Raw genomic sequence first — 144179 nt, 5'->3', positions numbered from 1 at the left:
ATCGAATTTTCATTGTTGACAAATCCTGATAATCCGTCAATGTATATATGTTTTAAGAAGGAACAGGAGAATAGATAATTAGATAATAATAAGATTTTTTTTCTTCAAAATTAATATAAAAAATGAGTGTAATTTATATAAATAAACGTATACCTATCCTAAGACCATCATAAGACACCTCTCGCGTTGTCCTAACTTTATGACCAACTTTAAGAGATGTCCTAATTTAGGACCGCTTTGTGAAACCCACTTAGGACTAAGATATGTCGTAAGACCATCCTAAGACATGTCTTAGTTCTAAGACAGCTTTGTGAAACTGGGCCCTGGGGCCGGTTTCACGAAGCTATCCTAAGACATGTCATAAGACATATCTTAGGACATGTCTTATGATCCTCTTATGACTATCCTAGGACATATCTCAGACCTCGCCTCGAAGCTGTCTTAGGGTCATCTTAGCTAAGGCATCCTAAACCTGTCGCAAGTTCTTTAAATTTTCAAATATAAATATTATCTACGGGAAAAAATCATGTAAATGTAGTATGTCTTACCATAAATTATTCTAAACGTATTGATTAATATAATGACATAATTTGCAAAATAAATATAAAAAAATAAAAGTAATTTATATATAAATTATCTTTAAACCATACATCAATATAAATATGAAATTTTCAATGCAAAATTAAGAAAAAAGAATATAAAATTATGACTGTGTTGAATTTCATTTGCAAATTAGAAATTTTGTTTTACACTTCAGTTTTTTTTTTTATAGTAATGGACCTTTTGTACTTTGAATTATAAAAGTATTTGAAATTAGCTCTAGCCTTTTTTCTCTCAGGCATCGTAAAATTAACACCAAATTGGAAATCAATCTATCAATCAAAATATATGACTATATGGCTTCAGCTAACTAATATTCCTTGCTGTGGACGTTTATTCTCTGCTTTGGGAAGACTTAAAACTTGGGAAAGATCTACGATGGCCAGTGAACGGTCAAGAGAGGATTGACAATATTACATACAGGTCCACCGAAGTCCAGATATTAGTACTGCAACCAGAGTTCATTTCTTAAAACTTTAATGTTCCGGAAGAACACTCACCTTAATTATATATTGATGGAAAGACGAAAGTGTGTACAACAAGAAAACATTGGTCGTAAACATCCAGAGTGATCTCATTTTTGTAAAATTTGGGTCAAATGTTAGGCCTAAAAATGTCAATATTTCAACTACATGGACAAAAAGGAGAAAATTTCTGATATTTATTTGTTAGAATGCTACAAAAACTGTTCAATTATAAGCACATGCTGTGTAGCATGTTAAAACGCCGAACTTGACTATTTATTTTAAGAGCTGCCATTACAAAATGACATTGATCTGGAGCCTTCTGATTTTTTTTTTCATTATGACATAGCAAAAGACGAAGTGACCATAACCTTTTCACATACATTAAATTTCATATTGCTTATAATTTGTCACTACAGTATATTACAGAATTATTTTCTAAACTATAAAACAACCGTTTATCGAGTTATTTCAATATTTTTCCAGGAACTAGAAATTAAAGAAACAACAGACACGGCTTCCTCCGCCTCATTTTTAGACTTATATCTCGAATTTGACTTACACAGTTATCTCATTACCAGAATCTTTGAGAAACGAGATGATTTTAATTTTGAAAATATAATTTCCCCCACCTTAGTAGCAATATACCAACTTCGCCTGCATATTGGATATACATTTCCCAACTTATTTGTTATTATCCAGTATTGATTTGTTTTTAAACAAAATAGATTAGAATAATGATTCTGAATAATAGTCGTCTGTTTAATCCCCCCCCCCCCCCAAGTCATTGACCACTATCTGCTTTTGTCTACAAAACATAATTCCATTTGGAAATCAGTTTTATTAATACTACATTACATCTCTGAAAATTAATGACCCATAACTTTTTTTTTAATCTTTGAAAGTTTTTGTTAAAAAGCTGAAACTGTCTACCGTCTCCAGGCTAGAAAGAAGTGTATTTTCCAAATAAAACATTTCAGGCTAAATCATAAAAATTATATCATAGTACAAAGGATCAAACTGCAACTGTTTTAAAGACAGTTTTTTTTTATTTTACCATCGGTCCTACTTATTGCTGACACACAACCAAATTTTTGTTCATCAGGCACTACTTGTTAAAAATTTTTACTCACTTTAATTATCTAAAAAGCTTATCGTTTGCAGTACTTTTGAATAGAGGAGAAAAAAAAGTAACTGCTGGTTTGTCGACAGTCCCTTCCGATGTCATATTGCAGTTTCATCAGGTTAAATCAGAGAATATATTGTACTTGTAGTGGAATAAGATTATAAATGACTAGTTCTGCTCTGTGCAAGGTCACTTCCGGATAACATCGAGGTCATATGTCAAAAACACTAAATGGTTTTATGATTTTATAATGTACAAGTATGAAATTACGATCGAGTAATCGTTTATCTATACTTTTTGGGGCAAGAATTCCTGTTATATGAAGAAATGTTTTTTTAACATCAAATGAACAAAAACTGCATTAAAACGCATCAATAATTTAGATCACAATTGTTTTTTTTGTATATGTTCATTTTCAATCAAAAAGGATAAGGTAACATGAATAAGGCGAAAACAATATTTTTTTTCTACATTTCATTTTGAGGAACACAAGTCACGGAAACGTCTCCAAATGATGCCATGATTTTTTTTTCCATTTACCATCTTCACATCACAATAGATAAAAATGAAATTGGTAATTAAATTCTTGCAATTATAATTCCTTAATTATGCACCCATCCTTTATTTTATAGATGAAATTCCCAACCACAATTGGAAGAGTTTATTTATATGGTATGTGATATCTCTAGTTTTTGTACTTAAATGAAATTCATTAATTACTTTGAATTAAAGTGTATATGTGCGTAGCGGAATTGTTTGATACGCTTTAGGCCAACGATTTTTTCAATCTGTTTGGTCTTTTTGTCTTAAGAAAAATCAGTTATCAACTTCATTCGTAACACATATGTTGTTGCCATCGCAGACAAAACCCAAAACAATATAGTTTTTGTTTGCATATCAACTTATCTAAACTGCTTCATAAGTGGGTAAGTTTTTGACAACAATTTTTTCAATGCCATTTTATAGTCGTCTTTTCGGAATTTCAACAGGATGCAGAATTTGTACTGTAATGTAATGTACTTCATACTTACATAACATACTATATTTCTTTGCAAAACAAATTTAATCTGATAAAGTTGACATTAGATGATTTTTTTAGGTTCCTTTTCGTTATAAAACTCCTCAAGTATTAAGGTAATAATACAAAAAACAAAGGCAACAGTAGTATACCGGTGTTCAATAGTCATAAATCGATTGAGAGAAAACAAATCCGAGGGAAACACATCAACTATAGGAGAAAAGCAAAGGAACGACAGGAACACTGAAGTGCAACAAAAACAAACTCCAACATACATAGAAACGAACTATTTGATAACAACTGCCATATTCCTGACTTGGTACAGGACATTTCAAATACTGTCTTCCAAAGTTTTGGGGTTGAGTGTACCTGGTCAAGCTAAATCAAGAAAAGTGTTTCGAATGCACCAGATTTATAAAAACTTATTACCATTTACTCGGTCTGCTTATGGCTCTACGAAGCAACTCTCCAAATTAGTGACATGCTCTTCAACTTCGTACTTTATTTGGCCTTTTTAACTTTATTCGAGCGTCACTGATGAGTTTTTTGTAAGCCTCAACGCACGTCTGGCGCGAATACAAAATTTCAATCCAGTTATCTATGATGAGTTTATTGTACTATCAGGAAATATAATCTAGCTTCAAAATTACAGTGACATATTTATGTTATTATCTTCTTTTACTTGGTTTGCTGCACACTGTCATCTGTCTGCAGGAATATCAACATACATGGACATTTTTTATGGAAATATTCCAATAAGATGATTTTTACTAAAGTGGAAAAACCAAGAAAAAAGTAAATGTACCGCCTGAAAAATTGTTCTTTGAAAATGCCTTGTTTTTCTAATATAAAAATGCTTATCTTAATATCAATCAAAAACCAATGATATTGTGTAGCTAGAAACATGCAATTAAAATAAGCAGTTTTCTCTAAAGGTTCACTTTAATCTGTTAAATGTGTGTATTCATTCTTTGTGAAAATCCGTCTAATAAGATACATATATTTATTATGATATGAATTTGCCTTTGAGTTCTGTATATTGGTTATAATTTTAGAACAAATAGCTTGTAGTTGAAACAATGAAACTGTAGCAATAAAACATTATGATAGCACAAGGAATTAAAAACTTGTCACTGAATATTGGATTAAGTGAATTTTCATCTTATGAAGATAAACGGGAAATGTATCTTCCTCATTTTTATAGATATTTCGACTTTGGAAAAGATAAATATTTACAAGACATTACCACCGTCGTAACGATTACGTGCTATATATCGATGATATTTAACTTGTTCGTGTTTTTTTATACTGTGGCGTAAATCTCTATTCTTGCCCGCTTCGATTATTATGCAATGCCTATCAGTGGCTGATTTTCTGACAGCATTTTCATCGTATGGTCTAGAACCAGTTTTTCAGGCACAAATGGATTGTACAGGACATTATTTTGAGAATATAACACAATTCGTACACATCTGTGGTTTAACATACCCGTACTGTACAGTTGCTACACACCTGTCAATATTATCCGTCACATTCCAAACCATATCGTACATGTTGACAACATGCCTTGGAATACAGAAGGTTGTTGCAATTATGTTTCCAATTTGGACAAAATTTCATCTGACAAATAGAAAATCCTTCGTTTGTTGTGTTGCGTGTTTTTTGCTTCCTATGACTATCAGTTTTCCTCGTCACTTTGCTTTGAAATTGGAGTCTGTAAAGTTTGATTGGTGCAGGATTATTGCCAATGATTTAGTTTTAGAGTACTCCACGCTATATTACCTAATGATTCAGACCGTTTTGGTCATATGTTGCTGATGTCAACAGTATTCATCACCTATAAATTATTCACTAACAATTTAAGTGCCCTGAAAACTCAACAAAGAGCACAGGAAAGACGGTCGATTATAATGGCGGTCATTGTCCTGGTTGTATTTCTAATATCAGAGGTTCCAAAAGTAACATAAAGTAGAAAACCCATAATAATGCTGATGTCGACAATATTTATCACCTACAAATTATTCACCAACAAATTTAGTGCGGGTTACTCGACAAAGTGCACAGGAAAGAGGGTCGATTATAATGGTGGTCATTGTCCTGGTTGTATTTCTAATATCAGAGGTTCCAAAAGTAACAGCATACTTATTGTTTTGTGTCAGGTACATTGTTAGTAACTTCCAATTACATTATGATTTTTCTTATTTAGTGGTATTGGTTGTTACAAAGTATGAACAAGGTTTGGCAGCATTGTTGACAATAAGTATAAGCGATAAAAACATGTCGTTCTGGGAAAGCTTTGAATATTATTCATATGTCATTGAGGGTATGAAATTGTTTACCATAGTAGGATGTTTATCTAACTTTTTAATCTATATCATCATAAGTAAAAAGATGAGAGCAGAATTGTTGCGCATTTTTGGCAAATTGAAGTCGTTAAAACGTGTTCAAAATGAATACGCATTAACCGCTAAAAGATATTGAACAAAGGAGAAACACAAAAACTGAAGAAGAAAACAAAACAGTTGGTGATGTAATTTGTTTTATTAAGTGATTTCATACAAAGGGAAATGTTAACTATACATTACACAAAAACAATAAAGTATTATAGTAATTAACGCAAAATGATAAGAAACCACCAACAATATACAAAACAGGGCATAGAAAAAAACCTACATCGAAATCTTTCAAATGCATTGGAACGAAATTGATCTTAATCCCCATCTACATGATCTACATAGATAGGTAACGAATGGACTTTCAGTCGTATAACATTTGCAATGTTCTGTACTTATATTGAAATCATTACCAACAGATTAGAAATTGATAAGTATTCTATCATATACGATAGAATGTGTATTTTATTCTGTTTAAAAAAGCAAGCGCTTTAAGACAATTTTGAATCGAAAATTTATATACAATAACCGAACAAAACTGCCAAAACATGCAAACCTTGTTTTTAAACTATAAGAAATTAAAACTTTGAGCGGGAACCATTCTCGCTAGATTGGTCATACTGTTGATACCTTTCTTGGACAAAAATGAAAAAAAACATGGATTTTATAAGATTTTCAAAAACATGAATAATACGTGAAAAAAGGAGGTTATGGGTAAAATATTAAAAACACCATATAGATAAGACTAGAAGATTCCGATTTACTGATCAAATGTCTAAAAGCAAGATCAGCGAACATGTTTAAAAAAGACTATACACATAAAATATTCTTACCAGAAAGTGCCCGTATAAAACGTGGCTCTTTACAAAATTCATATACATTTGTAAATTCTCCCGTATGGTTTATAAAACGAAATCCATCTAAAAAAGTGTACACATCGTTTGTTATTAGGAACATGTATTTCATGATAGAGCGAACTTTTTTGGCCAAAGGGTTTCTACAAAATAAATTCGAACATACATAATGAGAAAATTAAATATGCTAGATATACTTATTGGAGATGTGATGAGACAATCAACGCAATAGTTTTTCTTCTTAACTACATCTTTGTACGTTTCGTACTGTGTGGGATTGATACGTCAATGAGACAGCAATCCAACAACACAAATAACAATAGACCTCTAGTGGACAATACACTACGTAAGAGTAAAAGGAGATGTGGGATATACGTCAATGAGACAACGATCCAACAACACAAATAACCAAAATACATCTAGTGGGCAACGTACAATGTTTAGCAATCCTCTTGTTAGTGAGCAACGTATAGTGTTTAGCAATCCTCCTGTTAGTGGGCAACATACGGTGTCTAGCAATCATCCTGTTTGTGGGCAACATACAGTATCTAGCAATCATCCTGTTAGTGGGCAACATACGGTGTCTAGCAATTCTCATGTTTGTGGGCAAACATACGGTTCTAGCAATCATCCTGTAAGGGGGCAACATACAGTGTCTAGCAATGATCCTGTTAGTGGGCAACATACGTTGTCTAGTAATCCTCCTGTTAGTGGGCAACATACAGTGTCTAACAATCATCTTGTTAGTGGGCAACATACAGTGTCTAGCAATCCTCATGTTATTGGGCAACATACGGTGTCCAGCAATAACCCTCCTGTTATTGGGCAACGTACAGTGTTTAGCAATCCTCTTGTTAGTGAGCAACGTATAGTGCTTTGCAATCCTCCTGTTAGTGGGCAACATACGGTGTCTAGCAATCCTCTTGTTAGTGGGCAACATACAGTGTCTAACAATCATCTTGTTAGTGGGCAACATACAGTGTCTAGCAATCCTTATGTTATTGGGCAACATACGGTGTCCAGCAATAACCCTCCTGTTATTGGGCAAAATACATTGTTTAGCAATCCTGTTAGTGGGCAATGTACAGTGTCTAGAAATCCTCATGTTAGTAAGCAATGTACAGTGTCTAGCAATCTTCCTGCTAGTGGGCACAGTACAGTGTTTATCAATCCTCCTGTTTGTGGACAATGTACAGTGTAAAGCATGACAGATATTTTTGTTTGACAGATATCTTTGTTGGACAGATTAAATGACTTTTCATTGAACTTTGTTTGGTTGCTTCTCTTGGCGTATTCTTCTTATGTATAAACTGTATACTGAGTAGTTATCATTGCAACGAAACTCATAAAAAGGCCAAGGTATTGACATAATCTTCTAATTGCTGTGATACCACCAAATATCGTCTAAAGAGCAGTTAGTCTTTAAATAATTTAATTAAATCCGATTATATATAGGTATAGGGGGAGGGTTGAGATCTCACAAAAAGTCAGGAGCCTCTGGCCTTTGTTAGTCTTGTATGATTTTTTTTTTTAATTTTTAAGTTCAATTATATGCTTTGGAGTTTAGTATGACGTCCATTTTCACTGAACTAGTACACATTTTTATTAAGTGGTCAGCTGAGGACCACCTCGGGTGCGGGATTTTCTCGCTGCGTTGAAGACCCATCGATGGCCTTCGTCTGTTCTATGGTCGGGTTGTTGTCTCTTTGACACATTCCCCATTTCCATTCTCAATTTTAAAGTCTGTCCAACAATGACTTGTACAACAATAAATATTCATAGTCTGTCCAAAATCGAAATATAGTCTGACAAAGAAATGTCCAACAAAGACATATATCAAACAAAAACATCTGTCAACAAGAGAATCTATCCAACAAAGACATATGTCCAATAAAAACATCTGTCAACAAAAGAATCTTTCCAACAGAGACATATGTCGAACAAAGATATCTGTTACCAAAGCCTTCTGTTCAACAAAGATATCTGTTCAACAAAGCATCTGTCAACCAGAGACATCTGACGAGCAAAATAATCTTACAACAAAACGATATGTCCAACAGAGACATATGTCCAACAAAGACTTGTGTCTAAGAAAGACATCTAAACAACAAAAGAATCTTTCCAAGAAAGACATCTGTTCATCAAAGATATTTGTCCAACAAAGTCATCTGTCAACCAGAGACATCTAACCAACAAAAGAATCTTTCCAACGAAGACATCAGTCTAACAAAGATTTCTGTCCAACGAAGGCATCTGTCGAAGAAAGATTTGTCCAACAAGGACATCTGTCGAAGAAAGATATGTCCAACAAGGACATCTGTCGAAGAAAGATTTGTCCAACAAGGACATCTGTCGAAGAAAGATTTGTCCAACAAGGACATCTGTCGAAGAAAGATTTGTCCAACAAGGACATCTGTCGAAGAAAGATATGTCCAACAAGGACATCTGTCGAAGAAAGATTTGTCCAACAAGGACATCTGTCGAAGAAAGATTTGTCCAACAAGGACATCTGTCGAAGAAAGATTTGTCCAACAAGGACATCTGTCGAAGAAAGATTTGTCCAACAAGGACATCTGTCGAAGAAAGATATGTCCAACAAGGACATCTGTCGAAGAAAGATTTGTCCAACAAAGGCATCTGTCGAAGAAAGATTTGTCCAACAAAGACATCTGTCGAACAAAGATTTCTGTCCAACGAAGGCATCTGTCGAAGAAAGATTTGTCCAACGAAGGCATCTGTCTAACAAAGATTTCTGTCCAACGAAGGCATCTGTCGAAGAAAGATTTGTCCAACGAAGGCATCTGTCGAAGAAAGATTTGTCCAACAAGGACATCTGTCGAAGAAAGATTTGTCCAACAGGGACATCTGTCGAAGAAAGATTTGTCCAACAAGGACATCTGTCGAAGAAAGATTTGTCCAACAAGGACATCTGTCGAAGAAAGATTTGTCCAACAAGGACATCTGTCGAAGAAAGATTTGTCCAACAAGGACATCTGTCGAAGAAAGATTTGTCCAACAAGGACATCTGTCGAAGAAAGATTTGTCCAACAAGGACATCTGTCGAAGAAAGATTTGTCCAACGAAGGCATCTGTCTAACAAAGATTTCTGTCCAACGAAGACATCTGTCGAAGAAAGATTTGTCCAACAAGGACATCTGTCGAAGAAAGATTTGTCCAACAAGGACATCTGTCGAAGAAAGATATGTCCAACAAGGACATCTGTCGAAGAAAGATTTGTCCAACAAGGACATCTGTCGAAGAAAGATTTGTCCAACAAGGACATCTGTCGAAGAAAGATTTGTCCAACAAGGACATCTGTCGAAGAAAGATTTGTCCAACAAGGACATCTGTCGAAGAAAGATATGTCCAACAAGGACATCTGTCGAAGAAAGATTTGTCCAACAAGGACATCTGTCGAAGAAAGATTTGTCCAACAAGGACATCTGTCGAAGAAAGATTTGTCCAACAAGGACATGTGTCGAAGAAAGATTTGTCCAACAAAGACATCTGTCGAAGAAAGATTTGTCCAACAAGGACATCTGTCGAAGAAAGATATGTCCAACAAGGACATCTGTCGAAGAAAGATTTGTCCAACAAGGACATCTGTCGAAGAAAGATTTGTCCAACAAGGACATCTGTCGAAGAAAGATTTGTCCAACAAGGACATCTGTCGAAGAAAGATATGTCCAACAAGGACATCTGTCGAAGAAAGATTTGTCCAACAAGGACATCTGTCGAAGAAAGATTTGTCCAACAAAGACATCTGTCGAAGAAAGATTTGTCCAACAAGGACATCTGTCGAAGAAAGATATGTCCAACAAGGACATCTGTCGAAGAAAGATTTGTCCAACAAAGGCATCTGTCGAAGAAAGATTTGTCCAACAAAGACATCTGTCGAACAAAGATTTCTGTCCAACGAAGGCATCTGTCGAAGAAAGATTTGTCCAACGAAGGCATCTGTCTAACAAAGATTTCTGTCCAACGAAGGCATCTGTCGAAGAAAGATTTGTCCAACGAAGGCATCTGTCGAAGAAAGATTTGTCCAACAAGGACATCTGTCGAAGAAAGATATGTCCAACAAGGACATCTGTCGAAGAAAGATTTGTCCAACAAGGACATCTGTCGAAGAAAGATTTGTCCAACAAGGACATCTGTCGAAGAAAGATTTGTCCAACAAGGACATCTGTCGAAGAAAGATTTGTCCAACAAGGACATCTGTCGAAGAAAGATATGTCCAACAAGGACATCTGTCGAAGAAAGATTTGTCCAACAAGGACATCTGTCGAAGAAAGATTTGTCCAACAAGGACATCTGTCGAAGAAAGATTTGTCCAACAAGGACATCTGTCGAAGAAAGATTTGTCCAACAAGGACATCTGTCGAAGAAAGATATGTCCAACAAGGACATCTGTCGAAGAAAGATTTGTCCAACAAAGGCATCTGTCGAAGAAAGATTTGTCCAACAAAGACATCTGTCGAACAAAGATTTCTGTCCAACGAAGGCATCTGTCGAAGAAAGATTTGTCCAACGAAGGCATCTGTCTAACAAAGATTTCTGTCCAACGAAGGCATCTGTCGAAGAAAGATTTGTCCAACGAAGGCATCTGTCGAAGAAAGATTTGTCCAACAAGGACATCTGTCGAAGAAAGATTTGTCCAACAGGGACATCTGTCGAAGAAAGATTTGTCCAACAAGGACATCTGTCGAAGAAAGATTTGTCCAACAAGGACATCTGTCGAAGAAAGATTTGTCCAACAAGGACATCTGTCGAAGAAAGATTTGTCCAACAAGGACATCTGTCGAAGAAAGATTTGTCCAACAAGGACATCTGTCGAAGAAAGATTTGTCCAACAAGGACATCTGTCGAAGAAAGATTTGTCCAACGAAGGCATCTGTCTAACAAAGATTTCTGTCCAACGAAGACATCTGTCGAAGAAAGATTTGTCCAACAAGGACATCTGTCGAAGAAAGATTTGTCCAACAAGGACATCTGTCGAAGAAAGATATGTCCAACAAGGACATCTGTCGAAGAAAGATTTGTCCAACAAGGACATCTGTCGAAGAAAGATTTGTCCAACAAGGACATCTGTCGAAGAAAGATTTGTCCAACAAGGACATCTGTCGAAGAAAGATTTGTCCAACAAGGACATCTGTCGAAGAAAGATATGTCCAACAAGGACATCTGTCGAAGAAAGATTTGTCCAACAAGGACATCTGTCGAAGAAAGATTTGTCCAACAAGGACATCTGTCGAAGAAAGATTTGTCCAACAAGGACATGTGTCGAAGAAAGATTTGTCCAACAAAGACATCTGTCGAAGAAAGATTTGTCCAACAAGGACATCTGTCGAAGAAAGATATGTCCAACAAGGACATCTGTCGAAGAAAGATTTGTCCAACAAGGACATCTGTCGAAGAAAGATTTGTCCAACAAGGACATCTGTCGAAGAAAGATTTGTCCAACAAGGACATCTGTCGAAGAAAGATATGTCCAACAAGGACATCTGTCGAAGAAAGATTTGTCCAACAAGGACATCTGTCGAAGAAAGATTTGTCCAACAAAGACATCTGTCGAAGAAAGATTTGTCCAACAAGGACATCTGTCGAAGAAAGATATGTCCAACAAGGACATCTGTCGAAGAAAGATTTGTCCAACAAAGGCATCTGTCGAAGAAAGATTTGTCCAACAAAGACATCTGTCGAACAAAGATTTCTGTCCAACGAAGGCATCTGTCGAAGAAAGATTTGTCCAACGAAGGCATCTGTCTAACAAAGATTTCTGTCCAACGAAGGCATCTGTCGAAGAAAGATTTGTCCAACGAAGGCATCTGTCGAAGAAAGATTTGTCCAACAAGGACATCTGTCGAAGAAAGATTTGTCCAACAGGGACATCTGTCGAAGAAAGATTTGTCCAACAAGGACATCTGTCGAAGAAAGATTTGTCCAACAAGGACATCTGTCGAAGAAAGATTTGTCCAACAAGGACATCTGTCGAAGAAAGATTTGTCCAACAAGGACATCTGTCGAAGAAAGATTTGTCCAACAAGGACATCTGTCGAAGAAAGATTTGTCCAACGAAGGCATCTGTCTAACAAAGATTTCTGTCCAACGAAGACATCTGTCGAAGAAAGATTTGTCCAACAAGGACATCTGTCGAAGAAAGATTTGTCCAACAAGGACATCTGTCGAAGAAAGATTTGTCCAACAAAGACATCTGTCGAAGAAAGATTTGTCCAACAAGGACATCTGTCAGAAAGATTTGTCCAACAAAGACATGTGGAACAAATATATCATCAAAAGAATCTTTCAGACAAAGACATCTGACCAATAAAACAATCTTTCCAACAAAGACATCTGTCCAACAATGATGTTTGTCCATCAAAGACATATTTATATCAACCAGAGACATCTGAAGAACAAAAGAATCTTTCCAACAAAGACATCTGTCCAACAAAGATGTCTGTCCAACAAAGACATATGACCAACAACAGAACTTTTCCAACAAATACATCTGTCCAACAAAGAAAAGTTCAGTATTTCATTTACTCCACAAGGTTGTATTTCATTTGCGCCAACGACAAATACTGCTTTTGTTCCATTTATACAGGTAAAATATAATGGAACAGTTTTTACATAAGTTCTATCCTGAATACGAGGCTCGTTTTAAAAATGTTGGAGAGTATCTCCCGAAAGATAAGTAAGTGAATTCATACTCATTTCTCATACAAAACTGAAAGTCACTTGAAGGTATAAAATTATAGTACTCCCATGTTTGATGTGACAAAATGGACACAATTCATTTTGAGACTAGTAGAAGATATCACGTCTGTAATTTTTTAAGACCTTACATTTAAGATAAGAAATGTATTGAAAAACGGAGAAAAATAGTAAAGATGTACCCAAAAATGTTGCAAAGCCAGAATGACAACCGATGTGGACAGTAAAACCCATTATTAAACATCGAATAATACAGTCAACCACAGTTAAGACCAGCAAAAAGTATAATCCCAGCATTTTAAAAACTAATCAGTGTTTAATGTTGTTATTTTTTATCGATGAATGTGATATGTATTAGATAAAATACAAAGGTAACAAAAAAACAGGCCGGTAACAACCGTTGCCGGATAGTTTTTTCTGCACTTGTAGTCAGGTCGAGGTCCTCGTCTAACAACCGTTGCCGGATAGTTTTTCTGCACGAGTAGTCAGGTCAAGATCCGAGGCGAAAGCCGAGAACCTTGACCTGACTACAAGTGCAGAAAAAACTATTCGGCTAGTTGTTACCGGCCTGTTTCTTTTGTTACTTTTGTTTTTTATCTGACTTGTACGACGTTTCAAAAAGTAATAATACATTTTGCAAGACTATACATTTGAGAAACTTAAATAGCCATAAAGCAGTAAAAGTATAAGTTATAGTATAAACGCATTTTTTTTTCATTTCCCTACAACCGAGATTTTTTAAAGAATCTAATAATTTGATAAAAAAGAACCATTTCAAGTAAAAGATGAATGTTGTACACATTTAAGACTTTTTAAAATGCAACTTCGTAAAAAAGTAATTAACTACACTTATAACAAAATATATATTTACTGGATCATGGCGGGCGGCGGTGTATTATTTGAAAACTTTTAATTTGTTATGGGGTTGACACGAAACACATAAACATACATATAAATTAGGCCTGTATCGCTGAAATGATCTTTTTATTTCAAAATTCTTAACTTGACACCTTCGTTTTGTGCGGGAAACCTGAGAGATTTTCCAAAACGTTCGATTTATATAATCCGGAAATTCAGCTCCGTGAAATTTTGGTAGAGTTCTCTATTTTATATTTTCTCCCAAAATTAGGTCATATCGCCAGCTGGACATTTATCATTTCTTTTGGATATTTTGCATTAAAGAAAAGGTAAGCATTCGACTAAAGTATATATGCAAACATTTCTAGCCGTCAGTGAAATTTGTTCTCAGTGGACCATTGAAATAACCTGTCTCTTGACACTAAGATTTATCACAGGTGAAGGCAAGGACTCCCAGGTCGGAATGTTTTTTCATATGTTTTCAGTTGGATTTAATAATGAGAACTGGAACCTTACGCGAGCAGGTGCGTAGCTCCCTATACGCTAACACGCAGTTGCGTGCACATCGATTCGGCATGCAATAAAAAAAAAAGGGAAAATAAAAATTTATATATTGAATGTTAAAGGAAACACCTATGTTGTCACTTTTTTTAATTGGTGAAAATCATAAAATGTCGGCATTTGGTTTCAACATAAAAGTTTTATTGGCGATAATGACAAAATCGGACAGTAACTTGTATCTCTTACAAGATTTGAATTTGTAATACTCAGTCTAAGACATGTAGTTTTGGAGCACATTTTACAGTGTACTGTTCATCGGTTTGGAATGCGATGTACCAATCGGCCGAGCAATCGGCATTAGAATTATCAGAACCCTTCGATATTGTTGAAAAAATGCTGAGGCGATGTGGTCGACAGACTTTCGGAGCCAATCACACTGCAAACACGCCAAAACAGTATTGGAAAGTCTCATTATTTTTTGCGTTCATAGACCATATAATAAGGGAACTGGAGAGTGGAGTCGCGACTAGTATTATCATTAAATTGCTTCTTTGCGCTTTATCTGCTTCATCGTGTTGTAGGAAATATAACAAACGAACAAAAATCAACATTGTCTGAGACATACAAAACTGACATGGCATGTAATTTTGACGAATTCAATTGGGAGGTCGCACGATGCCGAACACGTACGCGGGTTTATAACATCTCGCGAGTGCTACCCTGGAGATCTATCAGTGTACTACGTATGTTGAAAACAAATGTACGATCAACAATGAACAACGAAAGTTACTAGCATTACTGCATATTTATCGGGATTTCAGTGTGAATATTGGCAAAGTAATAGAGAAGTTTGAAGCAGTTTGTTTCTGCCTAGACCCGAAGAGCAGGTTGTGGACAATGTTGAGTAAATTCTGTATCACAAATATGTGTTTTTGTATTGCTCTATTCAAAAGATTTATTAATAGTTTTACATTCGTAAATTTTTTATAAGTCCTACGCAGTAATGTTAAGGCAGTTCTCCATAAGTTTTGAACGATTCTATCGCAATCTAATTGTGACGTCATGTAGTCGTTTCTATTGGTTGTCAGCACATTTATTCTTACACTCAACGTCATTTCAAAGCTTGAAAAGGCATCAAAACAAGCAAGTGCGTGTCAGCTGTTTATGAGTTTTTCATACGATTTGATGATGTTCCTGACGGAAAACATGACTCGGGTATCCAACTGTAAGTACAATATGACTTATGTTATGTAACTTTGTTTTCATACGATGTGTTAAATTCGCGAAACGTTAGGTGTTGTTTTCTATACAAAAAAGGGGGAGGTGTTATCGAATTCCAACTTGACCATGTTTATTTTATAATCTGACCGCGTAATCACTATGAAGTGTTCGTTTTTTTAAGTCGAAAATAAATTTGGATTCGGGCATATAACACTATTTGTTATTTGTAGTGTTCTTTATTTACTTACAATAAATTGCCATTTGATTTCAGAAAAAAATCAATTAAATATTTACATAAATTTACTGATTGATTATCTAAGCAGACTGACAAGTACCATTAGACAAACCTGAATTTGTATTTATTTCATGGTACTTTATTTCATGGAAAATAGTATAGAAATAAAAATGTGGGGGTATTTTTCAAATGAAAAGTTATGAATAATCAATTTTAAATATTGATGTATAAAAAAAAACACAACTCTGAATATATTGAGAGTTCAAATATATTGTATGACAAACTGCATTGTTTATAAATCTTTGTTAAAATAACTATAACTTTCATTCAGGAGAAAGTGGAAGATACATAATTGCACTTTTCATAAATGTGTCATTTATTTCTCTATAATTATCCAGTATCAGGCTATATAGTTGTGAGTGTGTGCACATTATATAAATGTAGCTAGCTAGCAAGTACAAAGTATTCATAGTTTAAGGAAAATGCCTTTTTTATATCCTCTATCATATCATAGCATGAATAAGAAAATATATATATAAAACAAGGTGTCAAAAAAGATAGCCTTGTAATATAAAAGGTATAGATCTTTAATCATTTATTTGATTGATCAAGATTGTTTGGATAAATTATCTGATTTAATTTTGGCATATCAAGTTTTTCAATTATTCATGTGTTCTCTGTTTTCTTTAATACAGGATGTTACCAAACTGTGCTGTACTTTGAAATTATTTGTCATCAATTGGAATTGACAAAACAGGTAAATTTCAGTATAAAATAAGAAGATGAGGTGTGATTGCCAATCATGATTAAATAATGATAGTTTTTACATTTGTACTACAAAATGTATTCTGTTTTATAAATTGATCAGTAGTTAAACCTAAACTCTAGTTTTCTTGTCATTTCAAACTAAATTTGAAATTCATAATTTCATTTAATGAACTGTTTGCATTAATGATTATAATTTGAATATGGTACTAGATTTGAATTTATAGAAATTCCAATTGAACAAAATGCATCTCTTTAATTATATAACTTCAAGCTCATGCTCATTGCTGTCATTATATCTACATATCAGATTACAATAACCCTTTTTTTTTAAATATGATCAGCTAATTTTTTAAGAAATTTCAAAACAATCAAGAATTTTAATAATTTAGAGCTGCACATTATTTGATTTTACAAACAGTTTCATTACATATGTATACATGGTATATGACATGTATTTTCTTGGGTCCTGATTTCACAAGTCTTGTTGACAGGATGAATTCCTGATAGTGTGTTTTGAACAAGCGTTTATGATGAAGGTGATCACAATCTTTGGAGAAGTTATAATGATCATAGTATATTTATATATTAGTTAAAATATTCCAATGTATAACTATTTGAAACATCTACAATGTACATGACTTGTGTGAAATTTTGTGTTTAATTATGGTGGTTGACTTGTTTACAGTGAGTTAAATGCATAATGATCAATGATTTGTTAATTTTCATTATTATTATATTTCAGATCAAATGAATATATCCAAACTGTGATAAAGTGACCTATATATTTACGCTAGAAGTTAAACATAGCTTTTATGATGTTAACTGGATAAACCCTAAAAAGGAAGGACTGATTCCAAAATATTCACAAATCATGTGTTATTTTTACTTCAAAATTGCTATGAGAATATACAGTGATAAATCAATGTCATTTTGTGAATAGAAAAGGAAAATTCAATGTGATATTCATGTACTACAAGGATTCAGTGATTAAAATAAATGTGTAGGAAATCATTCATTATTAAGGAGGTAGGAAGTATACATTATTCCTTTTAGGATATTACACTGTTTTATTGGAAATGTTTATCAACAGCTTGACAGGTGACATTCTTTGTCTATGACAATTAGTAAAACTACAAAATGTATTTTATTCAAAACTTGAATGTAATTTTCTTTACTTTTAGCAATAAAAATGAAAGTGTTCTTATGTTTGACAATATTTCAAATTCTTTATACAGATAGACCAATTCTGAGTAGAACCACTATTACTCCTATAATGCTGATTTTGAACTTATACCTATATATCAAAATGGTTCTCCTTTGAGCATGATATTAAATTACATATATATGACTATGCAAAAACCTCTCCAGCTGAATATTATAACAGGGGTATAAAGCAAGGGGAAAAACTAATATTATTAATACAGGGCCCAACTTAATTAAATAATGAAAGATAAGTATAAGCATTATGGATATTTGCAATTAAAAATATTTAGTGGCCAAGTCAGAAGCCTAAACAAGCCTTGGCTACTAGTGCCCTGCTTGTTAATGTATTTGCTCATTAATATACCTAAAGCAGACCATTTAAATATATAGCTTATTGCAAATCAATGGGTCATTCTTTTATGATCTAGGGAGAACATGACATTATTGGAATACACCAGAATAAATTCAACATTTCTCTGAGCAAGAATTTATGATTCATGTATCAGAGTCTGAAAGGGATAATTATGACCAATTATATACTCACTGCACAAAAATAAAAAGGGAATATAGTGCTATAAATTAGTGTCTGTCTGTTGTGGTGATTATCAGGCAAAACATTAAATAACAGAAAAGGTTACCTATAAAACATTAAAAAATACAGTTTGTATGAAATGAAGGCCCCCTCAAGCATTCCTAGACTCTAATTTATCTTTATAGAATGCACAGCATTAATGAGTGTTGTACAATGACCTATCACTGTAATTGCTTATATCCGCAATATTTGAATATCTTATCTGGATACATGTAATTCTCAACATGAATGGTCAATGCCAATGGAAATTTGACCAAATCGTCTTATTTTTATATTTGCATATCAATGAAAGAATGACTGCAACTGCATACAGTAAATTTCATAAATTAGCAGTGCCTTTATTACAGTGAAAAATATGAAAACAAAGATTTCAAAATTCGCTGATGAAATATGTTGTTCTCCGGACCTCCCCCTTTTTTCCAACTATATTATTTATCCAACCGTACTGAAAACACAAACAAATACAAAGTAACTGTAAGGTGAGAGTGTTTATAAAAAAATGAAAACATATCATACGGACAGAAAAACAAGCTTAATTTTGATTATTAGAAGGAAAATCAGCGTTCTCTGTTAACAAAGGGGAGTAACTCGTTTGGAACATTGAAAGTCAAAGGAGCGTTTTAATATCGACGATTTAACTGAAATTCTGAAGAGTCGGTTATAAAAACGAGTAGAACAAGGGCATACTGGCCACCAAGGTCGATATTTTTTGGTTTCCCAGAAAGAGAATTTGAGATTACACTTCGCTAATATATGGCAAAGAATACAGATATAATAAGTAGTGATAAAAATGTGTCCGAAACTCCGAAAAAGCACTAAATGTGAAATGATTTGGCTTTGAAGTTGGTTTTATATGCATTATCTTTAAAACAACACTTTGCCATGATTTTTTAATGAACTTTAGATCTTAGGCTACCAAAAGGTGTCTTAAACTTTAAATTTAAACATCCGCATGCCCTTGTTCTACTACGATTTATTTGTCAGTATTTTACTTTCTATTTCGGGTGGTCACCTGACCTTTTCCTTTGGTCTAAAAATAGATTTGTATTTTTTTTTTTCAAAATCTACATCTATTGTCTTTGTCTTTGAGGGAGTAGTGTTGTGAATGTGACTTTGTCTTCATGTCCGTAATGTCGCAAAACAGTGTTAACGTTGTTTCCCGTATTATTGACGTTGTGTGATAGTGACGTGAGAGAGAGAGAGGTGTTGCCGGATAGACAAGATGGCTGAATGTTTGTACTATCGGAGTGTATGCCGTGTATTTTGTATTTTATGTAACGTCTGTATATACATATAGTGTGAGTAAATCGTGACTGTTATTTTTCTACAAAGATGGTGTAAAGTTATAAATTTATGAACGCTCGGAATTCTACGTTTACAACACACCGACTATACCATGATTGGAGACAACTATTTATTTTCTGGACACTGAATTTGAAAACACTGCAATTTTGTATCTTTTCATGTGGCGAACAACCTTAACATCACTGCGTATCTACATGTAGCTCCTCTTTTAACCTTCCTATGACCGAAAACAAACCATTTTTCTGCATAAAAGAGTCTCAAAAATTTGGCGTTCTACAAAGCAGTGAAAAGACAACATTTTGTAAAACCTCAGATGCGGGCTACGCATGTAGATAATATTACAGACGAATTATCTAAGGACGATAAGTTTACAGAAATGATGGATTCGTTTACTAAGCAATTAAAATCACTTCGAATGGAGTTAAATGAATTTAAAAACAGCGGACAAAGAAACACTGCCGATCCGGAATGGAAACGGAATCAGCAATGTTACAATTGCGGTAAATATGGACATTTTAAGCGAGAATGTAGGCTACGAAAGCAAGGTGGCAACGGGAACGGTCAATACAGGAACCATGAGAATGGCTCTGCAAGGCCAGTACATTCTCGAACAAGAAGACAGCGGAGAAAACAAGTCAAGCTCAATGTTCAAAATAACTCGACGAAAGAAGCAGGGGCATATATAGACGTAGCTATAGGAAATATAAAAGCCAGTTTTCTCGTTGACACAGGCAACTGTCACTCTTATATCAAATAAACTATTCAATAGTTTGAGAAAGGAAGAGATGCCAAACCTCAATCAAGTAGTTCAAACTATTATGTCAGCAAACGGCACTGATCTAAACGTTACGGGAAAAGGTGAATTTCACATCTGGATTGATCAAAACGTATATTTAGCAGAGGCAGTAGTAGCGGATCTTGCTTTATATGGCATAATTGGTTTAGATTTTCTCAAGAAAAATAGATGTCTGATTAATTTACAAGAAGAACATATGGTTTGCAATAACCAGGTGATACCACTGAACTTCACTGGACAGCTTGGTTGCTATAGAGTGTCTGTAGTTGAAGATACATGCATACAGCCAGGCACAGAAGCTTCGGTCCGGGGTCACGTTAACGAATATCCGTTAACAAAGAATGAAGTAGGCTTATGAATCATTGAACCCTGTGAAAAATTCATGGCAAAAGACAGCGCCTTAATGGCAAGAACTTTAGTGAAAGCCTCGGAAACCGTTCCATTGCGTTTTATGAATGTATCTAATGTAGTAAAGAAAATTAGAGCTGGGACAATTGTGGGAAATATAAGCCCTGTCAAAGACGTGATAGGCGACGACAAAAGTATTACTGATATACAAAAGGATCAGAACCTCAGAAATGAGTTACAAAAACTACTGAGTAATTGCAGCGGAAATTTTAGCGAGGAGCAAAAACGAGGAGTTAAAAATCTTCTTAATGAATACAAAGATCTCTTTGCAGCATCTGATAGGGACTTAAGTAGAACTAACTTGGTGCGCCACACCATAAACACGGGAAATAATGCACCAGTAAAACAACCACCTCGCCGCACACCTATTTATATGCGAGAAGAAGTCGATAGGCATATCGATGACATGCTGGAACGCGGAGTAATTGAGCTAGCCAACGGTCCATGGTCGTCTGGGATAGTACTGGTAAAGAAAAAGGATGGTACTACACGCTTTTGCGTTGATTATCGCAAGGTCAACGATTTAACATTAAAAGACGCATATCCATTACCCCGCATCGACGACTCATTGGAGCAATTGTCCGGAAATAAATGGTTCTCTACTTTAGACCTTTGTTCGGGATACTGGCAGGTGGAAATGGCAGAGAAAGATCGCCCGAAAACTGCATTTGCCAGCCGACGGGGACTGTTTCAATTTCGACAGATGCCATTCGGTCTTGCCTGTGCACCAGCAACGTTTAAAAGATTAATGGAGAGAGTATTGGCGGGACTGCAGTGGAGTATATGTCTAGTTTATCTGGACGATATAAGGGACGACATCAAAAGATCGATGTAGGATAAAAAATTTAAATCAAATAGTTTGGGGGTGGGGGGGGTTAAAATTCTGCAAGTTTGGTATATCTAAAATCGATTTTTACATATATCCCTATTGGTAAATCAATTTTTCCCAACTTAAGTTAAGAGGGGGGTGGGGTGGGGGGGGGGGGGGGTCAGTGAAAAAACTATGTGAATTAAGTTTTTTTATCCTACATTGAACCTTTGATGTTGTCCCTAATTGTGGTTGGAAAATCGTTTGAGGAAATGCTCGAAAATCTGCGATCGGTTTTTGATCGACTAAAGGGAGCTGGCCTAAAGCTCAAACCCAAGAAGTGCACACTATTTTCAAAGAAAGTTAACTTTCTTGGACATGTCGTCACTGAGGAAGGTGTAGCAACGGATCCAGAAAAGATAAAGAGCATAAAGAATTGGCCCATTCCAGTTGATGCGAGCGAATTACGTTCATTCTTGAGTCTTTGTGGATATTACCGAAGGTACATAGAACATTTTGCAAAAATCGCCAAATGTCTCCATCAACTAACAGAAAAAGGACGAAAGTACTTATGGACAGAAGAATGTCAGGAAGCTTTTCAAGCATTGAAAGGAAAACTAACTAAATCACCCATTCTTGCACATCCAGACTTATCTAGACCATTCATCCTAGACACTGACGCAAGTAATAACGCTATAGGAGCTGTGCTATCACAGGAAATTGATGGTAAAGAGAGAGTCATTGCTTTTGGAAGCAGAACATTATCAAAAACAGAACGAAAATATTGTGTCACTAGAAAGGAACTCTTATCAGTAGTACACTTTGTCAAAAGTTTTCGTCATTTTCTGTATGGCCGAGCATTCATCGTTCGAACGGACCACAGCTCATTGCAATGGTTGTTAAACTTCAAAAACGCAGAGGGACAATTAGCAAGATGGCTTGAGGTGTTAAGTACGTATGACATGAAAATAAAACACAGACCAGGAAGTCAACACCAGAACGCAGATGCGTTAAGTAGGATACCTTGTAGACAGTGCGGATATAGCTCTGATTAGAAGGCACAACAACTTGTACAGACAGTGTCATCAAAGCCCGATGAACGTGAAATAGACAAAGACGGCGACACAGAAATATCCCTCAAACATCTTAAAGACAATGACAAAAGTTTGCAAATTTTAAGACTATGGGTACAAGATGGGCAAAGGCCTAACTTGAAAAATCTAGGAGAGTACAATTATGTTATTAAAAGCTTATGGTCGCAGTTTGATGACCTGAAGATTCAGGATGGAGTACTTTGCAAAGTGCACAGAGACAACAACAAAAGTAGAGTGATAGTGCCCCTCACAGAAAGACGTCGAATACTTCAGCAGTGTCATGATAACAAGACATCAGGTCACCTTGGCATCAAGAAAACTCTATCAAGAATCAAGGATAGGTTCTACTGGCCTGGTGTACGACAGGACATAGTAGCATATATAGCCGGTTGTGAAGTGTGTGCCAAGAGAAAAGGTCCGAATAAACGGCAAAGGGCTCCTATGCAGTTGCAGAAATCGGGTTACCCAATGGAAAGGATTGCTATGGATATATTGGGAGAACTACCCGAAACCGAGAGAGGACAAAAGTATATCCTAGTCATTAGCGATTATTACAGCAAATGGACTGAAAGCTTTCCAATGCCTAACAATGCTTGCGTCGACTGTAGCCAATATATTAGTAGCAGAGGTTATTATGCGTTTCGGCGTGCCTACTGTAGTTCACTCTGACCAAGGCTCGCAGTTTGAGAGCGAATTATTTCAGGAAATGTGTCACTTATTACAGATAGACAAGACTAGAACCACACCCTACCATCCGCAGTGTGACGGAATGGTAGAGAGATTTAATGGAACATTGGCAAAATGTTGACGGCTTATGTTGACGAACACCATTCGAATTGGGATTGTTTATTGCCCTACGTTATGATGGCATATAGATCAGCTCAACATGAGACCACAGGATGTACGCCTAATCGCATGATGTTAGGTCGCGAAGTTGCTACACCTGTGGACCTCATGTACGATGTACCTGATTATTTAAAGAAAATTGCACAAAACAGATGGGCATGGGAACTTCAAGAAAGAATGGAAGAAGCTCACCACTTTGTTAGAAAACACGTAGGACAGGAAATGGTGCGTCAGAAAAAGTATTATGACAAACAGTTAAACTGGAGAAAATTTAGGAAAGACGACCAAGTATATGTATTCTTTCCAATTCGAAAAGCTGGTCATTCTCTCAAATTCACATCTTACTGGCGTAGTCCTTTTCGAGTACTCAAAGAATACTCGGATGTGAATTATCTCATTAATTGTGGTAGACGTGGTCGACCACAGGTTATACATGTCGACAGAATGAGGTTGTGCAAGGGCCAACATCTGAGAGGAGAAACAGAGATGAATGAACTCGAAATTAAAGATGATGCTTTTGTGCCGGAAAGTGTGTTGCCCGAAATTTTTAATGAGGAGCTCGATAGTGCTGACAACATTGTTGATCAAAGTGATTCAAGGGATGAGTCAGGCTACGCAGGGCGTCCACGCAGGGTTACCAAACAACCGGCATGGCTTCATGATTTTGTTCGATAATTTGGATCTCATTGTTGTATATATAACCTATCATGTATATAAATATAAAAAAATAGTAATGGAGAAGTGAAGTAATCATTATCTAAATGTTATTTTATTGTATATTTTAATATGTATGTCCGTCGAATGGGGACGTTAAATTCGAGGTCCCGTGTTCAAGGAGTACCATGCTTTGTGCACGTTAAATATCCCTCTCAACAAGCCCTAGGAGTGGTCCATAAGTGGCCGGTTGTTAGGCAAAATTATTTCATACCGGTTTTGGCTTTTTGATGTTTTCGGTGGTTTTCAAATGTATCATTTGGCTTGTCCGTTTTCATGGTTAAAGATTGGTCGCTCAAAAATCTGTCAGCATGCATGTTTCAATCAAGATGTAAAACGACTTAAGGGTACTTAAGATTAAGTTGATGTGTTTAAGTTGATGCTCATGTTAAATGTTTCCTCCAGTGTTAAGACAATAGTATACAGTTGAGTGGGAATCTTGTCATGTCGGGTAGATCATACATCTACGAGTTGTTCTGGTGGTTAAGTACTGACGAAGTAACAGTTGTGGTTTTTGAATGACATGGCTAGAGGCAATACCCGGATAGAGTTTGGGACTGAAAATGTCCACTTGATGTAGATGTGCTCAATTAATTTCGATAAATGCGGTGACGCATTTCCTGGAGGCGTGGGTAATGTGATGAACATGGTTCATCAGTTTTATTTTACTAAGGTTCATCTTCTTATTTCTTTTATCAAGCTGAAACATTGTTATACGAACTCGTTAAATTTGAAAATAGAACAGGTGTCTACTTTCGGTTTTGTTTTGTTTACTTTGCTATGGAAATTTATAATATTTAGAATCAGGAACGGATAGGTTGTGATTAGAAAACCCGAAAATATTCCGATCGGTAGTCGTAAACATAAGGGCCGTCATTCTAACGTTTGAGCATTAAGGGTTATGTATTCTATAAACACTCATATGAATAAGACATATGGTATCGTCCAAATTAAATGGTATGGTCCAAAACCTTAGTATATAAGCTGATGCGCTGTCAGAACAAGGGTCGCTTGATGGAAAATCCAGACGCCTTGATGGATAATCCAGACGCCTAAAAGAAGGGAAAAGGTAATTATTTACACTTTATAAAAGAATTAATAGAATCTGAATAATAGTTTCAGATTTTTGAACATAGCGCCCTTCAATACCTGGCACAAAAGAAGCGCCTGTATCTCCTCTTCAAGACCTATATAGTCATACCCCGTGACACTCCTCAATATTTTTCACTAGTAGCCCTAGAATAGGCCGACACCCTGTATTTTTGCCATTTTTTCAAATTTTGAGCTCTAGTTTTAGATTTTTTAACATAGCGCCTTTCGAAACCTTGCGTAAAAGAAGCGCCTGTTTCTCCTCTGAAACACCTATATAGTCATACCCCGTGACACCCCTCATTATTTTTCACTAGTCCCTGTTTGTTTGCCATTTTTTTCAAATTTTGAGCTCTAGTTTCAGATTTTTGAACATAGCGCCTTTCGATACTTGGCGCAAAAGAAGCGCCTGTTTCTCCTCTACAAGACCTATATAGTCATATCCCGTGACACCCCTCCTGATTTTTCTCTAGTCCCTGTTTGTTTGCCATTTTTTTCAAATTTTGAGCTCTAGTTTCAGATTTTTGAACATAGCACCTTTCGATACCTTGCGCAAAAGAAGCGTCTGTTTCTCCTCTACAAGACCTATATAGTCTAATCCCGTGACACCCCTCATTATTTTTCTCTAGAAGCCATGGAATGGGCCGACCCCCCTATTTTTTTGCCATTTTGTTGAAATTTTGAGCTCTAGTTTCAGATTTTTGAACATAGCGCCCTTCAATACCTGGCACAAAAGAAGCGCCTGTTTCTCCTCTTCAAGACCTATATAGTCATACCCCGTGACACTCCTCAATATTTTTCACCAGTAGCCCTAGAATAGGCCGACACCCTGTTTTTTTGCCATTTTTTTCAAATTTTGAGCTCTAGTTTCAGATTTTTGAACATAGCGCCTTTCGATACCTTGCGCAAAAGAAGCGTCTGTTTCTCCTCTACAAGACCTATATAGTCTAATCCCGTGACACCCCTCATTATTTTTCTCTAGAAGCCATGTAATGGGCCGACCCCCCTATTTTTTTGCCATTTTGTTCAAATTTTGAGCTCTAGTTTCAGATTTTTGAACATAGCGCCCTTCAATACCTGGCACAAAAGAAGCGCCTGTTTCTCCTCTTCAAGACCTATATAGTCATACCCCGTGACACCCCTCATTATTTTTCACTACTAGCCCTAGAATAGGCCGACCCCCCTGTTTTTTTGCCATTTTTTTCAAATTTTGAGCTCTAGTTTCAGATTTCTGAACATAGCGCCCTTCAATACCTGGCACAAAAGAAGCGCCTGTTTCTCCTCTTCAAGACCTATATAGTCATACCCGTGACACCCCTAATTATTTTTCATTAGTAGCCCTAGAATAGGCCGACCCCCTGTTTTTTTGCCATTTTTTTCAAATTTTGAGCTCTAGTTTCAGATTTTTGAACATACCACCTTTCGATACCTTGCGCAAAAGAAGCGCCTGTTTCTCCTCTACAAGACCTATATAGCCTTAACCCGTGACACCCCTCATTATTTTTCTCTAGAAGCCCTGGAATAGGCCGACCCCCTTTTTTTTTGCCATTTTGTTGAAATTATGAGCTCTAGTTTCAGATTTTTGAACATAGCGCCCTTCAATACCTGGCACAAAAGAAGCGCCTGTTTCTCCTCTTCAAGACCTATATAGTCATACCCCGTGACACCCCTCATTATTTTTCACTAGTTGCCCTAGAATAGGCCGACCCCCTGTTTTTTTGCCATTTTTTTCAAATTTTGAGCTCTAGTTTCAGATTTTTGAACATAGCGCCTTTCGGGACCTTGCGCAAACGAAGCGCCTGTTTCTCCTCTACAAGACCTATATAGTCATACCCCGTGACACCCCTCATTATTTTTCACTAGTCTCTGTTTGTTTGCCATTTTTTTTTCAAATTTTGAGCTCTAGTTTCAGATTTTTGAACATAGCGCCCTTCAATACCTGGCACAAAAGAAGCGACTGTTTCTCCTCTTCAAGACCTATATTGTCATACCCGTGACACCCCTCATTATTTTTCATTAGTAGCCCTAGAATAGGCCGACCCCCTGTTTTTTTGCCATTTTTTTCAAATTTTGAGCTCTAGTTTCAGATTTTTTAACATAGCGCCCTTCTTTACCTGGCACAAAAGAAGCGCCTGTTTCTCCTCTTCAAGACCTATATAGTCATACCCCGTGACACCCCTCATTATTTTTCACTAGTAGCCCTAGAATAGGTCGACCCCCTGTTTTTTTGCCATTTTTTTCAAATTTTGAGCTCTAGTTTCAGATTTTTGAACATAGCACCTTTCGATACGTTGCGCAAAAGAAGCGCCTGTTTCTCCTCTACAATACCTATATAGTCATACCCCGTGACACCCCGCATTATTTTGCTCAAGAAGCCCTGGAATAGGCCGATCCCGTTTCTGCATATGTGTATTTTAGTTTAATTAAACAATGACATCAATGGTGCTATATTATACAGGGTAGGACTACTTTTACATACGTTCTAAATTGAAGAGAGTGCATTGGTGGCCCTACACCTTCAAATAATCCGTTGAAAGATGCAGAGATATTGTGGTACTGAATATTAGCCTAAAAAGAGATGTGACTTGTTTTATCAATCGATGGGATAAAAACCATTTCAAAATTGATTTAAAATTGCTATATTTTAACGTATTTTCTGCCTTTTTGAATACTTTTTGATTGAACGGCCGTTGTTATCTTATTATGTTTTTTGGTTTCTCGATATATCGCCTTATTGTTCGCTGGCTTATTGTTTGCTAGCTATTGTTCGCTAGCTTCTGCCTGGTTACTTGGACGTGCATTAATTAACATGGAGATACTGCAAACGTTAATTGCCGAAATTGAAAAGATTTTAAATGATCGACCATTGACTTATGTATCTACAGACATTGATGACAGTGAACCGGCCCTTTTACTATATGGTCGTCGTATTACATCTGTACAATATCCGAGAATTGAGATAGATAATTTTGATGAACCTTACGTAATGAACACGTCTGATGCTTCAAAGCTTGCACAAAGACTTTCGTTTATAATTGAACAATTTTGGAACAGTTGGAAGTCCGAATATTTAACAGCACTCAGAGTTTCATAAGAAGAGTGGAGACAACAAAATCAACATCCGGGTAGCAGATATTGTACAAGTTCATGACGACAAACCTCGAAATCGGTGGAAAATAGCAATTGTTGAAGAATTAGTTGTTGGAAATGATGGTTTAATCAGATCTGCAACTATCAAAATTAACAGTGGCCGTACGACTCGCCCAATCGTCAAACTTTATCCGCTAGAGATCAACGAAGAGGAACTACCAAATAAAGCAGATGAGACGAATGAAGTAGATACCAGAAGAAGTCCCTATGCGAAAGGCAGCTATGCGTGCAAATGAGAACATTAGAACTGGACAAATTCTTAGACATTAATTTTGTGTCCGATTTTAAAATCGTTATATAGACTGCTAATTTTTAATTTTATCATAGTGATTTCTGGAGACAGTAATTACCCATCATATTTTAAATCATATGTTTTTGTTTCATATATGGACAGTTAAAGATATATTTTAATTTTATTTAAGGAATGACTGTAATATTTTTTTCTGTCTATGAAGAAATAACATAAAAAAAATTGGTGCACACTGAATAACGCGCGTAGCGTGTTATTTAACAGTGTGCACCACATTTTTTTTATGTTTTTTCGAATAGACAGAAAAAATATAAGTCATTTCTTATAATTTAATTCTAAATTCCATTTTAAACCGTAGGCAGTTGGAAAGCAAGTCCTTCGATAAGGCCGTTGTCGTCAAGCTCGATCAGCAACAATAGCAGGGGGACGTAATTTGAGGGCGCTGCAGTTTACTTTCAGAAAAATATTCCGGGAAAATAAAGATTTAGAAAAACTAATATTTACTAACTTTATGTTTTGTCTTGAACCTGAAAAAAATGTGTATTTCTTGTCAAATATATGATAATACTTCTTTAATAATTCAATTGTCAATTTTCTTTGAAAAAAGAATCAAAATTGACTCCCAACTAACCATGTAACAAAACAGACATATTCAACCTTCTGATCTGGAGCAATTTCTTCTAATTTGACGTTTGCGTATCCAAGCTTCACAAGTAATAACTTTAACTTGATATTAAAGTTCCGAAACTTATCTTTCAAATTTCCGAAAATTCAACCCATCATTTTACCGTTATGATTTATTATTAGTGTCGCCACCGAAGTGACGTCATCTTCCGTTTCACCTAGCGTAAGAGGCCATTATCTGTGTACAAACAAATTATATAGGATTTTTCTAGGCTAATTTGACCTAAAATCACTCAGCAATTCACATGATTAACTTCACTCAATATATAATATTGCTTTTTTTCATTTTTTGGCTTAAATCGGAAGTAAATCCAGTAATTATGCCAGGTATACCGGCAAACTGCCCGTCTGTACACCCAGAGAAAGCACCTGGCCCTTGTTGTATTTGCAAATTACCTTCCTCTACATACATTCACCTCCAACAAAAAAAGAAAACCTTACCAGAGTTCTGTTCATTTGTATGTAATCTGTACAACATTACACAGAAGGACTGCATTTGCAAAAGATGCGAATTAAAAATGAAAAGAAAATTTCAACAACAACAAATGATTCCAGAAGATGGTCCACCTGCCAAAGATAAACGCAACTATAATATAAATACAAGTTCAGTTTTATATGATTTACCATGTTTTTTGCCCTTTTGTACTTACAGGAACAGTAGCATACACAACACAACAATCAAAACCTTTGAAACTAATTTATTCAATAAAATTTTCAACATAGATTTAGATACATCTAGACAGTAATTTCAGCATTTCATTATGTCATCAACACTATTGTAAATGGATAAAAAAAGACAGCAGGTTTCAGGATATTTGCATTGCATGTGATAAAACTATTACTGGCAGAAAGGTTTATATTTCAGATACACAATTTAATATTCTCACTTCTTTGGCTGAATTTGATGAAACATCTAAAAACTCCACAAAACCAGTCATGTGTATGTATTGTTATAACAAATTTAATCAAGTATCACAAAGAGGCCATGTGACAAATTCTATAGACAATGAACTTGATAATCTAAGCCAGTTTGAACATGACATTAGTAGTGACAATGATGCTGATATGTTGTGTTATAAAAAAAATTTTGTTTCATGTTCACAATGAGTTTAAAGTAGATAAACCTGTAATGCTATCAACTTTGTATTCCACCTATTTGTTACATTTAGACCAATTAGGAATTAAAAACAAAAAGATCTTTATTCACAACACACGCTGGTTATTTAACATGTTAAAACGGAGTTTTGGCAACACAATGTCTGGATATACTTCAGAAAAAAATAGAACATCTGGAAGAATGTTGTATAAAACAGGTATGGATATAACAAAGTGTGCTTATAATGCTATTCTGACAAATGGTCAACAAATAAACCAAAACACTGAATCCAAATTGGATCACAATAAAAATTTAATATTGAAAACATAATGTCAGACTTAAAACAGAGTGTTTCTATGTATACTTCTTTAAAACAAACCAATATTCAACAAGACATAGCAAAGTTTGACTTTGTGACAGAAAAAGACATGCCTATCTATCGATTTACTTCAAATAAAAACTCATTTCATACCAAATCCAGAAGAGAACATTTTTTTTCAGGTCTAGACTTCTACAAAGGTTATTTATTTTAAGTTCTATATTTCATACTCAAAACAATGCATGCACCCAACCACTACATATGCTTATAACTGACACTGCAGACAAATTGTCAAACTCTTCTACAGACTTCCTTGCAATTTTATCTAGATTTGGTGTTTGTGTCTCAAAAGATACACATAAACGTTTTTTATCTGATGTAGTCGAGCAAAATAATACTACAGAATCAACTCCTTTCAAATCATTTGCTATTGGATCTGATGACAACATTGATAAAAACCAAGTTCATTCTTCAGTTACAGCTGGTAAATCAAATTATGGGTTTCATGGTACATCTGTTCAGATTGTAGAGCCCCTGCCTTAAACTCTACTACATTCTGTTGCAAATTCATCATCTGAAAATTCTATATTGGAAACCACTGACCCACTTACAACATTGCTTAATAGTTCTTCCACCAGTGAAATGTCCACTTCTTCCAGTGAAATTCTCACTCTATCCAGTGAAATTCTCACATTAAGTGAATTTTAATGTAATTCCCACTTCATCAAGTGTAATTTCAACTTCAAACACAGAAATTTCTACAAAATGTATCCAACAAGGTGAGAATACAAATTCCATTTCTTCAAGCTGTGACAGTTCACCAGTTAAAAATGATATATTAGACACAATTCCAAATCTTGACAATTCTCACTACAAAAAGTATTCAGAAACATCACATATCAGGTCAAGTAAGAGAAACATGTCTTCAGAACTATTAAAGAACTTATATGAGCCATTTGACCATAATCATCAATCCTTAAACAAAATATTTACTCTTTTATAATGTCAGAAGATGATTTACTCTGACTTAACTTTTGATAACTTTATAATGTCAGAAGATGAAAAAAAGTCTTGGGAATCATTCCAAAATGACATGCTGACTTTCAACTGTATGAACCAATTCAAAACAGCATTAAATATAGATGACAAGTTGTTTAAACATGGTATTAAATACTTTCTCTCTCTATCAAATGAAAGTGTTTTACCTGAAAAGTCCAAAACATATGTTGTTGCAGTGCTAGATGAGAAGTCTGATGACAAAGATACAGTGTTAAAAGTTTTAAATTTATTACATTCAAAAATGCAAGTGGGAAAACATGTTGAACATGTAGTATTAGTTGGCGATGGAAAATTTGGTTTATTGTCCCATACAATAATGTATATGGTTTAGGGGTGGGGATCAACCCATTTGACCCCCATTGATTTCCCCTATATTTCGTTTGATCTGTTTTATTGTCCGATACGATAATATATATAGTTAAGGGGTGGGGATCTTGTCTGTTTACAAGTTTTCAAACAGGAGGGGGTGGGATGACCCAGAGGGACTTCACATACATTTCATTTAATTTGGTTTATTGTCCCATACAATAATATATATGGTTTAGGGGTGGGGATCTCAACCGTTTACAAGTATTCAAACATGAGGGGGTGGGGTTGACCCCCATTGATTTCCCCTATATTTCCTTTGATTTGTTTTATTTTCCCATACAAGAATATATATGGTTAAGGGGTGGGGATCTAGTCTTCACATACATTTCATTTAATTTGGTTTATTGTCCAATACAATAATATATATGGTTTAGTGGTAGGGATCTCAACCGTTTACAAGTATTCAAACATGAGGGGGTGGGGTTGACCCCCATTGATTTCCCCTATATTTCATTTGTTGCATTTAATTGTCCCATACAAGAACATATATGGTTTAGGGGTGGGGATCTTGACCGTTAACAAGTTTTCAAATAAGAGGGGGTGTGGTGACCCCCAGGGACATCCCTATTATTTGATTTGATTTGTTTTATTGTTCCATACAAGAATATATATGGTTTAGGGGTGGGGATCTTGACTGTTTACAAGATAATAGCACATTTTCAAATTGATGGGGGTGGGTGTGACCCCAAGCCCAAGGGACTCACCGATTTTTCATTTCATTTGTCCTGTTTTCCTGTGATCATATCTGAAGACTGCATGTGTCTATCACTTGAAAATTAAAAAAAAAAAAAAATCCAATAGGGTTCTATAGTAAACACTTCCCTTCCTTATGCCCCTAAAATCCCCCTGTATAGACCCAATGCACAAACGAAAGATTTAAGAAAGAAAAAAATAAGAATAAAAAAAAAAATAAGAACTAAGCAAAAAAAACTTTGTTTGGGAGACTTAATAATCCAATCCCCTTTTCCTGTGAAGAAAATCCATATGGATGAATAACACGAAGAATTAGTACTACATGCTCCAATGCATTGAAATTTGATGTTTTTTTCATAAAGCTCACATACAACAAGGGAGTCACGTGACCTGCCAAAAAATGTGTATTTTTTCAAAAAAAATCACGACAGAATATCGCGTCATGTAGGTTTAATCTTGCATGTCAGTACCAAAAACATATTTAAATAGTTTTATGAGTATATTTAAGATTTGAAATTTTATTAAAAAGCTTATCCAAATGTACAAACGTGTTGAAATTCAAGGCGAAACTTGGGGTGTTGACTTTTTCTGCCAAACAGTTCATTTTAAAAAAAGACAACAACTTTCTGGAATCTAAAAATGATGGGTTCAATTTAAAATCTACAAAAGAGTCCAAATTCCTCTATGTTATGTTAAAATTTCTAGTATATCGGTTATTGGATACGCAAACGTCAAATTAGGTTCGCTTCGATGCGACGATCGCTGATCGCAAAAAATAGAAAGAGTTACCTCCCTTAGAGCAAAAAAAAAAAGCACTTGCCAATTTTTATCAGCTGTTGACCATGCTCCAGTAGACAAGGCCGTGACCTTAAGGTACCAGTCTTGTATTACAACTCCAGGTTCCGGTGCATGTCAAAACATGGTGGGAAACAAAATAGTCCATTTTTTCCTGATTTTTTTTCTGGACTCAATTTTTTCTGTTTGACTCGGAGCTTTACCATTCTAAGAAAAACGTTTGGATGAAAATATCTTTTTTTATTATTTAATTGGTTCATATTTACATACAGAATGATTTACCTACCAAAATTGGAAGCAGAAATGTCATAAAGTAATATTAGAGTTCATCAAAGTTTCCACCAATCAACTTGTTATTTTTCAAATGTCGGAGCCATGCTGCTTTCGAGACGCGACGGCCATACTTCCATGACGACCCTAGGATGTGTCGGCCATACCGTCATATCGTCCATGGGACATATCGGCCACACATTGTGAGACGTATCGTCCACACTTTTATTTTTTTTTATTGAGTTTATTACATAAAATATAATACAAAAAATAAGTATTTGTTCATAATAATAACATAAATATGATTGTGTAGTACTTTTTTTCTGTACAGAAGATTTTATTTATTCTTGTAAGAGTTATCTTTGCTTGATCATCATCGCTCGTGTTTACAACTTGTAGCGGCCATATTATGTAAGTATATTGATTATTTCTTCATTATCAGTTGTAAACATTTTCTGAAGAATCATTTTTATTGTAATGTGATATAAAGGCATCATATTTTATATGAATTTTAAACTGTAGGAATGTTGACTGTCGCTGTCAATGACGATATATAAATACAAGCACATGTTACAGATCTTTTTATTATATCTGTAAAAAATATATATTATTCTAAACTATAAAAATCTTCTCAATCTCAGTCTTGGTGAAATTAAAAACAGGACTCAGTGTAAAGGTTAACTCTAAGGAAGGCAATTCATCAAGTTCGAGTTTTATTTGTCATGATCATGATCATCAGACACATTGTTTAATAATTCTGATTTTTTTTCTTTCTTATAGTTTAGAGTCATTCTATTTGCTGAACATCTTTCCAAGACAGAGACTACTGCAGAATTTTCCAATAACATAACACATTACCCGTAAAATCTGACAGGAATGTGCACCCGATTGTCTGATTACATGATAAAAGATGGCCAGTTTCATTTTTATCATACAGAATGTTCTTTTTGCTTTGTTCATTGTGTTGAATACTATTTGTTGACAATTTAAATGTTCTCATTTTTGTGCATTTGTTGATGGATAATTGTATTATGGGCAATCATACCAATATACTCTAGTATAAGAAACAAAAAGATGATATATTTTTTAATATATTTTATTTATTCATTCAGTCATACAGATAAACAAATATACACCAAACATATAAACCTTCTTCATACATACAACATACACAAACCATTCATCTTATATACATTTTTTAAATTAACAATCTCATACGTTTTCTCTCATATGCTCTTGTCACTCATTCATTTATTCCACTGCATACACATGTCTCCCAATATTCAAACATTTATATTCACACTCACACATATAACCTATATCATAAAGCACTAAAATACATAAACATGCAGTTATAAAAGTCACAACATAAACATGCAGTTATAAAAGTCACAACTGAAACAAAAGCACTAAAACATACCAAAATGCACTATATTACGATCATGAACTCATTAAAGTTACTATTTTAACAAAGCACTAGTATACACATAATAAGCACAATCAATATGTTCATCAAGTCATTACAATTAACACTTAATCAGACTCGTAGTCGGAATCTTCAGAAAAAAGACTGCTCAAACAGCTTGACAGTCTCCCGAATTACAAAAATGTTAGAAAACCACACTGTTCCGTTCTTTTCTTTCACGTTTTCTTCTAACTGCTGCTGCATGAGTATTTCGCAATTTAATATATTTAGTAGCTTGTCACTTGCCTATTTTGTCAAAAAAACACAAATATTGAAGGATAGGGATCCATAAAAAGTTCATTGTAATATTTGTAGAATGCCTCTGCTCCATTAGTTGTACGTCTTGTGGTAAATGGGATTTCAGCACTTATGGATGGTATCAAATATTTGTTAATCGTATGTATGATACAACTGTGTCACAAGTAAACTGGCGCCAAAAAGTTGATATATTTGAAAGAAAAAGTGGCGCAAATGATACCCATGAAAAACATTAACTAGCACAAAAGGACTCCTGCCAACTATAGTCAGTCTTTTTTAAACTAAAAAAATCATTTCATAGTTCAAAGTCAAACTAGCGGTGATCCGTGTAAAAACAGTTTTCAAAATGTCATTTAGCATGTTTATTGCCAGAGTTATTGTGAGGTGACAATTACAAGGCCAGGTATTCTGTCGATTTCCCGTCGGACTTTAAAAAACACTTTATATTACATAATTAGGTTCATGCATCGCGTCACTGCTGCCCATATAAACTACTGTCATGGTATATATCAGTATAATTACATTAGATGTATGTTTCATTATAATACTTTATTCTGATTGGCTAACTGCACATCATGTGTTATTCCTTCAGCAATTGTATCACTCAATAAAACTTATCATTCATGATAACACGAGGTTCCACAATAAAGTGCACAGGTGAATTAAATAAAACATGATAACACGAGGTTCCACAATAAAGTGCACAGGTGAATTAAATAAAACAATCATAAAATTCATGTTTTTATGATCATAGCTAAAAAAAATGTAATTATAAGTATTGAATGCTTCTTTTTGTAACTTCATAGGGTTGTAAAAGCGTTGACCGTGCGCACATTTTTAGAATGAAGCGCGGAAGCGCTTCATACAAAATGTCCTTCGGTCAACTCTTTTACACCCCAATGAAGTTACAAAAAGAAGCATTCAATTCTTAAAATATAGGGCCGGTTATACAGGTCTGTATCATTTTCATAATTATTATACATATAATGCATTGTGTATATTTCTGTCAAAATTAACTTCCTTCTGAATAGTTTTAATAAAAAAAGGAAAAAATAATTCTAAGGAAGTCCACTTTCTCCCTATAACTTATAAAAAAATATTTCTAGGTTTTTTAAAGTCATTTGTAAACATTCATACTGTATATATATATATATTTTTAAGTAATTGCACAACTGTACATTGTAAATTGAAGATACAGAATCATTGCAAGGCTAACATGCTTGTCTTCTCCTCTAGACTATACAAGAGTAAGAGCAAAATTTGATTATCTCATCATTATTACATGTATTATAATAAAATTGAGAATGGAAATGGGGAATGTGCCAAAGAGACAACAACCCGACCTTAGAAAAAAACAACAGCAGAAGGTCACCAACAGGTCTTCAATGTAGCGAAAAATTCCCGCACCCGGAGGCGTCCTTCAGCTGGCCCCTTAACAAATATATACTAGTTCAGTGATAATGAACGCCATACTAATTTCCAAATTGTACACAAGAAACTAAAATTAAAATAATACAAGACTAACAAAGGCCAGAGGCTCCTGACTTGGGACAGGCGCAAAAATGCGGCGGGGTTAAACATGTTTGTGAGATCTCAACCCTCCCACCATACCTCTAGCCAATGTAGAAAAGTAAACGCATAACAATACGCACATTAAAATTCAGTTCAAGAGAAGTCCGAGTCTGATGTCAGAAGAAGTAACCAAAGAAAATAAACAAAATGACAATAATACAAAAATAACAACAGACTACTAGCAGTTAACTGACATGCCAGCTCCAGACTTCAATTAAACTGACTGAAAGATTATGATTTCATCATATGAACATCAGGCACAATCCTTCCCGTTAGGGGTTTAGTATCATACCATCATAACATATATATGAAAAGAACATAACCCGTGTCATGCCAACAACTGGTTTTTGAATAAATGTGTTTAGTTCCGATGCAAAGACCCTATAAGTGAATCAATATTAACGCCAAAATATGCAATCTTTAATGTCCTGACAACAGTATCGTAACTATATCCCTTCTTAATAAGTCTAGTCAAAGGTTTTGTTAGTTTTTGAGGTGAATACTGACACCTTTGTGCTTTATAAAGAATATTTCCATAAAAAAATGGATGTGAAATACCTGAACGTATAAGAAGTCTGCATGTTGAGCTATATTTACGAATGATGTCCTTATACTGATGATAAAATTTAGTAAATGTTTTGACTAGTTTGTGATATCGAAAACCCTGGTGTAATAATTTTTCAGTAATACATAAATTTCTCTCGTTAAAATCTAAAACATTGTTACATACACGAGCGAATCGTACAAGTTGAGATATATAAACACCGTAAGATGGTGACAAGGGAACGTCACCATCTAAAAATGGATAATTAAAGATAGGAAATAAAAAATCATCTCTTTTATCATAAATTTTAGTATTCAGCTTTCCGTTAGTGATATAGATATCAAGATCGAGGAAAGGGCAGTGGTCATTGTTAGTATTAGCTTTATTTAAAGTAAGTTCAACAGGATAAATTTCTTTAATATACATACTGAAGTCGTCATTATTGAGAGCCAAAATATCATCCAAATATCTAAAAGTATTATTAAATTTGTTTATCAGATGTTGTTTCGATGGGTCTTTGCTTATTTTTGTCATAAATTGTAACTCATAGCAATACAAAAACAGCTCCGCAATAAGTGGTGCACAGTTAGTCCCCATTGGAATTCCGATAATCTGACGATATACGGAATCCCCAAAGCGAACAAAAATGTTATCTAGTAAAAATTCAAGGGCATATATAGTATCAAAGCATGTCCAATTGACATAGTTTTTTTGTTTATTGCTACTAAAAAATGACCTAAAAGAGTTTGAACATATATATTTACATTCTGATTTTTTAAATGCCCATTTAATTAGGTGTGTGAATTTTTTCTTAATGATAATGTGAGGCAATGTGGTATACAGGGTAGAAAAATCAAAACTTTGAACAGATTCAAAATAATGTATTCTGTTACAGTTCTCCAAAAATTATCTTCCTTCTCCTGAATAAAAAAAGAAAAGATAATTCTAAGAAAATTCATAATTTTTACTCAGTCCGGGTCCGGCGTCCGGTCCGGGTCCGTAGTCCGGTCCGGGTTTCAGTACGTACATGTGTACACTACTTATATCACAAGCCTATTAAATGAAATAAAACATATAAAAATAGTTAAATGAACAAATTAAACCTAAACAAGATGTAGTCTTGATCGGATTGTTTGTTTTCGACTGAGGTTTTCGACGTATTGTATCATATTGTCTAGAATGCACAACCGCTGGAAAAAGTTAACACTATTATTATAAAAATGTAAACAAACTCTTTGACCATTGTAGTGTCGAGTCGATTTATAAACCAATGAAAACACCCGACATATCAATTACGTCTTATGTGCATACAAACGCACCCGTTATCACAATGTTAACGGAAACGTTTGTGAATACCATGTTAAATTTTATTATGTCCAATATATTGATTGATTGTTGGTGGTTAATGTCCAGTGGCAAATATTTCATGCATGCTCAGGACGTATACATGTCCTACATATGATATAGTTTTTGTCTAAAATAAAATAAATTGAGATGAAAAATGTTTATGGAACGATCATTCCACTTTAAAAGGCTGGAGGGAGTATAATAATTTTATAGTCCAAAACGTCTTGAAAGGCTATCATATTTCTTTTCTTTCACACGTCGCAGGAAGGGGGCCACCAAAGCAAAAAATTAATATACCCTTCCTCACTGTCATAATTATTTGGACTTCTAGTAGTTTACATGTGTCTTAAAAACAAATTCTGCTTCCCAAATTGATGAAAACAAAATAATTCTGTTCAAGCAGAGGACATTGTCATTCGTCATCCATGATTTTGTCTGATTTTCTGTAATCTTTTTACAGCACAGAAATCCAACAATGATATTTTAAAACTAATTACGAAAATTTAGGTACACAGAGAAGGAAAATTCCTAACTGAACAATTTATTTATGTTAGATAAATAATGGTATTCCGCTAAAATCAAATATAAAACACAAAAAAACAAAATTCCTATTACCTCCAGGTAGCAAAAAAATACTGAACTCCGCGGAAAATTCAAAAGACAATAGCCAACAATGTTTTTATGAGCCCGTAAAAATTTTGACTGTACGTATTATGGTATACAAATGTCTGGCGTCCCACTGTCCGTCGTAAACGTGGTACAATATATTATCCTGAAGTCATTAAACTTACCATGGTTGTTTTTTCATGATGTTTTTTTGTTTTCCAACAACATAAAAAAGAAGATGTGGTATAATTGCCAATGAGACGACTCTCCACAAGAGACACACATGACACAGAATTTAACAACTATAGGTCACTGTACGGTCTTAAACAATGAGCAAAGGCCTTACCGCATTGTCAACTATAAAAACTGTGAACATTGAAACTGTTTAGGAGCCTTCCAATTCTTTTCAATTGTAATCATTCACCCGAAAAAAAGTTTATTTAAATAAATAAATGTGAAATTCTAAAAAGTGTTTTAACGTGAATAAAGGGAATTAAAGGAGTTTTATAATGGAAAGCAGCCCATCAAACAAAACAAATCAAAACAAAAAACAACATCTAGAGGTAAACATATGGTATAAATTAATACACAAGTGTGTACAGTACATGTAACTGTATGTCAAGTTCTGATTTGCCGAGTCTTTAATTTTAAAAGCCGTGAAAATTATCAACAGTCTGTAATCACTATTTTTTTTTTAGATGTTTCAAACATAGACCACAAACAAAGAGATGTATTTATGATTCACATGATGTTATTTCCGAAAACAATATTACCAATTTTTAGTTAGCTCTTTACAAACAATATTTATACATCTCAAAAATGTCGCCGGTATTTTGCAGCGATTACGTTGAAAAGTCTGCCAGGGACGTCGTGCACTTTAGCGTTAACGTTGATGTTACAAAAGGGGGAACGCAATTTTTAGGATAATTCGATTTTATTATAAAATCCAGCACGGTGACATATATATATTTTTTTTTGATATTTGGAGAAAGCATGACAAAAAAATGCAGTTTATGCAGAAAAATGATAAAAATTACATTATCAGAAACACTTTATTTCCATATTTTTTGGATTACAAAAATACCAATTTGAGCATCTGGTCTGCAATTTCAAGCAAAGCTTGAAAAAATGTATAGTAATTCGTGTAGGGATTTATTTTTTTCCTTATTGTCACTTTTCACAGCTTCAAATTGAACCCGATTTTAATAATTTAGGACGAAGAATATTTGCTCCAAAATTTTTATAATATTGCCTAACTCTTTTGCAAAATTGCACAAATCCCCAATTTTCAGCCTCAATTTTCTCGAAAACGAGCACATTGACCTATGTTTTATTTTGTGTTAATTTCATAACTCGACAAGGCCTACAACATATTTCAAAACTAAACCAGATGCTCCAGGGATCTCCATGGATGAAAATTGAACCATGGAGGAACTTTCACCATTACAAACCGTGTATACGCTGTACAGTGTAGCACGATCGGAAGTATTTTATCCCTCCATACAAGGAATGGTGAACATGCTAATTCATTGCTTATTGAAATTATATTTATTTGAATTTTCATTATAGAATTAGAAGTGTCAATATGTTCATTTATTGCCGTTTTTAACCATTCAAATACCAAGTCTTCATGGTCCCCCCTTAGTCGAGAATGACTAAAAGCTGTCATGAAGGTCCCCATGTAGATCTCTTGTATTTTTGGTAATTGTTATGGGGGTTAAAAATCATATGATGTGGAGCTTATTTTTCATGGACACTGTCAAATTCAGAACCCATTACCGGTATGGCTGATTTGCAGCAACAACAAAACGATTGGTACGGGTTATGTAAAAGGTTAAAGAGATTTGTAAAGCAAATGAAAAGGTTTTTAATGACTTTATCTGACAAATTGATGCTGTGCAACATGCATCTTTCGAGTCTGAATAGAAACCGGAAACGCGGATGTATCAATTTGATTGTAATATACGAAATGAATTCGGAATTACGATACGATATTTCTTGACAGGAAATATTTATAAGTTTTTACTTTTAAATTTAAAGTCATTTTAAATTATCGTTACAGCAGTACTCGAGTTATTTGTGATGAAATAATATTTACTGTTTTGCGTCTTATTTTGTACTTCTTAAAAAAGGGGGATGCTGATTGCGTAAGTCAAAATAAAGCACGTGTTCGACTTGTTAAACTGTTTTCTTTGTAACTGGATTATTAATTTATTTATTTAATCTAAATTATCATAATCATTTGCTGAAACTTAGTTGATTAATTCGACAAATGGATCGTCTATCCTCAGATAGTATTCTCCTGTCTGGTTTGTTGATCTACCTGTACAAGCTCAGGTACAAGTGATTAGCGATCTTAATCCGGATATCCCTCAGGCGTTAGAACTGTGTTGGATTATAACATAAAAAGCCTGAGGGTTATGCAATTACATGCATTTGATTATAATTGATAAAAAAATGGCGTCAGGCTACAAAAAATGATGAAGTTTTGAACATGTTGAACGATGGCGGAAGACAATTTAACGATGGCGCAAGATAATTTAACGATGGAGCGAGTCATTTGACGATGGCGCAAGACCTTTGAACGATGGCGCCCGCCATCGTTAAACAGGCCATGGAGATCCCTGTGCTCTGCAGGGCGCAGCTTTATACGACCGCAGAGGTCAAACCCTGAACGGTTGGGGCTAGTATGGACACAAACATTCAAACTGGATACAGCTCTGAATTTGGATTGTGATTAAATAGTTGACACAGCATAGGTTTCTGACACAGAATGAATGTGGTCTTATGAACTTAAACTGCTTTTTTTTGCTTTTGAGCAATTCAGTATGCTGTTGAATATTAATCCTTTGATATTTGAAGAAATTTTCTTTTTCATTTCTGAAATCTGAAATAAGAACAAGAGGCTCTCAAGAGCCTGAATCGCTCACCTGAATTTTTTTGGTTTAATCTCTCATCAATGATTATTTTGGCTTTTCAATTTATTTAAATGTTCTTTGAATCGTCCTATTTTCTTCAAAAGCAAAAAAAAAATCATTTTCTCCTATGTTCTATTTTAGCCAAGGAGCTATGTTTCTTGACATACAAGGAAATGAAATATAAAATTTATACTAGATACTCTGAAACTCTAAAACTCATTTAGCCTAAGTTTGGCTGAAATTGATACAGCAGTTTCAAATGAGAAGATTTTTAAAGTAAGTCAACATGATGAACAAATTGTGAAAAAAGTCTTTAAAGGGCAATAACTCCTTAAGAGGTCAATTGACAATTTTGGTCAAATTGACTTATTTGTAGATCTTACTTTGCTTAACATTTTTGCTATTAACAGTTTATCTGTATCTATAATAATATTCAAGATAATGACCAAAAACTGCAAAATTTCCTTAAAATTACAAATTAAGTGGCAGCAACCCAACAATGGTTTGTTTGATTCATCTGAAAATTTCAGGGCTGATAGATCTTGACCTAATGAACATTTTTACCCCATGTCAGATTTGCTCTAAATGCTTTCGTTTTTGAGATATAAGCCAAAAACTGCATTTGACCCCTATGTTCTATTTTAAGTAACGGCGGCCATGTTTTTTGACGGATCAAAAATCGAAGCACACACTTTGTGCAGGATAATCTAAGGAACAATCATGCTAAGTTTCATCCAAATCCATTCAGCAGTTTCAGAGGAGAAGATTTTTTAAAGTTAGCAAATATGATGAACAAATTGTGAAAAATTGTCATTAAGGGACAATAACCCCTTAAGGAGTCAATTGACAATTTTGGTCATATTGACTTATTTGTAGATCTTACTTTGCTGATCATTTTTGCTGTATACAGTTTATCTTTATCTATAATAATATTCAAGATAATGACCAAAAACTGCAAAATTTCCTTAAAATTACCAATTAAGTGGCAGCAACCCAACAATGGTTTGTTTGATTCATCTGAAAATTTCAGGGCTGATAGATCTTGACCTAATGAACATTTTTACCCCATGTCAGATTTGCTCTAAATGCTTTCGTTTTTGAGATATAAGCCAAAAACTGCATTAGACCCCTATGTTCTATTTTAAGTAACGGCGGCCATGTTTTTTGACGGATCAAAAATCGAAGCGCACATTTTGTGCAGGATATACTAAGGAACAATCATGCTAAGTTTCATTCAAATCCATTCAGTAGTTTCAGAGGAGAAGATGTTTGAAAAATTGTTAACGACGACAGACGACGACGACGACGGACGCCAAGTGATGAGAAAAGCTCACATGGCCTTTTAGGCCAGGTGAGCTAAAAATTGAACCCCACCAATTGTTTTAACCCCCCCCCAGTCATGATTTAAGTTGATTTTTTAAAACTACTATTCTGGACAAAGAAAGATAACTCCAATGCAACATTTTATATTGGCAAATTTCCAATGAAGTTCATTAAACTTAAGTTTTTGGCAAATTTCCAATGGAATTTATTAATTATAAAGTTTTTGGCAAATTTCCAATATACATAATTTGAGAGCAGTTTAGGTGAGATATTAAAATGAGTTTCAATTACCAACCTTACACTGCTTTTAAATTATGTTTTGTACTTAAGTAATTGTCCAATAACCTGGAAACCCTTTCCCCCTTTTTTGCATCTTATTCCTTAACGGTTTGAGCCATAACTCCCAAAGATAATTCTAACCATCCCTTTGTGGTATTCCAATATCCAAAATCTGAATACATGGTAAGATTCATCATATCAAAGAACCCCAAGAATTCAATTTTTGATGAAATCAAATAAAGTTCAATTTTGGACCCTTTAGACCTCAATGTGAACCAATTTGATAACCGGTCCTAAATATTAAAAATCTAAATGCATGGTTAGATTCAGCATATTGAAGAACCCCATATATTGAATTTTCGTTGAAATCAAACAAAGTTTAATTTTGGACACCGATTTGGACCAACTTGAAAACTGGGCCCATAATAAAAAAAAACTAAGTACATGTTTAGATTCAGCATATCAAAGAACCCCAAGAATTCAATTTTTGTTAAAATCAAACTTTATTTTTGGACCCTTTGGACCTTAATGTAGACCAATTTGAAAACCAGACCAAAAATTAAGAATCGAAATACACGGTTAGATTCAGTATATCAGAGAACCCCAATAGTTCAATTTTTGATGAAATCAAACAAAGTTTAATTTTGGCCCCTTTTGGCTCCTAAACTGTTGGGACCTCAACTCCGAAAATCAATCCCAACCTTCCTTTTGTGGTCATAGACCTTATGTTAAAATTTTATTGATTTCTATCTACTTATACTAAAGTTATTGTGCGAAAACCAAGAATAATGCAAGATTGGGGCCTTTTTTGGCCCCTTATTCCTAAACTGTTAGGACCAAAACTCCCAAAATCAATCCCAACCTTGCTTTTGTGGTCATAAACCTTGTGTCAAAATTTCATAGATTTCTATTAAATTAAACTAAAGTTATAGTGCGAAAAAACCAAGAAAATGCTTATACTAAAGTTATCATGTTATTGTGCGAAAACCAAAAATAATGCAAGATTGGGCCCTTTTTTGGCCCCTAATTCCTAAACGGTTGGGACCAAAACTCCCAAAATCAATCCCAAATCTTCCTTTTCTGGTCATAAACCTTGTGTTTAAATTTCATAGATTTCTATTGACCTATACTAAAGTTATAGTGAAAAAAACAAGTCTACATTCCATAACTCTATGAATAGACAGTTTTGTTCTCTATTCCATCTTGGCAATCACATTCCATAACTCTATGAATAGACAGTTTTGTTCTCTATTCCATCTTGGCAATCACATTCCATAACTCTATGAAAAGACAGTTTTCTTCTCTATTCCATCTTGGCAATCACATTCCATAACTCTATGAATAGACAGTTTTGTTCTCTATTCCATCTTGGCAATCACATTCCATAACTCTATGAATAGACAGTTTTGTTCTCTATTCCATCTTGGCAATCACATTCCATAACTCTATGAATAGACAGTTTTCTTCTCTATTCCATCTTGGCAATTACATTCCATAACTCTATGAATAGACAGTTTTCTTCTCTATTCCATCTTGGCAATTACATTCCATAACTCTATGAATAGACAGTTTTCTTCTCTATTCCATCTTGGCAATCACATTCCATAACTCTATGAATAGACAGTTTTGTTCTCTATTCCTTCTTGGCAATCACATTCCATAACTCTATGAATAGACAGTTTTGTTCTCTATTCCATCTTGGCAATCACATTCCATAACTCTATGAATAGACAGTTTTCTTCTCTATTCCTTCTTGGCAATCACATTCCATAACTCTATGAATAGACAGTTTTGTTCTCTATTCCATCTTGGCAATCACATTCCATAACTCTATGAATAGACAGTTTTCTTCTCTATTCCATCTTGGCAATCACATTCCATAACTCTATGAATAGACAGTTTTGTTCTCTATTCCATCTTGGCAATCACATTCCATAACTCTATGAATAGACAGTTTTGTTCTCTATTCCATCTTGGCAATCACATTCCATAACTCTATGAATAGACAGTTTTGTTCTCTATTCCATCTTGGCAATCACATTCCATAACTCTATGAATAGACAGTTTTGTTCTCTATTCCATCTTGGCAATTACATTCCATAACTCTATGAATAGACAGTTTTGTTCTCTATTCCATCTTGGCAATCACATTCCATAACTCTATGAATAGACAGTTTTGTTCTCTATTCCATCTTGGCAATCACATTCCATAACTCTATGAATAGACAGTTTTCTTCTCTATTCTATCTTGGCAATTACATTCCATAACTCTATGAATAGACAGTTTTCTTCTCTATTCCATCTTGGCAATTACATTCCATAACTCTATGAAAAGACAGTTTTCTTCTCTATTCCATCTTGGCAATCACATTCCATAACTCTATGAATAGACAGTTTTCTTCTCTATTCCATCTTGGCAATTACATTCCATAACTCTATGAATAGACAGTTTTCTTCTCTATTCCATCTTGGCAATTACATTCCATAACTCTATGAATAATCAGTTTGGTTGACTTTTTTATCTGGTTCATTCATTTGTATAACTCTATGTAGAGACGGTTTAAGACAGACTGTAATTGGTAACATTTTTTTCTCAATACACGGATCTAGTCAAAAATGATCAGTCTAATGCCAATAAGTTGGTATGGTAGGTAGTATGTCAATTTCTTTAAAAGTTTTGAAATTACTATTTGTAATAAAAAATACGCATGAGCTTATTTCTCTATTGTGTTGGAAAAATTTCAACTTCAATATCCATTTCTGAAATGAAAACAAAATAAATCACAACTGCTCAGATAACTTTAGTTTCTGTTTTAAGTTCTACTTTAACAGTTTTCAAAGAAACCCAATTTTTAAACCAGTAGAAAAGGAAGCTTTTCTTTAATATTGATTATCATGCAATGGAAAATGTTCTCTAAATACTTATGTTTTATGTTCGCATACCTTCATACTGTTCTAAAAAAATAAATGGATACAATCATAACGAACTTTGTGCACAAATTCTGTTTTTAAAAAGGCTAAGATTTCTAACTTACCTAATATTTCATTTTCAATTGATTGAACGTCCTCAGCAGAAATAGTTTTAGCCAAAATTTCATGTAGGTGATCAGTATAAAGCCTTGTTGGTTTGTTAAGTTGATCAAAACGTTGTAAGAGATCAGTTAATATGTTACACAACTCATTAAAACGTGTATCCCCAAGTTCAGCTGCCCGTGAGTGTTGTAGTTCATTCCTTGTAAGTCTTATACGTTCAATATCATCTCCAACAGCTATGTTTGTAACCTGAATTTTTTGCCAGTCCCCTCCCCATCCTTTAGATGGAACATGCTTTTTTAATTTATAATGCTCCTGGTACAAGTATGTGATATCACAATCGCTCCTTGGACGTAGATTTGGTATATCTTGTTTTAACAGGTCATACGAAGCATCAGCAAGAATATTAAGCACAATTATTCCCATCTTTATAAAATTGATCTGCTCTGCGGTGAACTGAAAACAAATAATAAAAGTAAATAATTGTTATATAAAGTATGTAAAAGGTCAGCGTAATCGTGAATAAGGCTACTCCAATATCCGTCCTAAGTTTCTTTTTATTTTGGGGATGTAAAAGCACCCTGCCACGTCCACTCTGTGATTTAGCTAGATGTTTTTTTTCTGCTTTGCATCCATCTGATGAGTTAAGCCCATTTCAACTGATTTTTATATTTTGTTCTTATGTTGTAATGTTAAACCTTTGTCCATAAAAGGTTAGGGAAGGATTGGTGCCTTGAACTAGTTTATCCCCGCCACATTCTGTGTTTGCCTCTCCCAAGTCAGGAGCCTGTAATCCAGTTGCTGTCGTTTGTTGTTGTATATTATATTATTTTGTTTTTCGTGTTAATATCATTTTGAACATAAATCAGGCTGTAAGTTTTCTTGTTTGAATTGTTTTACATTTGGCGTTTCTGGGCCTTTTATAGTTGACTATGTGGTATGGGTTTTCCTCACTACTGAATGCCGTACAGGAAACTATAGTTGTTAATTTCTGTGTCGTTGGTGTGTTTTCGAGAGTTGCCTTAATGGCAATCATACCAATCTTCTAAATGTTATATCGGTCAGAATGTTTATTATACATAGTTTCGGATACATTATTGTGATATCATATACCTCTCTCAAATTGCATTTACTTGGTGGCTCTTCAGAAATATTTGAATAATCTCTCTTACCACGTTTGACACTTACACGCACCTGCAATTAATAAATCATGTTCAATTATACAAAACATAATATAATAATTAGTAAACCTTGAGAAATTATTCAATTTTGACAGAAAACTAAGCATTGTGGATGATACTTATCCTTTCTGCTCACTCTATTTGTTTGGACTTAGGAGTTATAATTCACATACAGGTTTCATTATACTAATCATGTATAGGGCTGGTATGTAAAACAAACAAAGTTTGGAAAACTCATAGTAACTCTGAAATAAGTAAAATAATTTGTATTGGGCGATAAACAAATGAACAAGAGGTGAGCTAACTAGACATACAATCATGAGATATGAAAGCCAATGTAACTATCCACCTGACACCAAATGGAGTAGATGTAAGCAACAATTGGTTGCCGTACGACATTCAAAATTGAACAAAGCTAATACTGCATATTAAGCTATAATATAATTTCAATGAGATTTGAAAACAACACCATATATATATTATGCGTTTTTCTGGATTTACCTTCAAAGGATGAATAAGAATCTAAACAGTTGAAGAGCTATATGGCCAAAATGGATCTAAAAATAGCCAAATCTATCTGAAGTCAACTTTGAGGAAGTTGAAACATAACATTTTTTTTAAATTTTAGAAATTTCTGTCAATAAATAATAAACTAATAATTTGATTACGGACTTTCCGTTTTGAACTTTTCCTCGGAGTTCGGGCCATTTTGAATTTCTAATATACATGATATACATCTCAATCTACTAGCATACAATGAAGAAAAAAAGAAAAACAAAAACAAAACAAATAAAACTTAATAATGGTAAAATTCATCATTCAAGGGCATATACAGATATACGAAGTTTGCCAAGTAGTTTATTAAAAGCTAAAAGTGTTTGCCAAAAATGCACAAAAATACCTGAACTCATCAAAACCTCATTAAACATCTTCAAGGACAATAGCTTCTACAAGGGGTCAACTAATTATGTATGCTAGATTGACAAATTTGTAGATCTTGTCCTGATGATCATTTTAGCTGTAAACAGTTTCTTCTTATCTCTTATAGTTTTCATGATGATGAGCGAACATACAAAAAATGGGTAAACATCCATATTTAGCATGTTTATAGCCAATAACTGCTATAAGCGTACGAAGTCGACAGTTTATTTCGGACATTAAAATTATTTGTAGATCTTGACTTGTCGATCATTATTGGTGTTCTTTCTTTCTTTTTTCTTCTATAATGTTTTCAAACCCACAAAAATGTTACGGATCTGATTACCCGTTATAACTGATAGTAACAATAATTGACCAGTGATAAATGCTATCCATGTAATTATGATTAATCTAAAACATCCTACACATTTAGTTATACAAAACTAAATATATTTACATAATACTAGTTTATATACATGTTGTATGTTTTCAACAGTAGAGTGTTACCTTTGTGGGTGTACTTTGCATTGGACTGGTGTTTTCAACCGAAAGATGAGATCCTGGAACATGTTGAGTTTTTTCAGAAATCTTGGTCAGCTAAAAAAAATTAAAAAATAGTTACCACTATTGAATGTTCATTACTTTACTTAAATTTATAAATAACTAATGAAACATACATAACAATGTACAATGTTATCTAGTTGCAGCAATAATCTCCCTGCGTAAAAACTGCCTTAAGGAATTTAATATCCCTTTGTACTTTTCTTTTTTGACTTCATAGACTATATGTATGTCGATCCTGTGTGAACTGTTATCACACAAATGGCTTCAATAAGTAAACAAACAAAATTTAAAAGTCATTCAAGCATGACTAAAGGTACATCCCATTATTGCGGTTAAATTGGAAATGAAGAAATTTTTATAACATCCTTAAACTAAATATCAATTATCTAGTGTATGTTAGTCTTCAAAATTATACCAAATCAATAAGAGTAACCTAAAATCAACTGAAGCCTGACTGAGGGGACATATCCATATATACTCTTAAAAACATAGTAGACATTCAGATATTTGTGCCAATTTAATACAAAAAGACAGATAATACAAAAAAAACCCAAATAAAATGACAGCGATTTTTTTTATAATTGCTAAACGGGTGCCTGTGGATAATATTTATGAATCAAAGGAAAAGCGTGAGAACAAGTGGTCAAAACATGTTTTAAAAATGCAAGAATGACTTCTAGACTAATATATTAACAAGAGTGCACACGCTGAAATGTCTCGCCTTCTTTACTAATCATTGATATTATGTTGATAGACCTAAATATAAAGCTTTATTACAACTGTCACATAAACTCAACATTAACCAAAGAAAATGAAACATTGATCAATAAACCATGAAATGAGGTCAAGGTCAGATGACCCATGCCAGGCAGATATGTGCAGCTAACAATTCTTCAATACAACAAATATAGTTGACCTATTGCTTATAAATTAACAAAAACAGACCAAAACACAAACACTTAACACTTAGCAATGGACCGTGAAAATGAGGTCAAGGTCAAATAAAACCTGCGTAACAGACATATAAATCATAAAAATATTTCCATACACCAAATATAGTTGACCAATACATAAAGTATTAGAAAAATAGACCAAAACTCAAAAACTTAACTTTGACCACTGAGCCATGAAAATGAGGTCAAGGTCAGATGACACCTGTCAGCTAGACATGTACACCTTACAATCATTCCATACACCAAATATAGTAGACCTATTGCATATAGTATAAGAAAAACAGACCAAAACACAAAAACTTAACTATAACCACTGAACCATGAAAATGAGGTCAAGGTCAGATGACACCTGCCAGTTGGACATGTACACCTTACAGTCCTTCCATACACCCAATATAATAGACCTATTGCTTATAGTATCTGAGATATGGACTTAACCACCAAAACTTAACCTTGTTCACTGATCCATGAAATGAGGTCGAGGTCAAGTGAAAACTGTCTGACGGGCATGAGGACCTTGCAAGGTACACACATACCAAATATAGTTATCCAATTACTTATAATAAGAGAGAATTTAACATTACAAAAAATCTTAACTTTTTTTTCAAGTAGTCACTGAACCATGAAAATGAGGTCAAGGACATTGGACATGTGACTGACGGAAAGTTCGTAACATGAGGCATCTATATACAAAGTATGAAGCATCCAGGTCTTCTACCTTCTAAAATATAAAGCTTTTAAGAAGTTAGCTAACGCCGCCGCCGCCGCCGGATCACTATCCCTATGTCGAGCTTTCTGCAACAAAAGTTGCAGGCTCGACAAAAAAGATGCAATAACATGAATGAGATGAAATCTTTCCTATCAAACAATTAAAATAATATATTACCTGTATCGGTTCATGATCAGACCATTCATTGATATGTGTTTCTGTACACATCTCACAAAAATAATCTGCATCTTGCTCATAAAATCCTGTCACACAGTCTGGTTCTGCAAGGCTACATCCCAACATTTTGTCAAATTTTACAGTCGTCATTTTGAATCTTTTACATATTATAATGTTTATTTCTCTTGTAACAAAATTATCAATGTCCTTGAAAAGACATCTTTCAATGTTACAATGTTTCCCAAAATCCCAAACCTGAATCTGAATCACATTGGGATATGTCGTCACAAGTAATTTTGAAGTCTTTTGAAACTTAAAGACGACAGCTCCTCTGAAAAGAGCTATTGGCCGTTTTTTTTGTCCACGGACAGGTACTTCTGCAATTTCATACTTTCGGCTCAGTGAAGCAATCAAATGATTCATTAAATGTCCAGGTAGAAATTTAAATTTGAAACATAACCAAGTGGATTTTGTACAGTTTTTTTCTGTCACATTAAATTGTTCGTGTATAGGACAGTCAGGTACATCTTTAACCATGCACGGTATGTAATAGCAAGGATTTGTATCAGCGGCATCTCTGTCTGATACAGTTGGACGTATTATAATATCAAATTTCTCCATGACTTTCAATATATGATCTTTATGTTGAAACAAGTTTTGCTTTTCCTCAAATTTAAAGATTTTCTTATTTGTTTCTAATATATTTTCCAAAACCACACTATGTAATATTCCTCTAATATTTAAATCATTCCATTCATCCGTTAAAAGATGCCGTCTGGCACCTGATTGAAATTTCTCTGCTGTTATTATACATTTAAAAGCATCAGACAACCATTGAGTATCTAAAATGATATAATCTGAAAGATCCTCAAAATAAACCAAAGCTCTGAGTTCATGATGAAATTTTAAATATAACATAAGTTCTTCATGATTTAATGGTTTTGGTATTTCAGTAGATATTTGCTTAATTTCATTAAAGGAAATAATTGGTAACTCCTTCTTTTTCTCTCGTAGACATTTTTCCAACTGAATAAATTTAATAGGATAGTCTTTATTCCATGTTCTCATTGTTGTGGCTAAGTTTAAGAGATTTTGTCGTATTAGCTGGAATACACTTGGATTATCTTCTGTGTTTGAAATAAAGTACTCGTACTTATCACTAATGTGTCTTCGTGCAACAGCTGAAACATCCTCAGCATATTTATCAAGGCAATCTCTACATGCATCCTCAATCTAAAAAATAAAGTCGTTTTCTTCAATAAGTCTATGACGAAAAAAACATAAAAGATATGTCAATGGTTATTATAAATTAGAGTACCGTTTCACAATGAGTTTAGATATACATCACAAGACAATGATGATGCCCCCTGCAGTAAGCACGAATATATCTAGTCCACAAGCAGGGATGGTGAACTTCAACTTGGAATAGTTTTGTGCTGCAAAAAGTAAAATAAAAAAAAATACTAAACTCCGGGGAAAATTGAAAACGGAAAGTCCGTAATCAAATGGCAAAATCAAAAGCTCAAACACATCAAACGAATGAATAACAACTTTCATTTTCCTGACTTGGTACAGGCATTTTCTTATGTAGAAAATGGTGAAATAAACGTGGTTGTATATGAGTTGCTTGAGTTTTACTTAGCTATATAGTTAAACAGATCCTTTGGAAAAAAAAATTTCCCGGATAATGGCTAGTTTTTGAAAGTCCTATAAAGTCTACTCCTACGAACACGGGAATAAGAAAGATTGTTATTGTGTAGGAAAGATGTATTTTGTGTCAATGTTTGTCACCAGAAAAATAAATAAATGGAAAATGGATGCGAGCAGTCAGTACAAAAAAGTGTTATCGAAATTCACAGAGGATTGGAGTAAACCATAAAAAAAGACAGAAAAACTGCAAATATTGAGGTGCGTACATGAAAGAAATGATGCATCAATGGTAAAGATAATTGCACAGATTTAGATTCAACAGAAAAGCAGTTTACCATTTAGCATCCATGACCAAGAATTAATTAAAGTGAACACAATCAGGCAATAAATAAAGCAATACCAAATAATCAGCATGATCAGGCCATGAACTTGCTTTTACATTTTTAATAACGACTGTTAATGACGCCCTATTCTTGCATAAGAAGTTTTTTTTTTATATCGCACATACTCAACACATACTGATCACTTTTGCTCAGGAATGACTCATGTGACTCCGATACCTTTCCACCTGCAAAACTTCAGAGCAAATTAATAAGTCCGTATTGCTTCTAATCACAATTCAGACGCAGCATGGCTAAAATGTTTCAATTATAGTGTTTAGCTCTGACCTTATTAAAGGATTTGCCATCGATCTCGCTGGAAAATTGAGACTTTCAGAATTACATCAAGGTATGTCTGATAATTTGCAATGCATGAGGTTGATCGATTAGACAGTGTGAATTTCAATCATCTACAACGTATCAATTGTCGAAAATTTGGACACAAGGAACAATATAAGGATACGTCAGTTAATATCAAGTTTCATTAAAATATAACCCTATTGCCCATGAAGCTTCGTTCAGTGCTTCTTTGGAAAAGATGCCCGCGTAGCTTTTCACGTTTGTTTCTTGATTGATTGATGAAAAATCTCACAAAGGCGCGTCTGAACCGTATTTTGTGTGGAAAATAAATTTAAAAAGATATTGGTATTACCAAAGGTATCGACTCTGTAGTAATGTTTACTTTCACCCAATTCCATTTGGGACTAGAGGTGCAGTGATATCATGAATAAAGGTCACGAACATTAATAAAAGCTTTCTATTCACATGGTTTTTGTGATTTCTACGAAGAGCAAGGCCATACCAGATAATCATTGCAATGCATGAGGTTGATCGATTAGACAGTGTGAATTTCAATCATCTACAACGTATCAATTGTCGAAAATTTGGACACAAGGAACAATATAAGGATACGTCAGTTAATATCAACTTTCATTAAAATCCGTTGGGTAATATCAGGTGGTGGATAGACCAAAAAAACAAACTATCACCTTGACAGATTTAAGAAAACAGATAATTTAGGGGAAAACAAATGGACTAATTTTGAAAATAGAACCATTATTTTTGAAAATTGGAAAGAGTTCTAGTAACTTGATATTTTTTGTCAATGATATTAAAGATGACACAAGTGCTTTATTTCAGCATATTTTTTTTGAGAAATTAGCCTACAGGTTGACATTGTAAATACAGCTGTTTCTCAAACCAAGCCTCTTTTTAGGAGTTTAAAATATTCAGGATACAAAAATACCTCAATTAAACTAACAATAGTGTACTCTATCCTTAGATTCTAATAAATATTCCATAATCACAGAAACGGCAGAATTATTAAACAAATATGAGGCCTTAGGAGAAAAGTTCTAACCCCTGGGTCATAAAACAGGTAATTTAAGCATTACGGGCCCTACAAAGTAAAATCACAAAAATACTGAATTCCGAGGAAAATTCAAACCGGAAAGTCCCTAATGAGATGGCAAAATCAAATGATAAAACACATCATACAAATGGACAAAAACTGTCATATTCCTAAACAGACCATTTGAGGCAGATATTATGAACTTTTATAGATACAGTTAGATGTGAACTGGAGACTTAAGGTAGATTGGATACTTTATGTAACCTTGAATGTTGTAATGATTAACTACTAAGCTTTCCATTTATTGAATTCTGAAATGCTTTCAATTTGTTATCAGAATAGTTTCATACAGGTTCTATACATTTTATGTCAGAAAACATGCACATACATGTACGGTAAGCTGCCATTAATTAAAGTATTAAATTGTTTTTGAATTGTTTAAAAATTGAATCAGGGGTGGGGGTATAAAATATACTGTAATAGCATATCCAGTGTTTTATTTTAGGCTATGATCATAATAAAAAACTATTGTTGTGAGAAAAAGTGTTTTCAAGATTTTTTGAATAAATGCTTTTGTAATTACAGTTGTTTCACAAACCACGCTCTTTTGGGGAGTTTATAATATTCATAGATATTTTGTTTTGTTTACCTACTGGTTCACGGCTATGATCTATATATGTTTCATTTCGTAGAAACAGAACTTGGGAATTTTACCAGTATGAATACACATGGAAGACCCAAAGTGAAGGGACAGGTAGTACAGAATTTTAGTATAAGTTTAAACTCTTAGAAGTTTGGGTCATATACATGTTGAAAAAATGCCACACAGTCCTATATTTTGAGCTTTGAAAAAGATAGTAGTGCATATGAGCTTTCCATTCTAGGATATCAGTTTTTACTTATTTTCGACATACAAGTTTGAATGCTCCTCTGGTATCTTTCACCCCTCCTTTACCAAACCTCATAGTAAAAGTGGTACAGTTTTAGCAGTAAAATGAGTTCCTCTTGGAAATCACATTGTCGATATTTACAGAAGAATAATTGGTAACCAGACATTAATATTTTGACATAAAATAAAAGCCATGATCTTAAAATGTCCAAAATTTCATTTAGGAGTATTGTTAATATTCTATGATATTAATTAATTTGGAAAGGTTATTACATTGAAGCTTTAAATAGTCCAACTAACATATTATACAAATCCATTTGTAAAGCTTAAACCGAACACTCAATTGGTGAAAGCAAAATTAATGTATATGTATCTTAAAAATTACTGAAATTGTATTTCCTTATTTTTCATTTTTCAGAAGAGAATAAGCTAAAACCATATACTTGGAAACTTTTAAATTTTATATTTCAAACGAAAGACTTATTATATAAATGGAAACAAACAAACGACAGTCTATATGTGATGTATGTAATGAAAAAAGATGATTATAACCACTTGTTTTATTACTTGTGAATGTTTAGAAAATTTCTGGAAGAGTATTTATGAGTTAATGAGAAAACAAATGTAGATTTTAGGATATCGTTAAAAAAATTAGTGTTGGAATGTAAAATTTTTGAAAAAAATATTTTGGTCGGAATTATTTCGAAACAATTTTAGGTTTTTCTATATACAAATCGTATGATATATCTAATCAGAAATTGAAAAATGTTAATGTCTTCCAAATTTTGGTTCAAGAATGTATCAAAAGATGTAACGAAAACAAAATAATAAAATAAAATCCGTTACTGCAGTCAGTGACAAGAAGTATCTAAAATTGAATAGATAAATACATAATGCAAAATTTTTTGTTTTGTATTTTAAGAAATGTATATATATATGAACAACTATTTATGAACCTTGGTTATCAGTGAAACCGTACATGATACATCAAGAGGATCTTGGACTCTTGATGTAACTACGTAAAAAGTATATTTTGTGAATAAACTAAACAAGTCTGAAAGAAAGTTTCATATTACATAAAACCTGACACAATCAAATGTTATCAACCAATGGAAGAAGTGAAAAAAACCCTGTCATTGTTGTAAGTTTAAAGCGGACGCAATAAACCATGTAGGAGGAGTTGCAACGACAAGTTCGGTTTTGTCAAAAAAATTTAAGTTGAAAGGTGTATAGTTAAAAAAAAACACCTGAATGGTTCAGAAAACCATACCTGCGTGCACATCTATATATAAGGATCTAACAAATTAATACACAAATTTTCATGTAGATCAAGAAAAATCAAGTAGGAGGAGTTGCAACGACAAGGATGGTTTTAAAAAAAGTTAACATTTGTAAGGTGACATGGTCATGATTCTGATAATCTAAACAAAACGAAATTTCTTCAATGGCAATGTTTGAATATCATGATTTGTCATTCTATAAAGTTTGAAGTGAATCAAACAAGGAATTGAATTAAAGAACCTTTGTGAGCACACTCACATACCCCACGCCCCCACATTGTCACTGGACCAACAAAATCTCACCAGATTCCTAAGTTCAAAGACTCATAACTCTACAAAAGTCAACTGATAAAAAATTTCTTGTGGATATGCACATTTACACATTATGTCCTCATTAACTACAAAGATTCATGAAATTCTGTTGTGTGGTTTCAGAGGAGTTGCGATGACAAACTGTTGCAGTAGTATCAAAGTTCAAAGAGCATAACTCCTAGAAATTTTTTTTTCCTGTCGACATACACATCTACATAGTATGTCCTTATTATCTACAAAGATTCATAAAATGCTGTTGTGTGGTTTCAGAGGAGTTTGCGATGACAAGAACAGGACTGACGAACGGACAGACAGACAGACAGACAGACAGACGAACGGACAGACAGACGGACGGGTCAAAAACAGTATACCCTTCGCAACTTTGTTGCTTAGGGTATAAAAATTCAAAGGAGTTGCGATGACAAGAACAGGACTGACAGACCAACTGTTTAGTACTTTATGGCAAAAAGTTTAAGTTCAAAGCGAAGGAGCATAACTCCTAGAAAAAAAAGTTTAATCATAATTCCTGTTGATATGCACATCTACATAGTATGTCCTTATTATCTACAAAGTTTTATGAAATTCTGATGTGTGGTTTCAGAGAAGTTGCGATGACAAACTGTCCATAATATGTATACTAATATATACCTTTACTTCCTCAGAAGCCTCAACTTTGTCTTTATGTGTACCAACAAGAACCACTGGTGGATAAAGACACTTATTCTTCTCTTCAATACTTCCAAGCACTTCAGTGGTACTACAGTAGCAATGTATTGAGTTCATCCACAACTGAAACATCTCTACAAAGCAAAGACTTTTCATCAGCACTTCTATCTTACACTTCAAGTCATATTTACCAATTTTTACATCACGATGACGGTAAGGGCATTCTGATGTATTGTTGCCACAGAGATTTGACTTTCGTTTTTGACTGGTAACCCATAGTATAAATAGGCGGACATTATCAAGTGCAAAATAACATTCCTTATCGCTTGTTATAAATTCATTTCTTCAATGAACACTCATAAAAATATTTTTTAGAACACAAATTAATAATATGAAAATGTTTTGTCGTTTTAAATATATATATAGGTAAAAAATCATTAATATATATGCACTGACATACATAAAAATTGTGTTAACGCATGCGGAAGAATATCTCGAGAAAAGAACGTTTTTGCAGGAAAATATGAATGCCTACTCAAATCCAATCTATAAGATCGAATTATTACAGAAGAGTGTCCATCATGCACTTGCACTGCACTAGTAGAACAAAAAGATATACAAATGGATGAAAATTATATATATATGGAACATTTTATGGACTCCATCACAAGTTGGTCGACTATTATGGAATGTCTGTTTCCCCAATGATGATAAATATGTTCCAATAGTCGTAACTACAATCCTGTCCTCTTTTCCCTGATTATGACATCACTTAATAAGATTTTACACACAATGTATACTCCCGTGAACAACACGACGGGTGCAACATGTGAAGCAGGAACTACCTACCCTTCAAAGGCACCTGATATCACTTTGAATTTTTCGAAAAACTAAGGATTTTCTTACCCCAGGAGTAGATTACCTTAGCCGTATTTGGCACAACTTTTTGGAATTTTGGGTCCTCAATGCTCTTCCAACTTTGTATTTGTTTGGCTTTTTAACTGTTTTGATCTGAGCGTCACTGATGAGTCTTATGTAGACGAAACGCGCGTCTGGCGTATAAAATTAATTGTTTTTAGAATGGATTTAATACTTTTATCGACCATGAAGCCCATAATTTCTGTTGCCTTAATCATACCAATGGAAAGATCAGAAAACATTGCCCTTAAAAACAAATAGGTTTGAAAATAAAATTGTTAAAGTTTGACTGATGTCTGTCTTTTTTTCTTTATTTTTCTAGGGAAGATGTGATTATTAAAAATCTACCATATTTTCCCTACTTTATAAATTCCTATTTTGTTTTATGAAGTGGACTGGCCATGGTTATTGGATTCTTTGCACTAATTTATTGAATTAAGTTATTATTGTTTAATCTTAAACCATGCTGAAATTCTACATGCAGGTTAATGTGAAAACCTTGTTGAATTCAGCATGAAGGTTTATGTTTAGAACTACCCGCTGAAATTTTTCATTCAAATTTATGTTAAAACCAGTCAAAATTTCGCGCTTCCAGTCTATCACATATTTCAATTTTGCAAAATTGGCGTCCTTTTTCAATTAGATGTATTCAGTATATAAAAAAGATATTGTATTACACCTTAAATATATCAAAATACATGTGAACTCCAAACTTTACGACACTGCAATTTTATTTTGCAGCAATTCAATATGCATAGGACATATTGATCTTGTGCTCCTGGTTCAGCTGTTTGTTAAAATGTATAATTGTTATGAACAGTATCGAATTGAATTCACTGCATTTTATATGTAAACATTACAATAAACCTTATTTCATTCGCATGTACGTTTGATTTTCTGATTTATTAAAATATACTTGTTGTCTCTTTTAAAGTTAACATATATTGTTTTTGCATTTTTCCAGGAATTATCTCACTTTAATGCAAGGACTTTAGGCCAACTAAAATTAATTAGTAGATTTTCATCCAAATTTTTTTTTTAAATGGGGCGGGTGGGGGGATTTTATTTTTTAAATTTTATTTCATATGAAACCCTCGCCATGAGTTTTTCATACCGCGGGGTATATGCTAGTGGGAAACAAGCTTGTATAACGTATATACATGCTGTATAAGGAATCCTACACTATTTTTCAAACTCTTAAATAAAAATCCCTGATTGGCAACCACTGTTATACATGCAATTGCCGCTTTAGAAACCTATTTATAGTAGACATCAAAAAGAAGAGAAATGCTCTCTTCAGTCTTCAGTTAGACTACTAGTATACCTACACCACATTTATTTTGCTTTCTAAGTATTGGTTTGTAGTCGTCATAAAATCAATTAAATGTTTTGGTACAATTGTATGCAACACAAGTATTACGAGTACAGAATAAAATGTAAACTCAGTGTTGAAAGAAATTATGATGTAAAACATGAACTAAACCAAAAAATTAGTTGTGGCTTAATGACTAAATTGATGGTAGGCACAGTAACAGAGGGTGTTTGCTGTTTGTCAACAAAAACAAAAGCCATGGGTGAATAGAAGGGCTTGTTATAATTAAAATGCGTGTTTGTCGACATTTTTTTCTCAATATACGGTCATAATTCAAACAAGTTCCTGCTTGTGTCAATTTCTTTAATCCAGTCATGTTTTTGTACCAATTTGTTCTACGATTCTTGCGCTTTGGATATCATTCACAGTCCAAATTTCCTGACACAAAGTCATTGTATAAATAAAGAAAAAACATGATTTTTCGATTCACTTGTGACTACCGGTGACTACCGCAATTTGCGTTCAAGGACAAGGCGTTTTACTCGTAACTCAAACATTTCGTGCCCTTCTCGTTATCAATCTCTATTCTCGGTAGATGATGTTGTCATCATAGAGCAGCAGCATATTTCGACTCAATCATTTTTCGATGGGATTACTCCGGCGAAGAAATACAAAAAAGAAATTTGAAACAGGAAGTTTCGAATGAAACGAAATTATCGATGGTTCCTGGTAACAGACATGACCAAAATCCAGATAGTTTAAGAAAGTTATTAAAATTTTAACACGCTGACATGTCTCGCCTTCTTTACTAATCATTGATATTATGTTGATAGTCCTAAATATAAAGCTTTATTACAACTGTCACATAAACCTAACATTAACCAAGAAAACTAAACATTGACCAATGAACCATGAAAATGAGGTCAAGGTCAGATGAACCATGCCAGGCAGGCACGTACAGCTAACAATTCTTCCATACAACAAATATAGTTATATATAACCTATTGCTTATACATGTTATAGTTTAACAACCAGGTGCTCCGCAGGGCGCAGCTTTATACGACCGCAGAGGTCGAACCCTGAACAGTTGGGGCAAGTATGGACAAAACATTCAAGCATGATACAGCTCTGAATTTGGATTGTGATCAAATTTTTGACATTACATGGTTTTTTTTTACACAAAACAAATGCCAAGATTTTACAAATCAATTAAAGATTTCTTCTTCAAACTTTTTAAATCTAAAATTAAATAGTTGACACAGCATAGGTTTCTGACACAGAATGAATGTGGTCTAATGAACTTAAAAGGTTTTTTTTGCCTTTGAGCAAATCACTATGCTGTTGAATATTAATCCTCTCAAAAAAATGTTTGAAGAAATTTTCTTTTTATTTATGAAATCTGAAATGAGAAAAATTTAACCCCCCCCCTTTTTTTTCACATCCCCGTTTCCCTTTTTCAAAACTGATATCAATTCAAATTTCTAATGGAGTTTGCAACAATAACTACTCATTTAAATACATCATAAAATATTAAGATGTAAAAAAACTGCTTGTTATCACTGAATGGTAAAGATTATTTAAATTTATCAGTTGGTAGTAAAAAGTGTATATACATTGTATATTGTATATAACAAAGATTTAAGTTGATTCTGGACAAAGAAAGATAACTCCAATTAAAAAAAATTCTTGCTATTGCACAAATAGGATATTTCTTGCTTACTATTCTGGACAAAGAAAGATAACTCTAATTAAAAAAAAATTTGCTATTTCACAATATTGTGCAATTAGATATTTCTTGCCATTGCACAATACTGTGCAATTGAAAAGACTTGCTATTGCACAATACTTAATATAATAATTTTAGATCCTGATTTGGACCAACTTGAAAACTGGGCCCATAATCAAAAATCTAAGTACATGTTTAGATTCAGCATATCAAAGAGGCCCAAGAATTCAATTTTTGTTAAAATCAAACTTAGTTTAATTTTGGACCCTTTGGACTTTAATGTAGAATTTGAAATTTGAAAACAGGACCAAAAATGAAGAATCTACATACACAGTTAGATTTGGCATATCAAAGAACCCCAAGGATTCAATTTTTGATGAAATCAAACAAAGTTTAATTTTGAACCCTTTGGACCTTAATGTAGACCAATTTGAAAACTGGACCAAAAAAACTTCAATAATCAAGAATCTAAGTACATTTTTAGATTCAACATATCAAAGAACCCAACCGATTCATTTTTTGTCAAAATCAAACTAAGTTTAATTTTGGACCCTTTGGACCTTAATGTAGACCAATTTGAAAACGGGACCAAAAGTTGAGAATCTACATATACAGTTAGATTCGGCATATCAAAGAACCCCAATTATTCAATTTTGATGAAATCAAACAAAGTTTAATTTTGGACCCTTTGGGCCCCTTTTTCCTAAACTGTTGGGACCAAAACTCCCAAAATCAATACCAACCTTCCTTTTATGGTCATAAGCCTTGTGTTTAAATTTCATAGATTTGTATTTACTTATACTAACATTATAGTGCGAAAACCAAGAAAAATGCTTATTTGGGTCCCTTTTTGGCCCCTAATTCCTAATCTGTTGGGTCCTAAACTCCCAAAATAAATACCAACCTTCCTTTTGTGGTCATAAACATTGTGTTTAAATTTCATAGATTTCCATTTACTTAACCTAAGGTTATTGTGCAAAAACCAAGAAAAATGATTATTTGGGCCCTTTATTGGCCCCTTATTCCTAAACTATTGAAACCAAAACTCCCAAAATCAATCCCAATCTTTCTTTTGTGGTCATAAACCTTGTGTCAAAATTTCATAGATTTCTATTAACTTAAACTAAAGTTATGGTGCGAAAACCAAGAAAATGCTTATTTGGGCCCTTTTTGGCCCCTTATTCCTAAAATGTTGGGACCAAAACTCCCAAAATCAATACCAACCTTCCTTTTATGGTCATAAACCTTGTGTTAAAATTTCATAGATTTCTATTCACTTTTACTAAAGTTAGAGTGCGAAAACTAAAAGTATTCGGACGCCGGACGACGACGACGACGACGACGACGACGACGACGACGACGACGACGACGACGACGCAGACGCCAACGTGATAGCAATATACGACGAAAATTTTTTCAAAATTTGCGGTCGTATAAAAACAGACTAAAACACAAACACTTAACACTGAGCAATGAACCGAGAAAATTAGGTTAAGGTCAAAACAAACCTGTACGACTGACATATAGATCATAAATATTTTCATACACCAAATTTAGTTGACCTATTGCATATACATGTAGTATTATAAAAAAAGACCAAAACTCAAAAACTTAACTTTGACCACTAAACCATGAAAATGAGGTCAAAGTTAGATGACACCTGCCAGCTAGATATGTACACCCTACAATAATGCGACATAAGTCATAGGCTAACTCGACAAAAACGTTAACCACAGAGTGAATGTAATGTTAACTGGCAGAAAAACCAAGTCCTCTTATCAATAAAATACTGAAAAACAGGAATTTTGTCTTTTACAAAATTTATTTCTGGATACTATCTTATGATCATTAACAAGCTTCTGTCCAAGTTTGGTGGAAATCAAGGATAGTTTAAAAAAGTTATTAAAATTTTAAAAACTTTAACCACAGAGTGAATATATAATTTTACATGCACATACGTGTATCATTGAAAAGCTAGAATTGCTATGGGATAATCAAGAACACAATAATGTACGTGCATACGATGATGGAGGTTATAACAACCTTGACCGGCTACGTGAATACTGATCAGTCCATTCAACTTATAGTACGCGTGTTCTATTTTCGCAGGTGTGAGGGCCAAGGTTTGAATTGGCCAATGAAAACGATCATTCCTTTACGAGTTAATCTAATAAAGTTTGTTTGACTGATTACCTCGTACGCACTACCTTTCGCTAAGCTTGACCGCATATAAGTGTATATGATATATTACCTTTTGCTTTTTTGTCGTCAGCCTCATTGAGTTTTGTTACAACAAGATAAATCGCATCTTGTGATAAAAAAGTTTGATGTGTGTGGTAAAATTCTTCATCTCCTGCAAAATCCCATAACAATAATGTGGCATACTCCTCTTTGTCATGTAAATCAACATTAGATTTAAGCATGGCTTCAATTTCCATTTTTGCTTGTTCTAATGCTTGGTTTCGTTGCTGCAAGATTACTGGAGGTTCAACTTGAGATTCAGTGGTTACTGGAGGTTCAACTTGAGATTCAGTGGTTACTGGAGGTTCAACTCGAGATTCAGTGGTAACTGAAGGTAACATTTTTTTAGGCTGCTGGGTTACTGTCTCTGATTCATCAAAACTTGTTGATGGTGTGTTTTCCTTAACAGCTTTATGGGCTCCTTCTACTGATGCTTCAATTGTCCCTTTGAATGGTTTCAAGAGTCTTGCATGAATTTCAGTTTCTCCATTGGTTCCTATCAATAGAAAATTACAATAATATTAAAAAAATGTGAGATCCCAGTATAAAATAAACTTGAACCACCATGCGACAGTGTGGTTTTTGTATCATTTTGAAGGCAAACAGTGAGTTGTAATTGTTTATTTAAACCCTCGTCTTTTTGTCTTTGGTGGATAGCTGTCTCGTGTGAAATCACAAAACATTGTATATCAATATCTTCACATGATATAGCAGCATTAGCTAGCAGAATTGACTCGGAACTCTAAGTTTGATTTATACTAAAACATAATTATCAGAAATTTTACAAAGATTCACAGAAAATTTCGAAAAAGACACAATTTTGATGAAGCATTGATCTACATTTTGCTGTTGGAAAGCCTCTAATTCCCATACGAGATAACATCCAAAGAAAGGCATGTGACAAAATGTCAATTTAAAAAGATTATTATAAATAACAAACGAAATAGTGTAATGATAATATTCCTTAATTCTGTGAGATATCATATCAAAGATAAATTAAAGAACCTTAGTGAGCACGCTCACATACACCACGTCCCCACATTGTCATTGGAGAAATTAAATAAGTATAAGAAAAAATACTGAATAATAATTTCCTGTCAATATACACATCTACAAAGTATGTCCTTATTATCTACAAAATTTCATGAAATTCTGATGTGTGTTTTTAGAGGAGTTGAGATGACAAACTGTTGCAGAAGTACATTGAAGCAAATAAGTTCAAAGGGGCATAACTCCTAGAAAAATAATTCAATCGTAATTTCCTGTTGATATGCACATCTACGTAGTATGTCCTTATTATCTACAAAGTTTCATGAAATTCTGTTCTGTGGTTTCAGAAGAGTTGAGATGACAAACTGTTGAAGTAGTACCTTAAAGCAAATAAGTTCAAAGAGGCGTAACTCCTAGAAAAAAAATTGAATTGTGATTTCCTGTCAATATGCACATCTACATAGTATGTCCTTATTATCTGAAAAGGTTTCATGAAATTCTGTTATGTAGTTTCAGAGGAGTTGCGATGACAAAGTGTTGCAGTAGTACATTGAAGCAAATAAGTTCAAAGGGGCGTAACTCCTAGAAATAAAATTGAATCGTAATTTCCTGTCGATATGCACAACTACATAATATGTCCTTTTCATATAAAAAGATTTCGTGAAATTCTGTTGTGTGGTTTGAGAGGAGTTGAGATGACAAACTGTTGAAGTAGTACCTTAAAGCAAATAAGTTCAAAGAGGAGTAACTCCTAGAAAAAAAATTGAATCGTGATTTCCTGTCGATATGCACATCTACATAGTATCTCCTTATTATCTGAAAAGGTTTCATGAAATTCTGTTATGTAGTTTCAGAGGAGTTGCGATGACAAACTGTTGCAGTAGTACTGTACATTGAAGCAAATAAGTTCAAAGGGGTGTAACTCCTAGAAGTAAAATTGAATCGTAATTTCCTGTCGATATGCACAACTACATAATATGTCCTTTTCATATAAAAAGATTTCGTGAAATTCTGTTGTGTGGTTTGAGAGGAGTTGAGATGACAAACTGTTGAAGTAGTACCTTAAAGCAAATAAGTTCAAAGAGGCGTAACTCCTATAAAATAATTGAATTGTGATTTCCTGTCGATATGCACATCTACATAGTATGTCCTTATTATCTGAAAAGGTTTCATGAAATTCTGTTATGTAGTTTCAGAGGAGTTGCGATGACAAACTGTTGCAGTAGTACATTGAAGCAAATAAGTTCAAAGGGGCGTAACTCCTAGAAATAAAATTGAATCGTAATTTCCTGTCGATATGCACAACTACATAATATGTCCTTTTCATATAAAAAGATTTCGTGAAATTCTGTTGTGTGGTTTGAGAGGAGTTGAGATGACAAACTGTTGAAGTAGTACCTTAAAGCAAATAAGTTCAAAGAGGAGTAACTCCTAGAAAAAAAAATGAATCGTGATTTCCTGTCGATATGCACATCTACATAGTATGTCCTTATTATCTGAAAAGGTTTCATGAAATTCTGTTATGTAGTTTCAGAGGAGTTGCGATGACAAACTGTTGCAGTAGTACATTGAAGCAAATAAGTTCAAAGGGGCGTAACTCCTAGAAGTAAAATTGAATCGTAATTTCCTGTCGATATGCACAACTACATAATATGTCCTTTTCATATAAAAAGATTTCGTGAAATTCTGTTGTGTAGTTTGAGAGGAGTTGCGATGACAAACTGTTGCAGTAGTACATTAAAGTAAATAAGTTCAAAGGGCCGTAACTCCTAGAAAAAAAATTGAATCGTAATTTCCTGTCGATATGCACATCTACATAGTATGTCCTTATTATCTGAAAAGGTTTCATGAAATTCTGTTGTGTGGTTTGAGAGGAGTTGCGATGACAAACTGTTGCAGTAGTACATTGAAGCAAATTAGTTCAAAGGGGCGTAACTCCTAGAAAAAAAATTGAATCGCAATTTCCCGTCGATATGCACAACTACATAGTATGTCCTTATTATCTGAAAAGGTTTCGTGAAATTCTGTTGTGTGGTTTGAGAGGAGTTGCGATGACAAGAAACAGGACTGACGGACGGACGGACTGAAGGACGGACGGACGGGTCAAAAACATTATACCCTCCGCAACTTCGTTACCCCCCCCCCCCCCACACACACAAAAAAATTTTTCACCTCCCCCTTTCCCTTTTTTCAAAAATAAAAATTCTTTCGGTCAAGATAATATGGTCATAATATCAAATTCTAATTTCTAATTACAGGAGGGATTGTGCCTGATATTCATATGATGAAAACATAAATCTTTCAATCAGTTTAAATTGAGAGCTGGAGCTGGCATGTCAGTAACTGCTAGTAGTCTGTTCTTATTTATGTATTATTGTCATTTTGTTTATTTTCTTTTTGTTTCATATTCTGAAATCAGACTTGGATGTCTCTTAAACTAGGTGTTACTTTGCGTATTGTTGTACGTTTGTTTTTCTACATTGGCTAGAGGTATAGGGGGAGGGTTGAGATCTCAAAAAATTATGTTTAACCCCATCCCAAGTCAGGAGCCTCTGGCCTTTGTTAGTCTTGTATGATTTTTAATTTTAGTTTCTTGTGTGTATATTTCGAAGTTTAGTATGACGTCCATTATCACTGAGCCAGTATACAAATTTGTTTAGGAGCCAGCTGAAGGACGCCTCAGGGTGCGGGAGTTTCTCACTACATTGATGATCCATTGGTGGACTTCGGCTGTTATCTGCTCTATGGTCGGGTTGTTGTTGCTTTGACACATACCCCATATCCATTCTCAATTTTATTTAGACAAAGAAAGAAAGTACAACTTTTATTCATAAATAATTTACAAACAGTGTAAGGGAGGTAATCAAACATACTCAACATTGTTCTTTAAATGTAATTGGATTACCTCCCTTACACTGCTTTTAAACTGTCTCAATTGTCCATTTACCAGGAAACCCTTGTTTTCCCCTGTTTTGCCCCGAATTCCATAACCCCCCAAAGAGTCAGTCCTAACCATCCCATTGTGGTATGGAATCTTGTGGTATAATTTCAGAGAGATTCATACATTTAAACACAAGTTAGTGTCTGAAAACAACAAAAATCCTTATATGAACCCCTTTTTTGGCCCTTAATTCATAAACTGTTAAGACCATAACCCCCAAAATCAATCCCAACCTTCCTTTTGTGGTTATAAACCTTGTGTCTAAATTGCATAGATTTCTATTTACACTAAAGTTATTGTCCAGAAACACATTGTCTTCGGAAGACGACGTGATACCAATTTTTTGCGGTCGTATAAAAAGTAAAATAACAAAAATACCAAACTTTGAGGAAAATTCCAAATGGAAAGTCTCCAAGTAAATGGCAAAATCAAAAGCTCAAACATTTCAAACAAATGATATCAACTGTCATATTCCTGACTTGGTACAGGCATTTCTTATGTAGAAAATGGTGGATTAAACCTGGTTTTATAGCTAGCTCAACCTCTCACTTGTATGACATTCGCATAAAATTCGATTTTATTGACAAGGATGTGTAAACAAAACAAACAAACATAATACGTAAAAATGTAAAGAAAATAGGGGTACAGCAGTCAACATGGTGTTTTAATCTTACTCAATACAACAACAAGCAAATATGTCAATAAAAACAAAGACAAAGACGTCTTTCTCTGCCTCTGTTTTCCAATTTATCTCAACTCTTCGTTATTATTTTCATTCTTTTTGTCTTGATTATCCAATCTTGGTGTTTTTACCAGGTATTTATACATCTTGATAGAATTCATTCCAAAAAAATTAAAATGACACTTCAATTAGATAGCAAATAAAACCTAATTGATGATCCCGGGTAAATGGACAAATTTACCATAATGTTCATGAGACCCAGGTTTGCAAACTTGTTTTTCTTATTCTGGTTAGTAATCTATTTCCAGTTTAAATTAATACTTCTCGTCATGAACATTGATGTTTTGACTTAAAAAAAATATGTTTTTCATGTGTTGAACATTGGTTTCTTTTACAAAAAATAATACATCTTAATAAGTTGTGAAATATTTGAATTTTTTCTTCAGTGTATGTCTTTACTTGTCCACGGGCAATCCAGACCAAAAAATTACTTGTCCTGGTATTCAAATATGTACGAGCCAAGAAAGTTCAGCATAGCATTTCCACATCTCTATCATTACACTGTTTCATGATTATAGCTCACCCAAAAAAGATAAAAAAAAAAGTAAAAATTGTCACAACAACTACAAAGTGTCAACAGATGATTATCTAATGAGTCAAATGTTGATTGCAGTCATGTTGTCTTATTTGTAGATCATATCGTCATTGTAGCTGATCAGCATGGTTAGTGTTTTTTCTATTCATTACAGTTTTCAAGGTTTTCAAGCCAAAAACTAACAACATGGATAGCTGACTATACAATATTGGTTTTGCTCATTGTTGGAGGCTGTACGGTGACCTATAGTAACTTAAATCTACGCCATTGGTCTCTGGTGGATTCATCTTTTTTTTTCGTATAAAAATCTTTATAAAGGGCATGCCCAATAACTCATATAAGGAGTGATCGATGATTTTTTTTAACTTATTTATAAATCTTTTTGCTGATAATTTTTGATAAACATTTTCTTTCTACCTATTATGAATATTGTCATAAAACATAAATAAGTAAATATTGCACTGAAAAGCAATAACTCCTTTAAGCAGTAGGATGAACAAGCAAGTGGATAATTTTAATAGTGTAAAAATATGCAAGTGTTCGGTAAACAGGAAGTTGTTGAGTGATGAATCTGAAAATGCATCACACGGTATAGCTGACTTGTATAAATCCTGAAACCAAATTTCAGAAATCCTTGTATTGTAGTTTCTGAGAAAAATGTGACGAAAATTTTCAATTTGGTTATCATGTGTAAAATAATACAAGTGTTCGGTCAACAGGAAGTTGTCGAGTGATGAATCTGAAAATGCATCAAACGGTGTAGCAGACTTATATAAACCCTGAAACCAAATTTCAGAAATCCTTATATTGTAGTTCCTGAGAAAAATGGGACGGAGGGACTGACGGACTGATGGACTGATGGACTGACGGAAGGACAGACAGAGGTAAAACAGTATACCCCCCTTTTTTTCAAAGCGGGGGGTATAAAAATTTCAGACATGTCAACTTGTTTGAAGATTTTTAGCTGATAATTTTGCTATTTCCAGGTACTCTATAACTACTATTGTTTCATGATTATAGCCAGAAGCGTAAAACAATAGTTACAATTATCATTAAAGGGCAACAACTCCTATAAGGGGGGACTTAACATTTTAGCTATGTTGAAAGGCTGATCCCGTTCCTCTGTAAAAATTATAGTTGTTAACTAAAGATAATATAGAAACAATTTAAGAATCATCATTTTAAAGTGCAATATTTTCTTATCTACCACAGAATCCTTTACAGTTCACTACTACACACTGCTGATTAGATAGCTACTGCAGCTGAATTGTAGGTAACTACCAGAGAAAATTTGCAGTGAGAGAATTTTTCACAAATTGTTAAGGCTGTGTTATGAGTACTCTAATGAAATGTTTAATTAATCAGTATTTATTGTATATTTATTGAAAAATGAAACAAATACCAAATCAATTTCTTTCTTTTCCTTATCAAACATGAAAGCGGTTGTTAAAGGACGAAAAAGTTTTCAAATTATTTGTCCATGTTTGGCTTCTTCAGCCTCGGAAGACTCCCAATCTTGTTCCGACAAACTAAACTATCCCTTACGATACTTCTAATTTTGCTTTCTAATTGCATAAATCCTTCAAATTCTTCACTTTCGCTATCCAATTTGATAGCCCATTTGTTGGCCATTGTTTTAATCGCATTCCGAACACGTGTAAAATTCATCATAATTTGTTAAAAAGGAATGTACGAGTTGAAAGATTATTCATTTGTTAAACCGAATTTCATTGGTTCATTTCGGGATTCCCCAACAGTTTTGTCCAATCTAAAGGGTTTTAATAGTGGTATATTTTCCCGAAATATTCGTCACCGGGACTGCGCTAGTGTATGTTACAACGGATCTATCAGTCACTGCGAAAACACGCTAGATTATGCAAGCAGATTTATCAGTCACTGCGGACAGAACGATAATGAAAACCATGTATATATCCGTCAGTGGTAGATAAAGAGTTATAGGAAGTCTTTTGACAATCTGCATCCCTACATTTTTTGTATGTATAACAGTTTTCCTATCTTATTCAAATAACATCTAATTATGCTTAAAAGGGGGGAAAATTATCTATTTGATGTTGTTCACCTTTGCTTATACTGCGTAAAAGCTAACATAATTAATGTTGCCAACTTAATGCACTAGATTTGCATTTGGCCAATTAATGCCTCTCATCTATTTTCCAACACGTCGAACTAATTGTGAATATTCAAGACCTGAAATCATCGAAATGGAACTTTGAATCAGATCGTGTTAGACCTATGCCTCCAGAACTGAACATCCCCAAACCAACCCAAATTATTGCTCAAAAATATGTTATGTAAACTAGAAACTAAAACTGTTATAAATTACTTTCTTAAGAAAAGAGAAACATATTTAGGCGTATACATCATACCATCTAATTTATTCCATATGCCATCATCAGACATTGCTTTGCATTTTATTTTGTGAATTTCGATTCCATTTGTACTGGTAACATCTGTAATGTCTTCACCAAACAATCGTCTAATCAATGATGTCTTCCCAGCACCTTTCTTCCCAACAACTACTAAACGTATGTCTCTCTTTTTCTCAGAGCCTGACTCAAGTAATTTGAGGTACAAATCAATAGATCTTTTGTCAGCCATTAATTTTATTTCAGTTGGAACCATTTCATCTATAAAGATATTTTATCGTAAAGAGTTTTTTTCATATAGGAGAACATTATAACTTCACTCTATTTTTAAAATTAAGTTTACACATTTCTCTAATTCTTACACAATTTATCCTTTTCCTCACCTGTTGATTATTTTTTTCTAGACCACCTAAAAGGGACAACTGTTTTGACAATCTATAAATTTGGGTACAGACGTGCGGCTGGGGTTTGATTAACACACCCAATTCATTTATAGATTTATGCTAAAATCCCTAACCATTCATGCATCATCAGAAAATCACACCCCATTTATATACATTTTTAAATAACACACCATTGATATATTTGACATTCCAAAAAAGTGACCCATACCAGCATTATGTCTGTGTATACCTTTATATAGAAAGTGACCCCCGTGTCCTTGTAATCTTTCTGCATGAGCCTGTCACCAAGTCAGGAGCATATAGTTCAGTGGTTTTCCTTTGTTGCTGTATATCAGTGGTTTTCCTTTATTGCTGTATAACATATTTGGTTTTTTTTGGTTGATTTTTCTGTACATAAATCAGGCCATTAGTTTTCTCCTTTGAATTATTTAACATTTGTCATTTCAGGACCTTTAATAGCAAAATTTGTGGTATGGTTTTGCTTATTTTTGAAGGCTGTAAGGTGACCTAGCTATAGTTCTTTTACTTTTACGTCATTTGTTTTCTGGTAATCATACCACATCTATATATCAACTATTATGCAACAGCAACAGTATGAATGGACTGCTGGAAATATAAGGTAATACCACATCTTCGTATTGTTATAATAATCACGTTTTTTTTTTAAATTGTTGACACCACCAATAGCAGGCCCAAGTCTCAACGCCTTGACTTTGCCAAGGCTAAAACAAAAAGTAAATATGATCTTTTCTCACTTCAGAATAGATTGTTTTCATATTTAAAGATATAATAATAAATGTTGATCTGATAACAATTTACATTTCTACAAAACCAAATACTTGAGTCCTTAAAAGAGAGAATGTGGGTTTAAAAAAACAACAACAAAGCACACAATGTTGTGCTAAGCACAGTCGGAAAGCTGACCCCGGTTGGTTTCATTAAAAAAAGTCATATCAAATGAAACCGAAGCATGATGAAGTTGAAATTTCTTTCTTAACTTCTGAGCTATGCTGAATTTAAATTATGTGGTGAGACTTTTTCTGAACTGGCCAGTGTCAAAGTGCCACTTAATACGCTGTAATAGGCAAATGTGCCACTTCAATCAGTCAAACTTTTCTGTAATAGTAATTTACGAGTTACATCCCTTTATTGACACTTCAAACAAATAAGAATATTTTTTATCTAAGCACCATATGCCGTTATTTACAAGTATTATTCGGAGTTTAGTATGACGATCATTGTCACTGAACCAGTATAGATATTTGTTTAGGGGCCAGCTGAAGGACGCTTTCGGGTGCGGGAGTTTCTTGCTGCATTTTAGATCTATATGCTGTTATTTACAAGTGAACATAATTTAAATAATTGATTGAAACACACTAAATGTTGTGTACATTCGGTTCACATGCATGTTGATATCCATGTTTCAGACAAAAAACTACAATGACTGAATGTCAAAAAATGTCTTTCTTTTGGAATTTAGTTCAAATGGGGTTTCATAAGGGGTGACAGATCTTTAGACTTTAAATAGTGTTTTTTTTTACTTTCAGATACAAAATGTCTGTATTATTTTTTATATTTCTGTAAAATTTATTTAATGCAAGTTTATTGGTGAAAATAGTAGAAAAACTAACAGACAATTTGCATAATTTTAATTATTTTTTTGTATTATAACAAGACACATGCTCAAGACATCAATTTCTGACTCCAATGGGAAGTAAGAAACAGAAACAGAAAATTACTAAATTGCCGCCAATTTCATTTTCCCGCAGTATAAGGCAACTTCAGAATGGTGGGTGTCTTCCTCCATCTTGGATTTTGAAGTAGCAAATAATGAATGGTCTAGATCTTTAATGAAATGTACAAATTTTGAGAGTTAAGTATTTAATTCATGTGTTAGACTTTTCATGTTTGATTCATTTTTATTCAACTTTGCCACATAAGAGACTTAACTCAGATAGTAGGGGAAATACCTCGTTTAAGTAATTTTTATAATAGAAAGTGTTGTGAATTTACATATTTTAATATAAAGCAAGAAAACAAGTCTGGCGACTTCATTTTTCTTCTGATCTAAAAGCATGTTATAAGATCTATCTTCTCACATTTTATCTTAAAATTATATGGTGTTGTTTTCTTTTTATCGCACAAAATTGGATTTTCCATGCATAATCTATAGAAAATCTGTCAATTTTACACAACCTGTACATGCTGTAGCGTGAAAAAAAGTCCGATGACCCATACTGTTTATGATATTTTGGAAAAAAGCATGATTAAAAACTACATTTTGACAAATTATTAAAAAATTCTATGAATTTTAATGAAGACCCCTTAATATCAGTCCCATTGTTGTCTTTAAAAAGTAGCAACAACAGTCGTTTGTAAGGGCTTGCTTTCTGACTGAGCATACCTCCACTCTTAACTCAAAGTATTGGAAAACAAGAAGTAGGTGTCTGACGATCAGAAAAGTGCAAACACATTAATACTCAGAAATAACAAGCAGCTGACCAAATAAAGAGTCATTCTGTTTTGCAGTATTTGAGAGAAATGTGTGACAAAAATATTTGAGTTCATTAGGTTCATTCAAAATATTGAAAAATCAAGTATCTGCAAGCAGGTAGTAAATATCAGCCATGTAAGCCTTACAATCATTCCATAAAATATATAGTTAACCTTTTACTAAAAGTATCTGTGAAATAGACCTAACCAAGAAAACTAAACTTGAACCAATGAACAATGAAAATTGAGGTCAATATAAAATAAAGGAGATGTGGTAGGATTGTCTATGAGACAACTATCCGCCAGAGTTCAAATAAGTGGAGAAAAGAAACGATTGGTCACTGCAAGGCATTCAACGATGAGAAAAGCACACACCATATATAATTGGGCACAAAACACCCTGACATGAAAAGTTAACATGAACTCTGCCAGACAGACATGCTCAACATACCTTATTTTAAATACATTGTATCAAATATAGATGACTTAATGCTTATAGTATCCGGAAACATACCTTAGAATGAAAAAAACATCGATAAAAGAACCATATATATGAGGTCAAGGTCAGATAAATCCTGCCAGACAGACTTGTACCTCTAACAATCATCCAATATAAAAAATATAGTTGACTTTTTGTTTATAAGATCAAATAAACAGACAAAACACAACTTAACATTGACCAATGAACCATGAAAATGAGGTCAAGGTCAGTTGAAAACTGCCTGACAAACATGTTCACCTTACAACTATTCTATAAATCATATATAGGTGACCTATTTGGTACATGATTCGAGGAACAGACTTAACACAACAACTCAACATTGACCAATAAACAATGATAATGAGGTCAAGGTCAGTGGAAAACTGCCAGACAGACATGTTCACCTTACAATCATTGTATACATCAAAATAGTTGACCTACTGTTTATAGCATCTAAGATACTGACTTGACATCGACCACTTGACCTTGATCACTGAGTCATGCCATGATTGGAGTGTGATCCTTATATCTCACATTCTTAGACTTTAGTCGCACGCGAGACAAAATTATTGATTTCTAACAGCTATTATGTCAGCATGTCATCTACACAATGGCTACCTTATTCTTGGTGAAATAATTCTAGCAAAGTAGAATATTGCTTGTACTATCTGACTATAGCATTCTAAAGAAGATCATATATTTGGTGGTACTTACTATGTCGTGTATATCATATATTTGGTGGTACTTACTATGTCGTGTATATCATATATTTGGTGGTACTTACTATGTCGTGTATATCATATATTTGGTGGTACTTACTATGTCGTGTATACCATATATTTGGTGGTACTTACTATGTCATGTATATCATATATTTGGTGGTACTTACTATGTCATGTATATCATATATTTGGTGGTACTTACTATGTCGTGTATATCATATATTTGGTGGTACTTACTATGTCATGTATATCATATATTTGGTGGTACTTACTATGTCATGTATATCATATATTTGGTGGTACTTACTATGTCGTGTATACCATATATTTGGTGGTACTTACTATGTCATGTATATCATATATTTGGTGGTACTTACTATGTCATGTATATCATATATTTGGTGGTACTTACTATGTCATGTATATCATATATTTGGTGGTACTTACTATGTCGTGTATATCATATATTTGGTGGTACTAATTACTATGTCGTGTATATCATATATTTGGTGGTACTTACTATGTCGTGTATATCATATGTTTGAAAGGTGCTAAATGTATAGCTCCATAGTTTATTATCTTTTATAGTTATTAATCTTATTTCCAATGTGTTTATTGGTTAAACTGTATGATATTTTGGAACATCAGAGATTTCCTACCATCAAGCCGGATTGTGTGAAAATGTAGGTTTTAGCAACAACAACAAAGGCAATATACAACATTTTGGAAGCCCAGCGACTATGTATATAATAATGATATAAAGTTAAAAAAAATACCTTCTATCCTTAGTTTAGCACTAACATCTGAAGATTTCTCTGACATGACAGTCTGAAAAATGAGGAATATGCACTGTGAATATATCTCGACTCATGTCACTTGTAGAACTATTAAATTTCAAAAAATTTTGCAATGCAACAAGAATATTTGTGTTTAATGGAAACTGTGTGCCAAAACCTGTCTTGCTGATCATTTTGGATCAACCAAGTTTTATAGTTTTAAAGATGAAAAGCAGAAATGAAAATTAAACAATAGACTCAAACAAGAACGTATCACTCATGAACTGCTGCAATTTTGCCAAAACTAAATTGGATGTATTGCTTCTTGGTGTTTAACCCTGAGACTGCTGCATTGATTTTATTGTGTCATTGTGCAATGCTGAACAAAATATGAATTATTTGTGCAATTGACTCAGAAATTTCATTTTTTGTGTTTGTTTGTGTCTGCAGTTATTTTTTACCTGTACAGATGCAAATAAAGATATACAAAGGTAAAATTTTATGATTTAATATATTTCAACAATTCAATAAACATAAAACTTTGTAAAACAAGAACATTTGTAACAAGTGAAACTGCGAGCTACTGCTCACTGATGATACCCCCGCCGCAAGTGGATGATATTAATAGTGTAAAAATATTCAAGTGTTCAGTAAACAGGAAGTTGTCGAGTGATGAATCTGAAAACGCATCACACGGTATAGCTGACTTATAAAAATCCTGACACCAAATTTCAGAAATCCTTGTATTGTAGTTCCTGAGAAAAATGTGACGAAAATTTTTAACTTGGTTATCATGTGTAAAATCATACAAGTGTTCGGTAAACAGGAAGTTGTGGAATGATGAATCTGAAAATGCATCACACGGTATAGCTGACTTATATAAATCCTGAAACCAAATTTCAGAAATCCTTGTATTGTAGTTCCTGAGAAAAATGTGACGAAAATTTTCAACTTGGCTATCATGTGTAAAATCATACAAGTGTTCGGTAAACAGGAAGTTGTCGAGTGATGAATCTGAAAACGCATCACACGGTATAGCTGACTTAAATAAATCCTGAAACCAAATTTCAGAAATCCTTGTATTGTAGTTCCTGAGAAAAATGTGACGAAAATTTTCAACTTGGCTATCATGTGTAAAATCAGACAAGTGTTCGGTAAACAGGAAGTTGTCAAGTGATGAATCTGAAAACGCATCACACGGTATGGCTGACATATATAAATGTTGATACCAAATTACAGAAAGGGTGGATGTGTAGTTCCTGAGAAAAATGTGACGAAAGTTTCATGGGACGGACTGACTGACGGACGGACGGACTGATGGACGGACGGACTGACGGACGGACTGACAGACAGAGGTAAAACAGTATACCCCCCCCTTTTTTAAAGCGGGGGTATAATTATTAGATATTTGTAACAATATTTGGCAAAAAACTTGTAAAAGTCACAGGTACATGTTATACTGCAGGTATTACACAGGTGAGTCAAAAAAACTCATTAAGGACAAAAAACACGTTAAATTGTAATAAACAGTATGAACATAACACAATGAATGTTACTTAATTAAATGTTCAAAATTGCTGATCAAGCAACTATAACAACTGTTTATCCAGAACGTGCAGAATTTTTACCAGCAGGCAAGAGGATTACTCAATAGTTCTGGCGTGTATGGTACACCTGAAAACATGTTGGTACACACAATGCAACTTTGCGGTCTGGGAGTACTTATTTATAGACACAGCCTTCTGAATGAGAGCATTTACTACAGATGTCCTGAAATGTAATGTTCTTTTCTGGTTTTATTTACTGGTGGAAACTTTTTGATCAAAATAAAAGCATTGATAACACATAAGTTCAGCTTCAGATTGGTTATTTTCAGGGCATCGGGTACCCCCAAACAATTTTTTCTCATGTGCCACAGGAATAAGTATTTAATACTCCAAGTTCTGTAAATAGTTCTGGCGACACGTAGTAATTGTCCATGTATACATGATGACCATTTTCCAAAAGTCCATACTGGCTCAACAAACCAATAACCACTTTTGTACAGGTTGTATTGCATTTATTTTCACTAAGAATAAGGTCAGCTTGTTTAGAAATCTGCCGTCAAATCCAGTAATACATTTCGTCTAGAGTGACCGGTTGCCATTTTTTTAATGCGGCTTTTTACTTTCAGACCTTCATCATCATTGGTTTTTACCTTTGCAAATTTATTGGTTTGAAATACAAGTTCATTTATATATATTATCATTTATAAATAATTTTTAAAAATCCAAAGGTTCATTACTTTGCATACCATTGTTTAATTTAGATTCATCGGTAAACGGGGCAATAATTACATCACTGTCCTGACATGACCATCCATTTTGGAGATCGTCTGGGAATTCCCTGTCATTCTCTGGTGAAAAGTTAAATATTGGCAGGTTTGCAAATATGTTACGATTAATATTGTAAAAACATTCAGGACCGAATCCCTCAAAATTGTCTTAACTATCGCCATCATTGAAGAATTCATTAATTTGTTCTGTCACTACAGTCGGTATCCGCCATTACAGCTCATTTTTCAACAAAAAATATTCTTGTTAAGCATTTGCAATTCAACACCATATCTACCACTATATATACCTGTAAGTATTCCATCACTTCTTTCTGTCGTCTTGCTGCTGCTTCATCATATGGAGTATTACCCTGAAATACAGATAAATCTTTATATTGTTTTCTTTTGATAAGGCCACACCAATTTAATTTCTTGTTCTATAGATTTTTGGACTAAAAAAATTGGGGCCAGCAAGCGATTTGAAAATTTTAATAAAAAAATATTTAATTTGCAAATTTTTGAGGCGAAGCTCTGTAAAAAGTAAAGGCGAGCAATTACATTTTTTTTTTGGGTATAAAACATAAAATAGTAGGTTTTGAATATATTAAAACTTGATTTATCACTTGTATCTTGACATTTCTTTAATTTATGAAGTATTTTTTCCATGTTCAACAAGAAATAACTGAATAATTAAATCTAGTCTATGTATGTGTGACTGACAATGAGACAATTCTCCATCCAAGTCCTAATCAGGTTCAGAACAACACCTTAATGTTATGAATATCCCTTTTATGAGGGGTCAATATAAGTTATAATATATTTTTTTTTTGGAAAAACACTTTTAGTACAAAAGAGCTAATATTTTCCCAAAGAACTATAATATCTATATGGTATTAAATGGTCAAAACATGTCCAAGAATTTTGTAATATTCCTGGACTTTAACCATGTTAACACATTTGTCATGGTGTGTTATTTGAACCATCGTGTCAAGATTGTAAACGTGGAAATTGTACTCCATTTAGGGAAGAAAACATTGACCGTCTAATGGCTTCAAATCGAGGTAATGGTACACTATATTACAAAATAAAATTCAAAACAGGACAAACTGAGTGGCATTTTCCATGCAAAATTCCGACAAATATAGTGCGTCAATTCCATGCAGATAGAACTATGAGCGGGAAAAAGAGAAAAAGACCTCTGAATCAAACCAAGCATAAATTCTTTAATAAATCTGACAAACCAGGAAATGAAAAAAATAACGAAACTAGTACCAATTCGAAAAAGGAATCTGTAAATGTGCTATCAACTAATAACAACCCTTCTTTGGATTATTCACAACCTGAAAAATTACTAACAGTGCGTTTTATAAATCAAAGGGCTTATTTTCGTATTCAAACCGGAATTATTCAGAGGTGGCATTCCATTACATCTGTTCGTAACCATGCACACAATTTTATCAAATACTTTACAACAATATTTGAGGAGAGATTGCTGCAGGAGAAATTGAGCTATCTTAAGGAAAAACACCAGGGAACATTAAAACAAGACTTTAGTACCTGTGGTCAGGGGTATGAATTACATGAAGCAAGAGTTGACAATAGTGGAAAAATGGAATTTTTGTTAAGTTGGATGAACCCAAATATGCCTCCAGAATGGCAGAGTTTTGATGAAGTGCCGAATGGATGCATTGACACTTTCTTAAAAGAGTTAACTAGAGAGTTCCAAAGTGAGATAAATCCATGGTGATTTGTTTTAAACAATTTGTGACTCGTTAGGACAGTGTTTGAGACTTGAAAATAGTATTTTAGTAGCATGTAAATCTATTTAGTTTTTCTAAAACATTTTTTTTTTTTTTTTTTTCAGGGTAGGTAGTTCTAGGACTTAGTGTGAGTGCACGCATACTATTTCTTATTACTACATCTTTTGATTTTGGTTAAAGTGTCTTGTTTTTTTTTTGAGATTTACACAAAAATATAAAGGTTGGGAGAAGCTAGCTAGCAAACAATTATTGTACATACAATTTTTTCTGGCGCCAGGTTATATATAATTTGTATAGAGTATATTGAGATATTTTTGAGATGTTAATATGTGAATGTATATATCATGTTTGGGGACAAACATATTGGAGTAGGGGGGAATATGTCATGGTGTGTTATTTGGCTTACATTTGTGTTAGTGTTATTTTGGATAAAAAATATGTTTTATTTTAAGAAAGAGAATTTTATGTTTGTATTTAGTAAAATTTTAATTAATGTGTTTATTTAATTTTACCTATGCTGTGGCATTAGTACTCAAAATGTCACAGTTTGCTCAAAGCATTTTATTTTGAAATATTAATTGTAATTAGCATATGTCACTTTGAAAGTTTAAGATTTTATCAAAACATTATAGGATTAGGCTTTGTTAATTAAGGTCTATTTTTTGCCAATGAGAGTATTATTAACGTGTCGGGACAAGTTGAGTTATTTCGGATTTTAGTATAAATATTGTTGGGAAATTTTGTAAAAGCAGTCAGTGTTTCGGAAGCGTAACCTCACACTACTCATGTCATTATACTGGACCTATAAGACTGTCTACCAGTCTACCAGTTGACTGTGTAGTGTGAGACAAAATTTATCTCATGACTCATAATTTAACTTTAATAGAAATACTTTTGAGAAACTTTTATTTTGAGACTTTTACATTCTGAAATTGAGATTAAGTACATTTTATGATTTAGTAATTTTGGCATTTATTTTATATTTTACATTTTAAAGAGAAATAGTTTTACTTTGGATTTGTTATTTTGAATTGATACTTTGTACTTTAATTAGATTATTATTATTTGGCATTGTTTATTGATTGATTTGTTATCATTCATTTAAATCGTTATCGTTAATTAAATTATGAAAACCTTCCTTGCGTTTTAGCTATGCCTATCAGAACATTAAGTCTAGCGATAGACTGACCCCCTGTCCCTTGGTTCCAGCACATACGAGTTAGCTCCCCTTATCTAACAGTGCTCTCGAGTGGACCTTGGTGACACATTTACTTTAACAGTTTAATATTATTCAAAATAAGTGGACCCCTCTTTTAGAAAAATTGTTTAAAATATAATGTATTTCTCCTCTTTTTGAGTAAAGAATTCCAAGTTTTCAAAGGTTTTGTATAGTAGCACTATACAAATCCTTAGTATTTCTGTTTTCTTTTCTACAACAGTAAACATGGTAAAATGACCCCTTAAAGGCCCTTGTCTGAGGGATAACCTGATAATTTAACAAACATAGGTCAAAGTACGGCCTTTTACACAGAGCTTTGATCCAGACCAAACAGCAAGCTATAAGGGACCACAACTTAGTATTGTACATAATTCGAACAGGAAACCCAACGGTCTAATTTATATTTCCAAACGGGAAAATACCAATGAACCACAACAACAAACGATAACTGCTGAACGATAGGTCCCTGAATCATTATCAGGACAGGTGCACAAACCTGCAGCGGGTATGACCGTCAGCATACATTATAATTGCAGTTGAAGGAAAATCCTTCAAAAGTTCTTTATACTTTATTTCAACAACGAACAATTTTTGATAGGGAATATAAGTCAGGGGGAAAGAAACCAATGTTTTGTTCTGTACAGGTATTTCCTCTGTTATATTTATATCGGAGCACTCCAACTTGGAATAAATTGATTTCATGCTGAAACAAATATTCTCACAGATATTTACAGTGTTGTGGGGTGCTTATATAGGCTTAAAATCGTTATATAAAGGTTATACTGTGATTTTAAAAACAAATGTTGAGATCTTTTTATAATATTTACAAACAAGAGGCTGTCACAATGACAGCAAACCGGATTTATTAACATTTATTTGTGTCCTGGCAATATCACAAGAACCATTACTGATAAATGGTGAAAGTGAAAATAGTCAATATCAAATTTGACCTCCATTTTGTAGTCAGTATCAACATATTAAAATTTGAAAAGCTTAGATTGAATGGTTCATGAGTAAATGCAAAACGTCAATGGAAACGGCATTTTACGATCTTTCAAGAACCATAACTCCTGAACGGTAAAAATCGTCATTATTGAACTTGACCTCTATTTTGTCATCAGTAACAACATATAAAAATTTCAAAAGCTTTGGTGGAATGGTTCATGAGAAAATGCACAGACACGACTGGAAACACCATTTTTCAATCTTTCAAGAACCATAACTCCTGAACGGTAAAAGTCAAAATCGTCATTGTTGAACTTGACCTCCATTTTGTCATCAGTAACAATATATTAAAATTTGGGGAGCTTTGGTAGAACAGTTCATGTGTAAATGCACGGACATGACTGGAAACTGAATTTTTCAATCTTTCAAGAACCATAACTCCTGACTTATAAAAGTCAAAATCGTCATTATTGAACTTGACCTCCATTTTGTCATTGGTAACAAAATATTAAAATTTGTGAAGCTTTGGTAGAACAGTTCATGCGTAAATGCACGGACACGACTGGAAACTCAATATTTCAATCTTTCAAGAACCATAACTCCTGAACGGTAAAAGTCAAAATCGTCATTATCGAACTTGACCTCCATTTTGTCATCGGTAACAACATATTAAAATTTTGGAAGCTTTGGTAGAACAGTTCATGCGGAAATACACGGACACGCCTGGAAACTCCATTTTTCAATCTTTCAAGAACCATAACTCCTGAACGGTAAAAGTCAAAAACGCCATTATTGAACTTGACCTTCATTTAGTTGTCAGTAACAACATATTAAAATTCTAAAAGCTTTGGTTCATGAGTTAATGCACGGACAACATTTGATTGACTCCCGCCCGGCCGCCCGACAGCCCCGCCGCCCGACAGCCCGGCTTACATCCCCAAATCAATAACAGACATTTTTGTCACAAAAATCCGGTTAAAAACGGTTCGGGAAATAGACATGATTACATTTCCTGATGCAGGAAGCGGGAATATAATAAAAAAAAAAAATCTGTTTTGAAAAAAATAGGTGCAGGCGGGTCCGTCGAATTAAATTGGTGTGGCCTAACTACAAAGAAGATTTTTGTAACACACATCTTACAATTAGTATAAGTAACAACTGAGTGATGTTTTTTTTTTTAAAATGATAACAAAGATATATTCCTTCATTAAATATAACTGATGAGACGACATTTAGATTATTTTTCACAATTGTTTGAAGACTTTAAATAGGCTTTTTACTTTTGTTTATAAAGCATTTGAATAAAAGCTCGATCTGCAGTTTAAAGATTGGTAAATGCATCCTTATGTCTACATAAGGGATGTGGGACTTTAGGGGGTCTTCATTTTTAACTATCTTTTCTAATTTTTTTAGACATATTATTCAAGTCCTTTATATTTGAACACAGAAATATTATTCTCTATCTAATCTTTATATTTCAACACACAAATATTATTCTCTAATCTTTATATTTTTGCACCAATTTCTCTCCATTTTCAATGTTTTTTTCTTCCATTCAAGATTTTCTAATCTGCATATCCCATCCAGACCCTCATATATCTATATACCCCTCCACAACCTCCTATATCTGTATACCAAATCCACACCCTCCTATACCTGTATACCCCCACCACACCCTCCTATATTTGAATATCCGATTTACACCCTCCTATATCTGTATACCCAATCCTGAGCCTTCTATATCTCGGTCAGGATCCCTAATGGACCTTGAGATGAGGAACTCAGATGACGTAATAAAAAAAAAAATATTAGTCCGTCATACAATTGTGGATGCTGTGATTTAAAAATGGACATAAATGAACCAGATGCTCCGCAGGGTGCAGCTTTATACAACTGCAGAGGTTGAACCCTGAACAGTTTGGGCAAGTATGGACACAACATTCAAGCTGGATTCAGCTCTAAATTTGGATTGTGATTAAATAGTTGACGCAGCATAGGTTTCTGACACAGAATGATTGTGGTCTAATGTGAACTTAATTTTTTTTTTGCCTTTGAGCAATTCACTATGCTGTTGAATATTAATCCTCTCAAAAACATGTTTGAAGAATTTTTTTTTTTATTTATGAAATCTGAAATGAGAAAAATTGAACCCCCCCCCCCCATTTTTTTTCACATCCTCCTTTCCATTATTCAACCAGATGCTCCGCAGGGCGTAGCTTTATACAACCGCAGAGGTTGAACCCTGAACGGTTGGGGCAAGTATGGACACAACATTCAAGCTGGATTCAGCTCTAAATTTGGATTGTGATTAAATAGTTGACACAGCATAGGTTTCTGACACAGAATGAATGTGTTCTAATGAACTTAAAATTTTTGTTTTCTCTTAGAGCAATTCACTATGCTGTTGAATATTAATCCTCTCAAAAAAATGTTTGAAGAAATTTTCTTTTTATTTATGAAATTTCAAATGAGAAAAATTGAACCCAATTTTTTAATCACATCCCCCTTTCCCTTATTCCAAAACTAATCTCAATTAAAAATATTCTAATGGAGTTTGCAACAATAACTACTCATTTAAATACATCATAAAATATTAAGATGTAAAAAAACTGCTTGTTATCACTGAATGGTAAAGATTATTTAAATTTATCAGTTGGTAGTAAAAAGTGAATATACATTGTATATTGTATATAACAAAGATTTAAGTTGATTCTGGACAAAGAAAGATAACTCCAATTAAAAAAAATTCTTGCTATTGCACAATTGTGCAATAAGATATTTCTTGCTTACTATTCTGGACAAAGAAAGATAACTCTAATTAAAAAAAAAATTGCTATTTCACAATATTGTGCAATTAGATATTTCTTGCCATTGCACAATACTGTGCAATTGAAAAGACTTGCTATTGCACAATACTTAATATAATAATTTTGGATCCTGATTTGGACCAACTTGAAAACTGGGCCCATAATCAAAAATCTAAGTACATGTTTAGATTCAGCATATCAAAGAGGCGCAAGAATTCAATTTTTGTTAAAATCAAACTTAGTTTAATTTTGGACCCTTTGGACTTTAATGTAGACCAATTTGAAAACAGGACCAAAAATGAAGAATCTACATACACAGTTAGATTTGGCATATCAAAGAACCCCAAGGATTCAATTTTTGATGAAATCAAACAAAGTTTAATTTTGGACCCCGATTTGGACCAACTTGAAAACTGGGCCAATAATCAAGAATCTAAGTATATTTTTAGATTCAACATATCAAAGAACCCAACCGATTCATTTTTTGTCAAAATCAAACTAAGTTTCATTTTGGACCCTTTGGACCTTAATGTAGACCAATTTGAAAACGGGACCAAAAGTTGAGAATCTACATAAACAGTTAGATTCGGCATATCAAAGAACCCCAATTATTCAATTTTGATGAAATCTAACAAAGTTTAATTTTGGACCCTTTGGACCCCTTTTTCCTAAACTGTTGGGACCAAAACTCCCAAAATCAATACCAACCTTCCTTTTATGGTCATAAACCTAGTGTTTAAATTTCATAGATTTCTATTTACTTATACTAACGTTATGGTGCGAAAACCAAGAAAAATGCTTATTTGGGCCCCTTTTTGGCCCCTAATTCCTAAACTGTTGGGTCCTAAACTCCCAAAATGAATACCAACCTTCCTTTTGTGGTCATAAACATTGTAATTAAATTTCATCGATTTCTATTTACTTAAACTAAAGTTATTGTGCGAAAACCAAGAAAAATGCTTATTTGGGCCCTTTATTGGCCCCTTATTCCTAAACTGTTGAAACCAAAACTCCCAAAATCAATCCCAACCTTTCTTTTGTGGTCATAAACCTTGTGTCAAAATTTCATAGATTTCTATTAACTTAAACTAAAGTTATGGTGCGAAAACCAAGAAAATGCTTATTTGGGCCCTTTTTGGCCCCTAATTCCTAAAATGTTGGGACCAAAACTCCCAAAATCAATACCAACCTTCCTTTTATGGTCATAAACCTTGTGTTAAAATTTCATAGATTTCTTTTCACTTTTACTAAAGTTAGAGTGCGAAAACTAAAAGTATTCGGACGACGGACGACGACGACGACGCCGACGCCAACGTGATAGCAATATACGACGAAAATTTTTTCAAAATTTGCGGTCGTATAAAAACTGATCTTAATTAAAATTTCTAATGGAGTTTGCAACAATAACTACTCAATTAAATACATCATAAAATGTAAAAAAGTGCTTGTTATAACTGAATGGTAAAGATTGTTTTAATTTATCAGTTAGTAGTAAAAATGAATATACATTTTATATTGTTTAAACAATGATTTAAGTTGATTCAACTACTACATTCTGGACAAAGAAAGATAACTCCAATTGAAAATTTCTTGCTATGCACAATATTGTGCAATTAGAAATTTCTTGCTATTGCGCAATACTGTGCAATTGAAGATTTCTTGCTATTGCTGAATACTGTGCAATTGAAAATTTCTTGCTATTGCACAATACTTAATATAATAATTTTGGACCAACTTGAAAACTGGGCCAAAAATAAAAAATGTAAGTACATTTTTAGATTCAGCATATCAAAGAACCCAAAGGATTCAATTCTTGTTAAAATCAAACTAAGTTTAATTTTTGACCCTTTGGACCTTAATGTAGACCAATTTAAAAACCGGACCAAAAATTAAGAATCTTCATACACAGTTAGATTCGGCATATCAAAGAACCCCTATTATTTAATTTTCGATGAAATCGAACAAAGTTTAATTTTCGACCCTTTGGGCCCCTTATTCCTAATCTGTTGGGACCAAAACTCCCAAAATCAATCCCAACCTTCCTTTTATGGTCATAAACCTTGTGTTTTAATTTAATAGATTTCTATTTACTTATACTGAAGTTATGGTGCAAAAAACAAGAAAAATACTTATTTGGGCCCCTTTTTGGTCCCTAATTCCTAAACTGTTGGGATCTCATCTCCAAAATTCAATCCCAACCTTCCTTTTGTGGTCATAAACTTTGTGTCAAAACATAACTGATTTCTATTTATTTAAACTAAAGTTATAGTGCGAAAACCTAGAAAATACTTATTTGGGCCCTTTTTGGCCCCTAATTCCTAAACTGTTGGGACCAAAACTTCCAAAATCAATCCCAACCTTCCTTTCATGGTCATAAACCTTGTGTTTAAATTTCATACATTTCTATTTACTTAAACTAAAGTTTTGTTTGACAATTTGTTTGTTTACACCGACTTTAATTACAGCCAGTATGCATATGATAGTCTATGTTCTTGTGTTTTATAGTAAAATTTAGACATTCAAATCTATATAACTTTTTCATATTTTAAGTCCAATTTAAATAATCATATGACTTTTAACTATAGCCTTTAAATAGAATCCAACCATATCTTATACATCATTTTAGTGATTCATTACTTAAGGCCAGACTTTTTTTATTATCTGTTTAACGAGATCCGCCGACTCCACCTTTCCCGATTTTAGAATAAAAATAAAAGTAGCGCTTCTTACTTTTATTATTGTTTTTCCCGCCGACTGTTACGAAATCCTCAGAAAAAAATAAAATGTGTTGTTCACGATACTCGCTTTCAGTCAATTTCGTTATATTTAATTTTTACCAAGTCAATGAAAAAGCAATTTTCATTTAAAAGTAAAGAAATTCAAGGCATAAACGATATATTTTCTTCTAAAAGATTTTTAAGCTGGTGGCATGCTTTTCATACTTGCCAAGTTACATGAGAGCGACGGTACTTCAAATCATTCTAACTTTCGGCAAAATCAGTTATTACTTCATCAGAACTTGATGAAATTAGCCTCAAGTAAACTTGTCATCCATGTATTGCATTAGAAACGTCATATTCCTTTCCAAATAGCGTATCAAACATCGTTTATTTTTGTAAATTTTTCTTCGTCCGACATTTAAATTTGTAGAACTACGAATCGGAATCGGGATTTCATCGGAAACCGACTCGCTATGACCGAAATCCGGATTCTTGCGATAATGACTACAGACGCATGAATGGCACTGCTGACAGACAAAAATTGATCCCAAAAGAGAAAATTATGCATTCCACACGCATTAACATACTTTTGGTTAGATCTTCTTGATTAATGTATATATTTCCATGTATAAGCATTGTTTCAATTTATAGGTTAAAGTTGCTTAACTCTGGGACTATTACACCAGAGACATATACACATGTGTATATAGACATATATACCCATGTGTATATATATGTCTCTGCATACACTAAGAGGTTCCTGACTGGGTGACTGGTATATACATATATAGTGTATATGCAGCGAGGTTGATATATTTGAGTGGTGCCATGGATCTATATTAGTGGAAATACAGAATCAAAACATAGTTTTTAAGTTTATATTAATAGAAGGGTTAACCAGAGACATATATAAACATATAGTTTATATATGTCTCTGGTTAACCCTTCTGGGTTAATATGCTGGTCTGTTCTTGTTCATTGTTCTTGTATTTTGATAAATTCTAAATAAAAAAAACCTAGAGGCTCTAAAGAGCCTGTGTCGCTCACCTTGGTCTATGTGACTATTAAACAAAGGAATCAGATGGATTCATGACAAAATTGTATTTTGGTGATGGTGATGTGTTTGTACATCTTACTTTACTGAACATTCTTGCTGCTAACAATTATCTCTATCTATGATGAACTTGGCCCAGTAGTTTCAGTGGAAAATGTTAGTAAAAATTTACAAATTTTATAAAAATTGTTGAAAAATGACTATAAAGGACAATAACTACTTAGGGGGTCAATTGACCATTTAGGTCATCTTTGACTTATTTGTAAATCTTACTTTGCTGAACATTATTGCTGTTTACAGTTTATCTCTATCTATAATAATATTCAAGACAATAACCAAAAACAGCAAAATTTCCTTAAAATTACTAATTCAGGGGCAGCAACCCAACAACGGGTTGTCCGATTCATCTGAAAATTTCGGGGCAGATAGATCTTGACCTGATAAACAATTTAACCCTCGTCAGATTTGCTCTAAACGCTTTGGTTTTTGAGTTATAAGCCAAAAACTGAATTTTACCCCTATGTTCTATTTTTAGCCATGGCGGCCATCTTGGTTGGATGGCCGGGTCATCGGACACATTTTTTAAACTAGATACCCTAATAATGATTGTGGCCAAGTTTGGTTTAATTTGGCCCAGTAGTATCAGAGGAGAAGATTTTTGTAAAAGATTACTAAGATTTACGAAAAAATGGTTAAAAATTGACTATAAGGGGCAATTACTCCTATATGGGTCAACTGACCATTTCGGTCATGTTGACTTATTTGTAAATCTTACTTTGCTGAACATTATAGCTGTGTACAGTTTATCTCTATCTAAAATAATATTCAAGACAATAACCAAAAACAGCAAAATTTCCTTAAAATTGCCAATTCAGGGGCAGCAACCCAACAAGGGGTTGTCCGATTCATCTGAAAATTTCGGGGCAGATAGATCTTGACCTAATAAACAATTTAACTCCGTCAGATTTGCTCTAAACGCTTTGGTTTTTGAGTTATAAGCCAAAAACTGAATTTTACCCCTATGTTCTATTTTTAGCCATGGCGGCCATCTTGGTTGGATGGCCGGGTCATCGGACACATTTTTTAAACTAGATACCCTAATAATGATTGTGGCCAAGTTTGCTTTAATTTGGCCCAGTAGTATCAGGAGAAGATTTTTGTAAAAGATTACTAAGATTTACGAAAAAATGGTTAAAAATTGACTATAAAGGGCAATTACTCCTATATGGGTCAACTGACCATTTCGGTCATGTTGACTTATTTGTAAATCTTACTTTGCTGAACATTATAGCTGTGTACAGTTTATCTCTATCTAAAATAATATTCAAGATAATAACCAAAAACAGCAAAATTTCCTTAAAATTACCAATTCAGAGGCAGCAACCCAACAATGGGTTGTCCGATTCATCTGCAAATTTGAGGGCAGATAGATCTTGACCTGATAAACAATTTTACCCCATGTCAAATTTGCTCTAAATGCTTTGGTTTTTGAGTCATAAGCCAAAAACTGCATTTTACCCCTGTGTTCTCTTTTTAGCCATGGCAGCCATCTTGGTTGGTTGGCTGGGTCACGCCACACATTTTTTAAACTAGATACCCCAAAGATGATTGTGGGCAAGTTTGGATTAATTTGGCCCAGTAGTTTCAGAGGAGAAGATTTTTGTAAAAGATTACTAAGATTTACGAAAAATGGTTAAAAATTGACTATAAAGGGCAATAACTCCTAAAGGGGTCAACTGACCATTTCGGTCATGTTGACTTATTTGTAAATCTTACTTCGCTGAACATTATTGCTGTTTACAGTTTATCTCTATCTATAACTAGAGGCTCTAAAGAGCCTGTGTCGCTCACCTTGGTCTATGTGAATATTAAAAAAAGGACACAGATGGATTCATGACAAAATTTTGTTTTGTTGATGGTGATGTGTATGTACATCTTACTTTACTGAACATTCTTGCGACAAACAATTATTTCTTTCTATATTGAACTTGGCCCAGAAGTTTCAGTGGAAAATGTTAGTAAAAATTTACAAGTTTTATGAAAATTGTTAAAAATTGACTATAAAGGGCAATAACTCCTAAAGGTGTCAACTGACCATTTCGGTCATGTTGACTTATTTGTAAATCTTACTATGCTGATCATTATTGCAGTTTACAGATTATCTCTATCTATAATAATATTCAAGGTAATAACCAAAAACAGCAAAATTTCCTTAAAATTACAAATTCAGGGGCAGCAACCCAACAACTGGTTGTCCGATTCATATGACAATTTCAGGGCAGATAGATCTTGACCTGATAAACAATTTTACTCATGTCAGATTTGCTCTAAATGCTTTGGTTTTTGAGTTATAAGCCAAAAACTGCATTTTACCCCTATGTTCTATTTTTAGCCATGGCGGCCATCTTGGTTGGTTGGCCGGGTCACGCCACACATTTTTTAAACTAGATACCCCAAAGATGACTGTGGCCAAGTTTGGATTAATTTGGCCCTGTAGTTTCAGAGGAGAAGATTTTTGTAAAAGATTACTAAGATTTACGAAAAATGGTTAAAAATTGACTATAAAGGGCAATAACTCCTAAAGGGGTCAACTGACCATTTCGGTCATGTTGACTTATTTGTAAATCTTACTTTGCTGAACATTATTGCAGTTTACAGTTTATCTCTATCTTTAATAATATTCAAGATAATAACCAAAAACAGCAAAATTTCCTTAAAATTACCAATTCAGGGGCAGCAACCCAACAAGGGGTTGTCCGATTCATCTGAAAATTTCAGGGCAGATAGATCTTGACCTGATAAACAATTGTACCCCATGTCAGATTTGTTCTAAATGCTTTGGTTTTTGAGTTATAAGCCAAAAACTACATTTTACCCCTATGGTCTATTTTTAGCCATGGCGGCCATCTTGGTTGGTTGGCCGGGTCAAGCCACACATTTTTTAAACTAGATACCCCAATGATGATTGTGGCCAAGTTTGGATTAATTTGGCCCAGTAGTTTCAGAGGAGAAGATTTTTGTAAAAGTTAACGACGACGGACGCAGGACGACGACGGACGACGGACGCAAAGTGATGGGAAAAGCTCACTTGGCCCTTCGGGCCAGGTGAGCTAAAAACGGCAAAATTTCCTCAAAATTACCAATTCAGGGGCAGCAACCCAACAACAGGTTGACCGATTCATCTGAAAATTTCAGGGCAGATAGATCTTGACCTGATAAACATTTTTACCCCACATCAGATTTGCTCTAAATGCTTTGGTTTTTGAGTTATAAGCCAAAAACTGCATTTTACCCCTATGTTCTATTTTTAGCCGTGGCGGCCATCTTGGTTGGTTGACCGGGTCACGCCACACATTTTTTAAACTAGATACCCCAAAGATGATTGTGGCCAAGTTTGGATTAATTTGGCCCAGTAGTTTCAGAGGAGAAGATTTTTGTAAAAGATTACTTAGATTTATGAAAAATGGTTAAAAATTGACTATAAAGGGCAATAACTCCTAAAGGGGTCAACTGACCATTTCGGTCATGTTGACTTACTTGTTAATCTAACTTTGCCAAACATTATTGCTGTTTACAGTTTATCTCTATCTATAATAATATTCAAGATAATAACCAAAAACAGCAAAATTTCCTCAAAATGACCAATTCAGGGGCAGCAACCCAACAACGGGTTGACCGATTCATCTGAAAATTTCAGGGCAGATAGATCTTGACCTGATAAACATATTTACCCCTGTCAGATTTGCTCTAAATGCTTTGGTTTTTGAGTTATAAGCCAAAAACTGCATTTTACCCCTATGTTCTATTTTTAGCCGTGGCGGCCATCTTGGTTGGTTGACCGGGTCACGCCACACATTTTTTAAACTAGATACCCCAATGATGATTTTGGTCAAGTTTGGTTAAATTTGGCCCAGTAGTTTCAGAGAAGATTTTTGTAAAAGTTAACGACGACGGACGACGGACGACGGACGACGACGGACGACGGACGCCGGACGCAAAGTGATGGGAATAGCTCACTTGGCCCTTCGGGCCAGGTGAGCTAATAATATTCAAGATAATAACCAAAAACAGCAAAATTTCCTTAAAATTACCAATTCAGAGGCAGCAACCCAACAATGGGTTGTCCGATTCATCTGCAAATTAGAGGGCAGATAGATCTTGACCTGATAAACAATTTTACCCCATGTCAGATTTGCTCTAAATGCTTTGGTTTTTGAGTCATAAGCCAAAAACTGCATTTTACCCCTGTGTTCTATTTTTAGCCATGGCAGCCATCTTGGTTGGTTGGCAGGGTCACGCCACACATTTTTTAAACTAGATACCCCAAAGATGATTGTGGGCAAGTTTGGATTAATTTGGCCCAGTAGTTTCAGAGGAGAAGATTTTTGTAAAAGATTACTAAGATTTACGAAAAATGGTTAAAAATTGACTATAAAGGGCAATAACTCCAAAAGGGGTCAACTGACCATTTTGGTCATGTTGACTTATTTGTAAATCTTACTTTGCTGAACATTATTGCTGTTTACAGTTTATCTCTATCTATAATAATATTCAAGACAATAACCAAAAACAGCAAAAATTCCCTAAAATTACCAATTCAGGGGCAGTAACCCAACAATGGGTAGTCGGATTCATCTGCAAATTTGAGGGCAGATAGATCTTCACCTGATAAACAATTTTACCACACGTCAGATTTGCTCTAAATGCTTTGGTTTTTGAGTTATAAGCCAAAAACTGCATTTTACCCCTATGTTCTATTTGTAGCCATGGCAGCCATCTTGGTTGGTTGGCCGGGTCACCGGACACATTTTTTAAACTAGATACCCCAATGATGATTATGGCCAAGTTTGGTTTAATTTGGCCCAGTAGTTTCAGAGGAGAAGATTTTTGTAAAAGTTAACAACGACGACGGACGATGACGGACGACGCACGACGGACGCAAAGTGATAGGAAAAGCTCACTTGGCCCTTCTGGCAAGGTGAGCTAAAAAAAGTCACTTATAATGGTTTTTTTTTTATTTTTAGTGTCGACTCGACCAATTTTGCACTTTTATTTTTTTTTTTTATTTTGCCCCCTCGACCCTAATTTTTTTAAATTTTCTCGTTAAACAGATAAAATAAAAAGTCTGGCCTAATAGTTGAACACTGGTCATATACTATAAAATATTACCTTATGTGTTGTAACCAAGGGACTTGCACCTCCTTGTTCTACCAGACATCTTGTGATCTGTAGATATCCCTCCCTAGCAGCATGATGTAATGCTGTTCTTCCACTGCTCTGTAATATAACCAAATAACATGTAACTATAATGTACAATACTTTGTTGTCAATATCAATAATATACAATTCAACTGACATTAAAACTTGTCTGATAAACTGGACAATGTTTTGTAATATAAATATAAACAAAATATATATATCACATGAACCAATGGTCAAAACTAAATAAAATGACCAGTCACACTTTGTATTTATATTGTATAAAAACAATAAATAAACATGTTTTGCTGTGAAATGTCAAAACTTCCATTAAACCTGATAACTTAAAAAAAAAATTTTCAAGAAATGTGTAAAATAATTATATCAATGTATTCAGTAGAACAAAACAAGCAAAATGAGACCCCACTTTATATGATTCTTACAAATATTTGATCATTAAAACTGTCTAATTAACAACAGGAATTAGTGTAGATTCAGTATAATTGATCACTTTAATAAAATAATTTTTTTAAGAAACATGAAAAGGAGTAATATTTTCTAATTCAGAACAATAATACGAGTAAAATAAGACCCCACTTGATATAGTTATTACAAGTATTTGTTCATTAAACCTGTCTAATTAACAACATGATTTAGTGTAGATTAATAGTAATGTGATCAGACTAAGTAGATAACATACATCTGTGATGTTGATCTTACATCCTCTATCAATGAGGAGTCTACAGATCTCCAGGTGTCCTCTCAAGGCAGCAAACATTAATGCTGTCTCTCCACTACCCTGGAATAATACAACTGACATCAAAACTTGTCTGATAAACTGTACAATGTGTAATAAATATAAACAAAATATATATCACATGAATCAGTGGTCAAAACTGAATAAAATGACCAGTCACACTTGTATTTATATTCTACATAAACAACAAATAAACATGTTTTGTTGTGAAATGTCAAAACTTCCATAAAACCCGATATTTAAAAAAAAAAAAATTTCAAGAAATGTGCAAAGTAATTATATCAATGGATTCAGTAGAACAAAACAAGTAAAATGAGACCCCACTTTATATGATTCTTACACATATTTGTTCATTAAATCTGTCTAATTAACAACATGATTTAGTGTAGATTACTAGTAATGTGATCAGACTAAGTAGATAACATACCATTGTGATGTCCATCTTACATCCTCTATCAATGAGGAGTCTACAGATCTCTAGGTCTCCATACCAGGCAGCAAACATTAATGCTGTCCATCCATACTCCTGGAATAATACAACTGACATCAAAACTTGTCTGATAAACTGGACAATGTTGTGTAATAAATATAAACAAAATATATATCACATGAATCAGTGGTCAAAACTGAATAAAATGACCAGTCACACTTGTATTTATATTGTATATAAACAATAAATAAACATGTTTTGTTGTGAAATGTCAAAACTTCCATTTAACCTGATATCTTAAAAAAATATTTTTTTCAAGAAATGTGTAAAATAATTATATCAATGGATTCAGTAGAACAAAACAAGTAAAATGAGACCCCACTTTATATGATTCTTACACATATTTGTTCATTAAATCTAATTAACAACATGATTTAGTGTAGATTACTAGTAATGTGATCAGACTAAGTAGATAACATACATTTGTGATGTGGATCTTACATCCTCTATCAATGAGGAGTCTACAGATCTCCAGGTGTCCTCCACTGGCAGCCTCGAAAAATGCTGTCTGTCCACCATACTCCTGGAATAATACAACTGACATCAAAACTTGTCTGATAAACTGGACAATGTTGTGTAATAAATATAAACAAAATATATATCACATGAATCAGTGGTCAAAACTGAATAAAATGACCAGTCACACTTGTATTTATATTCTACATAAACAACAAATAAACATGTTTTGTTGTGAAATGTCAAAACTTCCATAAAACCCGATATTTAAAAAAAATAAAATTTCAAGAAATGTGCAAAATAATTATAGCAATGGATTCAGTAGAACAAAACAAGTAAAATGAGACCCCACTTTATATGATTCTTACAAATATTTGTTCATTAAAACTGTATGATTAACAACAGGAATTAGTGTAGATTTAGTATAATTATTCATTTTAATAAAATATTTTTTTTAAGAAATATGAAAAAGAGTAATATTTTCTGATTCAGAACAATAATATGAGTAAAATGAGACCCCACTTGATATAATTATTACAAATATTTGTTCATTAAACTTGTCTAATTAACAACATGATTTAGTGTAGATTACTAGTAATGTGATCAGACTAAGTAGATAACATACTTGTGTGATGTCGATCTTACATCCTCTATCAATGAGGAGACTACAGATCTCCAGGTGTCCTTCCCTGGCAGCATACATTAATGCTGTCCATCCTCCACCCTGGAATAATACAACTGACATCAAAACTTGTCTAATAAACTGGACAATGGTGTGTAATAAATATAAACAAAATATATATCACATGTATCAGTGGTCAAAACTGAATAAAATGACCAGTCAAACTTGTATTTAGATTGTATATAAACAAACAATAAACATGTTTTGTTGTGAAATGTCAAAACTTCCATTAAACCTGATAACTTAAAAAAATATTTTTTTCAAGAAATGTGTAAAATAATTATATCAATGGATTCAGTAGAACAAAACAAACAAAATGAGACCCCACTTTATATGATTCTTACACATATTTGTTCATTAAATCTGTCTAATTAACAACATGATTTAGTGTAGATTAATAGTAATGTGATCAGACTAAGTAGATAACATACATCTGATGTGATGTCGATCTTACATCCTCTATCAATGAGAAGACTACAGATCTCCAGGTGTCCTATCCTGGCAGCAGACATTAATGCTGTCTCTCCATCCTCCTGGAATAATACAACTGACATCAAAACTTGTCTGATAAACTGGACAATGTTGTGTAATAAATATAAACAAAATATATATCACATGAATCAGTGGTCAAAACTGAATAAAATGACCAGTCACACTTGTATTTATATTGTATATAAACAAACAATAAACATGTTTTGTTGTGAAATGTCAAAACTTCCATTAAACCTGATAACTTCAAAAAATATTTTTTTCAAGAAATGTGTAAAATAATTATATCAATGGATTCATTAGAACAAAACAAGTAAAATGAGACCCCACTTTATATGATTCTTACAAATATTTGTTGGTTAAAACTGTCTGATTAACAACAGGAATTAGTGTAGATTCAGTATAATTGTTCATATTAATAAAATATTTTTTAAAGAAACATGAAAAGGAGTAATATTTTCTAATTCAGAACAATAATACGAGTAAAATGAGACCCCACTTTATATAATTATTACAAATATTTGTTCATTAAACCTGTCTAATTAATAACATGATTTATTGTAGATTAATCGTAATGTGATCAGACTAAGTAGATAACATACATCTGTGATGTCGATCTCACATCCTGTATCAATGAGGAGTCGACAGATCTCCAGGTGTCCTCCATCAACAGCCCACATTAATGCTGTCTCTCCTATATCCTGGAATAATACAACTGACATCAAAACTTGTCTGATAAACTGGACAATGTTGTGTAATAAATATAAAAAAAATATATATCACATGAATCAGTGGTCAAAACTGAATAAAATGACCAGTCACACTTGTATTCATATTTTATATAAACAATAAATAAACAACTGGTTTTTTGTGAGATGTCAAAACTTCCATCAGAACTGTCATGTTAATTTTTTTTTTTTTTTTTTTTTTTAAGAAATGAACAAAATATTTATATCAATGGATTCATTACAATTCTCTGAGTAAAATGACATCTCACTTTATATGATTCTTACAAGTATTTGTTGATATAATGATTAATTCTCGGAGTAAAATGACATCTCACTTTATATAATTCTAACAAGTATTTGTTAATATAATGATTAAATCTGTCTGATTAACATGATTCAGAATAATGATCAATTTTTTAAAAAGTAACTTTTTCAAAGAAATATGAAAAATAGTTACATTTCCTGATTTAGCGCTAGGAGACAAACAAAATGAGACCCCACTTTATATGATTTTTACAATTATTTGTTGTCCATTCAACCTGTCTAATTAACAAAACAATTTTGTATATATTAAGGAATGTGGTGGAAGTGAAGCAATAACATACATGTGTGATATTTGTTTTACATCCGCTGTAAAACCTTGGTGTAAAAAATGTTCTTGTAAATATTCAAAGTAAGAACTTTATCAACTATAATTCAAAACAAACATAAACAATTAATGATAGGAAAAAAATACCTTTACGTACTTTTTTTCTCTCATTTGAACTGTTAAATTAAAAACAGATTTTGATTTAATATTGAATTCAGTATAATGATATAAATATCAGTTTCCATACAGATATATTATTATATTATGTTCAGAAGTAACTTGTAGTTATGTGTTTTATACTGCTAATGTACAATCTGTTATGTTCTGAAGTAACTTGCAGCTGTATATTTTATACTGCTGATGTACAATCTGTTATGTTCTGAAGAAACTTGTAGTTATGTGTTTTATACTGCTGATGTACAATTTGTTCTGTTCTGAAGAAACTTGTAGTTGTTTGTTTTATACTGCTTATGTACAATCTGTTATGTTCTGAAGTAACTTGTGGTTTTGTGTTTTATCCTGCTGGTGTACAATCTGTTATGTTCTGAAGTAACTTGCAGTAGTATATTTTATACTGCTGATGTACAATCTGTTATGTTCTGAAGAAACTTGTAGTTATGTGTTTTATACTGCTGATGTACAATTTGTTCTGTTCTGAAGAAACTTGTAGTTGTTTGTTTTATACTGCTTATGTACAATCTGTTATGTTCTGAAGTAACTTGTGGTTTTGTGTTTTATCCTGCTGGTGTACAATATGTTATGTTCTGAAGTAACTTGCAGTTGTATATTTTATACTGCTGATGTACAATCTGTTATGTTCTGAAGAAACTTGTAGTTATGTGTTTTATACTGCTGATGTACAATTTGTTCTGTTCTGAAGAAACTTGTAGTTGTTTGTTTTATACTGCTTATGTACAATCTGTTATGTTCTGAAGTAACTTGTGGTTTTGTGTTTTATCCTGCTGGTGTACAATCTGTTATGTTCTGAAGTAACTTGCAGTTGTATATTTTATACTGCTGATGTACAATCTGTTATGTTCTGAAGAAACTTGTAGTTATGTGTTTTATACTGCTGATGTACAATCTGTTCTGTTCTGAAGAAACTTGTAGTTGTTTGTTTTATACTGCTTATGTACAATCTGTTATGTTCTGAAGTAACTTGTGGTTTTGTGTTTTATCCTGCTGGTGTACAATGTGTTATGTTCTGAAGTAACTTGCAGTTGTATATTTTATACTGCTGATGTACAATCTGTTATGTTCTGAAGAAACTTGTAGTTATGTGTTTTATACTGCTGACGTACAATTTGTTCTGTTCTGAAGAAACTTGTAGTTGTTTGTTTTATACTGCTTATGTACAATCTGTTATGTTCTGAAGAAACTTGTAGTTATGTGTTTTATACTGCTTGTGTATAATTTGTTATGTTCTGAGGTAACTTGTATTTGTATGTTTATACTGCTGGTGTACAATTTGTTATGTTCTGAAGTAACTTGTATTTGTATGTTTATACTGCTGGTGTACAATCTGTTCTGTTCTGAGGTAACTTGTATTTGTGTGTTTTATATTTCTTATGTACAATCTGTTATGTTCTGAAGAAACTTGTAGTTGTTTGTTTTACACTGCTGGTGTACAATCTGTTATGTTCTAAAGTAACTTGTATTTGTATATTTTATACTGCAGGTGTACAATCTGTTATGTTCTGAAGTAACTTGTATTTGTATGTTTATACTGCTGGTGTACAATCTGTTATGTTCTGAAGTAACTTGTAGTTTTATGTTTTATACTGCTAGTGTACAATCTGTTATGTTCTGAAGTAACTTGTGGTTGTGTGTTTTATTCTGCTAATGTACAATCTGTTATGTTCTGAAGTAACTTGTGGTTGTGTGTTTTATTCTGCTAGTGTACAATCTGTTATGTTCTGAAGTAACTTGTGGTTGTGTGTTGTATACTGCTAATGTACAATCTGTTATTTACTGAAGTAACTTGTGATTGTGTGTTTTATGCTGCTAGTGTACAATATGTTATGTTCTGAAGTAACTTGTGGTTGTGTGTTTTATACTGCTAATGTACAATCTGTTATGTTCTGAAGTAACTTGTGGTTGTGTGTTTTATACTGCTAATGCACAATCTGTTATGTTCTGAAGTAATTTGTGGTTGTGTGTCTTATACTGCTAATGTACAATCTGTTATGTTCAAAAGTAACTTGTGGTTGTGTGTTTTATACAGCTAATGTACAATCTGTTATGTTCTGAAGTAACTTGTGGTTGTGTGTTTTATACTGCTAATGCACAATCTGTTATGTTCTGAAGTAACTTGTGGCTGTGTGTTTTATTCTGCTAGTGTACAATCTGTTATGTTCTGAAGTAACTTGTATTTGTATATTTTATACTGCAGGTGTACAATCTGTTATGTTCTGAAGTAACTTGTATTTGTATGTTTATACTGCTGGTGTACAATCTGTTATGTTCTGAAGTAACTTGTAGTTTTATGTTTTATACTGCTAGTGTACAATCTGTTATGTTCTGAAGTAACTTGTGGTTGTGTGTTTTATTCTGCTAATGTACAATCTGTTATGTTCTGAAGTAACTTGTGGTTGTGTGTTTTATTCTGCTAGTGTACAATCTGTTATGTTCTGAAGTAACTTGTGGTTGTGTGTTTTATACTGCTAATGTACAATCTGTTATTTACTGAAGTAACTTGTGATTGTGTGCTTTATTCTGCTAGTGTACAATATGTTATGTTCTGAAGTAACTTGTGGTTGTGTGTTTTATACTGCTAATGCACAATCTGTTATGTTCTGAAGTAACTTGTGATTGTGTGTTTTATACTGCTAATGTACAATCTGTTATGTTCTGAAGTAACTTGTGGTTGTGGGTTTTATACTGCCAATGTACAATCTGTTATGTTCTGAAGTAACTTGTGGTTGTATGTTTTATACTGCTTATGTACAATCTGTTATGTTCTGAGGTAACTTGCAGTTGTGTGTTTTATACTGCTTGTGTACAATCTGTCATGTTCTGAGGTAACTTGTAGTTGTATATTTTATACTGCTTGTGTACAATTTGTTATGTTCTGAGGTAACTTGTAGTTATGTGTTTTATACTGCTTATGTACAATCTCTTATGTTCTGAGGTAACTTGTAGTTATGTGTTTTATACTGCTAATGTACAATCTGTTATGTTCTGAAGTAACTTGTGGTTGTGTGTTTTATACTGATAATGTACAATCTGTTATGTTCTGAAGTAACTTGGCAGTTGTATATTTTATACTGCTGGTGTACAATCTGTTATGTTCTGAAGAAACTTGTAGTTATGTGTTTTATACTGCTTGTGTACAATCTGTTATGTTCTGAAGTAACTTGTAGTTGTTTATTTTATACTGCTTGTTTACAATCTGTTATGTTCTGAGGTAACTTATATTTGTATGTTTATACTGCTTGTGTACAATCTGTTATGTTCTGAAGTAACTTGTAGTTATGTGTTTTATACTGCTTATGTACAATCTGTTATGTTCTGAGGTAACTTGTAGTTATGTGTTTTATACTGCTTATGTACAATCTGTTATGTTCTGAGGTAACTTGTAGTTGTATATTTTATACTGCTTGTGTACAATTTGTTATGCTCTGAGGTAACCTGTAGTTATGTGTTTTATACTGCTTATGTACAATCTCTTATGTTCTGAGGTAACTTGTAGTTTTGTGTTTTATCCTGCTGGTGTACAATCTGTTATGTTCTGAAGTAACTTGCAGTTGTATATTTTATACTGCTGATATACAATCTGTTATGTTCTGAAGAAACTTGTAGTTATGTGTTTTATACTGCTGATGTACAATTTGTTCTGTTCTGAAGAAACTTGTAGTTGTTTGTTTTATACTGCTTATGTACAATCTGTTATGTTCTGAAGTAACTTGTGGTTTTGTGTTTTATCCTGCTGGTGTACAATCTGTTATGTTCTGAAGTAACTTGCAGTTGTATATTTTATACTGCTGATGTACAATCTGTTATGTTCTGAAGAAACTTGTAGTTATGTGTTTTATACTGCTGATGTACAATTTGTTCTGTTCTGAAGAAACTTGTAGTTGTTTGTTTTATACTGCTTATGTACAATCTGTTATGTTCTGAAGTAACTTGTTGTTTTGTGTTTTATCCTGCCGGTGTACAATGTGTTATGTTCTGAAGTAACTTGCAGTTGTATATTTTATACTGCTGATGTACAATCTGTTATGTTCTGAAGAAACTTGTAGTTATGTGTTTTATACTGCTGACGTATAATTTGTTCTGTTCTGAAGAAACTTGTAGTTGTTTGTTTTATACTGCTTATGTACAATCTGTTATGTTCTGAAGAAACTTGTAGTTATGTGTTTTATACTGCTTGTGTATAATTTGTTATGTTCTGAGGTAACTTGTATTTGTATGTTTATACTGCTGGTGTACAATTTGTTATGTTCTGAAGTAACTTGTATTTGTATGTTTATACTGCTGGTGTACAATCTGTTCTGTTCTGAGGTAACTTGTATTTGTGTGTTTTATATTTCTTATGTACAATCTGTTATGTTCTGAAGAAACTTGTAGTTGTTTGTTTTACACTGCTGGTGTACAATCTGTTATGTTCTGAGGTAACTTGTATTTGTATGTTTATACTGCTGGTGTACAATATGTTATGTTCTGAAGTAACTTGTAGTTTTATGCTTTATACTGCTAGTGTACAATCTGTTATGTTCTGAAGTAACTTGTAGTTGTGTGTTTTATTCTGCTAATGTACAATCTGTTATGTTCGTAAGTAACTTGTGGTTGTGTGTTTTATTCTGCTAGTGTACAATCTGTTATGTTCTAAAGTAACTTGTATTTGTATATTTTATACTGCAGGTGTACAATCTGTTATGTTCTGAAGTAACTTGTATTAATTTTGTATGTTTATACTGCTGGTGTACAATCTGTTATGTTCTGAAGTAACTTGTAGTTTTATGTTTTATACTGCTAGTGTACAATCTGTTATGTTCTGAAGTAACTTGTGGTTGTGTGTTTTATTCTGCTAATGTACAATCTGTTATGTTCTGAAGTAACTTGTGGTTGTGTGTTTTATTCTGCTAGTGTACAATCTGTTATGTTCTGAAGTAACTTGTGGTTGTGTGTTTTATACTGCTAATGTACAATCTGTTATTTACTGAAGTAACTTGTGATTGTGTGCTTTATTCTGCTAGTGTACAATATGTTATGTTCTGAAGTAACTTGTGGTTGTGTGTTTTATACTGCTAATGCACAATCTGTTATGTTCTGAAGTAACTTGTGATTGTGTGTTTTATACTGCTAATGTACAATCTGTTATGTTCTGAAGTAACTTGTGGTTGTGGGTTTTATACTGCCAATGTACAATCTGTTATGTTCTGAAGTAACTTGTGGTTGTATGTTTTATACTGCTTATGTACAATCTGTTATGTTCTGAGGTAACTTGCAGTTGTGTGTTTTATACTGCTTGTGTACAATCTGTTATGTTCTGAGGTAACTTGTAGTTGTATATTTTATACTGCTTGTGTACAATTTGTTATGTTCTGAAGTAACTTGTGGTTGTGTGTTTTATACTGCTAATGTACAATCTGTTATGTTCTGAAGTAACTTGTGGTTGTGTGTTTTATACTGCTAATGCACAATCTGTTATGTTCTGAAGTAATTTGTGGTTGTGTGTCTTATACTGCTAATGTACAATCTGTTATGTTCAAAAGTAACTTGTGGTTGTGTGTTTTATACAGCTAATGTACAATCTGTTATGTTCTGAAGTAACTTGTGGTTGTGTGTTTTATACTGCTAATGCACAATCTGTTATGTTCTGAAGTAACTTGTGGCTGTGTGTTTTATTCTGCTAGTGTACAATCTGTTATGTTCTGAAGTAACTTGTATTTGTATATTTTATACTGCAGGTGTACAATCTGTTATGTTCTGAAGTAACTTGTATTTGTATGTTTATACTGCTGGTGTACAATCTGTTATGTTCTGAAGTAACTTGTAGTTTTATGTTTTATACTGCTAGTGTACAATCTGTTATGTTCTGAAGTAACTTGTGGTTGTGTGTTTTATTCTGCTAATGTACAATCTGTTATGTTCTGAAGTAACTTGTGGTTGTGTGTTTTATTCTGCTAGTGTACAATCTGTTATGTTCTGAAGTAACTTGTGGTTGTGTGTTTTATACTGCTAATGTACAATCTGTTATTTACTGAAGTAACTTGTGATTGTGTGCTTTATTCTGCTAGTGTACAATATGTTATGTTCTGAAGTAACTTGTGGTTGTGTGTTTTATACTGCTAATGCACAATCTGTTATGTTCTGAAGTAACTTGTGATTGTGTGTTTTATACTGCTAATGTACAATCTGTTATGTTCTGAAGTAACTTGTGGTTGTGGGTTTTATACTGCCAATGTACAATCTGTTATGTTCTGAAGTAACTTGTGGTTGTATGTTTTATACTGCTTATGTACAATCTGTTATGTTCTGAGGTAACTTGCAGTTGTGTGTTTTATACTGCTTGTGTACAATCTGTCATGTTCTGAGGTAACTTGTAGTTGTATATTTTATACTGCTTGTGTACAATTTGTTATGTTCTGAGGTAACTTGTAGTTATGTGTTTTATACTGCTTATGTACAATCTCTTATGTTCTGAGGTAACTTGTAGTTATGTGTTTTATACTGCTAATGTACAATCTGTTATGTTCTGAAGTAACTTGTGGTTGTGTGTTTTATACTGATAATGTACAATCTGTTATGTTCTGAAGTAACTTGGCAGTTGTATATTTTATACTGCTGGTGTACAATCTGTTATGTTCTGAAGAAACTTGTAGTTATGTGTTTTATACTGCTTGTGTACAATCTGTTATGTTCTGAAGTAACTTGTAGTTGTTTATGTTATACTGCTTGTTTACAATCTGTTATGTTCTGAGGTAACTTATATTTGTATGTTTATACTGCTTGTGTACAATCTGTTATGTTCTGAAGTAACTTGTAGTTATGTGTTTTATACTGCTTATGTACAATCTGTTATGTTCTGAGGTAACTTGTAGTTATGTGTTTTATACTGCTTATGTACAATCTGTTATGTTCTGAGGTAACTTGTAGTTGTATATTTTATACTGCTTGTGTACAATTTGTTATGCTCTGAGGTAACCTGTAGTTATGTGTTTTATACTGCTTATGTACAATCTCTTATGTTCTGAGGTAACTTGTAGTTTTGTGTTTTATCCTGCTGGTGTACAATCTGTTATGTTCTGAAGTAACTTGCAGTTGTATATTTTATACTGCTGATATACAATCTGTTATGTTCTGAAGAAACTTGTAGTTATGTGTTTTATACTGCTGATGTACAATTTGTTCTGTTCTGAAGAAACTTGTAGTTGTTTGTTTTATACTGCTTATGTACAATCTGTTATGTTCTGAAGTAACTTGTGGTTTTGTGTTTTATCCTGCTGGTGTACAATCTGTTATGTTCTGAAGTAACTTGCAGTTGTATATTTTATACTGCTGATGTACAATCTGTTATGTTCTGAAGAAACTTGTAGTTATGTGTTTTATACTGCTGATGTACAATTTGTTCTGTTCTGAAGAAACTTGTAGTTGTTTGTTTTATACTGCTTATGTACAATCTGTTATGTTCTGAAGTAACTTGTTGTTTTGTGTTTTATCCTGCCGGTGTACAATGTGTTATGTTCTGAAGTAACTTGCAGTTGTATATTTTATACTGCTGATGTACAATCTGTTATGTTCTGAAGAAACTTGTAGTTATGTGTTTTATACTGCTGACGTATAATTTGTTCTGTTCTGAAGAAACTTGTAGTTGTTTGTTTTATACTGCTTATGTACAATCTGTTATGTTCTGAAGAAACTTGTAGTTATGTGTTTTATACTGCTTGTGTATAATTTGTTATGTTCTGAGGTAACTTGTATTTGTATGTTTATACTGCTGGTGTACAATTTGTTATGTTCTGAAGTAACTTGTATTTGTATGTTTATACTGCTGGTGTACAATCTGTTCTGTTCTGAGGTAACTTGTATTTGTGTGTTTTATATTTCTTATGTACAATCTGTTATGTTCTGAAGAAACTTGTAGTTGTTTGTTTTACACTGCTGGTGTACAATCTGTTATGTTCTGAGGTAACTTGTATTTGTATGTTTATACTGCTGGTGTACAATATGTTATGTTCTGAAGTAACTTGTAGTTTTATGCTTTATACTGCTAGTGTACAATCTGTTATGTTCTGAAGTAACTTGTAGTTGTGTGTTTTATTCTGCTAATGTACAATCTGTTATGTTCGTAAGTAACTTGTGGTTGTGTGTTTTATTCTGCTAGTGTACAATCTGTTATGTTCTAAAGTAACTTGTATTTGTATATTTTATACTGCAGGTGTACAATCTGTTATGTTCTGAAGTAACTTGTATTAATTTTGTATGTTTATACTGCTGGTGTACAATCTGTTATGTTCTGAAGTAACTTGTAGTTTTATGTTTTATACTGCTAGTGTACAATCTGTTATGTTCTGAAGTAACTTGTGGTTGTGTGTTTTATTCTGCTAATGTACAATCTGTTATGTTCTGAAGTAACTTGTGGTTGTGTGTTTTATTCTGCTAGTGTACAATCTGTTATGTTCTGAAGTAACTTGTGGTTGTGTGTTTTATACTGCTAATGTACAATCTGTTATTTACTGAAGTAACTTGTGATTGTGTGCTTTATTCTGCTAGTGTACAATATGTTATGTTCTGAAGTAACTTGTGGTTGTGTGTTTTATACTGCTAATGCACAATCTGTTATGTTCTGAAGTAACTTGTGATTGTGTGTTTTATACTGCTAATGTACAATCTGTTATGTTCTGAAGTAACTTGTGGTTGTGGGTTTTATACTGCAAATGTACAATCTGTTATGTTCTGAAGTAACTTGTGGTTGTATGTTTTATACTGCTTATGTACAATCTGTTATGTTCTGAGGTAACTTGCAGTTGTGTGTTTTATACTGCTTGTGTACAATCTGTTATGTTCTGAGGTAACTTGTAGTTGTATATTTTATACTGCTTGTGTACAATTTGTTATGTTCTGAGGTAACTTGTAGTTATGTGTTTTATACTGCTAATGTACAATCTCTTATGTTCTGAGGTAACTTGTAGTTATGTGTTTTATACTGCTAATGTACAATCTGTTATGTTCTGAAGTAACTTGTGGTTGTGTGTTTTATACTGATAATGTACAATCTGTTATGTTCTGAAGTAACTTGGCAGTTGTATATTTTATACTGCTGGTGTACAATCTGTTATGTTCTGAAGAAACTTGTAATTATGTGTTTTATACTGCTTGTGTACAATCTGTTATGTTCTGAAGTAACTTGTAGTTGTTTATTCTATACTGCTTGTTTACAATCTGTTATGTTCTGAGGTAACTTATATTTGTATGTTTATACTGCTTGTGTACAATCTGTTATGTTCTGAAGTAACTTGTAGTTATGTGTTTTATACTGCTTATGTACAATCTGTTATGTTCTGAGGTAACTTGTAGTTATGTGTTTTATACTGCTGATGTACAATCTGTTATGTTCTGAGGTAACTTGTAGTTGTATATTTTATACTGCTTGTGTACAATTTGTTATGCTCTGAGGTAACCTGTAGTTATGTGTTTTATACTGCTTATGTACAATCTCTTATGTTCTGAGGTAACTTGTAGTTATGTGTTTTATACTGCTAATGTACAATCTGTTATGTTCTGAAGTAACTTGTGGTTGTGTGTTTTATACTGCTAATGTACAATCTGTTATAATCTGAAGTAACTTGCAGTTGTATATTTTATACTGCTGGTGTACAATCTGTTATGTTCTGAAGAAACTTGTAGTTATGTGTTTTATACTGCTTATGTACAATCTGTTATGTTCTGAGGTAACTTATAGTTATGTGTTTTATACTGCTTATGTACAATCTGTTATGTTCTGAGGTAACTTGTAGTTGTATATTTTATACTGCTTGTGTACAATTTGTTATGTTCTGAGGTAACTTGTAGTTATGTGTTTTATACTAATTATGTACAATCTGTTATGTTCTGAGGTAACTTGTAGTTGTATATTTTTTACTGCTTGTGTACAATCTGTTATGTTCTGAGGTAACTTGTAGTTATGTGTTTTATACTGCTTATGTATAATCTGTTATGTTCTGAGGTAACTTGTAGTTGTATATTTTATACTGCTTGTGTACAATTTGTTATGTTCTGAGGTAACTTGTAGTTATGTGTTTTATACTGCTTATGTACAATCTGTTATGCTGAGAAGTAATTTGTAGTTGTATATTTTATACTGCTAATGTACAATATGTTATGTTCTGAGGTAACTTGTATTTGTATGTTTATACTGCTTATGTACAATCTGTTATGTTCTGAGTAACTTGTGGTTGTGTGTTTTATACTGCTAATGTACACTCTGTTATGTTCTGAAGTAACTTGTAGTTGTGTGTTTTTTCACTGCTTATGTACAATTTGTTATGTTCTGAAGTAACTTGTAGTTGTGTGTTTTATGCTGTTGATGTACAATTTGTTATGATCTGAATTAATTTGTTGTTGTGTGTTTTATATTTCTTATGTACAATTTGTTCTGTTCTGAAGTAACTTGTAGTTGTGTGTTTTTTTACTGCTTATGTACAATTTGTTCTGTTCTGAAGTTACTTGTAGTTGTGTGTTTTATACTGCTGGTGTACAATCTGTTATGTTCTGAAGTAACTTGTAGTTGTGTGTTTTATACTGCTGGTGTACAATCTGTTATGTTCTGAAGTAACTTGTAGTTGTGTGTTTTATGCTGTTGGTGTACAATTTGTTATGTTCTGAATTAATTTGTAGTTGTGTGTTTTATATTTCTTATGTACAATTTGTTCTGTTCTAAAGTAACTTGTAGTTGTGTGTTTTTTTACTGCTTATGTACAATTTGTTCTGTTCTGAAGAACTTGTAGTTGTGTGTTTTATACTGCTGGTGTACAATCTGTTATGTTCTGAAGTAATTTGTAGTTGTGCGTTTTATATTTCTGATGTACAATTTGTTCTGTTCAGAAGTAACTTGTAGTTGTGTGTTTTTTTGCTGCTTATGTACAATCTGTTATGTTCTGAAGTAACTTGCAGTTGTGTGTTTTATGATGCTGGTGTACAATCTGTTATGTTCTGAAGTAATTTGTAGTTGTGTGTTTTATATTTCTTATGTACAATTTGTTCTGTACTGAAGTAACTTGTAGTTGTGTGTTTTTTTGCTGCTTATGTACAATTTGTTATGTTCTGAAGTAACTTGTAGTTGTGTGTTTTATGATGCTGGTGTACAATCTGTTATGTTCTGAAGTAATTTGTAGTTGTGTGTTTTATATTTCTTATGTACAATGTGTTCTATTCTGAAGTAACTTGTAGTTGTGTGTTTTATACTGCTGGTGTACAATCTGTTATGTTCTGAAGTAATTTGTAGTTGTGTGTTTTATATTTCTTATGTACAATTTGTTCTGTTCTGAAGTAACTTGTAGTTGTGTGTTTTATACTGCTAATGTACAATTTGTTATGTTCTGAAGTAACTTGTAGTTGTGTGTTTTATACTGCTGGTGTACAATCTGTTATGTTCTGAAGTAACTTGCAGTTGTATATTTTATACTGCTGATGTACAATCTGTTATGTTCTGAAGAAACTTGTAGTTATGTGTTTTATACTGCTGATGTACAATTTGTTCTGTTCTGAAGAAACTTGTAGTTGTTTGTTTTATACTGCTTATGTACAATCTGTTATGTTCTGAAGTAACTTGTGGTTTTGTGTTTTATCCTGCTGGTGTACAATCTGTTATGTTCTGAAGTAACTTGCAGTTGTATATTTTATATTGCTGATGTACAATTTGTTCTGTTCTAAAGTAACTTGTAGTTGTGTGTTTTATACTGCTGGTGTACAATCTGTACTGTTCTGAAGAAACTTGTAGTTGTGTGTTTTATATTTCTTATGTACAATCTGTTATGTTCTGAAGTAACTTGTAGTTGTGTGTTTTATACTGCTGGTGTACAATCTTTTGTGTTCTGAAGTAATTTGTGTGTTTTATACTGCTGGTGTACAATTTGTTTTGTTCTGAAGTAACTTGTAGTTGTGTGTTTTATACTGCTGGTGTACAATCTGTTATGTTCTGAAGTAATTTGTAGTTGTGTGTTTTATATTTCTTATGTACAATTTGTTCTGTTCTGAAGTAACTTGTAGTTGTGTGTTTTTTTACTGCTTATGTACAATTTGTTATGTTCTGAAGTAACTTGTAGTTGTGTGTTTTATACTGCTGGTGTACAATCTGTACTGTTCTGAAGAAACTTGTAGTTGTGTGTTTTATATTTCTTATGTACAATCTGTTATGTTCTGAAGTAACTTGTAGTTGTGTGTTTTATACTGCTGGTGTACAATCTTTTGTGTTCTGAAGTAATTTGTGTGTTTTATACTGCTGGTGTACAATTTGTTTTGTTCTGAAGTAACTTGTAGTTGTGTGTTTTATACTGCTGGTGTACAATCTGTTATGTTCTGAAGTAATTTGTAGTTGTGTGTTTTATATTTCTTATGTACAATTTGTTCTGTTCTGAAGTAACTTGTAGTTGTGTGTTTTTTTACTGCTTATGTACAATTTGTTATGTTCTGAAGTAACTTGTAGTTGTGTGTTTTATACTGCTGGTGTACAATTTGTTTTGTTCTGAAGTAATTTGTAGAACTTTGATTGTTTTATACTGCTTATGTACAATCTGTTATGTTCTGAGGCAACTTGTTTTTTATTTTTTATACTTCTGTTATTATAGTTTTAAAGTAAATTGTTTTCGTGTGTTTATGTTCAATATTCAACATTTTGAAGTTGCTTGTAGTTTTCACTTTTTCACTGTGCTTTAATTTTAAGTAATATGTAGTTTTGTGTCTTTTTTTGTTCATGTACCTTAAAGGCTGTATCTTCAAATGATTTTTCTATGAATTATTAAAATAAGGTAGTTTTGAATGTGACTATTTTACTTACATCTTGATAATCAATGTCTGCACCATTCTGTAGGCTTAATTCTAAGGCTTCTATATCTCCTTTCTTAGCAGCTGTAGTAAGTTTCTGTAAGTATAACATAGAAATTACATTTAATCTTGATAATTAATGTCTGCACCATTCTGTAGACATAATTTTAAGGCTTCTACATCTCCCTTCCAAGCAGCTGTAGTACGTTTCTGTAAGTATAACATAGAAATTACATTTAATCTTGATAATCAATGTCTGCACCATTCTGTAGACATAATTTTAAGGCTTCTATATCTCTATTTCCAGCAGCTGTAGTAAGTTTCTGTAAGTAAACCGTAATAAAAATAGATTGAAATGAATGTCCTTACTGTTAAATTAGGTAATAATTATATATTCTTCTGTTTAGCAATGACTACGTATACATAAATCAGTAGTATCCTTCCTTCAAATAACAGACAGAGAGGAATTCTTTTAATAGCATAAAATTGTTGGGATTTATGCATTTTATATTATCAAGAAAAACACCAAGAGTGCACACACTGAAATGTCTCGCCTTCTTTACTAATCATTGATATTATGTTGATAGTCCTAAATAAAAAGCTTTATCACAACTGTCACATAAACTTAACATTAACCAAGAAAACTAAACATTGACCAATGAACCATGAAAATAAGGTCAAGGCATGTACAGCTAACAATTCTTCCAAACAACAGATATAGTTGACCTATTGGTTATAGTTTAAGAAAACCAGACCAAAACACAAAAACTTAACACTGAGCAATGAACTGTGAAAATGAGGTCAAGGTCAAATAAAACCTGTGCGATTGACATATACATCATAAAATATTTCCATACAACAAATATAGTTGACATACATGACATATTGCATAAAGTATTAAATAAAAAGACCGAAACTCAAAAACTGAACTTTGACCACTGAACCATGAAAATGAGGTCATGGTCAGATGACACCTGCCAGCTAGACATGTACACCTTACAATCATTCCATACACCAAATATGGTAGACCTATTGCATACAGTATAAGAAAAACAGACCAAAACACAAAAACCTTACTGTAACCACTGAACCATGAAAATGAGTTCAAGGTGAGATGACACCTGCCAGTTGGACATATACACTTGACGGTCCTTCGATACACTGAATATACTAGATCTATTGCTTATAGTATCTGAGATATGGACCTGACCACCAAAACTTAACCTTGTTCACTGATTCATGAAATGAGGTCGAGGTCAAGTGAAAACTGTCTAATGGCCATGAAGACCTTGCAAGGTACACACATACCAAATGAACCATATGGAAATGAGGTCAAGGACATTGTCCTTTTAAAGATATGTTATACACTTAGTCCTTTAGTTGCCCCTACTTTTGTCCTTTTTAAGACATGTAGTTGTGTTTTTCATTCACTAAGTCCTTTAATTGCCTTTTGAAGACATGTAGTTGTGTTTCATTCACTTAGTCCTTTAATTGCCCCTATGTACTTTCTCATCCTTTTTCATATCAGCTAGTAGAAATCTCTCTATTGACTAACTTAAAGAGATACATATATAAATGTATGTAGACTGAATAAATGTAGATGTGGGATATAATAAAGCAATGAGAATGTAACCTAACAAGAGAAAAAGTGTGTTGTATCAGTCGGCTCTTTATACCATAAAATAGATTGGTCTTATTCAACTCACATGAACTTAACAATGGCAATTAAGGGGAGATAACTTCTGTATTTTTTTTTTATGTAGAAAAATTGTCCCAATATTTTTTTCAAATAACTGTACAGACCTACTTAGAGTTACAAATAAACAAGGATTCTGAAGGTACTACATAAATAATACACTATCTCCCACCACCTACTTTTAGAATCTTTTATTCACCTTGCACCTTGCTTTGTCCCAGTTTTGATTTTTTTTGTTTTTGGAATAAGTAGTCTGGTAGTTCACTTAGAATTCTACTAGTTTTTATCTCAAGTTATCACATACTTGTATCTAATTGTACACTAATGGGGAACAAAACTACAAATGACAAGGAGACTATTAAGTAAATCTTACCTCATTCCAACTTTCCATTATAGCCTTAAAATAGAAAAGAAAAGTTATATTTAATATATACTGTTGAGTTTTAATTGAGGTCTTTGTGTTATTGCCAATTGAAAAAACATGATCACTATGGGTGGTAAAATACTGACCTAATATTTTCATCTTCTTATTTCATTCAAATAATATATAATAGCATTGAAACAGTCATGTATCTCAACTTTTCTGCACTATTTAAAGTTTAATAATGAACTGAACTCAAAACCTTGAAGATCTAATCACATACCTGAATGAGGTACAAATGTATTCTACAAGCAGGGTGTGACTGAATGAGGTACAAATGTATTCTACAAGCAGGGTGTGAATGAATGAGGTACAAATGTATTCTACAAGCAGGGTGTGACTGAATGAGGTACAAATGTATTCTACAAGCAGGGTGTGACTGAATGAGGTACAAATGTATTCTACAAGCAGGTTGTGACTGAATGAGGTACAAATGTATTCTACAAGCAGGGTGTGACTTTTTCCATCAAACACCAGAACATCTATTGCACTTTCCCAGGTCTAAGAATGTCAAAAGTTTTATTTACCAGCATTAAGACACACATAAAGAACAATATTAAATATCATATTGCAGCTTCTCGAAACACTGTCTATAATCAACTAGATCAGTCACATTAAATTCAATCATTTTTTATTCTGTATGTGCCTGTTGAAAGACAGGCACTATAACGTAGTGGCTGTATTTAGAAGCTGTGTATTCTACATACAGGGTGTGACTCTTTCCACAGACAGGACCTATAACGTAGTGGCTGTAGTTAGAAGCTGTGTATTCTACATACAGGGTGTGACTCTTTCCAGACAGGATCTATATAACGTAGTGGCTGTAGTTAGAAGCTGTGTACCATATTTGTGTTTCCTTCATTGTTGTAGTAGGCTGTTCGTTTTTCTTTTGAAATGTTTCACATTTTATCATAGCAAGGCTTTTTATAGATGATTATATGGTATGGGTTTTGCTCATTGTGGAAGGCTGTTGAACGACCTGTAATTGTTTATTTCTTTGTCCAATGGTCTAGGATTAATTGCTTCATTGTTAATCATACCACATCTCCTAATTATTATATGGTATGGGTTTTGCTCATTGTTGAAGGCTATTAGACGACCTGTTATTATTTATATCTTTGTCCTATGGTCTAGGAATAATTGTATCATTGTTAATCATACCACATCTCCTAATTATCATATGGTATGAGTTTTGCTCATTGTTGAAGTCAGGGGTTAAAAAATGTTGTTACAGCTAACTAGCCCAGGACTTATTGGCAACAGGATTTTACTAGCCCTGTTTGAAGAACTGCTAGCCCATCAAAACCGACCTGCTAGCCCATGTGTGCCTTACAAATCAGAGTTTGCTGCATAATACAGGATGGGTGTCATGTTTTGAAGGGGACATTATACACTGTATTAAACTAGTTCATTTTTATCTCTTGTAGTACTATGGGTCATTAAATATTTTCTGGCAGAGAAAACATGTTCATTGGTTTTATCGTGTGAAACAAGTGGTTTTATTATTATATTTGTTGTCCACACATACAAGGGAGACCTTTTATTGACGTGCTCGGGGAAACACTGGCAATATTCGCAGAACATGGTCTCGGATTTTCATCCCAGCGCCACAGCCGACCTTACCTAGAGGAATCTTTCTGTCCATGTCACTAGATATGTTCTTTTCCGCTTTTCCCTATCGTTTTTACATTTTTTTTGGATGAATTTTCAGCCTCATTAAGTATCCCCTTCATCTACCGATTTTTGCTTTGAAACTGACGAAGTAAATCAGGTGCCCGTTCTAAAATGTTTTGAAATATATATTTTGTTGTATTGTTTCGTGTTCAACAGTTGTCCGACAAGACCAATACATAATAACCAGTACCTTTAATTGAAATCTCGACAAAGGCAATTATGTACAATACCCCCTGTACTGAGAAAACGATATTGGAAGTATGAGATATTGCGATCAATAGATGATACCTGGCCACCCTGAGTTATTTGTTCTATTTTTAAAACATGAAACTGTACAACAGGGTTGCATTCAATATCGTAGCGGCTACGTAGTGCTACATAGATTTTTGTCTACTGAACGAGTAGCTAGCCTAGCTGCTATCAATATCTATGTTGCAGATAGGCTAGCTACAAGTTCAATAGTCATAAATCTGCATATCCCTAAGTAGCCACTACGATATTGAACGCAACCCTGGACCTGTACAAACCCAAATCCGGGATGACGTAATTGAATCTGATTTGCTAAGATAGAATAGGGATGAAGGGATTTTCCACTATCTATTTTGGAAACGCCAAGAATTTTTTGTTACTAGTCCGTCGGGCATATTGGGTTAAAAGTTTAGATTGCCTGAGGCGTAAATGCTCTAGTCCCAGGTGTCGGGCTAGTGGATTTTTTAACCCCTGTGAAGGCTATTAGACGACCTGTAATTGTTAATTATATCTTTGTCCTATGGTCTAGGAATAATTGTATCATTGTTAATCATACCACATCTCCTAATTATTATATGGTACAGGGGTTAAAAAATCCACTAGCTCGACGCCGGGACTAGAGCAATTAAAATTTTTGCGGTCGTATAAAAAGTTTATAATCACTAGATTCATAGAGGTGCTTATAACCTGTAACACATTTTAGTTGCTGTTGTGAAATTAAGCATTGTCTTATGAGTAAATAATATTTGAGAATTTTTGTTTTAAGCCATTCATTTGATATATTAAGGTAATCATTGCCTCTGTGTTTGGATGACAATGCAATTGAAATCTATGTATATAGGGCATGGTATGCCTTCAAACTTTTCAAGATGCACAGGTTTGTCTGTCATCTATCTAAATTTTGAGGTGAAATTGATGCAGCCATTTTAGCCAAAGGGTACACACCATGAACCTTAATCATTTCTACAGAACTTGTCTTGATACCCTGAGCTATAATATTTGAAGAAGTAGATGCTGACTCGGTTGCTTTTAATACGGATGCTATATGATACAAATTTACAATAATACACCAGAAGTGGTATAATGTAAATTATTGGAAGAAGACTGAAGAAGAACTGACGTTGGGTCAAAGTTTTTCTGCTGTAAGTTTGATCAACTTGAGCATGCTGAACGAGTAAAGTTCCTTATATCCACATTGGAATGTGAAACAATTAGTAATTAAATAACGGAATTAAGTTTTCAAATGATTTTGGCATCAAAATTTTTCGATCGATGTTTAGACAAAAACAATGCATTTTTAATTTTTTTTTCAATCAAAGCGAGTATTTACCTTTACTCGTCCTTGGCGTGAGATGTTAGACATATGATATAATTATCAAGTATTTTATATTCTTTCACCTGTGTTTTGTTTAAACCAGAGACATATATACATATATATGTCTATGTTTAAACAAACCGTTATCACTTTTCAATTATCCGACAGCTTGGTCAAAATGTCAACTTGTTCTCGCATTTTAATCAGTCATTCCTGATTCTTTTGATACACTCGGGATTTTACCACGTTTACGTACGTACATATAGTAAAAGTAGGTAAAAGTAGAGCGGGAAAATGTTCATTCATGAAATATTCATGAATGAATGAAAACGTAATCTCGCGAAGATTTCTTGTGATTTTTTCTTCAGCGCATGGCAGATCTGCGAAGTAGTGTTTGTGATACTCATTTTTAAAAATGAAGTTAAATTCATCTGAATCATCGGTGAACATTCATTTCTTTTTTATTCAAGCTGTTATCTTTTCATTCAAAACAGTAGTTACTCAAAATTTTAAAAGAATCTTCCAAGAATCAGAACTCAAACACTAGTACTACACCATCTCGGAGCAGAATATATTGCGATAATCTGTCAACAGGAAGTTTGAGGCCGACGCCTAAGGAAAGTAGCAATAGCAAGCTATAGCAAACTTTCCAAAAATAAACAATGAAATACAACAACATCAATAGATGACGTCACTATTAACAATAGACAGAGGTCAAGAACCCATATGAAATTCACTAACCAAATCCATAGGGGGTCACCATGTGACGGCGTTAAACCAAACCAAACCAAAAAAGAAAAGGTATAATGTGCAATTAAATCCTAAATTTAATGGCCCGCTTCCAGGCATGGGGTAATCGTAATCAGTAATCGTAATCAGCTGTAATCGATTACATTTTGCAGTGTAATCATATGTAATCAGTAATCATACCATTTCTGATTACAAGTAATCATAATGTAATTGATTACATTGCAAAAAACAGGTGTAATCATGATTACTTTTAGATTACTTTAAGATTACATTCATATGACAGAGCTCCAGGTAAGCTGCGTATTTGCGTGATCACGCAATACAAATAATAAAAAACCCAATGCAAATGCCCATTGCATGGTTCAATAACCCAATTAATTCAAAGGAAAACCCAATTATATGCCAAAACCATGAGTTCTCAACCCTTTTTTGGCTACTGTTTGCGTTATTTACCCTTATCTATTTACAGTCGTCGCGTAAATCTATTTTTATAATATTTATAATTGGAAATTTTCTTTCGTTCTAAAAATAGATCCCTGCATCCAGTAGCTGAAATGGGTCCCTGTTGGAGTTTTCCGTTGCTCAATAGGTACACGTGTTTTTGAAAACATTTCGATCTTCTCGGCGTTTATCCAATTAGCGTGCGTCATGTAGTCATATTTTTTTCGTATTGCTCAAGATTTATTATAACATACATTGAATTAAAACGAAAGTGAATGTCCAGTAAAAATATTGAATAGAAGCATGTATTCTGCTTCTATTGAAAAGCTGAGGGATAGTTATGATGATAACAAGACTCAGCCAGTGTTTTTAGGAAGTGTCCACCTTAACGAGAACATTAGTAATTAACACGGGGTTTCGTCAAAAACGAAATCAGTTGGAAAAAGTGAAAGGCCAAATCAATTATGACAAGATAAAGTATCAGAAACCAAAAGCTCTAATAAAAGACAACTAAACACGGATTTATGTAAATTGAATAAAACAAAATCATTCAAGTATAATTAGAGTTTATGTACTATTTTTTTTTCCATATCATCGGAATACACACACAGGGGTCTCAGAATTTATTATATAAAGGTATAAGACGAGTGCCTGTGAATACACATATTTTTTTTTGTGAGAAAATACAAAACTTGCAGAAGGTTTGAAACGGGACACAAATTACACCTACAATTGCTCCTCAGTGAATAAACCAAATAAAACCGTGAGCTAGCATATAACCCTAGCTAGCCCTATTCCTAAACCAATTAAAACAGCTAAACAAAAAAGAAACATATTTAACATGTTTAAGATGGAAACAAATCTGGGGTTGATATTGCCTAAATATTCAATATTGTGTTGATGAAAAACCCCAATACATTCAGGAGCTTGGTGGTGAAAAACCCAATTTGATATTAACATGAGGGGTGAATTGGAATTGATAATGCAATTAAAAAACTTTATCACCCAATTATATAAGAAAATGATAGGTAAAAACCCCAATTTGTGAATTCTTATCTGGAGCTCTGTATATGATGACTTGCTGATTACAAATCTTGTATATACATGTATTATATATGAAAATAGTTTTTGATAGACAAGATGAAAATAAGAAAATGTAAAGCTTGAACGAAAAATCATGAAACTAGTATTCACAATGATGGGACCTTGTTTCATGTGATAAATTGTATCATCTATACAAAAAATTTATATAACCGTGTTTTTATTTGGTAACAGTTTACTAAAGGAAATTGCCTCTCCAATATTTCATTGGGAGATTGAGCTCTTATTATACAAGAATATGCCTTGAAAACATTTGTTTCCTTGATTGAAAATTCTGATATTAACTCCAATTTCATATATGTTTACCCAATACTTCAACATAACTACATGTACATTGAAATTAAAATGAAGAAAACATTTAGTTCCAATTTAACTTTGATTGTCGACTTTAAATATATGAGCCCAATTCAAAATGGAAGTTAAAACCAGATTTCATTTATTGACAATCATCAGTATAAACAAGTACATGTACAGTGTAAACATAAGGCATAATATTACAAACAATATGCACAGTAAACAATAGGTGACGCAAGAAGTTTCATCAATACAAAATATCTTTTATTACAATAAACTGTTCAGAAATGTATATACTTTCCTAAGTTACAAAGCTGTTTTGTGTTTTCACCTGACAATAATTCTATTAATTATTAATTAGATCAAGTATTAAAAATTTTCAAACAAATAATGACAATCAACCATTTCTAACTTTATTGATATTGTTATTAAGACAATAAAATTTTAATACCCAAGCTCACCTATTGTTTGTTAAAAAAAAATATGGAAGTAGCGATTAACATCTGTAAAAACATTAATGGATGTGTCCCAACAGACAATACAACTATACTTAATTAATTTTTCCTTATTTGTGCACCTTTTTTGTTAATTAGGCAGTTGGTTAAAAATTTTTAGAAAAAAATAAAGTTATATCTTTTCCATAGAGACATGTACACTTGTCTATAGCTATTTTTATGAAATTACACATGTTACACTGTACTTGTCTATTAATTCTTTTTTAAAAATAATTTTTGAATAAATTAAGGCTTTTAAAGAAATCACCAAAGTTAGCTTTCTTGTGAGGATAAAAAGTTATAAAAAAAACTTTGATATTGCAATATACAATGTAATCATAAGTAATCTAAAGTAATCGTGATTACTTTAAAGAAAAGTAATCTAATGTAATCGATTACATATGAAAAAGGGTGTAATTGTAATGTAATCGATTACATTTTATTAGCAAAGTAATTGTAATTTAATCGATTACCCATCCCTGCCCGCTTCATAAAAATGAAGACCTTATCATATGAGGTTATTTTTGAATCGTTGACTTTATATTAACCTGTACACAGCTCCATTCTTGCTTTGTTGGGTTGCTCATTGACATATATCTCACTTTATTTTTCTATAGCACAAGTTCAATGCTTATATTTGAAGACAAATAACATTGTAATGATGTTATCACATTCTTTGTGTCTTGTTTACTATAAAAACATTGGTGGTATTTTGAATGTCAAAACTATATGTTGATTATCTCCCCTTATAGAGTTTGAACATTTTACATTATCTCCCCATATAGAGTTTAAACATTTTACAGTTACCTGATCTCCCCTTATAGAGTTTGAACATTTAACATTATCTCCCCTTATAGAGTTTGAACATTGTACATTATCTCCCCCTATAAAGTTTGAACATTTTACATTATCTCCCCTTACCATGCTTATAGAGTTTGAACATTTTACATTATCTCCCCCTATAGAGTTTGAACATTTTACATTTGAAACAAATTTCAATAGTAATTGATCCTATATAGTTCACACATAATGTACACTTACCTATAATGGTAACTTGACTGTACAAGGATCACATTGACTATAATAACAACTTGACTGTACAAGGATCACATTGACTGGACACGGATCTAATAAATACAAATAATAGATGTTCAAAATAAAAATATGGCTAAAAAGAAAAAAAACAAACAACAGTACACAAAACACAAAATTAACTAGGGGCTCTCAAGAGCCCGTATCACTCACCTGATTCTACTTGGGTTTTTGAAATCCTATAAAAAAATATAAAATTTGGCTAAAAGTAACAACACTTGGCGGGCACCTCATAAGGAAAGGAACATTCATGCTATGTTTGATTTCATTCAATTCAGTGGTTCTTTAGAAGAAGACTTGTATGCATTTCCCATAGGGTCCTATGTTAAACTAAGTCCCCCCACTGGCAGCCATCTTGGATGTTGCAATTGCGACAAAGTAACAACACTTGGTCAGCACCTCATAAGGAACATTCATGTCATGTTTGGTTTCATTCCATTTAGTGGTTCTCTAAAAGAAGTCATTTGTATGCATTTCCCATAGGGTCCTTTGTTAAACTAAGTCCCCGGCTGGCAGCCATCTTGGATGATGGATCGGCTACAAAATAACAACATTTGGTCAGCACCTCATAAGGAACATTCATGACATGTTTGGTTTCAATCCATTTAGTGGTTCTCTGAATGAAGTCATTTGTATGCATTTCCCATAGGGTCCTATGTTAAACTAAGTCCCCCCGCAAGCGGTCATCTTAGATAATGGATCGCCTACAAAGTAACAACACTTGGTCAGCACCTCATATGGAACATTCATGTAATGTTTGGTTTCATTCCATTCAGTGGTTCTCTGAAAGAAGTCATTTGTATGCATTTCCCATAGGGTCCTATGTTAAACTAAGTCCCCCGCTGGAGGCCATCTTGGATGATGGATCGGCTAAAAAGTAACAACATTTGGTCACCACCTCATAAAGAACATTCATGACATGTTTGGTTTCATTCCATTCAGTGGTTCTCTTAATGAAGTCATTTGTATGCATTTCCCATAGGGTCCTATGTTAAACTAAGTCCCCCGCTGGCGGCCATCTTGGATGATGGATCTGCTACAAAGTAACAACACTTGGTCAGCACCTCATATGGAACATGCATGCCATGTTTGGTTTCATTCCATTCAGTGGTTCTCTAAAAGAAGTTCAAAATGTAAAAAGTTAACGTCGACGGATGACGGACGACAAGTGATGAGAAAGCTAAAAATTAAAGACTGAGTGACAGGAAACCCATAAAAAAATAGGGGTTATCTCAGGTGCTCCAGATGTGGCACTTGTGTTGCTCATTAATGTAAGTACAAACTCTGTGATAGTTCTAATTTAAAGATAGTTTTCAATGGTTAAATACAATGTTGACCTCTTTCATTGAATGGTTGCTGTCTCATTGACATTAACATCCAATCTGTCATTCCTACACCACAAGTGACTTCTTAAAAATTCTTACTCTTTAAGCAACTCACATTGTAATGAATTGATTGTAATGTTTTGTTTAGTTTTCACTAACAAATGCACTTCATTTTGTATAAATTATGTAAAGTTATTTTTTGTTTCCAATTTATTTAACAAAAGTAGATGAGTGCAAAATGTTAATCCTGTTTAAGGTGGTACCTGACACTACAGGGAGATAACTCTGTAAAATCAGCAGAATGTTTTAATGACGTTGTGTTTATAAGGGAGTATCAAGCTTCTCAATGATCAAAATAAGTGTTTGTCAAACTGCTATATACATGATATATATAACCAGTGTAATTTTTCTGATTTAACGGTTGGTTCAAATTTTTTGAAATTTTTATATTTTTGTCAAAGAGTCAAAGTAAATAATTTGTCAAAATATTAAGAAAATTAAATGAGCCAAATTAAATTTAGTTAAAGTGTTAGGTACCACCTTAAAAAGAATTTTAAAAACAGCACTGATGAAATGCTACTTAGAATGAACCAGCTAGCTCTTGATTATCTCTCCTTTAATAATTTTAACATTTACAATTGAAATATATTTCTGAATTACATTCGATAAAATAAAAAACTTAACGATCCAATACAATTTGACTATAATATTAAATTACCTTTACTAAGTAATAAATTGACTGGACTTGAATCAAATAAAACGAACAGTAGATCTTTAAACTGAAAATATAAAATAGCTCAATTTCAGTTCTTCACATTTATATCAATATCAGTTGAACTATTTCTGAATATGTATACTTGTCAGGCGTGTGGAAATATTTGTTGTGAGCACTTGTCCCTGGCAGGGGTGTGGAAATATTTGTTGTGAGCACTTGTCCCCGGGCAAAAAAGCATCCAGACAACTAAATGTATTAAAAAGACTTGGCAAATACTTAAACAAACTTGGAAAATTAACAATATATCACTCCTTTATCATGTCAAACTTTAATTTCTGTTCATTGTCCTGGCATTTCTGCAGCGAGGCCAACACTAAAAAAATTGAAAAAGTACAAGAAAGAGCACTTCGCTTCATTTATCAGGATCACAACAGCACATATGAAGACTAACTTTTAAAATCAAAAATGCCATCACTTAAAGTAAGTACTAAGAACCATGGCAATAGAGGTCTTTAGAACACTCAATCATGAAAATCCAGTATACCTCCATGACCTTATAAATATTAAAAAAACAAAATATTCTTTCAGATACCAAAATTTAGCTGAAATACCAGACGTAAGAACAACAAGGTATGGCTTGAAATCTTTCAGATATTCTGCTGCCAAACTATGGAATGAGTTGCCAAACCACTTTAGAACTGAAACATCTTTTACCCAATTCAAGAGTCTAATAAACTCATGGAATGGCAACTCATGCCATTGCAATGCATGTGCATAGTTTTATATATTTTATGTTATAGCTTGAAATATAATAGTGCTGCTTCTTGTGAATGTTTGCTAAGCTTTTTATAATTTGTGAATGCTGTGCTTTAGTTTTTATGTTTGCTTTTAGTGCTTATGCATGTGTATAATATAGTATTTAATAGTGCAGCCTAAATGTGCATGAAATGTATGTTCTATGTCTTTTATGTTTTAATATTTGTATTGTGTATTATTGTTATGTAAATGTATGCGTTTGTCGGTTATAAAAGCTCAGAGAGCTTATGTTTATTTGTTATATGACATGCCGACTATAAATAAAGCTTTGAATTGAATTGAATTGGGCAAGTGAAACCTAAAATTTTACTTGTCCGGAAAAAAATTTACTTGCCCTGATGATCCCAATAAATATTGAAGTATTTCTTGTTAGCTAATATACGATTCTTACTTAGCACTGTTGTGCATCACAAATGAAATATATTTGTTTATATGTGTAAAACATTAGGAAAGTAGGAAATGGGTTGACATCAATGGGACAGAAACCTAACATCAAACCAACCAATGAAATGACATGTAAAGGACAATTTTGCAGCAGTTTTTGAATAAAAATTATAACCAGTAGGTATACGTACATATACTAAATGTGAGAACAGTGATTGAAGAAATGTAAACTAAATAATAACTATTGCATGATTTTGTGGTGTTTCTCTCAACTGACACACTTGTTTTTTTCTTGATTATTTATCATTGTCTTGATGGGCAATTAATGCGTCCCTTTTATTTTCCACTTGACAACAAATAATGTTGACATTTCATCTATAAATAGGACAAAAACTTAATTTATTTTCCGAATTTCCATAGATAGCCAGGGGCAATCTGATATCCACGATGTCCGAAATTCTCGCTTTTTTTTTTTTAAATACACATCTTTTTGCAGATCATTTGAAAAGAAGGAATAAGTGTGCCTGCATAATGTTAGAAAATCATTAGAGAAACAGATTCCACCACCAAATCTCGTGTAAAACGATATTTATCCACTCCCGAAAGTTAAATTTTAAATATTTAAAATGCTCGGGCAAGCCTTGCGTTTTAATTTGAAAATTTAACTGTTTCGAGTGGATAAATATCGTATTACACTCGATGAAGTGGTAGGATCTATATATATTATATAAGATATAATATTAGAGACATCGTATAGAAATTATAAGATAATTCATATAATATATCTTATATAATTTTCTTAAGATGATATCCAATAAACTATATAAGATATCTTGTATATAAAATATCTATAAGATATTTCATATACTTAATGAGATATCTTATAAACTTTAGAAGATATCTTATAAAGTATATAAGATATCTTATAAGTATATAAGATATCTAAGTATAAAGTATATAAGATATCTTATAAAGTTTTTAAATTTTATAAGATATCTTATTAAATATATAAGATATCTCATATAATATAAGATATCTCATATAATATATAAGATAGCTTTAAAAAAATAAATTATATAAGATATCTCATATATTAAATGAGATATCTTATAAAAATCTAATATGTTTTATAAGATATCTTATATATTATGAGATAATTTGAGATAATTTGAAATTCGAATAAATAACTAAACTGCTTAAGTGCCATAAGTTTATGTTAGCTAGTATATATGCCTTGTTTACCAAAGTTAAGATGATAGTGCATTAACATTAAACATTAATACATACCTGTGAATTGCTAATTATATCAATCATAAATCACTATTTTAAACTGGTAATTTCCAAACCAGGAAGAGATATTAATACAATAATATAAAATCGATAACTGCAAGTGTGAACTATTTCCGGAAACTTTTTCTTTCCAAACAAGCTAGATACACATATTGATAAATTAAAATTTCATATATACTTATTTATTTACAGTTGAAAATGAAATATTTATAACATAGATTAGATAAATTGTAATGTTTTATTGTTAAACAGAGAGAAATCCTGGATTTCTTGTTAAAATAAAGATACCCTTCACTAGAATGCTGGACTAGTGAAGTAAATTGTTAACAGCAAGCAATATATTGTTGAATAAAAAAAAAAAAAAGATATATTATATGAATTATCTTATAATTTCTATACGATGTCTCTAATAATATATCTTATATAATATATAGATTCTACCACTTCATCGAGTGTACTACGATATATATCCACTCGAGACAGTTAAATTTTCAAATTTAAAACGCAAGGCTTGCCCGAGCATTTTAAATATTTAAAATTTAACTGTCGAGAGTGGATAAATATCGTATTACACGAGATTTGGTGGTGGAATCTGTTTCTCTAATGATTTTCTAACATTATGCTGGCTAAGTTATTCCTTCTTTTCAAATGATCTGCAAAAAAATGTGTTCTTTCTATGTGATGTCATCAGACATGGTCGTCTTTTTTCATGCCGTCACAATAGGAAATTCAGAGGAAAGCAAGAACATTCGACGTCATAATCGGATTTTAACCAATGAAGTACTGAGATCAAACGAACCACACATTGATTAAATTTTTTTTATACAATGGGTGCAGAAAGAGATAAATTGACGAAGAATTAGAGAAATAAGATATATCTTAAATAATCTTTTTTATAAGAAATCTTATATAAATAGATATCTTATATAATAAAGAAGATATCTAATATCGATTATAAGATATCTTATAAATATACTTGATATAAGATATCTTTTATATAGTTTATAAAATATCTTATACAATTTATAAGATATCTGATAAAGAAAATTATATGAGATATCTTATAAACTATAAAAGATATCTCATAAATTTTATAACATATGCATGTAAGATATCTTATAAACTTTATAAGATATCTTACAAACTATATAAGATATCTAATGAACTATTATATAAGATATCTTATAAAGTTTATGAGGTATCTTGAAGTTAGATTAAATAAAAAAACGGCTTGCCATATTAACCACTGAAAAAAATCATCCATTCAGTATTTTTTCAACAGATCATCTTTATAAGCTTACCTTGATTCAAATGGATTTCAAATTGATCTGGCCAATTGTCGAATTCAGAAAAGCAATTACAAAAGGTTATATACTTATATTTAAAGCAATTGCACCAGGCACCAGTGAACTTTAAAATTATTTGGATCATTTTTATATCTTTTGAAACAGTTCCATAATGATGACATCATATTTCGGGGGGGGGGGGGGCTCATTTCATGAATGGTCCATCGTCAACATTATTTTCAAAAACGCTCAAACTTTTGTCTTTTGAATTTGAGGAAATAGAGTAAAATATCAAATAATTTCTTTTACAAAACAGGATTTAAGCAAGTTACATAAACGGCTCTGCTGGGCGATCTGCTTTCATAAGATCGGCGCCCATTAAAATTGATTCATCAATGTTATATCAAAATTTGAATTTTTTCTTTGCCGAGGTCTGCTTTGACACCAATTTTGACAAAAAGCATGTTTTTGATCAACCTGCTTAGCGATCTACTTTTGCGAATTCAAATACTTCCATAAAATTTTATTCAATTGAATCCGGCTGGCGGCTGCTAAAATTGTTTACCTCACATTGACATAATTAAATCGTTGTTAATAAAATGCGTAAAAACCATTCTCTTATATGGAGCTGAGACTTGGAAAACAACAAAAAAATGGCGATGGATAGGACACACACTGAGGAAGCCAAAAACTAACGTTACAAGGCAAGCCTTACAGTGGAACCCACAAGGAAAGCGTAGCAGGGGCAGACCAAGATACACCTGGAGAAGGAATGTTGCAGCCAAGATGGAGAAAGAGTGGCACGATCTGGAGAGGCTAGCAAAGAACAGAACAAGTTGGAGAAATATCGTTAGTGGCCTATGCTCCACCAAGGGGCAACAGGATTAAGCAAAAAAATAAAAATAAAATGCGATTGTAGTCAGCATTCTTATCCGGATTTTACTACGTTTTGACGACAAACTATGAAAAATTATAGTTGCGGTAATACATGTAATAGGGGACTGAAACTTTTTTGGAAAAATCGATTTTTATTTTATTTTCCTGAATTGGGAATTTATATTCACTAACATTTTTTGGGGCCGCTGGCAGATTTAAGGGGCTCTAAGCGGCCCTAAACTATTTAGTGGAATCATCCCTGACAAGTGTATTTTATTTACTTGAAGAAGTAAAAAAAAATATACACATATAAGTCTTATACAAGTGAATTTTATTTACTTGTATAGGTAAAAAAAAAAAATGGCTTAGTTATGTCTCTTAGGCAATCAGAATTTTTTACTTGTACAATGTATAAGTAAAAAAATCATCCTTTCTTCTTTTCTTGAATTCTTAAGATTTCTTTGCTCTAATAAAATTTTAAATTGTGTATCCTTTACAGATGTCTTTAGTAATCATTTGAGTGTAATTTCATGGACAAAGATAATCCCATTTGTCTGTTATCTTCATAACACTGCTCATTTACAAGCCCCAAAGGAGCAATTTTTGATTGCCTTGCGCAAATATACAAGATCTTTGCTCAATCAGTTTCTTTGATGAATTAATGAGATGAAACATTGAACTTTAATGAAAAAATTTGAGCAAACCTGGGAAAAATCATTAAAGGCATGATTTTACATCTCAAAACTTGAGGATTTTTGTGGGATTGTAAGAAAAATTTACTTATACAAGTAAATTTTTTAGAAATTTAAGGGGAGATTATTCAAACATTATTTATTTACTTATTTGTGTGGATTTTTTTTTACTTCTTCAAGTAAATAAAATACACTGGTACAAGTAGTACCCCTGACTGACAGATGAGATTCAACTCTAATAATAATCTCATTTAGTTTAGCTTGCTATTATTTCGATTGAAGTACCCCAAACACTTTTAGGAATATAGTTTTTGTCTCCATAAAAGACGCTCAACTGTCCTTGTCATTTTTTGGTCTTTGGCTCGTTTTGACATTTTGTATGACTTCAGGGATTTGTTGTTTTGTTCTATGAATTAATGATACTCTAATATACTGTTATTCTTGTCACCGTGATGAAGTTATAATAATACAAGAAGTGCAGAGGAAATGCCTGAAATGTCCTCTGATACGGAACGTCTAGAATAAGTATGGTATCGACGAAGACCCAAATTTAATGTACAAAAAAAAACTTGAACATGAACAAGGCAACAGTACCAGTTTAAACATTGTAAATAAAAGTTAACTTAAATATTGTTCGGGTTGGAAGAAGTTATTGTATATTCATTGAAATTGAAATAACAAAATCATAGGAACAATATCCATGATTTTATTTAAAATCATAAATGAAGTACCAACATCTCTTTGCCAAAATATACTGATACTTTTTTTTTTACAGAAGTCAATTCAAATGGCCCACTCATTTGACAACATGGCCCATTAGTTTTTAAAATGGTCCATTGAATTTAATTTTGAGGGGCCGGCCAGGGTTGGCAAAGTATAACCCGCCCGGGCAATACTCCCAGAAATGGGTAATACTGGGCAATACTGGCATGGGCAATATGATTTTTTAAGCTTATTTCAACAATAAATAGTAAAGACTTGTTGTAGTTTCATAGTATTATAGCTAAATATATACATTTTATACAGATAACCATTGAGTCATTTTAAAAATTCAATTTCATTCTCTTCTCTACTTAAATTTCATGTAGGCAAAACACAAGATTTACACATTTTAGGATTCTTTGTTAATTTGATTTCCAAGCATTGTTTCAATAACATGAATAATCTAAACATTTTATTGCAGTGTTTATGTGGATTGTAAATTAAATTGCTATATACATGATATATGCAATCATGATTGCTAAATAAACACCCTACAGGGTCTTGTCATTAACTCTTATAGAAATGAAAAGGCTGATTATTGTTATATAAACATATCTATGTTATAATCTGAATAATTACTTGTCTTATTAATTAGTTATGTACATTTGTACATATAAATTATTTCAAAGTAATTTTTATTACATGTCATTTGTCAATTCTTTATATAGTTGAAAACAAAAATCTCAGAGTTGTTAGAATAATTCTTTCTCAAATGTATCACTGTGTATAGTATACACTTGTACATTTGTACATGTATGTCTTATAGGACTCTCAAACAAGTAAACGTACATGTAGTTATAAATAAAAATAGGTTTATATATATCTTAAATGTATTGCATTTGTGTTTGATAAATGAATCCTCTTTAAAATTCAGGCCAGTATTCTATATTACCCATATTGCCCAGTATTACCCAGTAAAACCCAATAAAACCCGGGTTTTCCCAGTATTTCCCACTGGGCTGGGCAATACTCATAAAACCCAGGTTTTAGCCAACCCTGAGGGGCACTTGGCCCATAGGGAAAAAACCCTTCAAGATCACTGATTATATCTGAAAAAAGTTAGGGTAGGTAGGTAGGGATTTTTTCAAGTAAATAAAATACACTGGTACAAGTAGTACCCCTGACTGAGTGACAGATGAGATTTAACTCTAATAATAATCTCATTTAGTTTAGCTTGCTATTATTTCGATTGAAGAACCCCAAACACTTTTAGGAATATAGTTTTTGTCTCCATAAAAGACGCTTAACTGTCCTTGTCATTTTTTGGTCTTTGGCTCGTTTTGACATTTTGTATGACTTCAGGGATTTGTTGTTTTGTTCTATGAATTAATGATACTCTAATATACTGTTATTCTTGTCACCGTGATGAAGTTATAATAATACAAGAAGTGCAGAGGAAATGACTGAAATGTCCTCTGAAAAGGAACGTCTAGAATAAGTATGGTATCGACGAAGACCCAAATTTAATGTACAAAAACAGAGATGCAAACAGTTTTTTTTTCCTGTCAGACATTGGGGCCTACAGGGTACGAAGTTTTGCCAGACCCATCACATTTCTGCCAGACCTATATTTTCACTCAAAATAATCTATGTAAAAACTTTGTAATATGTCTATAAATAACAATGAAATGTAACTGTTTCCTGTTAAGGGGTTTCCAGAATTTTCCCGCTAAAAAGCACATGGCTTTCAACAATTGTAAACAAAGCATTCAATTTGTGATCATGGATTACAGCTTTAATTAATTGAATTTGGATATAGATATTCAACTTAAGGTACAGTCAGGCAATGTTTTTACTTTTTTCTGGATTAAAACTAATTTGAAAGAAAAGTTTAAAAAATAAAATATATTGTGAATATTCAGTGACCCATAGATTTTTTGAACTCTGCTACGGAGGTTAAAGTTACGTCATTTTTCAAACCAATGGTGTGTATTCTCTGTTACAACTAAATAACTGCGTTTGATATAAATATTTCAATAAATTAACGATGTCAAACATACGATTTCAAAACTGAAATTTATACTGCAAAAGGTTTTATTTTTATTTTTTAAGGAAGGATATTTGGAAGGTGTCAGGCTATAATAGTTATCATTAAAACAGTTTGAACTCCCGATTTCTATTATGTAATCGAAGCCTTGAATGTTGTTCTATCAGTCAGGGGACTTACTGAAATAAGTGATTTTTAAATCACTTATTTGAGTAGCAAATTCGAGGTTTTGTCACAAATTGGGATTTTGTAGCTTTTTCAAAATTTTAAACGCATAGGTTTGAATAACATCTTTTAATTAGTAAAATTAAAAAAATATGAACTTTTTGCTTCTTTTAAGTAGCAAGTTTTATGCCTTTAATGCTATCATTTACCTGAAAATTCTATTTTAGTTGAAAAAATGCTATAATAATGGCTTTACATAATGAACTGATACTTTCTTAAAAGATTTTTCACAGCAGTGGGAGTATTTTTCCTGTGAAGTTCAAGGTTTCATCTTTCAGATTATGTAATAAAATTCTACTGTTCGCGATAAAAATTTCACTGTTTGGGGGTGTTGAAATTAGTGGGAGTTATTAAAAGAATGATACTTAAAGAAGTGATTTTTGGGATGGAAATTGAGGTCTGATACTTAAACAAGTGATTTTTATGTCATTATCCTAGATTCAGTACAAGGTCATCACCTGAAATGACCTGGTCATCCTAGACAACACAGATGTTGGTTCTGATAAGTTTAGAAACATAATTAGTCCCTGGATCATTAGTATTCTATATTTAAAGCTACACTAATATTAAATCACTTCTTCTAGTGATTAATTTGTACTACTTAAATAGGTGATTATTAAAGAAAGACAACTCTAACTTCCAACCTTTATGGAAACAATGTTACTTGAATCAGTGATTTAGAAAATCACTTGTTTAAGTAAGTCCCCTGACTGTCTATCTAATCATGCAACGTGGTTGTAAATTCACAATTTTATAAACAAAATACTCTGCCAGGACCGACGGGGAATTAAGTTTTGGCTGACCCAAGCAGACTAAAACATTGACGGCCATCAGGTCCTGCACAGCAACGAGTTTTGCCGGACCTGCATAAATTCTGCCCCTTAGGTCTGACAGGTCCGACGATTAGTTGCATCTCTGCAAAAAAAACTTGAACATGAACAAGGCTGGCAACAGTACCAGTTTAAACATTGTAAATAAAAGTTAAATTAAATATTGTTCTAGTTGGAAGAAGTTATTGTATATTCATTGAAATTGAAATTACAAAATCACAGGAACAATATCCATGATTTTATTTAAAATCATACAGGTAAGTACCAACATCTCTTTGCCAAAATATACTGATACTTTTTTTTTACAGAAGTCAATTCAAATGGCCCACTCATTTGACAACATGGCCCATTAGTTTTTAAAATGGCTCATTGAATTTAATTTTGAGGGGCCGGCCAGGGTTGGCCAAGTATAACCCAAGTGAACGGACGCAGACAAATGAACGGACGTCAAATGAAGGAACTAACGCACCCACAGACAAGAAAACATAACAGTGGCGGATCCAGTGGTGTTCCGGGGTTTTTTTGACCGATCAATGCATTTGAATGGGAGCATAAAGTTTTAAAATGGTTGGATCCGCCACTGCATAATGCCCCTCTCTGCTGTCGTAGTTGAGGTGGAGCATAAAAATAAAATATCAAAAGGACGATTAAAATAAAGCTTCCGAACTTATTCAATACAAAACCTTTGATGCGAAAATGGGGGGTGCGAATGAGAGCGAACGTGAATATTTGGGCGAACGGACCCGGATAGGAACCAAGACAACATGGGTCAACTTTATCATAATGTACGTCCGTCCTTTATCTAATTAAAATCTCTGTGTTGTCACAATACCTTGATATATCTTTGACTAGGTTTTTACCCAAATCGTATGTTTGACTTTTTCTTTCACAGGAAACATATTTTTGTCAGGAGCGCGAAATGGATGCGTATAATATACGGGAAGGTCTAAAACGCGGAAGTGGAAAACGCGGAAGTGAAAAGTGGGTGTCTTATGACTAATATCTCTGGAACCGCTAAAGCTAAATTAATAAATAAAACTGATTTTGAAAGTTAATGTAATAGACTATCATATTAAATTAAAACATTATATATTTAAATATGCTTTTTTACCGAAAAGTTGACCGGAAGTCTTTCTTAGCGTAACATTTTCACTCAAGTGCCTCAGTTGTGCACAATGTGAGTTCAGATGTTGGAAAACTGCCTTTGATAGCTTTTACTAAAGCCTTCTCCTCATCTGAACCAATCACAAGATTGCTATAACTAAGCAAGGTATCACATGAAGTTATTGTTGTGTCAAGCACTGAGCATGCTGAGGCAATATGAGTAAAAAAAACGTTGGTAGGTGTGGGAAGCACCATCCCAATGCAAATAAATTGGTCCCATTATTATTGGGTTTGTGTTTTTCCCTTTGCATTTAAGTTTGTTTTCCTGGAAAACAGTTGTTGTGACAAAGCAGGTGCCCAATGATTTACAAGCACTGGCAAAATGCTTCATTTGGAAATCTGTGTAGCAGATAACACTTGGTGGTTTGCCTGTGGTCTGAACAATTTCTTTTGTATGACAACATTGTGTACATATGAAATCACAGCTTTTATTCTGACTTAAGATCCGAAACTGATCTTTTGTTAATTTCTGGCATTTTTGGTGAAACCATGTTTCACATTTTTCACAAAACACACACATTCAAGTGCAGTTTTTTTTAACAGTTACCACATGGGTGTGCCATTTTTAGAGTGTAAGACTAATATTGCAGAGTATAACTTCCCGTACTATTTCCTTTGCCCAAGAGAAAAACCCTTATCCCAAGGGATTCAGTTTGACACGGCGATGTGACAAAATAAGTGCGTTTAAATATTTACCCTTGCCCAAGGGGATATCATGAACGGACGTGTCCACTATAGTATAGTATAATTATAATACTTCGAATATGCATTTATCGAAGTTAATTTCCTTTCATCTTCAATCAATACGCATAAACATGATAAATATCGTTTAATGAGGCAATAGGCAAATAAAAAGATGAAAACATTCACATTTCAATTTTCTTTTCCTCTTGTTTGATTTCAGTTCTTTGTATTTCACAATTTGTGTCAATATTTTCAGGACAATGATGCACAAATAATTCATTTTGCGAGCTTAATATATATTGCACGAAAAGAGTTTTAAAAAACAAATTATAAGATAAATAATATGTTCTAAAACACAAGGAAAAGTAATCTCATAATACAATAATTAAACGTAACACTGGCTGTTATACATAATAGACGGTCCAACGATTTACAGAAAAGAGCGACGATTTACAGAAAAAAACCGAAAAGAACCGAAAAGGACCAAAAAGAACCGAAAAGGACCGAAAAGAACCGAAAAGAGGATACATATATATTTATTAAATAAAGTTAAAACCATGTATATTCACGGATTTTTTTATATTGTTAACAATTCTTCGTAATAATAAAATTGAATGCATAATTCAAAATTTAGATTGTGCATTTATAGGGATATGTGAATTTACAAAAAAGAAACAATATAACTTGGTTTTTTTAGTAATATTTTTTTTAATATATGTATGTTTAATTATCATTTATTTTTCATCAAGGATTTTAATCTTATCATTTAAATATTTGTTTTATAGATATAAGAAGGTGTGCAAACTCCCAATCAAAGCCATAATTTGTACAAGTAAACTATTAAGGTCAAAATACGATCTTCAACAGGAAGCACACACCAAACAGCAAGTTATAAAGGGGCCCCCAAAAATGACTATTGAAAAAAACATTCAAACGGGAAAACCAACGGATTAATCAATATAAAAACGAGAAACAAGAAACACAAACCACATCAACAAACGACAACCATGCACTAAACATCAGGTTCCTAAATTAGGACAGGTGCAAATATGAATGCAGCAGGTTTAAACGTTTTAATTAGCATAATTTACATGTTTTTAATAATACACAGTAAAAATAAATGAAAAGCAAATATCATCGTACTACAAATGTTTTTTCCTTACATTTAAAAAAAAAAGTATTTCCTTTGTTTATATTTAAGATGTCAGCATATTGCCCGGTGGCATTAGGTATGGTAATATAAAAAATATACATGTCAGCATCACCATTTCCTCTCGGATGTTAAATGTCAAATATACATTTGTTACATTTAATCACGATAATCGTCACTTTAACAAAAATAAAAAGGCTTGTTTCCTCACTTGTTTTCAAAATTACAAAAAATGGTGAGAGCACGTATTTGTAAATCTGGATATCGAAAACAGTACCCCTGCTGTATCTGTAGTAAGGATTGTGAATGTACAGAATCCTTCCTCTGCTTTGGGTGTGGAAAATGGGTGCACAGTGGCTGTTTCGGCAATCAGAATTAACAAAACAATGGGCAACGAGAGGACTAAAATTTTGCTGTTTTGATCAGGAAAGTTTTGACTGCCAACAGTCCTTGTCAGAGGCGGATTTAGAGGGGGACCCAGGGGGCCTGGGCCCCCCCTTTTTGGGAAAAAATTTGGTTGCTTATATAGGGAATCATTGAAGCATGACTGGAGCGGGCCCCCTCTTAGGTCAGTCAGTGGGCCCCCACTTATGAAAATTTCTGGATCCGCCACTGCTTGTTAAGGTAAATATTTCGAAAATAGAATTATAAAATTATTGGCCGAAAATTTCGAGTCCTGCTACATGTAAAACTTGCCAAACTTTACGAGATTCTTGTTTAGTTTCAATTTATTAATTCGTATAAAACAAAGGGCTACATGGGAATAAAAGAAGATTTATTAATAAAAAAAAAATGACATCATTATTCGATCGGATTATGATACTAACTTAGTATAATAGTCCCAATTATTAGTATTTTATAGTCTTTTCATTTCGTCTTTCATAGGAAATATAAATAAATGAAAAGCGCACCCGCTCTCGGTATAATTGTTAATTGTTTACCTTATAATTAGCGTATAGATTAAAGGGTGCGAAAAGTTAATGACCTGTGGATTTCTATCTATTTTATCTAATAAACCACTTAAAACAGATATGTAGATTAGCGAAACGATGTCCGATAGTGATAAATATTGGCCTGCGCTACATATATCTATTTTAGATAAGTTTGTGCATGGAGATAACGGGATCTATCTTTAACGATTTCAAATCATAGACAAGTTTAACGTATCAAAGTCATAATTAATACACATTAATTTAACATGCATGTAATACACACACACAAAACACAAACAAAGGCAAACAAATAGAACAAAATACTAAGATAAGTGTGAAGAAGTCGTCATAGTGCAAAATTCCGCGAAAAAGACGTCAACGTTTTCGCAACCTATAGGTCTATAAACATTGAAAAATGGATGTATACATTGACGGTGCATGTAAAAATAACGGAAAGCCGTCAGCAAAGGCAAGCTTTGGAATATTCTGGGAGAAAAATAGTACAAGAAATAGTTCTGGTCTAGTTCCAGAAACATACAAGCAAACCAATAATACTGGAGAATTATTTGCTGCAGTTAAATGCCTGCAACAAGTTCATCAACTTAATATAGTTAATATTCAAATAAAAACTGATAGCGAATATTTGGTAAGGGGGATCACCAGCGATATTACATACTGGAAAAACAACAACTGGAAGCTCAAGTCCTCCGGAAAGGATGTAAAAAACAAAGAATTATGGTCAGAGATTGACAATTTGTCAACAAATTTAAATGTATCTTGGGTACATGTTCCGCGAGATTCTGAAAGTGAACAAATCGAGGCCGACAAACTTGCAAAAAATGCACTAAATATTAAAACATCATCCACAAACATAATGCAAAGTCAACAACAAATCACAATTCATACAATTGATGAAAGTGAATGTAGTGATAATGATGATGAAACAATTCCGATGAAACTAGTTACCCCACGCCGGAGTACTACAATTCAAAAAGCAAAGAAAATTAGCAACAAAACCAGCTCGCCATCATTTGGTGTTATTTCCGCATTAAGAAGAATTGAAGGTTTACTTCTATCTACATCTGAAGATGTCTCAAATTTAAACGACACTGTAAACTGTCACATTGACACTTCAAATAAACAATTTCAAGATATCAATGATAAATTTGTTTCCTTGGCAAACACAGTAAAAGTGCAAACTAGTTCAACATCAGCCTCTGTTGAAGAAGTGTTAGAACAAACCCAGATCATAAAAGCGGACATTAACTCTAATAACAAAACGTTCGTTGACAAATCTAAGAGTTTATGGGATAAACTTAACTCAGTATTCCAAGAAGTTAAATCATTAAAGGCATCAAACGAAAATATCGCTATGCAAGAACAAGTTGCCCAAATACATACCAGTACCCCAAACAGCAAAAGAGAAAAAAATAATTTAACCTCAACAAAAATGACACCTGGAACATACAGTAATGCAGTAAAAAGTGGATTACAGTATAGAACAAGCCAATCAACTACTCCAAACACACCAGAACCGTTTTTGAGACAAAGGGGTGAACAAATACCAAACGTTCAGTATCATGTGACAGAATTGGAACGTCCCAAATATCCATTATTTGAGAAAAACAGTAACAAGAAAAACTTATTTCTAATAGGAAGTTCTACACTAAAACGAATGTCGGCCAGAAAAATGACAACAAATAGCATCACAACAAAAGTAAAGACTATCCGTGGAGGAAGAATAAGGGATATTGAGAATTGCCTTATAGAGCATATATCTGATGGCAAACTCGACTGTGTTGATGTCATAGCTGTGCATGTTGGAACCAACAATGTGTCTGATAGAGATACTGTTCGTACTATAATAAATGATTATAAAAATCTTATTCACACGGTAAAACAGAGCTTACCGGAAACGCAAATAATTATTTCATCAATTCTACCAAGGCCTTCAGATTACAAGTCAAACCATATTATTTCTGAAGTAAACCAGCAGTTACTAACAGTTGAAGATAATCAAGTGAAAATACTAGATAACACGTTAGACTTTTTGTACGGCAATCGTCCTAATCAATTGCTTTTTCAGGACCATGTACATACCAACGTAGACGGTGCTAAAGTTCTAAGCCATAACATTATTTCTTGTGTTAACACAATGCTTAGATTGTACGATTCAAAGTCACAATTTGAACAAAATTTTTATTCGGAGAGGATAACAGGGAGGAGATATGCGCCATTAGAGACAACCAATCAAGATTATCAACATCCACATTCATTTCGTCCAAACGTCTGGAATTAGAAGAAACTTTTGAATTCTGCTCAAGTCAAGCACACGATTGTATTTTATATCATTCTATAGTTATTCTCATTGTATATGTTTGTATTGCTATTTTTCTTCTTGATGATCCTGATGAAGCGCTACTAAGTTTTATAAATATTTTTACTGAAGTGTTAAATCATCATGCTCCTCTCATTAAAAAGCGAGTTAAACATGTTTATCAAAATCAGTGGATAAATGATGAAATTAAGGAGGGCATGAAAAAACGTGATTATTATCATAAGAAAAAAGACACATATAACTATAAATTTTGGAGAAATAAGGTTAAATACCTCATAGAAAATTCAAAACAAAATTTTTATACTGAAGTATTAGAACAAGAAAAAGGAAATAGTAGCAAATTATGGAAACACTTGCATAATGTAAATGGTAGTGAAAATCATCATAACCATGCAATCTTAAATGACTGTAGTAATAAACCAATTACAGACCCTAAAAGCATTGCTGATACTTTCAATAATTATTTTACAAATATAACTGAAAATGTTAATCTTAATTCAAACTCAAGTACCAGTTGTTCTGGAAAACTTGATAATTATATTTCATGTCGTGTACCAGAAAATGTCTTTTTTACCATACCACAAATAACTAATGAATTTGTTCTCCATCAATTAATCACACTTGATGAGAAAAAAGCAACAGGTCTTGATAATATCAGTGCAAAGTTTTTAAAAATGTCATCACACCTAATTTCAGTTCCATTATGCCACATCTTTAATTTAAGCATAAGAAAATCAGTGTACCCATCGTTATTTAAACTGGCTAAAGTTCTACCAGTTTTTAAAAATAAAGGTTCAAAAAATGATGTTTTTAATTACAGACCTATTGCAATTTTACCATTACTATCTAAGATCCTTGAGCGACACGTAAAAACTCATTTCATGAATTTTCTAAACAAATATAATCTATTGTATGTCATGCAATCAGGCTTTCGTGCAAACCATTCCTGTCAAACTGCTATGACTTCTTTGTTAGATAAATGGTTAAAAGCCGTTGATGAAGGAAATTTAGTAGGGGCAGTATTTTTAGATCTGTGTAAAGCTTTTGATCTTCTAAATCACAAACTGCTCCTTCAAAAATTACAAAAATATAAATGTTCTTATAATTCAATTCATTGGTTTACTTCGTATTTAGCTGATAGACATCAAGTCGTATCAATTTCAAATACCTTTTCAGATGTATCTACATTAAAAGCAGGTGTACCTCAAGGGTCCGTTTTAGGTCCTATATTATTTTTAATATTTATTAATGATTTGCCTTTGTGTAATCCTAATCATAATCTTGATCTTTTTGCTGATGATAGCACTATTTCTGTAATTGGAAAAGACAAAAGGTATATAAGTCAGACACTCAATGTTGTATTAGAAAATATTTGTCAATGGGTTGATGAAAACAAAATGTTAGTTAATGTGTCAAAAACTAAGACAATGTGTATAGGTTCAAAACAAAAACTGTCTGTAATGTGTAATGACACATTAAATGTATCCATTAATGGCCAAAAGATTAATGAAAGTCACTGTGAAAAAGTCCTGGGTATTTTTGTTGACAAAACTCTTTCTTGGTATGATCAAATTAATCATATAATCAAAAAAGTTAATTCTTCATTAGCTTTATTAAAAAGAATCAAGAAATACTTGAATCACAATGCACGAATTCTATTTTACAATGCGTATATTCTTCCACATTTGGATTACTGTTGTTCAGTATGGGGAAACTGTAACAAGTTTTTAGTTGACAGTCTACTAAAATTGCAAAAAAGGGCAGCTAGAATTATTTTAAACGAACACGATATTCGAAAACCATCTATTGAACTATTTAAGAAATCTGGAATCATTCCTGTTACTAAGAGAATATTTTACCACAAATCATTATTAATGTATAAATCAAAACACCAACTGGCACCAAAATATTTATCCAATCTTATTGTGCCTACAAGTAGTAAACAATCGTACAATACTCGACTTTCATCATCGGATAATTTTATTGTCCCTAAATCAAATACAGAATTATACAAATCAAGTTTTTCTTTTAGTGGTCCAAAAGTGTGGAATTCACTGTCCAGTGAAATTAAAAAATCAAAAAGTATATCTGCATTCAAAAACTCTTACAAGTCATTTTATTTTTAAAGTGTTGAATTTATAAGTTAAGTCACAATGTATACCATAGTTGTTTTTGTTGTTGTTGTTATATTACTTTATATACGTCTATTGTTTACATGTGTGTAACAGTAGATTAATTTATTTTTTTTTTATTCATATTGTTAACATTGTATGCATGTAGAGAGCCTTATTGAAAATTGGTTTAATCCAAATGAGTCACTCTCTTTAAATAAAGATATTATTATTATTATTATTATTATTATTAAGAATTCTGTAAGGAGAAATTTCCATCATTGAAAGGCTACTTTTCAACGGTTTTGAAGCCAGTACTTAAGGGGAAAATACATGAGCCGCAAAATGCGGAAAGAATTGAAAGAGAGTGGACTAACAACAATAGTGAATCTTACAATCATGTTATTAAGATAGTTGTTGATTGGAAGCCTCAGTCATTAGTTGACTTTGTGATAAAGATGACAGACATGGTAGAGGCTAATTACAAAGACTTACGGAGAGCAGTGATAGGGAGAGGACCTTATATATAAATACGCTTGCGAGCACACACGAACATTTTAAGATTGACAGGCATGTTTGGGCAAATAAAACTTTAATGGAAAGGTACAAATACTTTGCCAGGTTCCGCCGATAGCGTATGAAGACCAAATTGGTTAAGTCAACAGATGGCAGACGAGTGGTCAATGAAGCTAAGTCGAAAGGAAAGAAGAAAGGTCAGAGGAAAAGGAAACTGGCTGATAGGACAACTACGATAAAACGGCAACGCGTGCAGTAAATTGATTTCAAAAAACAAACTGTGTGTAATTCAATGTATTTATATGTGTATATATATTTCTCAGCACTAACTACTTATACTTCTTGTTTTTCTTTTTATAGGTAAAATACACTAATAAACCTGGAGCGCATAAGTCAATGTCAACACTAGAATTAATTGAATTATAGTATATTACTATTATTTTGTTGCGTGTTTCCTGGAGTATTTTTTTTATTACTCATATTACATATCTATTGTCTGTGTATTGCATATGTTATTGTTTGTATGGCTATATGCCCTCCTAGGGGCCTTTATTTGTTGAATAAAAAAATTCTTTTCTATATTTCTATTCTATAAGATAGGCATCCAACCCTACCTGTAATTTTTCACATACATGTGGGTTAAAATTAGTCCTGTCACAGTATAAGGTTTTCAATGATTTGCAATTTGCTTATTTACTTCGATTACAAAAAAAAGTCGATTTCCTTTTCGGTTCTTTTCGGTTCTTTTTGGTCCTTTTCGGTCCTTTTCGGTCCTTTTCGGTTCTTTTCTGTAAATCGTCGCTCTTTTCTGTAAGTCGTCGAACCCCATAATAGATGATAAAATATTATGTAAATAATGTTTCATTTTTTTCTATCAATTTTAACTTTCTTGTCGCTAAAATTATTTTCTTTTGCTTTTTCTTTTAATATATTTATTGCAATAATTAATTTTAATTAAAAAAAAAAATGTTTTCTTGTCGCTAAATAGTTTCTTGTCGCTTCTTGTCGGTAAAATAATTCTTGTTGTCGCTTCTTGTCGCTTGTTGACGCTTCTTGTCGCTAAAAGTCTTGTTGTCGCTAATTAGTGAGACCGCATTTTTGAACACTAAAATTTAAATTCACGAAAAAGCATATAACCCGGTCAAAATCTGTAAACTGATTCTTAAAGAAAATTTAATAACAAATAATATGATATAAAGAAAAATATAATATACAACTCGTTTCAGGTGTTGTTTCTCCGGACAATCTGAAGTCGGATGAGTTTTTTTTCTCGCACGGAACCAATCACGTTCACTTTTTGAATCCGGTTCCTTACCTGGAAGAAGAAGAGGTTGCCGTTGCAGTGGCGGACCCAGGCCTGAGGAGACGTCTAGAGCGTACAATCTCTCCCTTACCTGGAAGAAGAAGAGGTTGTCGTCGCAGTGGCGGACCCAGGCCTGAGGAGACGTCTAGAGCGTACAATCTCTCCCTTACCTGGAAGAAAAAGAGGTTGCCGTTGCAGTGGCGGACCCAGGCCTGAGGAGACGTCTAGAGCGTACAATCTCTCCCTTACATGGAAGAAGAAGAGGTTGTAGTTGCAGTGGCGGACCCAGGCCTGAGGAGACGTCTAAGGCGTACAATCTCTCCCTTACCTGGAAGAAGAAGAGGTTGTCGTCGCAGTGGCGGATCCAGGCCTGAGGAGACGTCTAGAGCGTACAATCTCTCCCTTACCTGAAAGAAGAAGAGGTTGCCGTTTCAGTGGCGGACCGAGGCCTGAGGAGACGTCTAGAGCGTGCAATCTCTCCCTTACCTGGAAGAAGAAGAGGTTGCCGTTTCAGTGGCGGACCGAGGCCTGAGGAGACGTCTAGAGCGTACAATCTCTCCCTTACCTGGAAGAAGAAGAGGTTGTAGTTGCAGTGGCGGACCCAGGCCTGAGGAGACGTCTAGAGCGAACAATCTTTCCCTTACCTGGAAGAAGAAGAGGTTGTAGTTGCAGTGGCGGACCCAGGCCTGAGGAGACGTCTAGAGCGTACAATCTCTCCCTTACCTGGAAGAAGAA

The 144179-nt window shown here is 33.2% G+C and overlaps 3 protein-coding genes and 1 long non-coding RNA gene across 4 annotated transcripts; 1 reads left to right on the top strand and 3 right to left on the bottom strand.

The window, feature by feature from the left end:
- Nucleotides 1-46956: 46956 nt before the first annotated feature.
- On the bottom strand, nt 46957-50799 carry LOC139499279 (uncharacterized). Its single transcript, XM_071287948.1, has 5 exons — nt 50779-50799; nt 50244-50333; nt 48751-48831; nt 47640-48093; nt 46957-47364 (listed from the first exon to the last, which is right to left on the bottom strand). Exons 1-5 carry the CDS (start codon nt 50797-50799, stop codon nt 47327-47329), a joined length of 684 nt encoding a protein of 227 aa, XP_071144049.1. The 3' UTR covers nt 46957-47326.
- Nucleotides 50800-52034: 1235 nt separating this feature from the next.
- Nucleotides 52035-98949, bottom strand: LOC139497795 (death-associated protein kinase 1-like). The gene is made up of 13 exons (XM_071286028.1): nt 98830-98949; nt 98170-98271; nt 97682-97780; nt 97022-97123; nt 96538-96675; nt 96054-96152; nt 95324-95431; nt 79958-80020; nt 77336-77387; nt 72460-72720; nt 64875-65360; nt 58650-58801; nt 52035-53372 (listed from the first exon to the last, which is right to left on the bottom strand). Exons 1-13 carry the CDS (start codon nt 98947-98949, stop codon nt 52035-52037), a joined length of 3120 nt encoding a protein of 1039 aa, XP_071142129.1.
- Nucleotides 98950-112542: 13593 nt separating this feature from the next.
- On the bottom strand, nt 112543-134161 carry LOC139498022 (uncharacterized). The gene is made up of 5 exons (XR_011657790.1): nt 134079-134161; nt 124102-124162; nt 122008-122093; nt 114601-114624; nt 112543-112628 (listed from the first exon to the last, which is right to left on the bottom strand). It is a non-coding gene; the product is annotated as an uncharacterized lncRNA (long non-coding RNA).
- A 3368-nt stretch (nt 134162-137529) lies between these two features.
- Nucleotides 137530-139557, top strand: LOC139498982 (uncharacterized). The gene has a single exon (XM_071287628.1). It carries the CDS (start codon nt 137592-137594, stop codon nt 139473-139475), a length of 1884 nt encoding a protein of 627 aa, XP_071143729.1. The 5' UTR covers nt 137530-137591; the 3' UTR covers nt 139476-139557.
- The last annotated feature ends 4622 nt before the right edge of the window (nt 139558-144179 follow it).

The sequence above is a fragment of the Mytilus edulis genome, chromosome 12, assembly GCF_963676685.1.
Source record: "Mytilus edulis chromosome 12, xbMytEdul2.2, whole genome shotgun sequence".
Lineage (NCBI taxonomy): Eukaryota > Metazoa > Mollusca > Bivalvia > Mytilida > Mytilidae > Mytilus > Mytilus edulis.
Note: the sequence above shows the minus strand (reverse complement) of the source record. Positions and strands in the feature narration are given on the sequence as shown.

Excerpts from the sequence above, each read along its gene's own strand:
- LOC139497795 (XM_071286028.1), bottom strand. The coding sequence starts at position 98,949 with ATGTCAGTTGTATTATTCCAGGATATAGGAGAGACAGCATTAATGTGG. Across the intron at positions 65,361-72,459 it reads CATATGGAATAAATTAGATG|GAACCAATGGAGAAACTGAA; the intron begins GTATGATGTATA and ends TTCTATTGATAG. Across the intron at positions 58,802-64,874 it reads TGACGACAAAAAAGCAAAAG|AGATGTTTCAGTTGTGGATG; the intron begins GTAATATATCAT and ends TTTGCTTTGTAG.
- LOC139498982 (XM_071287628.1), top strand. The coding sequence starts at position 137,592 with ATGGATGTATACATTGACGGTGCATGTAAAAATAACGGAAAGCCGTCA.
- LOC139499279 (XM_071287948.1), bottom strand. The coding sequence starts at position 50,799 with ATGTCTACTATGTTTTTAAGA. Across the intron at positions 48,094-48,750 it reads GTAAATGCAATTTGAGAGAG|TTCACCGCAGAGCAGATCAA; the intron begins GTATATGATATC and ends ATTTGTTTTCAG. Across the intron at positions 47,365-47,639 it reads AATTGAAAATGAAATATTAG|AAATGGATATTGAAGTTGAA; the intron begins GTAAGTTAGAAA and ends TTTTCATTTCAG.